Raw genomic sequence first — 121,896 nt, 5'->3', positions numbered from 1 at the left:
AGATGTTACTTAAAAGTATTTAGGTGAGCTCCTGAGTTTTCTAGGACCAATAAAACCTGTTGTGCTCAGCAAATGGCTTCCTTTGTGCAACTCTTTGCATTTTGCTTTAAACAGGAGGTATGATCAGGCCAAGTGGGTGTCAATTCTATTCAGGATAGCGTGGGAACTCCACTTATGCATTTCAATAATGTGACACCTACTCAGACAGCTTCTCATGCAGCCTTTAATGGAGCAGACAATAAACTGTCCAGCTGTCAACAAAAGATCAAAATACAGTAGGATACCCAACAAAATTTCAAAATGTCACACAGACCGTTTCTTGATGTATAAAGAACAAGATCACTCTAATTTGAAGTTGCAAAAGAGAAATGCTTTGATGACTTTCAACCTTTCTCAGCTGCCAGCTTTCCTCTGAGTCACAAACCCTTATAGACTGTCTCCAAAGCCACACTTCTAAGGTGACAGAATTTACCACTTTACCAACATAACAAGATTACAATCTTTGATTTAAAAATGGAGACAGAGGTTATTTTAAAAAGAGCTAGAAATATCAAATCCCTGCTTACATCCATTCACTGATCTTAAAAACATCATCTTTTATGATTACAAGTCTCTGGAGAAAGAACAAGAGGGATAATGCTGATTCTGTGTAGCTGGACTATATTAAAGATATGGACTAGTACTAGTAATGAGTTTTGCACCATCAGCAATTATCAAAAATGCTCACCTTAATATTTTAGTGGCATGTCCATCTTTGATCAGCCTGTCCTTCTTTATAAGATATTAAATGTCTTCCTTCCAAGATGCTGGTTGGTGGATAAAACACACCTTGGGGCTTCTCACCTATTCCCAGGAAAAGCTGTTTGACTTGTGCCCTGTCTACACTAACATCTTACAGCAGTACAGCTGGATCGATACAGCTGTGGTGCTGTAAGAGCGCTCGTGTAGCCACGTTATTCCGATGGGCGAGAGCTCTCCTGTTGACATAATGAAACCAGCTCAACGAGCAGCGATAGCTATGTCAGTAAGAGAACTTATGCTGACAAAACTTATGTTGTTCGGGAGCGGATGGGGGTGTGAGTGTTTTTCTCACCTCTGAGTGACAAAAGTTTTGCCAACATAAGCCATGTTTACACTAGCACTTAAATGTGCCTATTGGTTTTGTCACATCTGAAAAATGATGAGATATCTTTATACACAGGCCAAATCCGGTGATTTGCTGCCAGCAAAGCATGTGCTTGCAGGGAAGTGTGAGGCACTAGAGATGCTATCCATTTCTTTTTTCTATTCAAACAAAAATGTTTCCCAAGAACCATAGGCAAGGCATGTAGTACGACTGCAAAAACAAATTGGCAAAATGCGTGTGCTGGGAATATTTATACTGTCTTCCTGAAAATATACATGGAATTATTGATGGGAAAACACTGTAGATCTTGCATACAGCACCTAGAGGAGGGGAGGTGTCAGGCAATATTCTCCCTGGGAGAATGGTTTGCAACTATCTGACACTTTACCCAATCTTGTGCTTTCTAAAGTATCTGGGGAAAAAAAATTTTTTTTTCAACAGTGTTTTAGATGAGTCCCAGAGATAAGACGTCTGTCTACTGATCTAGCAATATCCTAAAGCAGAACATGAACTCCATCAGAAGCAGGGAAATTGCCATAACCCTTCCTTCAATCTGGTGATTGAATTTTAACAAGGGGCCCACTCCAGCATATCGCTAGTTGGTGGTCTTTCTTGTGAATTAATAGTGACTATTCATAATAGTCTATACATTTTGGGAGTTCTGTTTATTCTGAATTAATATATACACCTCTTCCTAGCCCCCTACACACACACACACGCGCGCGAAATCAAGTTTACCAGTCTCTCATTTTCTAACACTTCGCCACTATTAATATTGAATCTAGAGAACATTTTCTAAAGTGACTCATCACTTTTTAACATCTTGGTCATAGCCTCTAATCCATCAGACCATAGAGCTTTTTCTTCCAGAATGGTTTTCTACTGGATACAGCACATGATTTTTGTCATTTTTCCTATTGTTTAGTGTCTTGATCACTTCTTCTGGCATGATCTTTTTTTCCTTCAGTATTCTTTTTCCTCCTAGGAAATTTATATTTAATGTTGGCATCTGGTCTGACAGCCGTCTTCTTTTGCAATCACCAAGACAGAGACTTCATTTAATTATTTAGCAATATCTCTCTTGTCAAGTTTGCTGGAGATATGAAATAGGGCTGTAAAGCTTGTATTCAGATGGTTATGTAAACATGTATGTTTACTTGTTGAACTTGTGCCACAAACCACTGTTCCAGATTTTTTCAAGTCCAATCTCTGCCTGTTGCTAACTTCACAAGCGCCCTGCAACTGCTCCAATTGCTGTTAGGGAGCATGACAGCAGTAATGTCACTAGAAAGTGATGCCACCCTTCCTCATCCATTGTGAAGTCCTCAACCAGGCTGTCAGTTTCACTTCCTTGCCCAAGAGTGCCTGAGTAGTTCTCTCTTAGGCAACTCAAGAGATCTCAGTCAAAAACCACTAGAATGATTAATGGATCAATCAATTCCTGTTGGTTTGGGGGCACTATATGAAAGACGAAAGGATCAGCTACACCCTAACTTTCTCTCTTCTTGAAAACAAATTTCTAAAACTAACAAGGGAGCAATAAAAGAACACATGTTGAGTTAGAGATCCATCCACTATAGTATCTCAAGTGATCTGGCCCACTGACTCATTTAAGAACTGATCCAGAGTTCTATACACCATGGATGTCAGGTGTTATGTGTAGAGATTTATTATTCAGACCTCAGTGGGCCTTAAATCAGCAATGACAGGAAATATAATTTCTATCCCAAAAGCTACATGTAATTTGATAAATGTAAAACTTGATTGTGGTTGATTATGATTGTATCTGTTTTCTCAGATTTTTCTACCCTCTGATCAGTCATTTAAAAAAAAAACAGTATTCTGTTAGCCAGTTCTTCATTTCTTGTATTTCTTTTTCGGTTCCACCACTATCATTCAGTGTTGTGAGGAAGAACGTACTAGTTAGACCAATAATTATCCCACAGCAGTCTGAGGTTAAACGACTTTTGGATTAAACATTCAAGCAATCATTTGCTAATAATGTGTCTACCCTTCCTATGGCTCCTTACACAGTGGAAAAAATGTATTAGTTCTTGTTAAAACATGTTCTTTGACAAGAGGTTCCATTTGAGCAACATTAATGACATTTAAAGACACCACGCTCAGTCACTCTCCATTGTATTGTGCATCTTTAAAAAAAAAAATTATCCTCGTTTAGTACTAAACTCTTTCTATATGAATCTCATGTTTTCTGGTTATTATCTGTTTGTAATATAATTCACACAAAGAATCTCAGAATTTTGGGAGGAAATTTTCAAAGGCACAGATAGGAGTTACTTTGTGCAGTTCTTTACACCTAAGCTATTTGCAGTGCACTGCATGAAAGAAGCCATTTGCAGTGCATAACAGGAAGTTTTAATGATCCTACCAAAACCAGGAACTATATTACATATTCTTGAGCACCACCTCCTGGCACCTTGTTGATTAACTGTTTACAGATATACAGATACCGCTTGTAACATAAGGCACTGAACTCCCATTAAAAGTCAATGCCTTAATTGCTGTTTGGGCCTTTGAAAAGCTTTCCTTGGTCATTAAACTTTGAACTTTTTAATGAACAGTTACATTATCACTTAAAAATTAAACCAACAATTCCAATAATTTTAATGTTTTGGTTATATGAGCAAACTCGGTATCTGTTTGCTTTCTCTGTACTTATTACTAATGGATAATTTAGCCTGTTCAGGTCTTTCTGTTTTATCTTGCTTTGCTTCCAGCACAAAATGTGATCTTTGTCTTCTCTTCTCAAAGAGCTAATGCAGGCTGGTTACTGCGCAATATTTTTTTAAATATTTATTTTTATTGCTATATCCATTGGAACATAAAGTACAACCATATGGGTGTAATGTACAATACTTACTCCTTATGCTTGGAAGTTAACAAGACTATTCAATCTAATACAATTAATCTTGTTGTCAAGTTCCAGGTCATCATCTTCTCTTGATTCTGTCTTTGTGACACTCCCAGTTATAAGCAGGACTAATGCTCAGCAGAGCTGTGCAAATAACTGATTTTTTTAATTCTCTGGCTGATACTCTCAAACACAGACAAAAATTGGGTTGACCCAAAACAAATTTTTTTGAAGCTTTTGGCAAATCAAAAAGGCAAAAACAAAACAAAACAAAAAAACCCTAGTTTTGGATCAAACTAAATGTTTCATTCTACCTGAAACAAAATGTTTTGTTTTTGTTTTCAAGGTTTTTTTAAATAAAGTTGAAGAAAACTGCAAAACAAAAAGTCTTTTAGAAAATGCTGATATGAGATATTTTCAGAATTTTTTTGTTTCAACCAAAACAATTTGATGAATTCAACACAAATTCATGAAATGGTTCAGTCAACCCAAATCTGCAAGTTTAAATGCAAGATTTTTAAGTATGGTATATAATTGCTTCAGTATTGTGCACAATCTATTTAAAAAATAACAGTATCTTTGAAGTGTGGTGGAGAATTTTTAGGCCATTACTATGAAGCAGTCAAATCTTGTTCCATCGTCAACAATATGGAAGAGTAATCATTCCTCTCACAAGAGCCATCTGCATCAGCTAGAGGAAAAAGCTAACTAGATCCAATTCAGCTCTGGAAACAGCACTTTTTCTAAAAAGTGCCCACTGATTTTGGGTGCTTGATATCAGACACTTGACCTCACATATTGGATGTATAAACCACCTCAATAACCTGAAAATGTGAACAATCCTATCTCTCTGTCTTGTCTAACCTATTTCCATATATAAAGTGCTTGAGAATTAAGAAAGGAAAAGTGAGAGTGTATGTAGGGCAAGAGAGAACAGCTCTCCCTCCCTGATATACGAAAGCATTGTACCAACACTGCCTCTTTTCCTTTGCTGATGAAGTGAGGATTCACCAGGCTGGTGTAGGAGCAGCAGGAGAAGATCCTGGATGAGGAGTGTCTGGGTGTCTCCTTTTAGAAGTGAGGATTCCATTCCACTTGGTTGGAGGTTGGGGGTAGTTTTGCTCCAGTATTTTAGGAGGGTTCTGTAAGGCATGGGCTGCGAAACCACATATTTTGATGTATGGCAATATTGCTTGTCAAAGCAAATGTGACACAGTTATACAGCAAGGGTGAGCAGATAGCTAAATTTGATGAATGTCAGCTACCTGGACAGCTAATAATCTCCTGTAACATTTTGGAGGTGTTAAGGGCAACAAACCTGTTTTTTACATTTAGAATTGCAATAATCTACAAAGTCTGTGGAAATGCATTGCAAAATCCTGCAAGACTATGGTAAATTCATTGCCTTGAGGTATTGCACCTCACCTCACAGCTTGAAATCTGAGGACTGATGGGGAGGGCAGCTTGATTTCATAAACATTAGTAGAACTAGTGAAGTTCCTTCATGTCGTGATTCTGAGAATATTCATATGCAATATTGATTGGAATAGTAGTCGGGTAGATGTTAGTGAAAGGATAATATCTAATCTGGCTAGAAAAGTGAGTGAGGTTTGAGGGAAACAACTGAAATGCTTGTACTTGAATGCAAGAAGTCAGCAAATAAAATGGAGGGACTGGAACTACTGATGCAGGAAGTCAGACCAGATTTTACCAGGATTACAGAAACATGGTGGAATACCATTTATGACTGGAATACAGATATCGAGGGGTGTGAGTTGTTTAGGAAAGAGAGGGGTAAAGGTGGTGGGGTAGCATTTTACAAAGCAGTAAAATGTAAAGAAATAAGTGGTACTATGAACAAAACAGAATCTGTTTGGGTCAAAATCTCTTTGGGGAAGGATTGTAAGAGGTTCAATCAGGCTAGTGGTGGGGGGCTGATATAGGCTTACAGAGTCAGACTCAAATATGGATAGAGATCTTGCTAATATTATTAGAGAGAGAAATACTTTTGGGTATTGTCATAGTGGGAGACTTTAACGTCCCTGAGAAGAATTAGAGTTTTCTTCAAATTGTCACTGAACCAACAAGAGGTGATACAATTTTAGACTTGGCTTTGGTAAGTAGCGAGCATGGGTGGTGGGTGAACCACCAGTTGGGAGAGGCTCAAGAACCTGGTCCCTGTCCCCTGCCGGTGCCCTGAGGGCAAGCAGATGATGTGCATTCTCCCAACCCCGCCTGCACACAAGGCAGGCAAGTGGGCATGTGGCCCCCTGGAGCATGGGCAGGTGCCCCCACCCAGCCTCAGTGCCCCCAGATCTCCCAAGCACAAGGTGGGCAGCCCCAGCACCTCCAGCCCCCACCCCCAAGTCCTGGTGGCCCTAGCCCCAGTCCAACACTCTTCCCTGAAGAAGAGCAGCCTGCCTGGGCTGGGGCCAAGGGGGAAGGACAAGCAGGAGTGGGCTTCAGGGAGGAGTGTGGGCAGGGCCACACCAGGATATTTGGCAGGGCCCCAGCCTATGCGATGCAAGGTAGCGAGGACATCATAGAAGAGCAGGTTGTAAGAAATAACCTTGGATTGAGTGGTCACCAGTTGATTCATTTTAAATTAAACTAAATTTAAATTAAATTAAAAACAGGTTGCTATGTTTGTTTCTTTTTATTTCTAAAGAACAATCTGATTGAACCTTAGTCAGCCATAGTCCTTCCAACCTTTCTGCAGGGGTTCCCTCTCTCACCCTTGGATCAAGGGTCCTATCAATTTGCTGAATCTAAAGAAGGCCTTATAAACTCATCCGTTTTATGCCAAAAGCCTGGCATAAAAGCCTTTGTTTGTTGGGCTCTGGAAAACGCACTTTGAACCAATAAATGCAAACCACCCCAGGTGGTGGTACCTCTTTGACATGTTTACAACCTAAATGATTTACACTTCACTGTTTTTAGTGCCTGGAGTTGCTTGGTAACCCCTAGCCCACAGTGATACATAAACTTTATACAAGATGATTCCCAAAGAGATGCAGGCTGTGGCAATATCCATCATGCTATTGCCCTCATTTTACAGATGGGGATCTGAGGCTCAGAGTGACTAAAGGGCATGTCTATTCTGCCCTGCAGTTCACATTAGTGGGGCAATGTGAATAACTGTGTACACCAACATGCTGCACTGTAACTCCCTGCTGTGGGCATGAACTTAAAGTTCTGAGTTGGCACTAAAATAAGGCTACCTTTAAGTTCACGCCTGCATAGGGGAGTTACAGCACAGCCCTTTGGTGAACACTGCTATTCACAAACCCTGCATCTAAACTTCATAGCAGTGTAAACTTGCTCATTGTGACTTGCCCAGAATCTGCAGCAGGGAATTGAACCTCTGTCTCCTGAGTCCTCTAGATGCACACTTCCTCCAGTCATATTTAAGTCCTGTCTAGTTGGGTGACTGCCTCTTCTGGTGTGACATTACAGTCATCTGAAGTGCTTTTATTAATAGCTCTGTGGGGTAAAGAGGAGAGATGATGGCAGGGTGTTCTGAAGGATCTAAGAATGTGGAACGTTCCTCTTCACCAGATCCAAGGTTTGACAATATTGAGGCCACACTATGTGTCTATACATTTTTTTTTCCTGGATGGGAGTAAAGGGAGCAAGGCAGGTTTTTAAAAAAAGCTTATTTAGTGTAATTTGTTAATATTTATTTTTAAAGAATATGTAATGCCCTTGGAGTAGGAGGTGAGACCAGGATACATTTAAGTAAATACAATAAGTACATCTTCATGATCATTTACTATTGCGCTGCTGTCATGGTTGTTGATACTGCAAGTCACATGTGGAAATTATTTTCTATTGCAGATTCTTTATCTGTTTCTGTATCCTCAGATGTATCTCCTAGTTAATCCATTTGAAGAGTCTATGTGCTCTCTGCCGAGGATGCATTTTAATCCTGATACAATGCAACGAAATCCATGTTTGTGATGTTAGAAGGTCTTGTTTACCTTTCATTCTATTAAAGGTTTTCTACACTGCAAGCATATCTTCCTTTTGCACAGAATATCCTTACTCACACTTCATTGAACTAACACATTCTGGGCCAATTTTACTCCTGTCACGTGATGAAGGTCTTTCATGTGATATCACAGGACTTGCTCAGGCAACCTTATACAAACACATCTAGGGTACAATCAGATCCTGGCTGGATTGTCTTCTGGTAGTGCTACAGCCTCCTTGTCAAACTCATCATCTCTCCTAATTCATTAGCAAGCCTAAAAGCTCACTCAGGACAGTGCAAAGTCAATAAAGGCCTTGGGGTTATTATTTCACTGGTATAGCGCCACTTCTTGTCAGAAGAGGGTTGTAACTTTGAGTGTGCAATAATGTGCTCAAACTGCTTCTATTAGATGCTAGGGGTGTTTACTCAAACTGATCCTGAACTTTGAACCTTTTAAGATTACCTGTCATTTCTCACACACTCATATTTTGTATTTAGAAACAGTTTTTTGATCAAGGTGAGCTGTCTAGTCAATGTGTTGTGACATCATAAGAAGTTTTTCTGGTGAAATAGCCAATATTGCTAGGATGACTTGAATGAGTTTACACTGCTGAAGTACTCGCAGCAGACCTGATTCGTTGTAATATAGAATTCAGTACCCTTTGATTGTGGCTACCACAGCAAAAATCTATTAAGCAGCTTTAATTATATGGTCTGTCAACAGTTGGTGAGGAGAATTAAAAAAAGGTGAGGTGAGCAAAAAAAGGAGTTGTAAATCCCATAAGAGTGATTAGAATTACGGGAGAACTATAGTGGAGAGTGAGTATAAATGACCAGTGTGGCCATGCTTAGATCTTGTGATTTATTCTTCTTTCAGAGTGATATTTAATTCTCCTTTCTCTATCTAACTTATTGCCCCTCGAGTTGTCCACATCCTGTGTCCTCTGTGGAATATAATCTAATATTTCAGTTCCTGACCTGTAGGTTGAGAACACTTTTTTCAGGTCACAGTGCTGTACAAGGCAAGTTAAAGGGATACAGTCAAGATAGAACATCTCCAGTGATTAAAACAGAAAGAATTTCAGTTTCACCTTTTATGAAGTTTGCTTACCTTTTACAAGTCACACAGCTAAAACAGTCTAATTAGACTGGGCTGCCCTTCTGTTTTTGCTTTAGACAGCTTTATTTTTTGCTTCTCATGAATTTAGCACAAGTCTGTTGCATTTGATTTTTCTAACCCACTAAGGGAACGGTTAAATCCAGAATAAAAACCTGTTTATATTGAATTTAAAGAATATATTTTGAAAACACTGACTATTTATATTGGACCAAGTTCATCACAGCTGTAACTCTATTGACTGTGGAGCTCATTTGCTGTGAACAACTCCTTGGGCAATAGGCATGTGAGTGCTTTGCTCCCCGAATGCATGTGATCATAATCTGACCATTGCACAAATCACATCCCAAGAACTGAAAATCTAAATCAAATTCCAAAATAAAGTCAAACACAGGTGATAGCAAAATCCTGGGCCTTGTTTTTATGTGTGTGTTTGTTTTTTAAAATAAAGACATCTTTCACCATTGAAGAGATGTCCTTGTTAAGCTACAGACATGGCCATGAAATCACTCTTTTAAAAAAGTGTGATCAGCTCTCAAAACAACCTTTTTACTCATTGTAAATGTAATGAGTGTAATATGCAAATACCCCAGTCAACAGCATGAGTATTGGTTATGTTAGATCCAAGCTAATGGTCTTGTATCTAACAATGAGCAGATCATGATTGTGAGGGGGCCATAGAATCATAGACTATTAGGGTTGGAAGGGACCTCAGGAGGTCATCTAGTCCAACCCCCTGCTCCAAGCAGGACCAATCCCCAGATTTTTACCCCAGTTCCCTTAATGGCCCCCTCAAGGATTGAACTCACAACCCTGGGTTTAGTAGGCCAATGCTCAAACCCCTGAGCTATCCCTCCCCCCATAGCCGCCTTGAAAGCAAACTAAAGAAACATTGACCATCAATTTCTGTGTTCTTCTAAGGAACAGAACATTACAGGGAAAAAAAGTCTGTAGGAGAATAAAGGGGTCCTTTTATATTATTTTAAGAAAAAAATGTTTTTCTTGTTGAAAATGTGTTAGAGCTTTCAAAAACATACGTGATAAAAATAAACATGGGGAAACTGTGGAAAAGCTAGAAACACATCTTAAGGTTAATATCACCATGGTAATCCCATGTGTGTATAGCTTTATAGTCCACAGTTACTGCATAATACACTATATTTGGGTACCTGGCCTTAAAAAAGAGTATTGCAATGTTCTACATAAGTGATCAAAACCACTGTTGCTTACACTAGCATTGCTTCCATGACTGGAGTAATTATTATAGAAAAGTGTGAGTGTCTGAGAGAGAGAGAGAGAGAAAATTTGTTTAGAGACTGCCAGTGTCATGAAAAATAATAATAGCACCTCCCCTAATACCAAATCCAGTCGGCAGTAGTTGCTCAGCTGCATGGGTCTGCTTTTTAGATAGATTTTTTTCTAAATATATTTAGGGTGGAGTATGGGAGAGGGAGGGGAGGAGATGCTGCTGCTGCTGCTGTTAAATGGTAAATGCAAAGCACTTGGGTCTGATAGGCTAAGAAGAAGTGGTTACTCTGCCTATATAAACTGACAACAGCATCCTCTGTGCTTTATAACTGTCACAGGGGAGCGAAGAAAGAGAGAGAAGGAGAGGAGAAGAAGGAATCTCACCAATTGGCTGTAAGTAACATTCTTTGTCCTTGTAGCTTCATGCTTAATAAATCCAAGAAGATAAATGCTTGGATTAATTCAACAGTTGTTACTTCGCCTTGGAGTTTGGCTAATTAATTTTAAATATCCAGCCTATTTTATTTTAGAGGAGTAAATTGGAAGCACAAAAGAGCTTTACAAAAATGCAAATGTAAGTTTGCACAGGTTAGCATGTGCCTCTTATTTTATATTTATTCATGCAGAGATAGAACAATTCCAGTGTTTTGGTTTATGCATATGTACGTGTGACAGCCTTATGGAAAAATTAGGCTGCCAATCCAACTGCCACAGTTCTGGACAACCATGTAGACCTTTAAAAATAAAAACAGATGTTTCTCTTCTGTATCTTCTGAATAAGAACAAATCTATTTTGTTTCTATATGTGATGTTCTTAAAGTGAACATATCCTCCAAGGAAACCAGTAGAATTTTGTTAATGAAAAATTAGCAAACTGCAAAAGCTGAGCAACTCAGAGTGAAAGCGAAATGAGGTAACTTTGTATACTGACAAGGAAAATAGAAAGTACTAAATAGTGAAAAGTATGAGCCACCTTATGCATGCATAACTCCTGTTAAAGACAATTGATGCAGAAGCAATTCAGGATCAGGTCAATTGTGTTGACTGTCAATTTAAATCTGTTTGTGTTTGCCTCTATTTCATGCAGAGCATCTAATAAAAGGCCATCTCCTGCAGTTCTTTGTTAGACAACATTTACTTCAATAGGAATTTTGTCCAAATCAAAGGTGACATTCTCTTGCCATTGAATTCAATGGCTAAAATCCCAAAGACTCCAGTGGGGCCATATGCAGAGCTCAAGCCTTTAATTTACATTGGATTCTGTAACAAATGGGCAGAGGGATAGATAACACATCGTTCTACTTGACTGAAAATAAATGTATAAAGTTATCACAATACTTTGAGCCTATGCTGTCCTCAGTTGTTGAAATGTGTATGTTGTTTTAGATGTTGTTAATATGTCTAATCTATAGGGCTTTCTGTTTAGGAGGAGGACCCCTCCCACCCAAATAATATACATGTATATGTATGTCTCCTGTCTGCATTTAATAATCTCAGTCATTGATGTTAGTGTTTTTGTTGTTGTTTTACTTTGTGCTTCAGATTGGGTCTGTTGAATTAGAGACCAGGTAGGTGTTCATACAGTTAGAAAGCATTAAATAATTGGTGACTAAAAACTTCCATATTCTCTTTGTGGTATCTGTTCTTTCTCTCTCTTTAGAAATTTTCTGGCACACCTTCATGAACTATAAGTGAGTTTAAAAAAATAACCTTATCAACCAGAAATAGAATTTAAAGAAACCACAATTGTGTTGTAGATATTTTGTCAATATGTACATAAAAATAACATGCATATTGTAATTGGAAGGAAACTTAGACAATAATAATCAGAAATAGTTATTTACGTAAGTATTAGAAGTAGTTATTTACATAAGTATTATACCTATAAATGTATTGCGCAAGTTTTTCTCCATATACGTATGTTTTATAAATATATAAAACTGTGTGGTGCTCTTCTTACTGATTTTTAAAATAAATAGCAAATAAATTCAATGAGGAGTCCGGTGGCAATACATTGTGAATAAGTTCACATACTCAGTGCATACAATCTAGAGACAATTCTACAGTTTCAAATACATACCATTAAGATAAAACGCAGATTTGTTGTAATGTTCTAATTTTAAGGCAGCCAGATACTGCTTGGTCAAGGTGGCAAAAGGCTATAATGTCAAGCATAGATTGTATACTCAGGAAAAATCTAAAAACTAAAGAACTTTAATTTTTATATGTATATATAATGTAAATGCCATACAGTGACTGACCTTGCTCCTATGTAGGATGCAGTGTCATTACAACTGTGTTGGTCCCAGGTACTAGAGACACAAGGTGGGTGAGGTAATATCTTTTATTGGACTAACTTCTGTTTGTGAGAGAAACAAGCATTTGAGTTTACATAGAGCTCTTCTTCAGATGTCCTGCTGCCTGAAGTTACTCAAGAATGAGAGTGCCAACCTCAGGGCAGGCTGTTAGGTAGCAGGGGTGATCCCCAAATTGTTTGAGTTCTGTACTTGGATTTCTACAACTACTTAACACCAAGTGTAAACTCCTCAGGCAATATAACAGTCTAAAGATGGAATCACAGACAGTCTCCTTGGGGACTCTGATCTCTCTCATTATCAGCTGAGTGTATCTTTGTGATAGATGGTCTCTTTCATCAAGAATTGCAACAATATTCAAGTTACTCCCAGTTCCAAAGGGCAAGTCACTTACCCCAGGTCAATTGCCCCTTAGATCTTATAGCAGACAACACTTGTAGCCATCCTGAAATAAATTAGTTGAAGATTTATTAAACAGGAAATGGAAATGTGTTATTAACAAGGTTAAAGCAGGTAAACATACACACACAAATGAGTTACAATCTTAAATTTCAAACAGTAATAGAAGTTTCTATAATAAGCAAGCTCTGTGTGACCTATAGGGCCAGCCCAAGTTAAGCACTGGGGACCTCTTGTTTATGCCTAGTAAACCTTGCCCCCCCCCCCCAAGTCCAAGCAGCATAGAAATACTGTTCTTTCTTGCTCTCATTGAAACCAATAACAATTCCTTCATTGTCTCTAGTGGAGCATGGTTGGCCCCAACAGCAGATGATATATGATGTTAACACATGCCCATAGATCTCTGTTGAATCTCTGGAGACTAATGAAGCTCAAGAACAACACATTTTTGGTAATATTGCACTGTGATGGGGTAGTCTGCCATGGAGGGCAGTGGTGCCTAGTTGTAAACCTCCCCCACCACCCGGCTTGGCCATTTAAAGATTTGGGACGGTTCAGTAGATACATATAGAGACCTAAGGATCCTGAGAATGAACAATGATTGAGGAAGGAATTTGGAGGCTGTACCTCCAAGAGCCTGAAACCTTGCTGAGAAGGCAGGGCAACCAATTGGGAAAAGGTTGGGAGAAGGGGAGCAGCATAAAGACTGCCTCCTCCATCACCACAGACAGATACTGACAGGGGAAGGCTGGCCTGCTGAACCCTCCGGAGTGGGAGGCTAACTGGGAAGCATGTTCAGCTGAAGAGAGTTGGCAAAAGCCTTTCAACTGATTCCTCTAAGCCAATGAGGCCTGAGATACAACCCCAGAAAGAGAACTGTGTGTGTGTGGGGGGGATTCATGTTTGCAGGAGAGAGATACTGATTGTTTTAAGGCAAGGGGCAGAGAGTTAGCAGTACAATCCAGCTGCTACAGGGAAGAACTGAGACTGGCTTTTAGGAAATGCTTCTTTAGCTGGTCCCAGGAGGTGCAGTGGGCAACTCCAAAGTTGGGGCAAGGGAAACAGAGTCTGCAGGTCTTTTGAAGATGCTGATGAGCAAGGTAAAAATAGGAGCAGCCCAGAGAAAATGGCGGAGGAATTGAAGGAGTGGTCCTTAGCCACCTAAACTGGGCCCTGGGCTGGAACCAAAAGGAGGTGTGGACCCTTGCTTCTCCTACTTCTCCGCCAGGCCAAGAGGAGAAACATGGGTGTCAAGACTAAAAGAAACCAAGCAAGTGCCAGGCAGAGGTCAGAGATGATCTTGAAGGACATTAGATTTTGAGTTTTCTATTTTCTGGACTTTAATGTTAACCTCTGGAAGGGGAATGGACTGAGCAGTGACTGGCTGGATGGCTAGGTCACATACATTGTCAGACTGTTGTCAGAAAGGTGAAAGGGGTATTAGGCTAAGAAAATCCCTGGAATACTGCTCCTGGACACTGGGAGGTACTCTGGTGGCGAGAGGCACAATAACATGCACTTATATTCCTGGCATTCTATCTACCAGGTTGGGTTTGTTAGTGAATTAGAGTACTGCAGTATGCAGGTAGTGTTTAAGAAATGGTAGGGGGAGAGAGAGAGGCACACAGACAGAAAGGTTAGTGAGCTGTGTCAGGTAGAACTTTGACCTCCATAATAGTTCAGGGAGATGTAGCTATTTTCTAGGGAAATTTTGAAAGGTCAGTTGAAGAGAATTCTGCAGATCAACCTCAAAAATAAATAAATGTTCATGCAGAAATTATAGCTGTTTCCTCAGGAACAAACATTAAAGATGCTGAGTGTCTCCTGAAAAGCACGGTGTGGCCCTGACAGGCATGGAACTGACAGAAGTTGGGAATACTTGAACATCTCCCAACAGCAACTGAACAGGATTGGGCTTTCATTGTTTGTGACCCAAGTGAAAAGAGACCACTCTCAGATGTGAGAGAGAACTTGTTCTTGTGAAATTTCTAGCCAAACGGTGCTAACTCAAGTCCCAGACCTGTAATACTTGTGCATTCAGAAGTCCTATTGACTTGAAAAATGTGGAAACGATGAATAAGTCTTTACATTTTAGAGTGCTTATTGCTTTGAACCTGGACTCTGAAGCTTTTTTGAGGTATCCTGTTGCTTCTCACCAATTCATATCCTGTATATTGCAGCAGTTTTGTGATAAAGGTCAGCTCTTTCCATTGTATTATTGCCTCCATTTTGTGTGAAATATGTAGAGCCACTAGAATAGCTTTCAATAATTTGTATTGCTGTGATCCTTGTAGCAGAGCTCATCCACTGTAATGGAGAATTCAGTCTCTTAGGTGTGGTTAACATGGCAAAGTGATTTATTTAATCGGACATAGGCATATATACTATACTAGCAACCGTTCAGAAGGAGAGCCAAAAAGAATATGCGAGCTCAAGATGGTGCTGTAGATCCCAGAAGAACTAAGATAAAGTAAGACGGGAAAGAAGTGCAACTCTAAATGACCAATGTGTTCATGTTTAAATCTTGTGCATTTCTATTGATCTCAGAGTGGTAGTTAATAGGACTGTTCAGGAGTTTTCCATTAAAATTTTTTTTTGATAGAAAATGTAACTTCTTTCAAATTTTTCCCCAGGAAATTTTTGATTTTGCTGAAATTTTCTGATTCGTTTCAGCTGGGAAAATTGAAATTAAATCTTTTGTTTTGGGTAGGGTCAACCCGAATTTAAATATTTCAGTTTGTTGAACTGAATCAAAACAATTCATTTTTGGTCAGTTAGATATTCATCTGTGTCATCTTGCACTGCCATGAGGCCTCCTGAGAGTTGTAATTTAGGTGTCTCATGCCCCCATTCTCCTCTCTGTGTATGTCTACATAGCAAAGAAAAACCCACGGCTGGACCATGCCAGGTGACGGGTTCACGGGGCACAAGTCGTGGGGCTGTTTCGTTGCTGTGTAGTCTTCCAGGATAGGGCTGGAGCCCGGGATCTGGGACCATCCCACCCCACAGAGTGCTCCAGCCTGAGCCCAGATATTTGCGCAGCAATGAAACAGACCCACAGGCTGAGCCTCATGAACCCAAGTTGGTTGGCATGGGCCAGTCATGGGTGTCTAGTTGTGGTGTAGATGTAGTCCAGGCAGGAAGCCTAGTTCATAGAGTATATTTCCCATGATGCATGGTGGTCTCTCATCTTCTAACTAACTTCCATGGTGCATCAGGGGGAAAATAATGCAGCCAGGAAGCCTGGCTCATCGAAGGAAAGTGGGCAGGAAGCACCAGAACTACAGCTACCATGAGGCACCACAGTAGATACAATGCAATAATGAAACTAAATGTTTTAACATTTCTGAAAAATTTTGATTCAGAACTTTCCATTTTTCAAAAAATATCATCTATTTGTCATGATTTGGGATGAAAATAAATGTTGAAATATTAGAACAAGCAAGCAAACCAATGCAATGCTTTTTTCCTGGCCAAGATTGTACCTGAAGGCACAACCCAGGATTAGCCCTATTTTGCCTCAGTCACCCATCCTAGGCACAATTTTCTCCTTGCTTGGAGTAATCTGCTGCTGGTCTATATCAGGAAGCACAACACTTTTTCCAGCTCACTGGCATACAGAGTTTGCAGGCGATACCATCCATTTGGATGGTGCAGCTTGTCCTTCTGGAGCCTTTGGACAGCTTCACAGTCAGGTACAGAGGGGTAGCACAGCAATGGCACTCTAGGGCTATTTGCGTTCACAAAGGCACACAGATAGAGCAGTTCTTGCAGTTCCCCAGTACAAGATTTTCCCAGTTTTTTGTGGGGTGGAGATCAGACTAATTACTAATCACAACTGTGCAAAGGCCAGGGATGATCTAGCCCATTGCTTCCTCAAATTACAACTAAAATGTGTATATCTGAAAAGTGAATTTTGTAATAGCTGAGTAGAAAAGATTAAATAGGCTGAATAGAAACACAGAAGTTGGGAAGGATCATCCACCCTCAGATCACCTGTAATGACAAGATATTGATCATGCTGGCTATGGCCACCTAATGATGATTCCCTTCTCATCGCTCTAGGGAAAGGGTAAAATCCCTGCAGGTCCTGAGCAAACTCTATATCTAAGAGCAAAGTTAATATACTCTAGAGGTGAAATCCTGGCCCCACTGAGGTTGACAGCAAAACTCCCATTGACTTCAGTGAGGTCAGGATTTCACCCCAAATCTGCATTTTATCTTTATTTTAGTAGAAGGGCTCAAACCACAGCGTTTGGAATTGCAGTTGAATCCAAACAGCCCCAGACTTTGGATCTAATGTCCCACTGCTTAAGTTGGTATAAGTGTCCAGAACACAACTAATACTATTAAAGGAAATGAGAATTAATTGGATCATTATCGGAATAATCTTACAGAGAATCAGAAAGGTGTAAAGATACCTTGGAATTGAAAGAAACCTCAGCTCCCAAAGAAAATCCTATTATAAGGAAACCTTATAACATGTCATCCATTAGTAACTATAGTATTAAAATAATTGGTGATAAGAGAAATATCAATTTATTCATAGAATGTTGCTGAATTCATGCCCTTTAACTTGTTTTTGGGAAAAGACAATGTCACGTGAAGAAATTTGCGTTAAACTACACTTTCCTATTGTGTAATACTAAGAAAAAACAGAAGAACGAAGAGTTTGTGGCAGATGAGCCATGCTGCTATCTGTTCTGGTACACATGGGTAGCCCACTGGACATAGAGATGTCAACTGAAATGTTAAACTGAACTTATCCGTGTTTAAAAGCACACAAGAAATATCCGTGGTGAATACATACAGGGCCAAATTCTGAAGTCCTTACTCAGTTTTTTTATATGCTCCTCACTCAGGCAAAACTCCAATTAACTTGGCACACGAGAGTTAAAATTTTGCCTACAACTTCCATATCTACAAAGTTTTAGACTGGGAAGAGAAGAACACGTACTTTTAAAGTATGCTATAACAACAAACTTATAAAATAAGGTTATAAAACAATCAGAAAATGGATGAGGGCAGTACAAACTGAGGGCTATATTGGGGATATTTTGCAAGCAATAAAATATGCAGTTTTCTTTTAGAGAAAAGCTCTAAACTAAGAAAGCATCAGACTGACCATTGAGCTGTATTTGTATTGTTTCAGCAGATGTGTATATACTGGCTAACGGTTTGTTAATTTATTTAGCAACAGTTTGATAGAATTTCAAACAGTAACCAAGGGTATGCTGGCAATGGCACCTTTAGTGTTTGTATGGTAGTTCTGAGACATAAAGCCCCTTGGATTGCAGAGGAGAAGATACACTGTTTGCTCAATTACTGTCTTTCAGATGGGAGATCAAACTCAAGATCGGCCATCAGAACCCCCATACAAAACTAGAGGCCATACTGACTATAGAGAGACCGTACTGACTTTTTGTAAGCTAAGAACATCTAGATATCAGATCAGGAAAAGCAGTCCTAAGCTAGGCCCAGTATTGTCCATCTCAGTAAGGCACAGAGAGCTGGTATTAAGTACTTAAGTTACTTGTGTTTAACAATTATGTAACTTTAACATGACAGCAACCGGTCTCTGGTGTTGGCTGCAGGCCACAACTTTCTGTAGTCCAGAGCCTTGCTTTCCTTAACACAGTACTCATACATGACAGTAGTGGCTGTTCCACATGGACTCTGATTCCTCTTTGATCGCATCAACGCATTTATCCAATGGTGTTTATTAGTGATCTCTCTCCTTTTCAGCTTATGAGACAATGCTGGCTGTGATACTATAAAGCCACAATTACCGACCCAAAAGATTCTACCTCTTTTCAAGACCTCAGCCAATTATGAACTACCAACACAGATAATTTACATCTAAGTAAGTTACTTGTGTTCTGTTACTGAGGAGATGCTCAAGTTTTTCCTAATATCATTAATCTCTTACAAAGCTAATACCTGATTGTGTGTGTGATCTAAGCACAGTTACTTGTTTTCAAAATGCATACCTGTGTTTCACCAACCAGTTCCACTCTGGATACTGAGAAATAACTCCATGAATATGAATAAGTGATTGTAAAGAACTTTGAGACCATTTAAGCACTGTACAATGGCCTTGAACCTGCATGATCTGAACACACAAAGCCTACATTGGCACCGCACCAGCAGAAGTTGTATGTGGCCCAGGATTACAGAATCAGGATCTCTCCTGTGTATAGCTGATTATTAAAATTATTTATTAATCATTATTATTAATTATAATATTGTAGTAGTCCCTAGAATTCCCATTAAGGATCATGGTCCCATTATACTATATGCTGTACACGCAATGAAAATGAGGGTCGTGGCCCTAAGGTGTTTAAAATGAGCTGTATGACATGAGGCAACAGGTGGATATAACACAGACAGGGGGACTGAACAACACTAAAATCATTGTGATTATTGTGGTAAGCACAACACCCTCTATGTCTAGCCATCGTCTTTTAATATGGCACTGTATCCTATACATTGTATAATGCTGCAACTGAAAGGATAATGTGTGTGCGCCATTGGTAGTGGGGATTGAACTTTTGTGACTTCTTGTGCTTCATGCATTAGCCTCCACTGCCTGAGCTAAAAGAATCAGCTTTGTTAATCAAGGCTGTAGCAGGATTAGCAAATTCTCTGTTCCAGCCACCCATCGAGGGGGACAGAACACCGCACTAAATGGGTGTTGGTTATATATGCATACCAATAAACTAAGAATCGGCTACATGTCTCCCAATGAGGCCAGCTTCTGTTTTTAGACACCTAAATAAGTGGCCAATTTTAAGAGATTCGTTCAAAAGTGACTTCTCTTTTTCCTTAGGTTTCCTGATATTGAGACTTCCAACACCAGTTAGCATGGATACCACAGAGTTCCGAAAAAGAGGGAAAGAGATGGTGGACTACATTGCAGATTACTTCGAGCAGTTAGAAGAGAGACAGGTCTATCCTGATGTGGAACCAGGATACCTGAGACCCCTCATTCCAGACTCTGCACCTCAGGAACCTGAGGGCTTTGAGGATGTCCTTAAAGATGTTGAAAAGATAATTATGCCAGGGGTAAGAACATCTGGAAAACAAAGTTACAGTATATTATAAAGCCTATGGGTGAAATCCTGGGCCCAGTGAAGTCGATGGCAAAACTCCCATTGACTTCAATAAGGCCAGGATTGCTCCCTAATTTTTTATACTTAGATATATGGTTCAATCCTTGAGGGGGCCATTTAGAGATCTGGGGCAAAAATCTGTCTGGGGATTGATCCTGCTTTGAGCAGGGGATTGGACTTAGATGACCTCCTGAGGTTCCTTCCAGTCCTGACATTCTGTGATTCCATGACAAAGCACTTGACACAGTGAATGTTTCTATTCTTATTAGATACTATCACTCCTATATTTGTGCTTCAAATGGGCCTGTTCTTGGAATTAATTCCTCAACGCTAGATAGGACTGGTAAAGGCATGTTTCATCATCATTTTCGTTGTTATCTGATCTATAGCTAATATACTTTCTACTCCTAACAAACAGTAGATCTTTTTTTATCCACAACATGCAGTACATAAAACACTTGTTTGAACTTCTTGTTTTTAAATTCAATACTCTCACATGACTCTTAAACAAAACTCTTGTTTAAATGTCAAGACTCTCACATGGCTTTTCTTTTTATTACTAGGTTGACCAGAAAAGATTTTTTCACCTGTTTAGCCTGTTAACATGAAAAACTTTTTGGAATGCAAAGTTTTGATAAATGTTTCATTCTGACTTTGATTTTTTTTAAGTATATTTCAATAACATCATCAAAACACTTAGGAAATGTCATCAAAACCAATATAGTCCTGATGAAAAGACATTTTCTGATTGAAAAACCAATTAAATGAAATGTGATGTTATTTTAATCACATAAATGTCAGAAATTTCTGAATCAAGGTTTGCCATAGTAAGCTTGACTCTGCATTACTTGTATATATTAATGACAAAAGTCTCATGAAATATTGGCCAAGGTAGTTCATTATTAACCAAATATAGAATAGTAGAAATTGTCTCTCTTTAAACAGAGACATATGTAACCTTTTGTGTTACTCTGGGAAGGTTTTCATCAGTTCTATTTTTTTTTTTTTTTAGGATTTTTTTTTAGTGTGGAGGGATATAATTTGCATCTTATTTCCCTCTCCTTCTCAACCCTTCTTCACCCCGAAATTGCTGAAACTTCTTGTAATACTTGGCTTTGTAGACAGTATTTTTCAGTGATAGCACTCAAAACATTTTAGAAATTACTATATTCGCTACATTCATTTTACCCATGGAGGAACTGAAACCCTGAAAGGTAAAATGATTTGACTGAAGTCTTACAGCAGGTCAGTGGCAGAGATGAGGCTGGAACCCAACTGTCCTATCTTCCAGTCTATGCCATATCCACTGTAAGGATTAGACCAATGTATTTTGGTGGGTCTGTGTGGATATCCCTGGCAAAAAACACAAAAATGATGGCTCCACTGAAGAATGGCGAGAATCAATGGCAACATATGATAAATGTAGAGTGTCTACTACCCTCAACATTCACACAACAGAATAGTAGGCTTCTGTGAGTCAATAGGGGTAAACCTTCTTCTGGGAACACCCTTATATTAGTTAAATAGGAGAAGCATCTTCAAAGGAGAGTTTTAACTATAAGATCATGCATAGGCACCAACTCCATTAGTGGGTGCTCAACACCCACTGGCAGCCCTGCCGATCAGCTCTTCCCCCACCCTCCCAGCAAATCCCACCTGCCGCAGATCAGCTGGTTAGCGGTGTGCAGGAGGCACTGGGGGAGAAGGGGGAGGAGCAAGGGTGGGGTGTGTTTGAGGGAGGTGGCGGGGCAGTGACAGAGAGTCGGGGTGGAGGTTTGCGGGAAGGAGTGGAATTGGGGTGGGGTCTGGGGCAGAGCTGGGGTTGAGCATCTCTGGGGAAATGAGAAAGCTGGCACCTGTGAGATCATGGCAATTTTTTCCCACTTAAAACAAATCCCTCCCCCTTTGTGGTGACCAAAATGATTCAGTTCAACAGTAGTACACCCTCACAGCAAGCAAGGATTTAATCCTTGTATAAAAGGTCTTTTGCTGAAGAAAGAACATCACAGAAAAACTTGTCTTTGAGCAGTGTCAGGCTCAGTGTTGTTGAACCTAAGGCATGTGTAGCAACTTCTCTTTCCTCAACCTCTCTATCACTGTTGTTTACCATTATGAGGCTGATAGTAAAACGAGCACCTGCTCTACCACATTCATTGTGATATTTGCCTAAAGGTGTCAATATCCATGTGGCTTTTTGCAGGGATAGCAGCCCCACTGGGGTCAGAATTATTGTCCTTTTTCCTTGTCACTGTGTGGTGCAGTTAGAATCTACTGTGTCTCATCAAGTAAATGGCCTGCAGCTAGCAGGCAGTTTAACTTGATTAACTCAAGATGAATGTCACATCGTTTTAAGGATCATGCAGGATTATAGCTCTGGTGATAAGCATTTGCATTGCTGGCTGATTATGAATGTCAGCATGAATCTGTGCTTGTGGGTCTGAGATTGGTGACCATGGGAGTTTTTTGCTAGGACGGAGCAAGCCTTTTACTGGAGTTTCTATGGCATTCATTCTTCATATGAATCTTTCAGCTTCTAATATTGTGTGCAAACCACTGGGAAACAATTTGTATTAATGCCACACACAGCTTATGGATGTTTTCATGGAGAAGGCTGCAAATGAGCAATATAGTTTTGCATATCTCAAATATATTTGGGACGGCTTATAGCTCAAGCCCTCCCATGTTTCTCTGAAGACCCTAATCTTACTCTTGATCAGCTAGAACCTGGGATTTGAGATTTCTGGTTGTTTATTTTAATGGTTAGATTCTAGACTATTTCAACGTGTAGTGTGTATTTAATTAAAGATTTAACTCCTATTGGAAAGGGATTAGATGACATAAGTGGTCTTTCCTTTCTTTAAGCGAGCGTATTTATGACTTGTTGCACAGCTCCTCATCCTTTTTCACAAACCTCCTCCCATGTAGCTGTTGAGTTGTATTTTGAGGCAATATTACCCATTATTATTTTAATATTCTCCCTAATTCCATGAGCTATCTTTGCACGGATGTCAGCATTTCTTCTGAGGGATCAGAGCTCTGCCTGCACAGACTCTTCTCCCCACTCAGCGATGACATCCACCACCTCCTGTGCAGACCAGGCTGGAAAGTGTTTGGGGCATGTAGTCTCCATGATCAGCTGTGCTCAAGCTGATATGTTCCCAATGCTGATCAAACAGGAAATGGGAAATCAAAAATTCCCAGGGCTTTAGCAGAGGAGGGGCTGTTTCCTGTGTGCCTGGCTGCAGTGCAGCAGAGTTGAGAATGCTCTCCAGAGCGGTCATAGATGAGCACTGTGGGACACCACCTGGAGGCCAGTTATGTCGAATTACACAATGTTGCATCTGCACTACCAGAGCCAGCTCTAGCCATTTCGCTGCCCCAAGCACGGTGGCACGCCGCGGGGGGCGCTCTGCAGCTCACCGGTCCCATGGCTCCGGTGGAGCTGGCTGCAGATGCTCCTCTGGAGTCGCGGGACCAGCGGACCCTCCGCAGGCACCCCTGCGGGAGGTCCACCGAAGCCGCCTGCCACCCTACCGGCAACCGACAGAGCACCCCCCGTGGCATGCTGCCCCAAGCACGTGCTTGGCGTGCTGGGGCCTGGAGCCAGCCCTGTGCACTACCTCACAGTCGACCCATGAAATCGAATTAAGTGCTGCACCTCTCGCAAAGTCGACATTAGAGGCAATTTAAGTTGGCGTAAAGGGCCTGGTGGTGTAGACACCTATATTAAACAGGTTGAGTTAAGGCAGCTTCCTTCGACCTAACTTTTTAGTGTAGACCAGGCCTAAGACTAAAAACATCAGAAAAGGCTAGTGACTTTGGATGCCCCAGTTTGAGACAGCTTGGGCCTGATTTTCCCAAGTTCTGAACACCCTCAACTCCAACTGAAGGAATTCTTAAACACAACCCTACATTATTATTATTTAACTGAAAAGTCAGGCCACAGCTCACTTTGTCAGATTTGGGTGTCCCTGTGTAACAAAGTTTCCAATGCCCCTAACTCCTCACAAATTCAGATAGCTCCTGTCCACCATGATCATATCATTAATGACAGTGCTAGCCTGAGGATTTGGGTGAAGGAAAGTGAGATCATTCTTTATATGCAGTGAATCAATTAAATATTGGAAAACCCAAACGGGGTCAAGGAAAGAGGTTACAGAAATGGTGAGTCTCTGCTATCATCATTCTCCTATTTTAGAAGTAGAGCCCAACTCTGTGTTAGGAGACCAAATATAGTTACCAACATTTTAAAGCAGTGTATCAGGAGAATATTCTCCAAATAAACCAGAGACCTCTGGGCTGCCAACCGCTGGAAGATTTTGTAGACATTCTGGTGAGTTTTAGCTCTTATCCTGTATAACGCTCTAAAAATGTTTCTTTATATTTGTTCTTATCTTGGATTTAAGTGTTATTCTTTACTAAGCGTGTTATCACAGTACTTTCAAAACACATTAGACTTTGGTATTGTACCTTACTCATTTGTAATTTGAGCCTAATAAGATTTACAACACTAGTTCCCTATATCACATAGACTCTTTTAGGAATTGCTAGTGGAGTGTTTACAGTGGTGACATAAGTTAATTAATTTGCAACAACAGTATTAACAATGTGTTACTGTTTCCATATATCACATTGGTCTCTGAAAATTTATATCTTCTACCAGTTGTACAATTAACTTCAATCAGGACCGCAGTTTTTTATATAGAGGTATAGCATATTGGATACCTCAGAGGTTGTTTCATTTTGTAGAGAGAAATTGTAGTGCCAGATTTGATGTTTGAAATGTTTGGATTTTTGTTAGTAACTTTAGGGTTTGTAGAAAGAGTTTTATAGACAGAAACAAGAGAGAATTTTTGTTGCTTAGATTTATACGGCCTTAACAGGCACTAACTGGAAACATTGCTGACAGTCTCAGCAGTGAGGTCAGGGAATTAATTAACATAAGGAATTAATTTCTGTCACCCCTAGAAGTGAGAGCTGAGTCACCTTGCTGGGGCAGTGTGGGAAAGCTCGCATTGCCACTGCCCGTGCTGTTCCTGTCCTGTGGATAGAGAGAGGACTTTGGTTCCAGAAGCTTTCAGAGGCACTAAATTCACCTGAGATTTTTCATTCTAAATTAAGATAGGAGGGAAATTATATAAAAAAGGAGAAAAAAAATAAAATAAAAAAACAAACTCAGAGGACCTGGGAATTATAGACCAGACAGCCTAACTTCAATACCTGGAAAGATACTGGACCAAATTATTAAACCATCAGTTTGTAAGCACCTGGAGGATAACAGAGTAATAAGGAATAGCCAGCACAGATTTGGCAAGAACAAATCATACCAAACCAACCTAATTTCCTTCTTTGGCTTAGTTACTGGCCTAGTGGCTAGGGGGAAGCAGTAGATGTGATATATCTTGGGTTTTAGTAAGCTCTTGATATAGTATCACATGACATTCTCATAAGCAAACTAGGAAAATGTGGTCTAGATGAAATTGCTATAAGGTTGGTGTTACATTTTTGGGGGCAATCCAGGGGCTGTCACTGCCTCCCCTGTAACTCTGGGTGCCTTAAGTACTCTGCTGCTGTGGCTCACAGCCTGGACACCAACAGCCACCAGATAAACGTGCAGTATCCTGAGTATCTGTGTGCTGTGCAGCCCTGGGTCAGTGCTCTGACCCCAGCAGCCTGCCACAACACACCAGTCCCACCCTGGTTTCCACCAGCCTTGGTTAATCCTGGCAGGGGTGAGTCCAAGCACATGTCCAGTCTCGGATTTCCCCCAAAGGGTCTGCTCTGTGGTGTTTAGACTTCTCCTGGACCACTCAGAGAAATAATAAATGCATTTACTCCTTTCATGAGTCAATACCCATTGTATTCCACATTAACTGAAGTTCACAATTCCTGCCATTCAAATACAGCACTGAATTGCTTTAGATTAAAATAAAACAAGTTTATTAACAACAAGACATAAGTTAAGTGATGGCAAATAAGAGATAAAGGTGTAGAGATGGTTACAAGCAAGTAAAAGTGAAAACATGCATCTCAGAGTCTAAAAGTTAATCTAGCAAAGTACAGTCTGTTTGTTTAAGACAGTTTCTCTCACCAATTATTCTCTGTCCAGCATGGCTGACAGTCTACTAGGGCCTTTCACAGAAGTATGAGGTGCTGGTTTCCCTTGTTGTCTTAGGTGGAAAATAAAGATGGACTCTCTCTATGTCCCTTATATTTGAAAAAGAATATAAAAAGAATATAAAAAGAATATAAAAAGAATTGTCTTTTTTCTCAAAGTTAGGAAGGTCTCCTGGGATTCAGTCTCCAGTATCTCCATGGGGTGCAGGAGCCATGTTAATGCTCTGTGTCTTGTGTTCGGGCTTGAGACAACCCCGACTGATTTAGCTTGATAGCTCTGTTTATGGCTAATATGTAAATTGAAGTAAATGCCCTTTCCCTTGTCTAGGTCAGACCTGTCCTATCCTATCACCTTTACCTAGGCTAGAATCTCTTCGTCTTAAATATTTTCCAATGACATTATACAGAGGGAATTCATAACATCATTAGAAGGTTAACACATGCATTTTACAATATTATTAATTACCAATGTGTTATTTGTTTTCAAATGGCACCCTACAAGGTGCATTTTGTACAAACATCATTGAAGTCATGTGTAAGGTTTGAATACAGAAGTGCTTAGGAGCACACCTCCCCCCTTACAAAACTGCAGTAGGATCAGCCCTGGCTGAACCATATGCAGTGAGTCAGAACCCTCCTGCCTGGACAAGGCATCAGCTGCAATACTTTCTCTCTCCTTAATATGTACAATCTCCATGTCATATTTTTGATGCTCTAGTGTAGTAGCTTACAATTAATGCTTTTGGTTCGGTGTCCTCAGACTAACGGAGAATGGTCAGTTAGTGCCTTGAATTCTTTCTATGAGAGTAGTTCTGCTTAGTGGGTATCAGTTTCTTGCTTAAGAAAGCAATGGGGTGTTTTGTTACTTCCCCTGACTTCATTAAAACATCACCTAGCCCAATGTCTGATGCATCTCTGTAGAGTTGAAACATTTTATCAAAATCTACACTGGCCAGAAAAGGCTTTTCAGACAACATTTTCTTGACCTGATCTTGACACATTTAAGCTTCAGAAGAAAAAAAAAAAAAAGACTAAGAGGCGAGGGGAACCTGATAACAGTCTTCAAATACGTTAAGAGCTGTTATAAAGAACATGGTGATGAATTGTTGGTGATGAAGTAATGCACTTAACCTGCAGCAGGGGAGGTTTAGGTTAGATATTAGGGAAAACTAAACTTTATAACTATGATCATAGCTAAGCTCTGGAATAGGCTTCCAAGGGAGGTTGTGGAATCCTCCTCACTGGAAGTTTTAAAAAAGTTCAGATGAACACCTGCCAGGGATGGTCTAGGTTTACTTGGTCCTGCCTCAGTACAGGGGGCTTGCTGACTTCTCAAGGTCCCTTCAAGCCCTACATTTCTATGATCCTGTGGAGTCCAGGTCTCTGAACCCTAATCCTTACTGTCCTTGATAATCTTGAACATATACTGAAAACAAGACAGTTTCCTTGATGTCTGAATGTACCATTATGATAATTAACGGTGACATTTCTTGTCCAACACAGGTGACCCACTGGCACAGTCCATACTTTTTTGCCTACTTTCCTACAGCCAGTTCCTTCCCAGCTCTTCTTGCTGATGTATTGTCTGGTGGCTTAGGATGCATTGGCTTCTCCTGGGTAAGTTGACCATGGCAGATGTTGCTGTACAACACAAAGGCCTATCCTGCAAAGACCTAAGTATGTGAATAATTTTACTTGGGGTAAGCAGTCCATACTGAAGTCAGTGGGGCTACTCACATAGGAAAAGTTACTCATGAGCATAAGAGTTTCATAACAACTATGGAATGACTCTGATAATGACCTGTAACCTATGAAAACTTTCTGTCCAAAAGATGGAGGGCGGGGGCGGTAGTGATAAAATGGGAGGAAACACTCTGTCTATTCTCGTTTCCTAAAACGACACTACCAGTCACAAAAATGAGCTTGCAGTAGTTTTACCATCACGATATCCTATTTTTTTTTAAATGTTGTTTCTATGTGAAAGCAATAGGGGACAGAGTAATTAATTGACAATATAGGAGGTAATAGTGAAATGACTATACCGAAAATCTTGTCAGATACACAATGTCAACAGAAAAATATTTGTTTTCTTCTAATCTTTCATGTATATTCATTTTAGCTGTCACAAATAACAGCTCATTTAAAAAAATTCTAAAGTGAAGTTACTTGTAAACTAAGTGTTCTTCAAAACAAGATGTTATCCTGAAGACAAGGTTTTCCAAGCTGAGTGATGATAGAGGGAAAAAAGGTCTCCTGTGTTAAAATAAAATCACTGGCGGAACTGGATTGCTAATGGTTTATTGAGCCTTTCAACTCTAGATCATTCACTTGAATTCAGCCCAAATCGGCAGGGACTGGAAGTTGTTTGTTTGCTGGCCTATGTGACCAAGAGTTGATGAATTCATTCAGTTCTCACTGGGATAATGGCCACACTAAAAAAAATCATGATCGTGATTGGCAATGTGTAAGGCCATAGAAATTGCATTACTCTCTCAGCCCTAGGAATGGTCTTTTCAGACAGAAGTGAAACAATATGGTCAGGCCGCCTGGCAAAACCTGCATTGCTGCCTTTGTTCTCACCCTTTTGCACTATCAGCCTGGGAGCGTTCACTGCACCACAATTCACTTACAAATTAAAATAAACAATGAAGTGATCTAATAAACTCTTCACTGAGCAGTTACTATCCAGCTGTGAGAAGATTGGTAGAATGGGTCCTAATGCAGTACCCTCTCAGTATCCTAGTCTATATTTGTTCTTGTACTTTTCTCATGACCATAGTATCTGAGCACTTTCCAGTAGTGCAATAAGTGATGTAACTAATATCTGCCACATATGGTTCACTGTCTCTCATCCTCTCCCCATGAGGAGAATCGTGTGTGTAGTGGACTGTTTTGTTTTTGGTTTGAGGGATTATTTTAAAAATTGATGTCAGAGGGACTATACAGAGTAAGGCACTAAGTGAGTAAGTGTGTCAGAAACAGGGTATTAGTTTGACATTTGACAGTCATATGTGTAAGTAAGAATATGGTACATTGATCTTTTAGTATGTAGTAGGAGTACAGTAGGGTCACCACCTCATGTGAGCACTACATGGCTGCTACCTCATGCAATTTCTCCTGTGATTACTGCCACGTTGTGGTCCCACCAAGCTTTCTCCACTCCCCACTACTAGAAAAGGAAGGTGATAAGGGAGCTTCCCTACTCTGAACCTGCTGGCTGGGATGACTCTTCACTGACACTCTCCTACCTCCTCTGCAGCTTGCTTCCATGATCTGTACAATGTGCCAGGTTGGGCAGAACACAGGGACACAAATGAGCTCCCCTAATCTAAGTGTAGGAAATACTTGTGGGGTCTCCAGGGAATGTTTGCACTGCACACTCAGCCTAGTTTCTGATGCAGGTTTGAGCCAGGCTCCCACCCCCTCACCCTCTCATCCACACACAAATCTGTCTGACTCAGGTCAGCAAGCACTCAAGAACTAGGTCCTAGGACCCTACTACAGGGATGGATCAGACCATGAGTCCCACTAAGACTTAGGTCCAAGCCCTGTCATTTTGCAGTGTGGACTCAGGTCAAGCCACAGGCCCATGTCAGAAGGTCTGTGTAGTGCAGTATGAACACAATAGCACAGCTGTGGTGAGACCTGGGTCCGGCAACTGTAAACTCAAATTTACAATGCAGTGTGGATGCTCAAGCATGGACTTGGAAACACTAAGTCCACAAGTTCTGATTCCAGAGACATACCCTCAGAGACTAATGTTTGTCAACTGTTGGTAAATGTTATATTTTAAAAGGCAAGCTACTGCAGTTGGTTTATTCCCATTGTTTCATTCCCCAATATAGGCTGCAAGTCCTGCTTGCACAGAGCTGGAGACAGTCATGCTGGATTGGCTAGGAAAGATGATTAATTTGCCTGAAGAGTTTTTAGCTGGGAAGGATGGAGAAGGTGGAGGAGTCATTCAGGTAAGAAAGAATGAGAAAACAGACCATGCAATGAACATGCATGTCCTCATTGTTTAATAAAGCCTTCAAACCAAAGCACTAACAAAGGGAAGATCAAAGTGTTTCTGCTTTGTTGAATCCCTTCAGATTTAATAGAAACAGAGACAGGCTGTAAGAACGAGCATAAGCCTTTCTACAGAGAAACTTTGCACATGATTATTACTTACAGCTAGGAGATCAACATCCTTCTGCTCCCAATGAAGGCAATGGAAGTTTTCCCCTTTACTTCAGTGGGAGTTAGAAAGGGTCGCTGCAGTCACGCTGCTATTTTTAATGCACTAGCTTGATCAGAGCTAGCATATGTACATCTACCCAAGATGGGTATTACACCTCTCAGCTGCAGCGTGGATGTACCCTAAGAAATCTCATGATTTCAGCATGAAGAGTGGACAGGTATATGAGGGGAGAGTTGTAATTGTTCAGGGTACCTAAACTTTGCGCTCTTATACAAGCTGGTGTTCTCATTATCAGGTGTAACCTTACCTTTGAACTATTAAGCCTTAAAGATTTTTCTTTGTTATGGATACTGTATTTACACTCTTAACTCCATCTTGCAGAGTTTTGTTTTTTTTTTAAACTGAGACTTTTCTTTATTGGGCAGTTTATATTAAAGTATAGCTCAGTGATACCCTGATATATGTTTCTTAGCGTGGAAACTTGGCTCTGGTCAGTCCTAGTGTTGCTACCTTTAGCTCAAGCAAACACCAAACTAAACACTACCCTTAGCCCTCTTTGTCTAGCAATTCTCTCTCTGTCTGCACTAAGTCCTCGCCGTGTGAAAGGTGATAACGTTAGGATATGAGGCTAACTCTCCCCAAGGCACTGTTGTTCTATTCTTCTCCTAGCTGTGCATCCTTATATGGTGACTTTTTGTATACAGTATAGGCACCAACTTTCTCCGGCACTGGTGGGTGTCCCCACCCCTTTCTCCGCCGCTGTCCCCACCTCGACTCCACCTTTTCCCTGCCCCTGGCCCCACCCACATTCCAACCGCATCTCCAAAGTCCCCGCCCTAACTACGCTCCCTCCCTGCCCTATTGGATCTCTTCCCCAATCCCTGCCCTGGCCCTGCCTCTTCCCCCAGCACGCCGTGTTCCCCCTCCTCTCCTTCCCCTGCAAATCAGCTGTTTCGCGGCTCAAGTGCTGGGAGGGAGGGGGGAGAAGCAGGACGTGGTGGTGCGCTTGTGGAGGAGGCGGAGGTAAACTGGAGCAGGGAAGGTAGGGAGAGGAGATGCCGGTGGGTGATGAGCACCCACCAATTTTTTTCCATGGGTGCTCCAGCCCTGGAGCACCCATGGAGTCGGCACCTATGGTATAGGAGGAAACTGACAATGAGAAATTAAATGATTAACTTGGTGAGGTGCTGGGGGAGCACTGATTTAGCAGACCATGTATTGATCTGGGAGTTTTAATCTCTCTCTCTCTCCCAGGGCAAGTCACTTAACCTACCTGAGTTTCAATTTTCCCATCTGTAAATTGTATCTGTAAATTTACCTGCCGTGGGAGGGTTTTGAGACACAATGAATACATCTCAAGCGCTTTGAGATCCATTAGTAAAAGATGCTGTGTAAATCCAAGTGATGTTAAAGTTACATAGTGTGGCAAAGTGGTAACAAAACTCAGAAGTACTTGTCTCCCATCCTTCTTCTCCATCCAATAAGGCACATACTTCTGCCATGATATCTAGACTCTCCTACAAGATCTGACATATGAGGAAGGGTGGCTTTGTCAGTAGGGAAGTGGACTGGGAGTCAAGAAATTTGGGTTCACTTCCTGACTCTGCCACAGAGTCCCTGGATGGGCAAATCACTTAGAGTATCTCTATAGTAGAGCTAGACTTATTTGTGTGCTAGCATGCTAAAAATAGCAGTATAGCTGTGACAGCACGGCTAGATGCCCAAATACACTTCTTGGCTTTCAGCTGAACTATACTCAGCCTGTCCCACCACAGCAGCTATGTTTCTATTTTTAGCATGCTAACTTGATCAGAGCTAGCATGAATATCTCTACCTGAGCTGGAAATTACATCTTCAGCTCCAGTGCAGACACAGCCTTAGTCTCTCTGTGCCTCCATTTCCTCATCTGTAAAAAAGGAGGATTATTGCCATTCCGTAACTCACAGGATATAGGAACTCTGATGTCTGAATGACATATGGGCATTAGCAAACTGACATCCAAGTGGTATGAGATTCCTAATGTACACACAAACTACTTTTAATAACTAAATCAAAGCCTTGCATGTCAAAGGAAGCAGTTCTCAATGTAGCTAATAGAACAAAACCAAAAAAAGGAGTTTCTTGCTCAATTTATTTTTTTCAGCTATGATTGCATGATTTTTAACCCTCCTATCTCACAAATGCTTCATTCAACCTGCCACAAGCTCTTCAGGAAAATTCTACTCTGGCATAAGATCCTACATGTATGCCTGAAAATTAATGTTTTCTTCATGACATTAGGGTATGGTTAAAAAAATTTGCACTGGAAAGCAGTGTTCCCTCTATTTTTTTTCCATCTATGTGCAGAATAAATGTTGTTATGTGCCCCAAGGGATGTGCACCACCAGTAGAAACAAAAAAAACTAGATATAATATATAGTTTTTAAAAAGGTACCATGTGGATAATTACTCCAGCCAGGACAGGTTAGGCATTTTAGAACTCACACTTAAATTTAATTCTTTGAGTAGTAAGAGAAATAAAAATTATGAAATGCATAGACCAGTCAAAACACTAAAACAACACACTTTGAAAGAATGAAATTACGGAGAATATATGTGCATTGCAGGAAATACTAAGAAATAACAACAATAATACAAGTATGTAGTGTGTGTGTGTGTGTGTGGCTGGCTGCTGGGAAAGTTTCTGAGAGATGCCGTGTGCTGTCTCTTTAAGGCACTCACTGAAAGATCTCCTGCTCTTGCTCTGTCCTAAACCTTGTCTTCCCGCCCCTGTTCTGCAGAGATGGGGTACATGGGCAGGGGGGAGAGGGAGAGATTGTGTGTGAGAGAGACTGCCAGCTGGAGAAGTCTCATGCACAGTCTCTTTAAGACAGGCCAGAGGCTTGAGTCATTCAAACATCAGACCACAGCACCTCTGAGTCCTGAGCCAGGCTCTCTCCTCTCCCCTGATCTCTGGAGATGAGGTATAAGGGCAGGGGGGAGGGGGACACCCTGACATCAGCACCCCTCTCATCCTTCCTTCTCTGCACAGCCAGCAGGAGGGTCCTGGGAACAACGGCAGGAGCAACATGGCTGCAAAGCAGTGGAAGGAGGGGCACCTGAACACACACTGATGGATGTGCGCAGCTCTGCTCATCAACTGTGTGGCACCTGAGTGTCTCCTGGACAGCCACCCAGCTGTGCAGCTTAGAGTGAACACAGCTGGAAAGCTATCTTCAGCCTAGCCTGTGAAAAGACTAGTGGTTCTCCAGAATAATCCAGATTTTAATCACTTTCCCCACCATTTAAAAATCCAGGTGCCTCTGAGACAAATTGTGGCTTTTTTGTTGTTGGTGGCTTTAAATGAAGGTGAATTTAGTGCAGGTGAAAGGTGGTAGACTGACAGCCCTGGAGGTACAATGGTTACAACACAGGGTGTAGAGCTGGTTGGGATTTTTCTGTTTGAAATGTTTTTTGAGTGATGTGATTTCAGCATAAATGAATTTTTTCGTGGGTGCTTCATGCTCCTGTTCTTTGAGCTGAGCTCTCTGGTTGGACTACATATCCCATGATGCAGTGAAGCCTCCTCTTCTGGTTGAACAGACATGGTCCATCATGGGAATCATGTAATTCCACAGTACATCATGGGATGTAATCTGGCCAGGGAACCTAGCCCAAAGAGGAGAAAGGAAGCATGAGGCACTGGAACTACAACTTCTAGGAAGCCCGATATCTACTTAGGGGGACACAGACTATTGTAAAACCAGTATGAAATTAAATGTTTTTATTCAGTCCAACACAGTGAAATGAGCCATTTTGATCCAGGGATGTTGAAATATTTTAATTTGACAGAAAATGTCAAAACAAAATATTTTGAATGGGAAATTTTTAGAAGTTTCCATTCCATGCAAACTTTTATTTCAACTGTGTGTTCCAGTGCAAGGTAAAAACAAATGGAAAAATACTGGAATTTCTCTTGGAATGGAACTTGCTATTTTTGTCACAGTCTAGCTGTGAGACACTTCAACTGTTTAATGCCATGCAGTAATGCTACGTGGTACTTTAGCATTTGGGAGCGAAGAACAACTTTAAGTTGAATTTACATGAGGATTTTGAGTCCTAATTATGAACACTAAAGCTCTGTGAAAAGGATTGAAAAGGTTTTCCTTAAACTTCACTCAGAAACATTCAACATTTTGTTACAGGCTATTTCTTAAATGTCCACCTCTTATCAAAGAAGAAGAGCAAGAAGAGCACCATAAGTATAGTAACAGAACAGAGTATACAAGATGTCCACCATATCTAACAGAGCAACGTATAGTAGAAAGTCCACTGACAGGATCATTTGTTAAAGAAACAAATATGATTTTAATAAATACACTTTATGCAATAAAATGAAATATGTAGGACTAAAATGAAGCTGTTTATAATTAGAAACTAAAAGGTATAATGAAATTAAATAATCTAATTAGCAGACTAAAACTCCAGTGCACGAAAAGGCAAAAATCTATTAAAAAGTTGACCTGCTAAATCAGGGGTAGGCAATCTATGGCACACGTGCCGCGTTTGGCACATAAGCTGATTTTCAATGGCACTCACAATGCCGAGGTCCTGGCCACTGGTCCGGGGGGCTCTGCATTTTAATTTAATTTTAAATTAAGCTTCTTAAACATTTTAAAAACCTTATTTATTTTACATACAACAATAGTTTAGTTATATATATAGAAAGAGACCTTCTAAAACGTTAAAATGTATTACCAGCATGCAAAACCTTAAATTACAGTGAATGAATTAAGACTTGGCACACCACTTTGGAAAGGTTGCCGACCCCTGTGCTAAATGAATATTGGTTACATTTCCCATATAACAAAAAACAAAATCCAGACAGCAATAAATGCCTCTTAAGGGATAGACCTGCTGGTTTGTGTGTGTGTGTGTGTAACAATATGTTGTGTTTCAGAAGCTTCTCCATTAATGCTTGTTCTCCCTTCAAACTCACTAGTATCTACTGTGACAAAGTTCCTCTACTACCTTGGTGGGTCCTGCACTTATTGGCGGATTTGCTCACCTCATAGATTCACCATGTGGGTTGGGAAAAAGCCCAGAGACTTTCCCCTCTGGTAGAAGCCGCAGTCCAGGTCAATTCCTCCTGTGTTTGATCAGCAGTTGGGAGGTTTGGGGGGGAACCCAGGCCCACCCTCTACTCTGGGTTCCAGCCCAGGGCCCTGTGGACTGCAGCTGTCTAGAGTGCCTGCTGGTACAGATGTGTGACAGCTACAATTCCCTGGGCTAATTCCCCATGGCCTCCTCCCAACACCTTCTTTATCCTCACCACAGGACCTTTCTCTTGGTGCCTGATAATACCTGTACTCCTCAGTCTTCCAGCAATATGTCTTCTCACCCTCAGCTTCTCTTGCTCTCAGCTCCTTGCATGCACTCCACAAACTGAAGTGAGGTCCTTTTTAAACTCAGGTGCCCTGATTAGTTAGCCTGTCCTAATTGATTCTAGCAGTTTCTTAATTGGCTCCAGGTGTCTTAATTATCCTGCCTGTCTTAATTGGTTCTAGCAGGTTCCTGATTACTCTAGTGCAGCCCCTGCTCTGGTCACTCAGGGAACAGAAAACTACTCATCCAGTGACCAGTATATTTGCCCTCTACCAAACTCCTGTACCCCACTGGTCTGGATCTGTCACATTAGTCATAAGATCTCCTCAGTCAAAAATATACCTAACACAACTACTTAAAGATAGTCAAGATTTTCGGCTCAACTGTGTTGTCCTCACTTACACCAGGGTAAATTCAGAGTTATTCCATTCCAACCCCAGTGCCGTTAGTTGTGTTAGGATGACTCTGCGTTTTGCATGTACGTGAAACCAACCTTTCGTCATGGGTCTCAACAGCATCAATTTTGTTCTGACGACAGCAGGCAATTATGGCTGTTGTTTATCAGCAGCAAATGTCGCCCTTCCCAACTGACAACACTTGACGGCCTGTAATTTTGTAAGATACCGAGGATCGTTCAAATTTAGGAATTGAAAGTGAGCTTCGTGCTGCCGCTTGAGATGAGGCAATTTGTGCTGCTGATCCTCTTGCTCTTGAAACAATAATGATACAAGTAAGAGAGGGCTTGGCAAAGATAACATGAATGTGAAGTTGCCAATCATTCCTGATGCAAACACCAAACGATTATTGCAGTTTTATATAAACTAAGCCTGTGAAAACTGGCTGTTTAATTACATTTGAAAGCCCAGATCAATACAAAACACTTTCTTGCTGTGCACCAGGTGGCACTTGAAAAAGCCAAAAGATGAAAAAAAAATTCAGCTCCAGGCTCTGGTGGACACGACCATCAGCTCTCGCCAATATTTCTTCCGTCTCTTGAGCCTGCTCACCATGGCAACCTTTGTTTGCTTGCAATAAAAGGAAGGTATCATCACTGTTCACTTAGCATAGAGTGTAGCTTTAAAGAAAAAAAAGCGCTTTTAAAAAGAGCAAGGATAAAAAGCAACCTTCTCACTAGAACTTGTGTGAACATGCAACATATGCAAGTCAGTTTTGCCTTCTATATAAACAGATAGAAACTTCATTTCCCTTGTGTATTACAAAGGTTGTTTCTTCTGCAAAGAGAGGGATTTTAATTCTGAAAGTAAACAGAGCCCCCAGATAAACAAACACACTCAATCCACAGTCCTTGGCATGGAAAAACAAACCCTGAATTCACGATTTTGGTAGCAACAACCAAGGAACTAGAGAACAAAGGGAATATTTTTCAGAATTGTTGGTAAAAGACTTAAGAGCAAAGTGAATACATTACTTACACAACCCATCAGGCTCTCCATGCATCAATTTAATTATGAAAAAGTGATTATTAGCTAGTTATAAATAGGTTTGGTAGATTTCAATTTTGGGTCCTTTTGTAATTTCAGTGGATAATATTGTTTATTTTTAAGCATTTTCAATGTAATCTAATTTCTCATAGTTGTGGGAAATTTTGGAGGAGGTCAAACAATAGTGGAGTTAGACCGTAATTATTTCATGACAGTGGACTTTGCAATTCAAAAAGTTAATGCTTTATAAATGTTAAAACACAAATTATCAACATCACATGTCAAACTGTACAAAGAAAATAACCTTACATCAACCTCTAAGTTCTCACACAGCCTTTTTCTTACTTTGTCTATTTGTAAACTTCTGTTATTGATGGAAATATTTGTGTGTGTGCACACGCACGCATGCAGTCATATTAATGTTTACCAACCCTTACTGATAAACGTTTCATCCTTCCATGTCAAGTAATAAAGTTTATTTAGTAAAACCAGAGCTTATTTTAGGATCCAGCTTTTTTAGGTACTTATATGGCCCCATTACCATATTATCTGAGTATCTTGCAGTCTTTACTGTAGTTGGCCTCCCAACACCTCCATTCTACATTTGAGAACTGAGGCGAAGGGAAACTAAATGACTTATCCAAGCTCACACAGATAGTCTGTAGTCAGTTGCCAAGTCTCCAGCTAGTGCTTTAATCATTGGCTCATCCTAAACTAACTAGTCAGGAACAAGACCACTCCTTAAATACTGCAAGTGCCTAAAAGATACTGAATGTTTCTACAAGTTCTTACCCATTTTATTGATGAAGGAAATTGAGGCACAGAGAGGCTAAGGCAAACTGTGTTGCACCCAAGTTTGAAAACGACAGTTTAAGTGACCAAAGATGATGCAAATGTGTGGCAGAGCCAGGGCTTGAAGCCAGGTTTTCTGAAGCCCAATTCTGTACTCTTGTTACCACGTTGTACTGAAAACAATGTAGAACAGTGGTCTCCAACCTCTTTATGCACAAGATCACATTTTGAATTTAAGTGCAACCCAGGATCTACCCCACCCCTTCCCCAAGGCTCTGCCCCTTCCCCGAAGTCCCACTCTGCTCACTCCATCTCCCTCTCTCCGTTGCTTGCTTTCCCCCATCCTCACTCACATTCAACAGGCTGAGGCAGCGGATGGGGGTTCAGGAGGGTGTGGAGTGTGTGGGGGGGGCTCTGGGCTGGGCCTGGGGCAGAGGGTTGGGATATGGGGAGGGGAGAGGTGCAAGCTCTGGGAGGGAGTTTGGATGCAGGAGGGGGCTCCAGGCTGGGGCAGGAGGAGATGTGGGCTCTGGGAGGGAGTTTGGGTGCAGAAGGATGTATGGGCTGGGGCACGGGCTTGGGGTACTGGAGGGGGTATGGAGTGCAGGAGGTGGTATGGGGTGCTGGCTCTGGGATGGGGCTCAGGACTAGGGGTTGGGATGTGGACTCCCACCAGGTGGCACTTACCTCAGATGGCTCCCAGTCGGCAGTGCAGAGGGGCTAAGACAAGCTACCTGCCTGCCCCAGCCCCACGCTGCCCCTAGAAGGGGCCAGTGTGCCACGCATCCCTGGCCAATCGGAGCTGCAGGGGCAGTGCTTGCAGGCAAGAGCAGCACACCAGGACTCCTGCTCCCCCCCCACCTCTGCTTCCACTGGGGCTGCAGGGGCATACTGGCCACTTCCGGGAGTGGCGTGGACCCAAGGCAGACAGGGAGCCTGCCTGAGCAGCATCCCCGCAGCACCACCAGGGATTTTTCACAGCTGGAGACTGCGATAGACCTGGAGAGTCTCCAGGATCAACCAGTCCATCACAATCAACCGGTTGGTGACCACTGCTGTAGAAGCACTATGGTAAGGTGCAGTGGTTTGGAAAAGTAACATAGAACAGGGTAGTATTTTTCAAATAAGAGAAATGCATGTATATTGGACAATGTTGCCTTCTAACAGCATTTGCCCATTAAACAGGTCAGCTGATCATGTTCTTAGTAAAGGTTATATATTTTTTAAAATTATTTCCTTTTGAGAGAGTCGGTATTGTTAATTGGATGCTATCACATTAGTCAAGTCTGCTTGACCTCTTGTAATACAAAGGCTAAGGGCCTGAATTGTCAAATGCTTGCAGATCTGAGTACTTCTTTATGCTCAAAAGTAGTCCCATGGGTGCTGAAATATCCTTGTGATAAGCACTTCAGAAATACCTTTCTTAAGAAAAGGCCCAATGAAAGACTAGACAAATTTTCTCTGCAGAAAATTTAAATTACTTGCTACTGTATACATGGCCCATGCCTGCCTGCACCTATGCATTGCTTTATCTCCAGCCCTAGAAAACCAGGCCATTTCCACATCTATTTTTTCTGACCAAAATGATAGGGTGGTTTATTTTCTTTTGAGTCTCCCTAAATTCCTCCTAAACCTTCTCCTTTTGGAAAGACTGTGAATTTGGTGGGTCTTCTCTTCTATTCAAAAGCTGGTCTCCTTCTTGCAGAGGAAGGTGTTAATTATTTTCATTGGAATGGCCGGTGGGAAAGAGTTATTCAGTGAGCAGCCATCACCTATGCTTTGACAAGAGTATGGCTTTTGGGAGATTGGGAAGAGGACCAAGCATGAACTGAGAGAGGAAGCATGGTCCCGTGATTAGGGCACCAGTCTATGACTCAGACATGAATTCAATTACATGCTCCACCCGAGTCTTCCTGTGTGACTTCAGAAGCCATTTGGTTTCTCTGTTTCGGTTCCCATGTGTAAAATGGGATTCTAGTTCTTTATTACCTCAAAGGGGTGCTGTTAATTTAATACATTAAAGAATGTGACATGCTCAGATGCTATGGTGATGGGGAGCCATGTAAATCCCATTGCTATGGAATTGAGATGAAATGGGGCCTGGCTGCAGCAAAAATGTTGTGTAACCCCCCAGGAGATTACCTAGATTCCTGGGGCTCTGTCTGCAGGCAGCTCAGGGGGAGCCAAGGCAAACTCAGAGTCTGCCCGACAACCAATAGGGAGTGAGATGGGAGAAGCCATTTTTGAGTCAGTCTGGAGATAGCAGGACTGGCTGTGTGAGGAGCTGGTGAATCCCAGGCCTCCATGCAGGGTTCCCTCTGAAAACTAGCCTCTAGGGACCTGAAATCAAGATCCCTCTGCTGGGCTTTTCCCTCTCCACTGATGACTCCCAGTTTGTAGAATTTTGCAGCTCCCTAGGTGAGACCAGTCACCACATGGTCAGCTCTGCTCTGGCTGCTAGTCAAGGGCTGCTGCCTGCTGGGTGTGTCTGGATGTTGGGCTAGAAAACTACAGTTTGGATTTTAGTGTAGTTGTGTAACCTGCACCTTGAGCCCTGCACCCCTTTTTGGTGAGGGGAAGCAGCCTGATTCCTGCTTGAAGAGGATCCCTGCCAGCAGAGATCAGCCCCTCTGCAGTGACCGAGGAGTCCAGAGTCATCTCTGAACCTGAGGATCATTCGTGGAGTTTGTGAGTGCACCATCTTTTAGTTAGTCAATCAGGGAATTTGTTTTGAGGACCCCCTACTCCCTGAACTGTGTCCTCAAGCCAGGGAGTAAGGGTTTGGGGAGTTTGTAACCTGCTGTATATTAAACCTGTGGAGGGATTTACCACCTTCTCCCACTTGAGTCCTTTGGGCTGTACTGAACCCAGTCAGCCACACTGCTAAACCACTGCAGAGAAGAATTTTATGGTCATCAGTCATCAAGGGCCCCAACAAAGTACGCGTACCAATGGGACACTACTCTTACATTTGCTACCTCAAGTCACGTGACTGGGGAAAGTCACAGGTATTAGCAGCGTGGGCACTGGTGACCCTAAAAATAGTGTTTTACCCTGTTATGTATATTTGTCTCCTGTTGAATATAATTATTATGTTGAATATATTGTATGTGTTTGTGTTATTTCTTAGAAGTCTCCAACTATCTGGCAAGTAAGTGGGTGTTACCCTGTGGTTAGAGTTTTCCTCTCAAGCTACCCTCGTGACCCTGCCAGGAAGGGGCGAGGTGGGTGGAGGCACTGCCAAATAAATTCCTAGGAAAAAATAAAAAAGATACGCCTTGCTGAGTGGGTGGCAGTATCCAGAAAAACCCAGATCTGTCCATCAAAACCTGTAAGCAGATTGGCATTAAAGAAGGTGGAGAGGGGGTGCTACAGTTATAACCACTGGAAAGACTTTCTTCCACTCCTCACATAAGGAGAGATCTTCCTTACTCCTCCCAGACCCGAATCCTTGATCTGTCTCCCTGACACCAGAGCAGAGCAGTCAGATGTGCCCTGAGCTGCCTTTTGCTAGTCTGCACCTTCCTTGGTGCTCCACCCAGCTGACCCTGGGGCCTGGATTCCAAGGAATTTGCCTTAATCCACCCCTGCAGGGTAAGGCTGCCAGCTGTCTAATCGCATAAATCCATACACCCTGCTCCCTACCCCACCCATTCCCCTAGGCTCTGCCCTTGCCCCACCCCTTCTCTGAGGCCCTGACACTCACTCACTCTAGCCCTCCTCCCTTGGTCACTTGCTCTCACCCATCCTCACTCAAGTTTACCAGGCTGGGGCAGAGGGTTGGGGTGTAGGAGGGGGTGTGAGCCCTGGGCTGGGGGGTCGGACCGACGAGTTTGGAGTGTGGGAGGGGGCTCCTGGCTGAGCCTGAGGCAGGGGGTTGGGGTGCAGGAGGGGGTTTGAGGTGCAGGCTGTGAGAGTGAGTTTGGGTGCAGGAGAGGGCGCCAGGCTGGAGCAGGTGGTTGAGGTGCAGGAGTGGTGTGGGCTCTGGGAGGGAGTTTGATTGGGCGAGGGGGCTCAAGGCTGGGGCAGGTGGTGAGGCTGCAGGCTCTGGCCAGGCGGTGCTTACCTTGGGTGGCATGTCTGGCAGGAGCTCCTAGGATCAGGGGTGGCCATACGACTCTGCACGCTGCCTTTGCCCACAGGCACCACCCCTGCAGCTCCCACTGGCCGCTGTTCCCTGTTCTCAGCCAATGGGAGCTGCGAAGTCAGCACTTGGGGTGGGGGCAGCGTGCAGAGACACCCCCCCCCGGTTCCCTCTGCACCTAGGGGCTGCAGAGACATGCTGGCCACTTCTAGGAGTGGTGCAGAGCCAGGGCAGGCAGGGAGCCTGCCGTAACCCCGCTGTGCCACCACACTTTTAGGGACTTAAAATCTCCTGGATTGGCTTCGGAAGCCTCTGGGTGATCAAGCCCAATTCCAGAAGACTCCCGGCTAAACCGGGATGGTTGGAAACCGTACTGCAGGGGGATGTAGATAAGACATTTTCAAAGTGGAATTGCATTTGGCAAATCCTTGGAGCCTGATCCTGCCCCCATTGAAGCTGATGGTAAAACTGTCATTGACTTCAATGGGAGCAAGTTTGCAGTTTTTTAAAAAGGTTCGTAAGATGCAGATCGTGGCTGGCTCTTGGGCCCTTGGGCCCTTAGGCCTGAGCCCAGGGTAATAGGATCCAAGGATCTCTTGATGCCAATTGGCCATTCTTTATTTCATTGACGATTCTTTATTTCATGTGTGCACTTTAGATAGAGAGTGTTTATCAAATCTTTAGTAAGGTAGCTGGCGATACTGAATCAGAGTCTTTATGCTTAATGAGTTCCAGTCAATATATGGCTTATAACAATAAACTTCTTGTCCCAGGAAATTATAATTAATATACAGTGCCACAATTTTCATAGTGCTTTACAGAAATAAGAGATGTGGTCAGATTCCGATCTCAGTTACACTCATTTAAATCCAAAGCAACTTAATAGAAAGTTACTCTGTGGTTATGCTGATGTAATGGAGATGATCAGTACCTGGTCCCTGTCTTGAATGGGGGCACTCTTCCTGCAATCAGATCCTTGTGCCTGTGTGCTCACTGATGTCAGTGGGGATCTATAAAGGTGCAGGGGTTTGCTTGTAAAGAGCTGATTCCAAGACTGGAGCCTAAATCACCCAAACATAGAAAATGAAGAAAAGAGTGAGGAAAGGAGAGGCAAAGGTTACATTTATTGCACAGTTTCTTAAACATACAGTTTTTCTGACACAATCTTAGGTGCACATTTGTGTTTATCTTGTAGCAATGCTTCTTACTATGCATGTGGTATAAGAGTTCTCAAACGATTCCATATTGTACCATTTACTTTTGTACAGCTTTCACTCTGAGGCAGATCTTTAACATGCAACATTTTGTTTTCAGTAATTCTCCCCCATGTAATACGTAGCATTGGTTTTGAAGCTTCCTTCACTATGTCCCACGGAGTCTCTCTTCTCCATCATAGGGCAGTGCCAGCGAGGCTACTTTGGTTGCGTTGCTTGCTGCCAGAACAAAAACAATCAGACGTGTCCAATCAGAAAACCCAGAATTAACAGAGGCAGACATCATGAGCAAGTTGGTGGCCTATGCATCTGATCAGGTGAGTACATCTAAAAATGACACTGGGAATTACTCTACTTGAAAAATGCAGTCACCCTGCTATACAGATTACTTAGATTGTAAACTCTATGGAGTAGGGATCATCTTTTCATTCTGTGTTTGTGCAGCACCTTGCACATTGGGGTCCTGGTTCATGACTGGAACTCCTAGATGCTACCACAATACAAACAATAAATAATAACAACAGGTGAAAGCATTGTACTATGTGTTACAGATTAACAGCCCAATGTTGCCCTCCCTTCCTCACACTGAGTACTTATTTTACTCTGCAAGGAATCCCATTGTAGTGGATGAAGATACTGTTTGTGGAATAAGGTGCTAATCAACATGAGTAAGTGTGGCCAATAAACTAACTGATTTGAATGTTGACACACAAAAAGCTGCACTGTATGAGTTATAAATATACCAAACTTGGTACCTGAAAAAAACTGCAATTGGCTTAAAATTAAGCCTACTAAAATCTGAGTGTATCAATCCAAGTTTGCCGAACATAATCCCTGTTTTCTATCTGCAACCGGTATTTAGCAGATTTACTTAAACCATGAATTCTCAGCATGGCCAGGATCATGAAAAGCTTCTACCATGCATGAAAGCAAACTTTGGCCTTCCAGTTCAGCTGTGCTTGCATTTTAAAATGGCTAATCCTAACAAAGGGGGCCAGGCAATGTCACTTCTTCCAATAAATATAACATTTTATTATCTAAATGTCAGTGAGATAGCAGGAATGTTCCCACTACTTGATATTTAGTTTGAACTAATCCACTGGTTACACCGCATTAAAATGGCCAGACTTCAGGTTTCACTGGACTTTACCATCCCTGTATATTAAGAAACAATGTAATTTTAAAAGAGCACCTGCTCTTTGCTGGGAGTGGGCAAGGAGCGTATTATAAGGCCATGTGTGGGAACAGTCAGGAGGTGAGAAGTGGGGAAGGATCCTGATGATTTTTAAAAGCCAGGATGCAATTGGTCCTTTTTCTCTTTGGAGCTCTAGAGCGTGTGCTGTGCAGATTTCCACACACAGAGCCTTAAGTCTAATGTACTACTAAGCAGAGCCCCACTGTTTGTCTTTCTTTTTGTTGTAAATGGCTGATCTGAAATGGAGACTGACAGTCCTCCGTGCCTGCTGAAGGTCAGGGGATTTTCTGTCTGCAGAAGGATTCGCCTTAAGACATGGCTGACCTTTCAAAGCTGAGCTTGCCACTCCCTGCGCATTAAGAACAGACCTGTGTGACCCACTGCTCAGTAATCCAAAAGGAATGAAAAACTAAAACAGCCTCCTGTGAGGGAGACAATGCATGTATAGACAAACACAGTGCAAGACGGGGTTGAGGGGAGGCTAAAAGCGTGTCAAGTGCATTCCTCCACAAGATACTTTGCATCTTATCAAACCCATTGTCCCTCAAGAATATTCCATTGCAGAAATAGGGCCACCGCAGTAAATGGGAGTTTGGCATTGACATCAGTAAATGCAGTATGTAGACCATAGAGTAAATACCGGGAAATGAATATTGTCATGTGTAGCAGGATCTGTAACTAATGTAGCCGGGGCTAAATTAAGTCCTGGCATAAGAGGGCACAACTGTCATTGACTAGAGATTTTAGTATGGACATCCCCAATTCTATTGCATTGTGGATCTCATAAAATATTACATGTGGTTTGTTAGAATTAAAAACAGGTTTCTGTGAAAGGTTCATGTTTTAAAATCCACCCATTTAATTGCAGGCCCACTCATCAGTGGAAAGGGCAGGATTAATTGGTGGAGTGAAGATTAAAAATATCCCTTCGGATGATAAATTCACTGTTCGCGGATCAGCCCTAAAGAAAGTTTTGCATGAAGACAGAGCTGCTGGTCTTATCCCATTCTTTGTAAGTACTGGCTTTAACAATCTTACCTATGGATTTATTGCATCTGATAGGCCACTTTTAAGATGACCAGATGATACTGTATGTAATGTAGGAACGTACAGATCTGCACACTAGTTAGAATATGAACATTCCATGAATGTTCTACACAGTACATGAACTTTGCATACAGTCTTTTTTTTTTCCTTTTTAAATGGGTGCAAAGGGGCAGAGAAGAAAAGAAAATAACAGAATTCCTTAGGCACTGTGGAGGTTTAGGAGACATTTCTTTGCACATATGGCAACTGGTGTGTATAATGGATTGCCAAATAGAGGCTGTGTCTTTGAATAGAACTAAAGCAGAGAGAGAAGATGCATTTAAAGGGGCGGAGGATGTTAGACTAAACAGGTGGATTGATGTGGGTGAATATCTTGGCTTTCTTCTGTCCTGAAATATTATGTTATAATCTTTTACATTGGACTTCCAAACTGCAATTGTCACAAATGTGTGTATTTATTTTTGAGTTTATGGATTGCATATAGGTGCATGTCAAAAAAAAATGTATAAAATCAACACCCGAAATGACACAATGTCAAACTGAAATATCAGCAGTCAGAACTCCTCCCTAGACCACCAGACTCAGCGCTACTTTAGCAAATAAATAAGCCTCAGGGTGTGCCCTGAACATCAGCAAGGTGAGGCTATATCAGACAGTGTGTGTATGTGTGTGAGAGTGAGAGATAGAGAGACTGTATTACCTTTCAATAAGATGACAAATGTCAGTAATGAGCTGTAAGTCACCACTACTGACATTAACATTATTTTCCTTTCCCATCAGAATTCATGTATAGTGAACAGTGTTCATAGTATGTGATCTTTCGGATTGAATACAGTGTCTTTTTAAAGTGTAGTCACTTTGAGTAACTAATGAAAAATAGCACTTTCTCATTCAGAGGATCTGTTCCTTGTGTAAATTCAGAATATCATGCAATCACTTTATACTACAATAAGTTTTTAGTACATTTTTTCTCCTGTTAGCCCTGAAGAGTTAATACCGCTGAGAGAGTGAACTAGAGTCTGTTATCATGCATCAACATAATTGTTTGCTAATTTCCAATAATTTATACCTGCGCAAATCTGCTGAAGACAATGGAGCTGTACGGGTTTATGTACAGAGAGAGTAATGCCAGTAGAACTTTTATCAGTAGTGGTGGCAGCGAAGGGTAAAGCCCATCTTGGCTCTTACAAGTTGAATCTACAGGGCTGGCAGTTAGAAAAGCTGGCAGTTAGAAAAAGCCCTGTCTTGTCATCTGAAGAAATTTGATATGGTATTTTGTGCAAGCCCACAATACCATTTTTACACAGCTTCTGTTCAGAGCAGTCTTGTTTGATTCAGAGTAGCCTGTATTTCATCTTCTCTGTTTACTTAGGTCCTTTTGAAAATTTTACCTTATGTGATTTAGGCTTCTAAGTCCCATTATCAAAAGTGATTTAAGGACCTAGTTGTCAGTGAAAGTCAGTCTGAAGTCACTTTAGAAAATTGGACTTAAAACTTAAATCACTGGACACTTTTGGAAATCTTATCTTTTGCTTGCTTGCTTGATTTATTTTGATTGCCTTGGGCTCTGACTTTGTGGTATGTTAAAAGACCCTGGCATGAGCACAACAGATGTTTCACAAGTGTAGGGGGATGCTGTTTTCTTGCCTTGGAGAAAAGGAATTGAATAATCTTGATGACCAAGTGAATTCCACCAATTGCCTTCTAGTGGAAATAAGACTCTTGTCCAAAATGAAGGCACCATCACTAAGGCTGCTCACATGAATTTACTTGTGCCATAGAACCTGCTCAGAAGAAATGCATTTGTAATGGAGATCTCAGTTCCCTCCACTGGGGCAAATACAGCACAGAACATCATATAAGCAGTTTTTACATGCAGTGCGAAAGTTTAGCTGGTTTGGTTTGGTTTAACAAGTATATTAGGCTGTTCTGATTTTTTTTAACAGCATGCTTCAGTGTTTTGCTTCTGCATGTCGTTCACACACTGCAATTCTGCATCATCTCTCCATGTGCTATCAGAAAGTTAATTGAGTTGCTTTGTTGCTCAAACCTCATCTACACACCCACAATGGAACTCTCCTCATAAATATTCACCATCTGTTAATTTTTGCAGCTGTGGGAAAGGGAAATCAAATAATCTGTTTACAGATTCAGTGACACTGTTACAAAGGATGTCTTTTTTTAAACTGTATGTTGTCTCCACTGGTTGCTTTGCTGTGCAATACAAGCCTTGAAAGGAAGCATAGGCTAAGCCTGAGTTAATACGGCCAATGTCAGCCCTTCCATTTATTTGTATACATAAAACATCTCAGCGAGGATTAGATGAGATCTCATTATCCTTACTGCTGGCCTCCTAACTGAAGAAGTATGCTCGTTCTCTCTCATACTGGGCAGTAGCCCATGCGTCCCATTCGTGCTCCCTTTTCTGCTCTTCAAGTTCTTTTGTTCTTGAGTAATTTGGGGTTATTTTATTTTGTTCCTGTGACAAAGATACGCACGTTACTAAGGAAACGCCTTCCACCACCTTATTACTCACCTGTTCTTCACTGATCTTTCTCTCAAGAGGGAGATGCAGCGTCAAAGCAGAAAGTTCTGCAAAAGGAACCCTGATAGATAAGAGTTTGTGACAGCATATAGATCCTTCCATATCTACACTTACAAGCAGGGCCGGTGCAACCATTTAGGCGGACTAGGCGGTTGCCTAGGGCACCGAGATTTGAGGGCGCCAAAAAGCACCCCCAAAATTTTTTTTAAATGGTTGAGCAGCCACTGCTGCTGGGACAGAGAGGGAGTCTGAGCTGCTGGCAGCAGTCGGCAGCCCAGGGTGTCCCCTGGGTCAGGGCACCACTGTGGCAGTCCAAGAGCGGGGGTCCCCTGGCCCAGGGAAACCCCGGGCTGCTGGCTGCCGCGGAGGTGCAGTGACCCTGGGTCAGGGCACCACCGCGGCAGCTGGCAGCCCAGGGTGTCCGGAGCTGCCGCAGTCGTGTCTGCGGACGGTCGGCTGCTCGCGCAGCTCCGGTGGACCTCCTGCAGACACCACTGCGGCAGCTCCACCGGAGCCGCGGAGCACCAGACCGCCTGCAGGCACCACTGCGGCAGCTCCACCAGAGCTGCAGGACGAGCGCGCGGGGCGGCGAAATTGCCGTCCATCTAGGGCGCTCAAAACCCTAGCGCCGGTCCTGCTTACAAGCTTACAGTAAGATCTCTTGTTAGCCGTGTTATGCCAACGGGAGAGAGCTCTCCCTTCAACATAATAAAACCAGCTCAACGAGTGGTGGTAACTATATCTGAGTCAGAGTGTCTCCCACCGACATAGCGCTCTGCACACAAGTGCTGAAGTTCTGCTGACATAAGTGATCTGGGTTGCCTCTAAGTTCATGCAGTCCCTTGAGCAAAAATGATTTAATAGAGAGGGTGGAAAAGGAAAATAAAACCGTATGTTTTATGGGCCAGATTCTCCTCTCAAAGGTACATGTATAAATCAGGAATAATTCCATTACAGTTAATAGAAATATAAGTGAGGAGAGATTCAGGCACAAGTGTTTACTGGGCCTGATAGGCAACAAGAGCTCTAATTAAAATAGATTGGTCACAGTGTTATAGATTTTTCAAATAAGTAAGGTTTGGTTATCAGACCTGTTTGGCATTTAAAAAAAAAAAAAAAGAATCTTTGAACTTGTATATCCAGCACTGATGTCTTTTAGCACAAGCAATTTATTCATTGGTGCACTTAGCACAAAGTATAGTAAAAGCTGGGAGCAAGGCCAGAGCAGTAGTTTTCATTTGATTTCCCCAAGTTCAAAGCTGTGTATATTTCCATTCCAAAAGATGTTTGAAAAAATCAAACCACCGCTATAACTCAGCAAATTAAAACAGTGGAGTTACACAGGCTATTGACAAACGAGCCCGATCCCATGAGGTGCTGAGTGACCCCTGAGAGGAACTGAAGTTTGCAGGAGTCGAAGGCACTCAGCACCTTGGAGCAAGCCCCAAACTTGGCCAATATGCTAGGGTGCCCAGCTCTGCAGTTGGGCCCCAATTCGGTAAAGCACTTAAGCACATGCTGAGATCCCATTGACTTAATTGGGAATTAAGCGCATGCTGAAACTTAGGTGTTTCAAGTGCTTTGCCTTAGGCTCTCAAATTGAGATGAAAGTGCTTAAACTAGGTGTCTGAGTGCTGGTTTGAGTGTCCAAATGCGCAACGCGGTACATTAATGTAGGCTCTAAAAAGTTGGAAAATAGAGTCCACTGCATATAAACTACATTCGCTTAGGTGTGTATAAGTAATCTGTGTGTATATTGACTTTCATAAGCCAGTACATGACAGCAGCTGGTGTATATGTTACAATATACTTCAAAGAGCTATTGCAGTGTCCTGCTGCTGCAATATGATCACCTTCTTGTTTATGACTCTAGCAGAAACAGCTTTGCTGAGTGATGATTTACAGGATATGCACAAGCAGGTACTTGGCATCCAGACCACTGTGGATAGTGATTGTATCAGCACTAGGCTGCTGGAGGTGCCAGCCCTCAGATAAGTTGCAAAACTGAGGTCCTGACTATAAATGATCATCAAAAATTGTAGATGTCACAAGAGTAATGGTGCTAGTTTCATGCCCTGGCCAAATTCTAGTTTGCCTAGCTGAATTTCCCTTGCAGTTTCAGTTGGATAAGGCATCTTTGCTTTCTGTAACTGCATTACAAAGACAGGCACAGTTATCATCACTGTTAACTATTTCATTAATATGGGTCCCAATATGATGCGCATAGTATTGGGGTGGGGGGGAAGAGATGGATAGTTAAATTAATAGCTCTCTAGTTTAGCAACTACATGGTAGTGATTTTGAATTGAGTGTATAATATCCTGAGGTTGTTTTTTTTTTTTAATTGGTCTTGTATTTGCAGTAAAATGACAAGAAGTTTAGCATTCAAAACTCTATGTCAGGTCTGAAATAACCTTGCAGGCTCCTTGCACCCTACCAGAATTATAGAAGCTGGGATAAACCAGGCTGAATTTAGCTCAATGTGCATTGTTCAGTGTTAGTATGAATAAATATGACACCTACATAGAGATCACTGTTAATCAATTCCTAAAGTATGTCACATGCTTTAGTTCAGGGGTAATCAACCTATGGCACGCATGTCAAAGGCGGGATGCAAGCTGATTTTCAGTGGCACTCACACTGCCAGGTCCTGGCCACTGATCTGGGGGATGCTGCATTTTAATTTAATTTTAAATAAAGCTTCTTACACATTTAAAAAACCTTATTTACTTTACATACAATAATAGTTTAGTTATATATTATAGACTTATAGAAAGAGACCGTCTAAAAACATTAAAATGTATTACTGGCACGGGAAACCTTAAATCAGAGTGAATAAATGAAGACTCAGCACGCCACTTCTGAAAGGTTGCCGATCCCTGCTTTAGTATATTTAAATTAAATGAACTTTCTTAGTTTTCTTATATGCCCATTGCATTAACCGATAATCTCACTACTTCAATACCTCTGTAGGTTTTGTATGATAAACCCTATTCCTTTATTGAGTCTCATAAAATGTACATAGCTAACTTCTAGAAATGCAAGTAGGCAGACACTAGCTGTGGGCAGAGCAATCCCTCTTGTGTATCACTGGGACACCAGTCTCCTGGAAGTTGTGGAAGCGGTGCTCCCTGAGATTTATAATACAAACCTGCAGGGCATTATAAATATTTGTGCAGGTTTAGGTCATGTACTCAGGAAAATACTATACGAGGTGACTGACGCAAGCATTTGGCTGCTTTACATCAGAGCAAAGGCTGTGTTATATTTATACAACATAATCTGAAAAGGATAATGCCTTGGGCTTTTCGGAGCGCTCAGTTCCATTTCTGAGATGCAGCCTGTCCCCTGTCCCCTGCACAAATGTGATTATGCTGCTCTAATATGAGTTACAAATTGGGTTAGATTTATTGTTTAGTACTGATGCAAGGTAACGAGAGCCCTGAAGAAAGCAGATGCTGTTACTTTAAGTGGTTTCTGGCAATTAATGCAGGTGGCTTTGGGGTTCATGCACCTACAGAAAAAAACATTAAAATTATTTAAACAGCTGAGCCATTCTTTATGGAACAAGCCATTATTCAAACAACTGAGCATATGTATTGAATGTATACAATCTCTGACTATAATGGCACATTCCTTAAAGTGATTATAGAGAGCGTGTTTGTAGCTTAGTGTAATCATATAATGGTGCTGACACCAATACACAGTATCTTTCAGCTGGCTGAATTGAGCTCAGCAATAATCTTGCTTCCCTTTATTGTCCCTCACTAACCACTGACACCTCTCCTGCACCCTCTTGGTGAAGGCTAGTAATCTAATTATAATACTTATGTACAAAGAAGCAGAGTTATGACTGCATGTGCCACAGTAATTTTGGGATTTCCTGACATGGGTCCTTAACTGTGTAACCTGAACATTGTAATCATTGTTCTTTATAGCCAACTTGTGCACATGCACCGAGACAGCCCCATTTTCATAAGGGTGCTCTCTTTTTTTAGCTCCCAATTTGCACCTGCACAATTTATATCCCTGTTTTTGTACCTACGGTTCGACTGAAGGTGCCGATCTGATACCCGTGCCTCTTCCTGACTATAGGAGCAAATCAAATAGCCAGCAATGCAAGTACTCTAGTTCATTTTCAGTTCATCTATGGTACAAGATCTGGGTGCATACTACACCAGTAGAATACAGACCAAGCCTCAACCCTTTTTAAAATGTACCCCATAATTCCTAAAGGCAGGGGTTCATACCTGGGATGCTTCGGTCTAAAGAGAGGTTGCAAACAGGGACCAGAGGGCTACAAACATCCTGTCTTGCACATATTTCTGAATGGGATGTGGGACCCAGGGTGCTCCCAATATGGAAAGGGGATGGTGATATGGATAAGGCTAAGAACTCTTACTTTTGGTATACAGTTTTATCTCGGTGTGTGAATAAATCCTCATGTCTATGTATTTGCCATATCCTTTGTTTTCAGAACCTCATTTGTTTCCAACAAGGTTCACAATAGATAGATTGAAAAGACCTATTAGATCAGTCCTGCCAAATTTTAATCATCCATTTGCCTGTAGCAATTCTTTTATGGTTGACTAAAATTTGAATATCTGTATAATTATCATTCTTGTCATGATCAGGCTGAGGGAATAAGTTCTGTGCCTGGTCTGGTGATTTTTCATGTTTTTTTAAGGCTGCATGAAGTCATGCAAGGGCAGGATATGGCCACCTCAGAGGACTGTTTTACTAGGTATAATTAGATTGGCCATCTCTATGATATCCGAGTGCTTCTTATGAAACATAAATACAAAAAAAAATCTCTTTTCTAGCTGTACCAGCAGGAATGAACATTAATGTTATTGTTGGAGATACATACAATATGGATGCAGATGTGTTTTGAGATGGCTATTGCCCTGTGTTTTTAAAAGCCTACTCATAATATAGTATTTGCTCTCCTTTCTTGCAAGCTTTGATGAGCAGTGCAATAGTTACCAAAATTGACATTTGAAGTTCTGTTGCTTGCCTCTAAGTTAGTCTGAGAGCTAGGCAAATATTTCCCGTCAAAATTTGATGAACAGTGAATAGCATTTTTTCTGCAAGTCGTTTGAAGTTTTCCATTTAAAAAAAATAAATTTAACTGAATGAAGTTTTTCCTTTTTAGGAGAAAAATCACCTAGGCTTTAACTTGTCTAACTTAGCATATGTTAAAGTATACACTGCTTGTTCTACACTACACTCTTTAAAGGTATTAGAACATGTTTCCTTATGCCTGATAACAAACCTTTAATCTTAGTCTATCCAAAGCCTAAGTGAGAGGCTCTGCGTATAAATCTCATCGCAAATCAACTTAACAGCAAATTTAAAACTACTCAATATGGACGGATATGCCACTGTATGTTTATATTAGTAATGGGAAGTTTTGGAAGGTCTCATCAGATTAACACTCAAAATGTAGGCTGCTTCCCCTTACATGAACCTTTTTAAAGTCTGCAAATTGGAAATAGAAATCCTGCCAGATTTCCTGTACTTCCTATTTCAAGTTAGGCTGTTCTTTCAGTATTCTGGCCTTTCTCATTGTATTTTACCACTTAGTTTCCTGTCTCAGGCAGAAGCAGGAAGGTTGGAGGCATGGGTAATTTTGGGTGAGGGGGAAATAACCAGGCTTTTTCAGACTTCAACAAATGTTTGAACGTGTTATGGGCAAAAGTTCATTAGGTTGTTTTTTTTTTTTTATCTTTCCCTAGTTTGCATCTGTATGTCTATTACTCCCAAGGTGGATTACTGGGTGACGATTAAATGTGCATATTCTATTGATAGATATTTTTATGAGAGTACAGGCACATTGCACACTGTGATTACATGTTGGTAAATTTGTGAGAGCATAAATTGGTGTAATTTATTGACTAAGGCAAACCAGAAGGACAAGGTTGTAGAAGGGAAGCAACCAATAGTAAGAAGGATGTTCTTTGGCTTAAGGCACTGAACTGGGATTCAAGTCATTTGGGTTGGCCCTGCCACAGACTTCCTGTGAGACCTGGGAATAATTAATCACTTTGGGCCTCAATTCTCCAGCTACAAAGTAGGAATAATATTACTTCCTTTGTCTACTTTATATATTTAGACTGTAAACTCTCCAGTGCATGGACTGTCTCTCACCATGTGTGTCTATACAGCACCTAGCACAAAGGGGCCCCCATTTTCATTGGGGCCTATATATGCTTATATCTATCAGAATAACAGTAATATAAAAGATAAAGCAGCCCCCACACTTTAGCTTACACTCTCTTGTTGCTTGCTTTCACTCCACATTTTCACTCCTCTCAGGGGAAGTTACAACAGCTTACATTCACCCACTTATATCTTCCTGCTAATGTGAAACTTCCTCCATTATTTACATCACATCTGCACTTGGCCCATTGTGTTCATAGTGCTGCAGACAGTTTAGAAGAGAAAGACACACACACATGGGGAAGAGTCAGGGAAGCTGACTTTGAGTGTTTAGCATGACCCTGGAAGAGAAGGGACTGTGAGAAAATCACCACCTTGTGATAGCGCCAGTAACTTATCCTTAAACCACATTCTGAGCTCAGTTATACCAGCATAAATTAGAGTGAATTTCATTGACTTCAGTAGAGCTATTATAGATTGACACCTGCGTAGCTGAAATTAGTGTTTGGAGATATATGTGGAATCAAAATCCTTGGTGCAATCTCCCATAAACTCTGGAACCATCTTGTATCCAGAAAGACACACTGCAGTTCAGTTGTTGGGTAGGTATTGATTAGAAGGCTGCAATTATGTGTGGGTATTCAGAAGTCCTAAATCACCAGAGTTCTTTCTATTCCTTGAGGTCTTTGTGGCTTGCTGTTTCTGGGTTGGTAATTGTCTTTGCTGGAAAATTTGATTTTAAAGTTTTGCCCTTTGTTTTTCTCTTCAGTTTTGTGCAACACTTGGAACCACACCTTGTTGCTCCTTTGACAGACTGTTAGAACTGGGTCCTATTTGTAAGTCATTCCCTGTTGCTTCTCTCTAAAATTTAAATATAAGGTACAGTCTCTTGCTGATTCATTTCCTGGGTGTTATGCAGTGTCGGTATCCATTGGCAATAATTCTGTCTATAAATCTTTCACTTGCAGTTATTTTCTAATATTGCTTCAAGAAGCAAACTTGTACTTTTAGGCCAGATCACTAACTGGTAAGAAAGAGGGCCATAGCTTCAAAGTTTTGTTTTTAAAAAACCCTCCTTTGTGACGACATATTTTGGGACCACAAAATGCTTACATGCTTGACTTTGTGCAGGGCCGGCTCCAGGGTTTTTGCCGCCCCCGGCGGCAAGGGAAAAAAAAAAGAAGAAGCCGCGATCGCAATCAGCAGCAGCTCCACTGTGCCGCTTTCTTCTTCGACGACAATTCGGCGGCAGGTCCGTCCCTCTGAGAGGGACTGAGGGATCCGCTGCCGAATTGCCACTGAAGAGCCTGACGTGCCGCCCCTTCCCCTTGGCCGCCCCAAGCATCTGCTTGCTGAGCTGGCACCTGGAACCGGCCCTGACTTTGTGGCTCCTTTCTTTGGTCTGTTCTGCATGAGTCAGAAAAGCTTCACCTGAAGCAGAATGAAAAAAAGCTGAATTGTGTGTCCTTCCCTGTGCCCCTCTGTCACTTTGTATCAGTTAGGACACAAAGGTCCCAGCCCCTCTGCACAGGGGTGAACTTCACCCTCAATGTACATATGTATAAGTCATAAAATGAGGGATATGCCCACAGCTAGGTGAACTCAGTGCAAAACAACAAAAATAATCTCAAACATTTGTTCAAATAAAAGCTGAGAATTAACTTGGAGGGGATACACATTTTTTAATGTGTTTTTTGCAAACATTTATGCAAATGAATTTTAGTTCACAAGAATCCAAGTACGTGTGTAACTAATCTTTGCATGTGAATATTGATTAAAGTGTGTGTGTGTGTGTGTGTGTGTGTGTGTAATGCAAAAAAAAATATGCACCAGAAGTGTGTGGTGGCTGTTGTGATTGATTTTGTTGACTTGTTTCAATGTCGTCCACTCAGGGACTAGAAATATTGCCATATGACTTACTGTCAATGAACAGTCGCATAGAGTGAACTGTGAGATCCATATTCTGAAATATTTTTGCAAAAACAACTTATTGAATAATTTAAGGTAACAGATTTGTAATACGTCAAAGTTTGCTCATGGGTAAGAACAAAGTTTGTTCATAGTTTAATATCCCAAAATAAATTGGTTGCTGTAAATAGTTTGTTCACTCTGTTAGGACCCTGGAAACTCATGTTATATAAGAATGTATCCTCTTGGAGCTCTTGCCATTGCTAAAAAGGGCCAGCAAAGTTAAAACTTGTGTTGCTATTCCAGTTACAAAAATTGAGAGAGTTCTTTATAGAAATTAATTAACATCACTAGTTTTTTTTAAAGAAATACATATTTTTAAGCATCCTGAATTGATCACAAATTAAGATTTTGTATTGCAAGTTAATAGTAAATGGAGTGTCCAAGGGCTCGATCCTGCTAATAGAACTGTGGAGGGTCTGTGTGCATGGATTCTTTAGTAGAACAGAGACCTATGTGATGTGACCTCTTAGATCTCTGTCCTAACTGAATTGATAAAATATGAATGGCAAAAAAACCCCAAAAATGCAGGGACTGCAAATCCCCTCTAGTCACTTGGTCTAATGCAAATTAAGAAAATGTTTTAAAGAAAAAAGCTGTCTTTGCTTATTTAATTTCCTTCATTTTTTTCCAGGCAATAAGGAGAATATCTGGATGCATATTGATGCAGCATATGCAGGGAGTGCTTTCATCTGTCCTGAATTCCGACATCTCCTAAATGGCGTGGAGGTTTGTGATGCTCCCCAGGGGTACCCAGGGTTGCGTAGGACCTCAACACCACCTACCCTTAGTGTGAAGCAGTCTTGTCTGTGCCTGCTGTGGATTAGCTCCCTGAAACCAACAACCTCTGGGAGTACAAGCTTTCTTGGCTCCCTGCAGGCCTTGCTCTCTGTGTACAAGGAGCGACAGGCACACACCAACCCCCAAATACTCAGTTTCCAGCCCCTTATCCACTGAACACTCACAGTATTGCCAGAGCTGCTGTTCTCAAAGGACAGTACATACCAGCTTGTAAGATTCAACTGAGTACCATCACTTTGCTTAACATAGGGGTGTGTGTACATATATATAGTGAAAACAAGAATGTTTATTATCAAAGAATAGTGATTCAAGTAATAGTGAGTAAGAATATCTAAATCACTTGGTAAACTGGGTGCAAGTGAACAATACACATTTGAATATGGCTAAATGTAAATGTATATATCTAGGAACAAAGAATGTAGGGCAGCCTTACAGGATGGGGGACTCTATCCTGGGAAGCAGTGACTCTGAAAAATATTTGGGAGTCGTGGAGGATAATTAGCTGAATATGAGCTCCTAGTGTGACTCTGTGGCCAAAAGAGCTAATGAGATCCTGGGACAATTAAACAGGGGGATCTTGCATAAGAGCAGAAGGGTTATTTTACCGCTGAATTTGGCACTGGTGCGACTGCTGCTTGAATACTGTATACTGTGTTCTTTTTTGGTGCCCACAATTCAAGAAGGACTTTGATAAATTGGAGAGGGTTCAGAAAAGAATCATGGGAATTATTTTGGGGAAGTTCTATGGCCCTGTGTTATACAGGTGGTAAGATCAGATGATCAAAATGGTCCCTTCTGGCCTTAGACTCTGTGAATATTGGAAAAAATGGTTACATGGAAAACAAAATCATAACATGCTTTCTAGACACTAAACTTGACTAACAAGTGACTTTAATCTAACAATGTTTATCTCACCCAAATTCTCGCCAGCCTACACCCCTTTTTTTCATTAAGCAAAAGCGCTATCCTCTTACTTCTTCAGAGAAGGGTGCCAGGGCAGCCCTTTCCTCCCTACCCAAATATACTCAAGTAAATATTTGATATGTACCTCAAGGTAAGGTTCTCTGCCCCTGCTGTGTTCACTGTTCTGTTACTTCTGTCTTACAATCCTTCATTTGCATTCGGTTCAGACTGGAGATAGGAGACCCATTGTAAACAAGACAAGACTCAATTTAGATGTAAACAAATAGATGGAGAGACATCCCAGTCTGACAGCAAACCTGTTTTTCACTCTTCCTTGTGTCTAGTACCTTGATACAGAGTATAAGAACCTATTTTCAGTGTGTATCCATAACTCCTTACATAGTATCTGTACATACATTTCACAATGATATTAATGACCAATGTGACACTGGCTTTCATTTCAGACCTCACATAACATTATTTAGTAAACCAGAATGTACTTCGTAGAATCAGGAGATTCCTGCAATCCTCCTACACACTCTCTTGTCAGCTGACAAAAAAGAAAGGCCCCATAGATTCTTAAACCTCTGCTTTCCTTTGACTGTAACTCAGAGTCCATGCTTGATAAAAATGCTGCACTTCTGTACAAAATATTGAAAGTGATGGATAAAAAGCAAACTCGGTGTAAGTCTGGCTATGCTGGCAAAGAGCATTTCCTTCCTCTGGCCCCCCAGCACCTCTTCTGGCACTGTGATATTGGAGGAGGAGGCTTAGGTTTGTGTGCCAGTGTAGTCCCTGTCCCCGTCCCACCAATGATCCCCAAATCAGCAGAAACGACTCCAAGAGTACCTGAGAGTTGCTTCTTCCCATAGTTTGGATCTTGATCAGGACATGAACTTCTTTTAAGTTCCGAACAAGGAAGGATTATATCAAAATGTTGGATTGTTGATTCAGACCACTATCGAGACAGGGGTCAGCTGTTAAATTAAATCCAGATCCTCCCTCAGTTTAGAGAAAGGGCTGTATGTCCAGTGTTTTGGTTTTTGGGCCCATCTTGATCATCATTCAGTAAGTTTGTCCTACAGGCTAAGCTACAAAAGGCAGCAACCTAAACTCATAACTGGTTTTAGGCACATTTGGGAGCATTTTGTATAAATAAGGTAACATTAAAAGATGTGAGAATCATAGATCCATTTTTGACATTCTCCTCTTGGGAGTGAATCCTTACAGATGCTTTTAGATCATATAATTTGTGCAAAAATGCAGAGTTGAACATAGACAAACTTGCTCCACAGAGAAGCAAAGCTTAGCTGTGCCAACTCTCACAATTTTATCATATCAAAAATAGATTTAGTTTATAATGGTTACCATGTCAGGTAAAACCATTTCTGCAATTTTTACACACACACAAAAATGTGCTGTTCAAAATACCAAGTAGCGCTGAAATCAGTCCAGCATGAGAGAAGGTAATTTTTGCTTAAATATCCTGGTAGAGAACATTTTAACATCCTAATTCTATAAAGTTCAAAAAATATAACAACCACTATCTCACCTGTTTTGAAAGCAAGACATAGAAGTATTACTATATACCTCCTATAGGGCATATACCATAGGGTTCCCAACCTTCTAGAATTGTCCTGGAGTCTCCAGAAATTAAAGATCCATCTTTAATTAAAGATCTTGTCATTTGATGAAACCTCCAGGAATACATCCAGCCAAAATTGGCAACTCTACATATAAGGCCAGACTGCGTCTGTGTCTATAACAGACGGTGTTTAATATTTGAAAATGAGTCAGTTGAAATTTTCTTCCAATAATTCTCAGGTTTCTTTTTCTTTTCCTCTTACCAAGTCAGTTGGCACTTAGTTGCTTAGATAAGGGTGCTGTAATTTCCTGGTGCTCCCCTCACACAGTCAGATAAGTCCTTGTCTTCCACGTCAATGGAGAAAATATCACTGTTTGGTAAAGACAGAAATTTAAACAGAGCAGCTCTGATAGGTAGACTAATAAAAGAGGAGGAAAAACCTAACAAATGAAGCATTTCTCTCTCATTCTTTTTTTTTTTTATCAGCAAATGAAGCTTGCTGTAATTTCCTGTGTGGATTTTATTAATTATTTTTATAGGTTCCTGCAGGAAATGAATCAGCATCCATTGCACAGCCAGCATCTGTTAGTGTGGCAACTATTCAACAGCTCTGAATAGATTCCCTACCTCAGATATTAGAAGGATAAAAAACTCCTCCAACATGGGCAACCACTGCCCTTTCACCAAAGATGAGGAAGTTAATGAGAAACAAATGTGAAAAGATAGCTATTAGGTGGCGACTGGTGCTTCAGGATCCCCACTTCTCCTTTGTGTCCCTACTGTTCAACATCAACTGCTGCCATAGACCTAAAGGAGAAGACTTTCAACACAAATGTCCTTCATGCCTTTCACAGCATGGGAAGCTTCCATCCTGAATACGTGTAATGCGAAGTTGATATTGTCAAAAATTTAACGTATAGCCATGCGTTCTGTGTAGAACTGGTTGAAAGTGTTTTTTTTTGTTTTGTTTTGTTTAGTTTTCTGGGTATTTTTTTGTATAAATTTAGTTTAGATGAGAAATGACTCTGATTAAACGAAAAAAATGTAGGGAAAATTTTTTTGACCACCTTTAATTCTGTGGTTAGACTGACTGAAACACAATTCTAGATCAAAATCTATTACCTGTGTATGCGTGCATATATAAAATATATGTCTATGTTTATAATATTAATTTCTCACTCTGTGAAATAGTGAAATCTAGGAACTCTTGAGTAGAAAATGGGCTAAAAACCAAAATTTGGGATGTTTTGTTTGAGATGATGTTTATGTATGATATAAAATCTGTATTAAAAGCACATTATCAATGGCACAAGTAAAACATTCAAGATTTAGGAGATGCCAGAAGTTAGGTTGTCCAAGCACCCTGATTTCTGCTCCCTTGTGTGTATGCATAATGGCTCTGATTCAGCAAAGCGTACTTAAGCATATGTATAACAGAGCAAGCATGTAGTCCTGTTGACCTTGGAAGGCTTACATGAGGTTTACGTGCTGCTCCTCTGTGCGGGATGATTTTCACTCAGCTTGCACATATAACTCTCATTTACTTTGGAATTTCAGGAAAGCATTTTGTTTATGTTTTAGTGCTGTCCTGAATCTGGGTGCAATTGGGAAAATGGAAAGTGCTTTTATAACTTGAGGACTCTGACCCATATTTTTTCTAATTCTTCTTTTTTTAAAACCCTGTCAGTTTGCAGATTCATTTAACTTTAACCCACACAAATGGCTCTTAGTGAATTTTGACTGCTCTGCTATGTGGTAAGTAATACAGGATTTATAAAGTTGTCAGAAATAGTGAACTTTATGGTGAAGAACACTCTTTCTAAATGCTTATTCCCTTTGTCACATAGAAATATGGAGTTTTGTCTAAGTGAATGATGCACAGTAGTATGATAAATTGTTTGACTGAGGTGGTAGAAAACTAGAAATGGGTCTGAGCCCTGAAGTTTGGAGCTAGACATAAAAATTCAGGAGATTCAGATCTATTCCATTTTGTGCTCATCATTTAAAGAAATGAATTGCACATTACACCAAACTTCTTTCTCCATTTTGATATGGTCTCTCTGACTGCACACTTTAAAAGCCTTTGTTTATAGAGTCTGGACTTTAGTAGGTTCAGAGCAGTGCAATTCAAAAAAGCCTTTGCAAATGTTTTTCAATTATTTTCATTATTCATGTGTGAGGAGCAAGACTGTATTTTGTGTTCCAAAGAGGTGCCACAGAGAAACCTGCAGGTATGTTGGGGACACAAAGCAAAATGGCCTAAAGGAAATAATCATCATCACAAGGAGAATAATAATAATAAACAGAATAATATAAAATTCTCATAACAGACAATCTCATAGCTGGGACTTACACTTAGGTTTGTTGGGAAGCTCTATTGCCAGCATCTTGCAGTCACCCACCATCTGAGTATATTGATTACCAAAAGAGCTGCTCAGGAAATGCTAAATATTTTCCATGAAAAAATTCAAAAGAAACTTTTTAAAAAAAAAATTAAAAAAAAAATTCCATTTTCAAAAACTGAAAAAAAAATGCCTTTCCATTTTTTGTTGAAAAACTAACATTTTCATTTTGGAAAAAGGGCCATTTTTATTTTTTAAAAAATCACCTGAAAAATCTGGAACAGTACTAATTATCAGTACGTTCCCTCTCTCCTTTCCTTCTCTCTTATCATCAGCATTACTAATGTATAAAAACATGAGACTTTTGTGCCTATGACTTCATCCCCAGTTACAAATGTGCACATCACCATGTACTAGGAGCTTTTCAGCTCCTAGGTTAGGGTTGCTAACTCTAAATGTCCAGATCAGTGTCCTGCTGCAAATGTTCTTCTTTTTGGTAGGTATCAGTAGGTTATTATGATTATTCACCACTGTAGCACCTGGGAGCCCTTATCATGAACTAGGACCCTCATTGTGCTAGATGCTGTGCAAATGCAGAACAGAAACAGTCCGTGTTTCTGGTGTTTTGATTCTGCCTCATTCTTACTGGTAGTCACATCTCAATAAAGAATATTTTGTGGTTTAGAACCAAGCCCTAGTGTGTAATTATCTCATGATGAGATGTGTGTCTCTGTGTAAACATTAGAAGAGAGAAGGACGGAATTCATTTTCTTGCTTCCCCCTCAACTCCCTTCCATGATTCAGAAAGCCAAGTGTCTGAGAAGCCACTGATGGAAGTGAGGAAATGAACCATCATACTCTTGGCTTTCTCTCTCAATTCAGTTCTCATATGGCAACAAAACGTAATAAGAAGAAACTCAGTAGCTGCGTTCATGAGCAGTTAGAGCAAACACTTTTCATTTCTTTGACAGGAAAGTAGTGTAAATCACAAAATAACTACTGAACGGTGCAATATCTAGACATGGTTAGTGTATGAATTTGCTCTTGCTTGCATGGACATAAATCTATGGAGTTACACCAATGTAAAACTGGTCTAAGTCAGAGGAGACTCGGGCATTTAAGAGGAGATTTTCAAAGGCACAAATGGCAGTGAGATGCCTCACTTACATTTGTGCATCCCTTGGAAAATCTCCCCCTTAATCCCTTTCCCTCATAATTCTGTTAAGCCCAGTTAAAAGTATATTAAAAATTACATTTTTTGAATTATATTGCTCCTACTCTGCCAAAGCCCAGACATTTAAAAAGCTGTATGTATGCGTGTATGCACAATTGTAAAAAATAACCTTAAGAGAATTCACTCAAAACTCCGGGCAACCTTAACTTTGTAAAGTCCAAACTCTCTTCATTTTGAATTCTTTACTTGGCAACTTTAACATTTTGAATGTAGTTCTTTAAACTGAATTTCCCAGGGGTTGTGGTGGCAGTTTATCATGACAGATAAATTCTGTGATGTAGAACAACTTTCTAGACAGCACTGGAACAGTGAACTCACACTTTGTGCATTGGTTTGTGCATAATCCTATGGAATGAGATAGAGTTCCTCCCAGACTCCAGGGGCATATAGTCTCAGGCCTTAGAGGTAGTTTGCAATCCACTGCAGATGGATAAACTATACCTATTTAGTTTTCAGTCCACAGAGCAAGGTCCATATAAATCTTGTCCAAACGTGTGTGCTTAAAGTTAGGCACATTAATTCTAGTTTAGGCACCTAAATAAAAGTAGCCTGACTTTCACAGGAGCAAGAACCTGCAGTTTCTGCTGAAGTTAATGGGTGCTCAGAAGTACATAAAGCCATCAGGGTCTCTCTTCCTTTCTCTTTAAATGCACTATTAATTAGTATTATTATTTTATTAGTCTGATTTTTTATTATTATTAAAATGATCCTGTTTGTATCAAGAAAGAGCAAAACCACTCCAGGCAGGCCAATAACACTAGCAGCAGAATACCTTCATCTTACTCCTCAGTAACACTGAAGGAGTCCAATGAGACCTACATTTTTATTCTGATCATAAAAATATAACAATGTTGGTTTCTGACCCACAGGAAAGCTTTGGGGGAAACAAAATTCCATATATGAAAGCAACTGTCTCCAGACATATGATCTTCTATATGTGGGCAGCACTATATTCCATTATTAATCCTCCTATATTTTGCCCCCAATAACTTGAAAGGTTCCCTTATTGCCCTTTTGGATTACCATTTTGTGTTATTGTTCACACACATTCATTATCTATGGGCTGCCAGGATGAGTTATCCTTCATAGCACTATTGGGGAGGGCTTTTTTGTTTTTTTTTTCTCTAGCTAATCCTTTACATCAGTCACTTTCTCTGCCTCATCTTTCCAATGAATTACCTTTCCTATAGATCCAGTGAATCAGTCGGAGGCGGGGAAAGCACTGCTGGAACAATCCAGCGCTCCCAAATTTTTCTACAAAGCAACTGTGGAAGTCTCTTCTAAGCAAAGCTGTGATACTTACTGTAAATGACCTTCTGTAGCAATTTGCTCATTTAGATTTCTCCCTCGGGTTCAAATATAATGGTGTTTACATCTATTCACATGCATGCACAGGGCCAGTTTCTTATTCTTGCCTGTCTAATCTGCCAAGGCTTTTATACTGTAGTTATCACGGGTGTCTGAGCACTTCAAAATTGCAGCCTGAAATGCATAGGCATCTCTATAATTTTGGTTGTGGGTCTGATCTAAAACCAGAAGGACATATTTCTGATTCCATCAGATAAAAGATCTCACAAAAGCAGCTGCTCTCATAAGATTTTGACTCTGTATGGAGGAAAATCTCATGAGATCTGGGAAGATTTCTGCCACTTTGGGCTGAAACTTCATCAGAATACATTGCAAGATGTTGGTGCCATTAGGGCCTCACTTCAGCAACACACTTAAGCATGTGCTTAAGTTCCACTGATTTAAAAGGAAATTAAACATGTACTTAAAGTTAAGTTTAGGTGTAAGTGCTTTGCTGAAGAGGGGCCTGAAGCCAAGCCTGAACCCAAACCTTGAACTGCAGCCTAAACACGGTCCAGGTTTAAACCTCACCTCTCTTAAGATTGGGAATGCCACCCAATACAAAGGTGAAACATTAGATGGAAATATATTCATAAAGGCTGAGATTTTCAAAGGAGGCTGAGGGCTTGTCTACATGGCAATTTAGTGTGCAGCAAGCCAGGGTGTGATCTACAGCTCACAAGCCTGCCACACACTAACTGGCCAGTTAGACCCTGCAATCATACACTAAAAGGTCCATAATGCACTTTGACCTACTGCTGTTCCAAAGCATCCAAAGTGCACTAAGGAACTTCCAATGTGTGATAACAGCGTTCACACAACCAGTCAGTGTGCAGGAAGCCAGTGTGTTCTAGACTGACAACCTGGCTTACAGCACACTAAAGGATTTTGAACATATTATTTTTTAAAAGGAAAATGTTTTTTATAGTTTAAAATAAAATTTTACAAGGAGTTAATCTATAATGAGAAGTAATCATTTTGGTTATTTTCTTTATAAATTAAAATGGACATGATAATTGAGGTCTTTAAAAGCTGCAGTTGTGCAATCAAAATAGGTAACTACTTTTCATAATGATTTCATTATTCTATTCAGAGGGATTTTTATTGTGCACTTGGCGGTATGAACCTTTAATGTGCAAATCTCAGCCAGCTAAATCTTAATGGGTCTATTAGCATGACTTCAGATCTTTAAGAAAGCTTCCGTCCCCATAAGGTATCAAAGAAACTTTCTAAAATATGTACAGAGACCTTAAATCAGACAGTGGTATATGCAAATGAAGGTAAGGGCATGACATAAATCCTCAGATGTATTCAATGTTAGAAGCTAAAATTCATTGTGGGGAATCGTAACTACTCAAGATCAAATTTAGACTTGGTGTGTGCAGATGCAGCTCTGTTGGCTTTATTTCTTAGGATTTTAGACTTTTTTTAAATGAAGCCCTCTCAAATAGACATTTTCTTATTGTCAGATAGAATCTTTGAGACTTTTACCTAGGAAAGACCATATCCCCTTTAAAAACAATAATGTCCGTTTAGTACCTGCAGGGCTCACCGACACAATTGTTTCTAAGTATCCATCTATGAGCTAGTAGGAGTGGGAGTTGAAAACATTTAAGCACCTTTCGAAAAAATTGCCACACCATAGCAAATGTTGTTTAATCAGATGTCCTTTCTCTTATATTGATCAATACTGGATGTTGCAAAAGAAGGGGTGGATCTCTAATTCTAATAGTTCATTGCTTCATACCTCCATAGTATGGTTAGTTTCCTCCTGACCCAGCGTTGCCCAGGCAAATAATTAAGCAGGCATGTAACTTTGTGCACAAGTCCCATTGACTTCAACTGCTGCTTATGCACTTAAAATTATGCACCTGCTTATCTCCTTAAATATAAGGAATGAATGTTATCTTTTGGAACATGATATTGAGTGCATATAGGCAGTGGTCCCCAACCTTTTTCATCTGGCGGGCGCCAGATGACAAGCCACAAAGGACCGTGGCGGCAGACAAGCATCCGCCAAAATTCTGCCGACAAACGGCAACGTCAATAGGCGTCGCCACCAAAATGACACGGACAAGTAGCGTCATCCAGAGGTGTCACCGCCAAAAATTGGCGGCATTTTGGTGGCGATGCCTCTAGATGATGCAGCTTGTCAGTGGCATTTCGGCGAATGCTCGTCTGCCGGCCAGTGCGCAGGCACACTTAGGTACCCCGCCGGGTGCCATGGCGCTCACGGGCATCATGTTGGGGACCCCTGATGTAGAGTGTGTGCGCATTTGACATATACTTACATGCATACAAAGAGTAAGATATTGGAAATTAGATGTTTAGGTAGAAATTTACAAATAATTCCAATTAGAAACAAACATGCAGAATCTTGTACAAGAAATAGATTTTGTTGACCATTTTCTCTTTGCTATCCCATACTAATGTTCTTAGTTATTTTATCAAATATTTACAAGCCTAATATGGTGACAAAATAGTCTCTATCTTTGGGGTATCTAATCTCACCTTATGTAGATTGCCCATTATTTGTTGTGTATGAGTGACTTCCTCTACAAATAAAGATTATGCCATCAAAATACTTATTATTACTAATCAATATGATGTAGCTTCTTCCCTTTAGAAGAAAAAAATATTTGCCTTTGAAAGTTATTCCAGCTACACTGCCCACTAGTTTTACACTCAATGGAGCTTGTCTTTCAGAGATGATTACATTATATCAAGCCTTCAAAGCCATGGTACCTCTGACAATGCAATTGCTTCAACATATCACTGCAAATATTGCATTCACCACTAATTTTACTGTTGTCTTAACTAACTCACATGTTCTGGTGTGAGTGCCTGTTTTCCCTGGGGAAGGACTTGGTGTGTGTTTGTTTCCTGTCTGTTTTTTAAATATGCAGTAAGAGTTCAGTGCTGCAAACCCTAACTTCAGGGCTTCCAATGAGCAGTGACAATGTAGAAAATAAAGGTTTGCAGGATTGGGCCCTATATAAGGACTAGGTAGTACATTGGAAATATGTGACTGAAACTGATTTTCCTCATCTGATTTCCTTACCTAATCACCTATTAATTGTCTTTTATCTTAGGTGAGACAATGCTGTGATAATCTAATTCATGTTGGTCTTTTTGTGCAGGGTGAAGAAGAGATCAGACTTAACAAATGCCTTTAAATTAGATCCTCTTTACCTGCAGCATTGCCATCAGGAATCTGGTAATTTTGTATTTAAATAAGATCTTTGTTTTATCCACACTTTTTTTTTATTGCAAAACTCAGTGAAAGGTTAGGGATAAAACTTTTTAAAAATAATCTAAATCTCATTTTCAAAAGTGACTAGGATCAGATTTTCAAATATATTTAGGTGCCTATAGAGGCAGATAAGTGCATACTCAGATTTTCAAAAGTGCCTAAACAGAGTTAAGCACCTAATCCCTATTTAAATCATTCAACATTTTTAAATAAAAAATGTTCCCAACTTTCTGTTCTGCAAAACAATTCATTATTTTGCTTTTTTGCCCAATTCAAAATGAAAGCAAAATTTCAAAATATATGTTTCCCACGGGACAGAAATGCAGGCCTTCATAGAGTGACAAGATAGTAGCTGCATTCTCCAAGGATGCAGAAGTAAATGAAGTAAATTTTATCTGATATGAATGTGGTTGATGGAAAACAATTTTTGAAGCTGCATCGTGATAATATCAGAATGCTTGCAGCAAGACACATACACCCCTTTATATGGAGTTTCATTTATTGAGTCTCTTACAGCATATCAGTCAAACTGTTCTTTTGTCCCTCAAGTCCAGCCCTTGCTCCCTTTGACTCAGGAATCACAGAGCACTCCTTCAGTGTCTGTCTGGATAACTCAGGCTGGCTGCAGTCCTTGATTAGCTTCTTCTGGCTGGCCCCTTTCTGCTTCATCCTTTACTCCCAGGTAGGGCTATTTGCATCTCTGGAAGCTTCTCTTTTATCTCCAGGCCTGGACTGATTTAACCACATGATCTACCTGTCATGGGGCTACACTAATTTTCCCCACTTGGGGAGGAGTGCTGAATGAGGCACAGGTGGGGCTGACCCCATTACACCTTAAAGGGCCAGTCATCCTGTGACAGAGGATAAAGTGAGGCCTACAAATCTTGTGCAGACCTGGTGTCTTTGTAAAAAGCCAGTGAAGACCTTGGAGCTCTTAGGCCATGCGTAGGGTATCTTCATGTGTCAATGTTGCTCTTGGCACATATCCAGTAATTGCAGAATGGCTTCTGTCCCATCACCAGCTGCCCACCTCCCACCCCCACAATTGGTTAGAACTGTGCAGGGCAATTACAGTTGTGCAGGGTACCACTGACTAATGGTACAAGTTGCATAGTAACATTCCCTGCCCTAGAATAGGAACTTACTCGGTAGTATGGCTGTTCTCCTGACTTCTTCCTTTTCTGTTGAATGTGACCTCTTTGGTCACAAGGACATGAGTCTCTGGGTAGCAACCACGAAGGTGCTAGGGACAACTGCACAAACTGACTGGTGCTACCATAGCTGCTGCCTTTCCCTTCTGTGTATCCCTCCTTCCCCATGTAAATAGGCCTGCATTGCGTAAGGAAAGTGGAACGCATTGTTCAGAGTGAAATTGCTACTTTATGAGTAATTTGCCCTTGTTAGATACAGTTTAAAATAAGTAATTTAATTAAATTATATTTTTCAGTTGCACGTTTAACAATTGCATCTATCAAAAACAGGGCCCGTTACTTGTCCATTATAATGCTGTGTGGTTTGTATCTTCAAACTACTCGATGGGATAGTGTATTACTTGTTTATATGAAATAATGCAATGTTAGGAAGTTTTCTTGTTGTATCAACATTAGGCTTTGGCACCAGGTCTTAGGATTTTCCAACCCAAAACTCAACAAACATCTCATTCTAATTTAGATGAGGTAATTCCAGGAGATAGAGAACAAAGTAAACTTTTCTACTCCAGTAACTTTTTTAAAGACTTGGGTTCTAAATGTAGGAGAATTTCCTAATTCCTGGCTATGTGGGCTGACTCTGATTTTAATACAATGCAAATGTGAAGCAAAGCAATAATCAGGAAATTGCACAAGCTGTGGCGATGAGGTTTGTCCTCTCTGGCTAAAATTTCCAAGAAACATGCTTTATTAGAACAATGTTTTTATTACAAGAAATATAAATGACTATGACTACACATAGGCACTGAGAGTTGCCTACCTTATGTGAAAATCTGCTTGCTTTTTTTTTTTTTTTTTTTTAAAGTTAAACTGAATATTAGCTGTCATGAAAATTGTGAAATTGACAGCACTGGAATCTGAGGTGACAGTGACAGCAGGAGAAATGCAAGCCCTGTTTAACACTGCCCACCAAAGTGTTTCCTACTTGACTTGAATGTTCCATCTAAGGGTGGGGGCAGTTCAGTCTTTATGCCTTTTCCTTGCCTTAATCTGCCAACAAAACTACGAACTGCGTTTTTGTTTTTTTTTAATCTGGACATAGTAACTCAACAGAATATTCCACGTAGGTCCTCAGATGGCAGACATCGTCTCTTGGTCATTACCAGCCTGATCCAGATCTGAACCTGCAGTTTAGGAGACTAATTGCTCTGTGTCCAATCCTTATTTGCCAGTCCTTTCCCAGAAATAAGAGCCACATTTTTCAAATTCAGGTGCCTAACGTGGAGCTATTAAAATCATATTTAGGCAGCTAAGTAGAAGTGGCATGCTTTTCAAAGCTGCTGAGCAGCCAGAGGCTGATGCTCCCAGTGACTTCAATGGGATTTATAGGAGCTCAGCACTTCTGAAAATCAAGCTACTTTTATTTAGATGCCTAATTATGGGTTTAGGTGTTCACCCCAGTTGGAAAATTTCAGCCATGGCTCACAAGGAAAACGAGGTGATGCTTTAAACATCATTCATCTATCACTCAGGAATTTAAATGATTGGCAAAAAATATCAATCTGTGTGCAATTACTCTTAATAACCCTGTAGCAATTATATGCACCTCAAAGAGGAAAGTCTTTATTTTGTCAGTAATTATAATGGTATGTGATTTGCTTCCTCACACCAGGGGAATTGTACTAGCCTGCCTGGCAACCAGCAGTATAGGTCAGATCCTAATGGCAGTGTTAGAAGGAAATAGCTTTATACTCTCTCGTGAATGCCACATGTGCTACCACAATTCAAATCCTCCTGATTAAATACAGATGAAATAATAAGGCATGTAATCACTAGAACAAGGACTTAATCATTGATTGCTTTCTACTTCACAGCTTATGAAAAGGGTTACTGGTAGATCGTTAGACACTGCCCCTTACATCAACATACAATTAGTTTCCCATCACCAGTTGCCTTACCCTTCGCTACCCCCCTTGCAACTGTTACATTAAAATAGCCATTGAGATGTAAAAGGAAAAGAGTGTTATCAAATTGCCTTGTTACTCATCTGAGACCCAACTGGTCTTCCACTAGGTCAATGGGCGGAGTGTACTTGTGCCGAAGGGGCCAAAACAAGAATGAGAGCCCCATTGTCCTAGGTGCAATACAAACATCTAGTAAAGAGACAGTCATTGCCCTGAAAAGCTTACAGTCTTGATCATCACAAGCAACAACAAGTTAATGAAGCAAACAAATATGAGGAGGAAGGAAGGGTAGGAAGTGTTAGTAATAATAGGAGTATTTTTTCACATAGTCTAGCCCTGTACACAGTGTAGATTGCCACTGCATTGGAACATGCCTCTGGTCTACCAGGCAACCAGGACTTCACTGAAAATGTTTCCTTTTCCCATAAATAAAAATGTTAGGAAACATAGACATGGCATGTGACTAGTTTAAAAAGTGCATGTAATACAATAGCATATTGTACCTTTTCATTGGGGGGGTCTCAGTTTAGGCAAGCACTTAGTTACATGCTTAAGTGTCTCTGAAGTCAGTGGAACTGACATATGCTTAAAGCTAAGCACTTACCTAAGTGCATTGCTCAACAGGGATAGACTTAAACACATGCTTTAGTACGTTCCTGAAGCAGAGCCTGGGACTGAGAGGCAGAAGATATGGGTTTTGTTCTTGTCTCTGTCCCTGACTCACTGCATGACTGGGAGCTAGTCATTTTACAACTTTATGCCTCACTTTCCCCTAAACTAAAGATCAATTTAATTAACAGATTCCTAAAAAAATAAGCACAGCTTGCACCCTAGGTGCTGAACAAATTAGGTCTATTAATACTGTGCCTACCTCACGGGGGTATTTTGTGTGTGTGTGTGGCTTTGTCAGTGTTTATAAAGGGCTTTTAATACCTTGAATGAAAAGCAGAAGTGAAGAGCAAAGCATTGTTGTCCAAGTATACCTGATGAGCAGTTATTTAGAATTCTCAGTGACTTGTCTTACAGACTTAAATACTAACAATAAGTGTGAATGAGCAGCTTGGGGTGACCAACAGCATAAAATCCTTCTTGAAAATATTTCCAGTTTCCCAGAGTGAAGACTATGGCAGTTTTATGACAAAGATCCTGTGATGAATTGGTGACCTGTTGTTACTCTTTCTCTTTGAGGCAGTGAATTCCTGTTTCAAGTCAAATTACTGAAAGGTGTTTTACTCGATACTTCCCAGACAAGTGTCTCCTTGTAACAGGAAGATAAATAGGGTGTTTGGCATATCATCATTCACATGGTCCCAAATATAACGGAAAGGAGAGCCTCATTTCTCCTTTTGAAATCTGTTTCATTAATTCTGCCAATGGAGGAGTACTCTGTCCTCAGTTGCCATTGTACTCAACGCTACCGAGAACCTCGCGGCATCATGGCCAAGTGTATGGTGGCAATAAAATATAAAAATATTTCATATCATTTAGCAGACTGTTTTTTGCTATCACAGTAAATAGATTTAAGTATTTTTTTTTTCCTTAACTTACAGGGCTTGTTACAGATTACCGGGTAAGTACAGAGCCCTCAGTAGTAATAACAACATTGATTTATACACAGTAACTTTTCTAAAAATATGTTTTTCTTTTAATTGTCGCTGTAGTAACTCAGAGTTAGTTTCTTTTTTTTCTTTTCTGTGAAAAAGGCTCAACTTGCTGTTCCCTTGATAATTCCCCAAACCAGGAAAATTTAAAACTCCAGTCCCTATTTACTTTTAAACCTTTTGTTTAAAGGGATGTGATGGTACAGATTTATGCCAATTAACAACAAAGGGTAAGCAATACAAGCCAAAACAGGGAAATAACTAATTAAAGAATATTTAGATAAATTGGATGTATTCAGGTCAGCAGGGTCAGGTGAAATTCATTCTCAGGTACCTAATGAACTAGTTTGAGCAGTCTCAGAACAGTTAGCAATTATCTTTGAGAACTACCGAAAGACAGGTGAGGTCCCAGAAGAGTGGAGAAGGGTAAACATAGTACCTATCTTTAAAAAGGAGAACAAAGAAGATGCAGGGAATTATAGACCAGTCAACCTAACATCAATACCTGAAAAGTTACTGGAACAAATTATTAAACAATCAATTTGTAAGCACCTAGAGGACATTAGGATTGTAAAGAATAGCGAGCATGGATGTGTCAAAAACAAATCATCCCAAACCAAACTAATTTCCATCTTTTGACACAGTCCCATATGACATTTTCACAAGCAAAACAGGGAATTGTCGTCTAGATGAAATTACTATAAGGCGGGTGCACAACTGGTTGAAAGACCATACTCAAAGAATAGTTATCAATGGTTGCTGTCAAACTGGGAGGGTGTATCTGGGGCAGGGGTAGGCAACCTATGGCACGCGTGCCAAAGGCAGCATGCGAGCTGATTTTCAGTGGCACTCACACTGCCTGGGTCCTGTCCACCAGTCCGGGGGGCTTTGCATTTTAATTTAATGAAGCTTCTTAAACTTTTTAAAAACCTTATTTACTTCACATACAACAATAGTTTAGTTATATATTATAGACTTATAGAAAGAGACCTTCTAAAAAGGTTAAAATGTATTACTGGCACTCGAAACCTTAAATTAGAGTGAATAAATGAAGACTCGACACCCCTTCTTCACCACTTCAGGGTTGCTGACCCCTAATCTAGGGGCATCCCACAGAGGTCAGCCATAGGTTCAGCACTATTCAATATTGTCATTAACGAGTTGGATAATGGAGTGTAGAGAAGGCTTATAAAATCTCCCAATGACACCAAGCTGGGAGGTGTTGAAAACACTTTGCAGGACAGGATTAGAACTCAAATCAACGTTGACAAATTGGAGAATTTGTCTGAATTCAACAAGATTAAATTCAATAAAGACAAGTGCAAAGTACTTCACGTAGGAAGGAAAAATCAAATGCACAGCTACAAAAATAGGGAATAAGTAGGTAGATGTTAGTGCTGCTGAAAAAGATCTGGAGGTTATAGTGGATCAGAAATTGAATACGAGTCAGCAATGTGATGCAGCTGTGAAAAGGGCTAATGTCATTCTGGGATGTATTAAGAGGATTCTCATATGTAAGACAGCACTTTACTCAGAACTGGTGAGGCCTCAGCTGGAGTGCTGTGTCCAGTTCTAGGCACCACACTTTAGGAAAGATGTGGACAAAATGGAGAGTGCAGGGAAGAGTAACAAAAATGATAAGAGTTAGAAAACCTGAACTATGAGGAAAGGTTAAAAAGACTAGGCATGTTTATTCTTGAGGAAAGAAGATCTAGGGGGGACCTGATAGCAGTCTTCAAATATGTTAAGGGCTGTTATAGAGAGCATGGTGATGATTGTTCTCCTTGTCCACAGAAGGTCGGACAACAAGTAATGCATTTAACCTGCAGCAAGGGAGATTTAGGTTAGATATTAGTAAAAAATCAAACTTTCTAACTATAAGGGTAGTTAAGCACTGGAACAGGCTTCCAAGAGAGACTGTGGAATCCCCATCACTAGAGGTTTTTAAAAACAGGTTGGACAGACACCTGTCAAGGATGGTCTAGGTTTACTTGGTCCTGCCGCAGCACAGGCAGCTGGACTTGATGGCTTCTCAAGTACCTTCCAGCCCTACATTGCTATGATTCTGTGTCTGACTGATAGCTCTAGGCTTGGCTTGGCCAACAGAAGGAATCTTCCTGAAGATATTTTCTTTAGACCATAGTGCGTAATAGGTTACTTTAAAAACTTATTATGAATGTATTTTCTCCTAAAATGAAATCTTTCTATTTCTTAAAACTTTATTTAAAAAAAATCTTTATATGGGCCCTTCATGGTAAGTTTGTCTTTGTGCCCTGTCTCACAAGGTGCAGAGCTTCTTGTGTAGACTTTAGTGGGAGTTTTGGGTGCAAAAGCAATATGTTCTTTGTCTCATGATCACTATCTTCTGACACCTCCTCTCCTTTCCGCTTTTGTATTTAAACAATTGGGTGTTGACTGTGCCAATGTATTTGCCAGTACCAGAATAATTTTGCATGATTTGACCTATCTCTTAAATTATTATACAGGGAGCCTCTGGAAGCTTGAACTATGGTCTATGCCAAAACTGGGTGTATAAATTGTGCTGTACCTGGAACAATGTCTTCTGACATGGAGACCATTCCTTCTCAAATGCATTACTCCTTCTGCTTGCAGCATTGGCAGATCCCTCTCGGCCGAAGGTTTCGTTCCTTGAAAATGTGGTTTGTGTTTAGAATGTATGGAGTCAAGGGACTACAGGAGTACATCCGTAAGGTGACCTTCTTTTACTTTTTGGGAAAATTTGTGTTGGGGATGGGGAGAAAAGGGCTTAAGAATCCACATCTATGTGCCTTCTGCGTACAACCCCTGCATGCATAAACAAAGCTTGTTGCACAGCCCAGTCTTGAGAGGCTGTGAGTTTTAGAGGCCACATTAGTGGCATCATTCAAAACAAAGCCAAGACTTTTCACTGATGCCTTAGTTGTTGTTTGTATTTATTATTTTATTATGTTGTATGTATTTATTATACATTAGGGTCAGGATTAGCGTTTAGGATTTGTGTATGTGCCCATGATTTACTGGGCATGTTACCTAGTTTGACTGAAACTAGTTTCAGGTGTTTCCTGCATGGAAGTGCCTTCAGGATATGGTTGCCTGCAGATTACAATTTATCCTTATTATGATTAAGTACTGGGGACATTCCTGCTTTAGCTACAGGGTAGTTTGTCATCACCGTAAATGCATGTGCTGTGTGATGTACCTACTTCTGTTGTAAATATAAAGTAAAACTGCAAAATAGCTTTTATGTTTCCAAACTAAAGAGAAACTGCTGAAAAGATAAAAATACAAGGCCACATCCTGCAGTTACACTAACTGAGGTTCTGGTCCAAAATCTACAGCAGTAGAGATTTATATTTAATTAGCTATCTAACCTCTGATTCTGATTGTTCTTGGTGGGAGTGTGTGTAGACACAGATGTGCGAAACTCTCCCTGGGACACATACTTCTTAACAAAGGTAGGACTAGTACCACAGTTTTCTTCCTTAAGAACCTCCTTATGCAGACTAGCTAGTAAGAACATAAGAACGGCCGTACCGGGTCAGACCAAAGGTCCACCTAGCCTAGTATCTTTCTACCGACAGTGGCCAATGCCAGGTGCCCCAGAGGGAGTGAAGCTAACAGGCAATGATCAAGTGATCTCTCTCCTGCCATCCATCTCCATCCTCTGATGAACAGAGGCTAGGGACACCATTCTTTACCCTTCCTGGCTAATAGCCATTTATGGACTTAGCCACCATGAATTTATCCAGTTCCTTTTTAAACATTGTTATAGTCCTAGCCTTCACAACCTCCTCAGGTAAGGAGTTCCACAAGTTGACTGTGCACTGTGTGAAGAAGAACTTCCTTTTATTTGTTTTAAACATGCTACCCATTAATTTCATTTGGTGACCCCTAGTTCTTGTATTATGGGAATAAGTAAATAACTTTTCCTTATCCACTTTCTCCACATCACTCATGATTTTATGTACTTCTATCATATCCCCACTTAGTCTCCTCTTTTCCAAGCTGAAGAGGCCTAGCCTCTTTAATCTTTCCTCGTATGAGACCCTCTCCAAACCCCTAATCATTTTAGTTGCCCTTTTTCTGAACCTTTTCTAGAGCTAGAATATCTTTTTTGAGGTGAGGAGACCACATCTGTACACAGTATTCAAGATGTGGGTGTACTATGGATTTATATAAGGGCAAAAATATATTCTGAGTCTTATTTTCTATCCCCTTTTTAATGATTCCTAACATCCTGTTTGCTTTTTTGACTGCCTCTGCGCACTGCGTGGACATCTTCAGAGAACTATCCACGATGATGCCAAGGTCTTTTTCCTGACTCGTTGTAGCTAAATTAGCCCCCATCATATTGTATGTATAGTTGGGGTTACTTCACATTTATCCACATTAAATTTCATTTGCCATTTTGTTGCCCAGTCACTTAGTTTTGTGAGATCTTTTTGAAGTTCTTCACAATCTGCTTTGGTCTTAACTATCTTGAGTAGTTTAGTATCATCTGCAAACTTTGCCACTTCACTGTTTACCCTTTCTCCAGATCATTTATGAATAAATTGAATAGGATTGGTCCTAGGACTGACCCTTGGGGAACACCTCTAGTTACCCCTCTCCATTCTGAGAATTTACCATTAATTCCTACCCTTTGTTCCCTGTCTTTTAACCAGTTCTCAGTCCATGAAAGGACCTTCCTTTTTATCCCATGACAGCTTAATTTACGTAAGAGCCTTTGGTGAGGGACCTTGTCAAAGGCTTTCAGGAAATCTAAGTACACTACATCCACTGGATCCCCCTTGTCCACATGTTTGTTGACCCCTTCAAAGAACTCTAATAGATTAGTAAGACACGATTTCCCTTTACAGAAACCATGTTGACTATTGCTCAACAGTTTGTTTTTCTATGTGTCTGACAATTTTATTCTTAACTATTGTTTCGACTAATTTGCCCGGTACTGACATTAGACTTACCGGTCTCTAATTGCCGGGATCACCTCTAGAGCCCTTTTTAAATATTGGCGTTACATTAGCTAACTTCCAGTCATTGAGTACCGAAGCTGATGTAAAGGACAGGTTACACACTTTAGTTAATAGTTCTGCAACTTCACATTTGAGTTCTTTCAGAACTCTTGGGTGAATGCCATCTGGTCCCGATGACTTGTTAATGTTGAGTTTATCAATTAATTCCAAAATCACCTCTAGTGACACTTCAGTCTGTGACAGTTCCTCAGATTTGTCACCTACAAAAGCTGGCTCAGGTTTTGGAATCTCCCTAACATCCTCAGCCGTGAAGACTGAAGCAAAGAATCCATTTAGTTTCTCCACAATGACTTTATATCATCTTTAAGCGCTCCTTTTGTATTTCAATCATCAAGGAGCTCCACTGGTTGTTTAGCAGGCTTCCTGCTTCTGATGTACTTAAAAAACATTTTGTTATTACCTTTGGAGTTTTTGGCTAGCCGTTCTTCAAACTCCCCTTTGACTTTTCTTATTACACTCATGCACTTAAGCTGGCAATGTTTGTGCTCCTTTCTATTTGCCTCACTAGGATTTGACTTCCACTTTTTAAAGGAAGTCTTTTTATCTCTCACTGCTTCTTTTACATGGTTGTTAAGCCACGGTGGCTCTTTTTTAGTTCTTTTACTGTGTTTCTTAATTTGGGGTATACACTGAAGTTGGGCCTCTATTATGGTGTCTTTAAAAAGGGCCCATGCAACTTGCAGGGATTTCACTTTAGTCACTGTTCCTTTTAACTTTTGTTTAACTAACCCCCTCATTTTTGTATAGTTCCCTCTTTTGAAATTAACTGCCACAGTGTTGGGCTGTTGAGGTGTTCTTCCTCCCACAGGGATGTTGAATGCTATTTTATTATGGTCACTATTTCCAAGCGGTCCTGCTATAGTTACCTCTTGGACCTGCTCCTATGCTCCACTCAGGATTAAATCTAGAGTTGCCTCTCCCCTTGTGGGTTCCCATACCAGCTGCTCCATGAAGCAGTCATTTAAAGTATCGAGAAAATTTATCTCTGCATTTCGTCTTGAAGTCAAAGTGGGAGAGGAAGTTGTTGCCCCATCATCTGCCTAAAATGCCTAGAGAGCTACTCCCAGCGTAGGATGCCACTACTGTAGTAGATGAAGGATAAATTGAAGTTTTATGCTTTTTGTTTTGCTTTGGTTTTTATTTTCTTCTGCATAGATACCTTTCTGTTTGGCTCCATGGACAACAATCTAAATGGGATTTTGATCCTTATTATGTACTGGAGAAACATATTTGGGGGGCAACAAGGACATTGGCTTTTTATCACCTCTGATACAATCCAAAAGTGAAATTTTGGATCTCCTCTGTCTCTCTTACTGAAGTGAAAATGGGTTCATGGTTTGTTATACCTCAGCCATTATTGAAGCTTTCACTGCATTGGTCTCTCCAGTCAGGTTTTGCAGATGGCAATTAATTCAATTTACTGGCGAGGTTTTAAATAGCACTAAATCTCATATTCTTCTGGTGGCAGAGTTGAAGTCCTCATGTTGATTACATGTACTTTATTGGATTAGTGTTAATACCTTATTAGTAACATTCAAGAAACTTGCCTGGCCTTTCTCTCTTCTCCCAAACGTTTCCCAGTGTGCTCAGAGAGCAAATACTTGCCTTTTTAGAGTCCCATAGACACCTTTTGAAGGCAGAGTTTTCCCATAATGTCTGGAAATGCATCACTTTTGTAAAGCTATTGACTTCAGTGGAGATGAACCAGGGATGAATGTGTCTCCTCATGTTTCTGAATAGACTTTTTTTCTAATTTAACGTAATTATAATGTTTTAGATTAGGTCATTACAGATGTGCTGGGGGACAGGGGGGTGTAATGTTATTTCCTTGAGCGCTAAAAAGAGCTGTGGGATATAGTTCTCCAAAAGAAACCATAAAACAAACAAAAAAACCCCACATGGCCAAATTATGACCTCACACTTGTGACTTCAGTAGCGTTACATGGGTATAATTGAGAGTAGAATTTTGCTTACTGAACATGTAAATTGACTAATTAATTTAGACTTGATTTCTTCCATTTGGAATGAATGATGGCTCATCACATTCTCTGAGTTTTATTTGCTTCTCTAAAAGTATCTCCTTTGTTTCTCTCAGTGGAACTGCAAGGGCAAGGACGGATTGATCTTTGGTTGTTTAGTAATCTAGATAACAGGATTGGTCTTTTAGATCAGTTGCCTTCTGTGAGATTGTAAACATTGCAATATTGCTACAGACTGTACCAATGTCCACTAACAGCAGTTGTAATGTGTTCCATACCTCCCTTCCACATTTCCCTACCCTCCTCTTTCCAGAAACCATTCTTTATTCCCAAAGATACTGTGGTGAATTTCCTTTTGGTGGTTGTAGTAATAAGGAATGTTATAAACTCTGGTAATGGATTATATTTGAAGCTGTAAACAGTTTTCCAAATGAAAAAAACTCTTGAAATTTAATCTCACTTTCCCACCCCTCATCATTCTTTAAGGATTTGTATAATTCCAGGCCTTGGGAAGTTCTTTCCATTTAAACATACGGTAACATCTAAAAAATGATAGTTTTCATACTTCCAGTGCTGGTCAAGGCAATCCTTCTAAAAAGAACAGCCAGTACTAGCTTGTAGGTTACACTTGGTGTTTCATTTGATTTGTGCCACAAGATTGTCCCTGAAGTTGCCAGAACTATTTCTCAATCTGCATTTAAAGAGACAAGTATTAGTTTTTGTGTTTGCTACACTTGGTCACATAGTGCAGTGAAACAAAACATGAATAAATCCTGCAGTCCTCCATGTGTAGATCTACACTGCAAAGAAAATCCTGTAGTGCCGAGTCTCAGAGCCTGGGTCAATTCACTCTGGGAGCTTGGGCTGCAGGGCTAAAAATAGCAGTGTAGACCTTCCTGCTTGGGCTGGAGCCTGGGATATGAAACCCAGCAAGGGGGAAGGGTTTCAGATTCCAGGCTCCATCCTGAGTGGGAATGTCTACGTTGCTATTTTTAGCCCTGCTGCCTGAGTCCCATGAGCCAGAGTCAGTTGACCTGGGCTCTGAGACTTAGTGCCATGGGATTTTCTTTGCAGGGTAAATATACTCTGTGTGGACACTCCAGGCCTCAAATACAGTGGGAACGCTGTGTTTCTGCTGCATTGGTGAGCAATCAGCGAAGAGGCCAAAGGGAATCCAAACCATGGAGTGGAACTTTGTGGCGGCTCTTTGAGTTGGAATGTAGAGAGGGGAATGAACTTATTTGGGATCAGTGCACCATGTAGATCTACACAGCTTCAGTGGACACACAAAGATGAGTTGCAGCAAGCCTGTTTGCTACACCTACTCATTCTCTGTAGTTGCATTTGCAGCCAGGTTCAGCCTTACTTGTAGGTTTGGGGAGTAGGATCCCGTTTCCTCCCTGCCACTACAAAAACGACCTTGCTCATTCCCAAGTCATAAGGTCCTAAGATACTTAGGCACTTAGAAAATTTCATCCAGTGCCCACAAGAAAAGGTCTTTTACTCCGATTCCACTTGTGCAGCTGAGATTTAGACCAAAAGTTGGGAATTTTGAGAGATGACAACTTCTGACAAGTTGTAGCAGGGGAAAATGCTATAATCTTCCATTTTTAGTGCTGTGATTAGAAGAGATGAGATGAGTCTCTTTTGAAAAAAAATTTTGGTCTTAAAATATACCTGAAATTGGCTGTTCACATCCAGGTCTTTTTTCTGCCTTCCATTTCCCCACAGTTCCAAACAGTTTTATTTTTTAAGGAAAAAAAAGTCGTTTTTTTAGAAGTTAAAGATGGTTGCTGTGTTTGCAGCTTTCAAAGTCTGTATCTGACTGAATGGATAACCACTGCAATCTGGCATGTGCTTGTGTTGAGATAGGCAGCTAAGGAACAAAATATTCCTGGGATAGGAGCATGAGTGACTTTGGTTTAATTAGCATCATATTTTGCTTCTGAAACCTTTCAGTTTATACTCCTCATCATTTACAAAATGGAATATCAACACACTGCAAAGTAAAGAGTTTAAAGAGGGCGTATTTGGGTGAGGGGGAAATCACCGCCAAGAATTTTTTGGGGAGAAAATTGTGTGTTTTGGAAGTAAATTCCAAGATGTGGAGAGGACACCAGGAGGGCAACAGCAAATAGCATAGGAGAATGAATAAGAGCACTCAGGATTGCCCTGTAATCAATTGAAATGTGAGACTCAAAGCAGAAATGTGTCCATTTTTAAACCACTTGAGAGTAAGCTAGTGCTATGTTGCTATGAGCCATGTAAAGGGGTCATGAGCCAGTAGAGGAACTTAGCTTTCTGTCTTGTCTGTAATACCCGTTCCATAGGTATATTTTTAAAAGTCATTTTTTACCTATGATCCCCTGGATATTCTGATTCATTTGTTCAAATACATCCCCAATAGCTTCAAAAGAAATTGGACTGAACATACTTTTTGCAATAAACAGTTCTTCTGTTCTTCACCAATGATAGAGGACTGAATTCTGCTTAAAACTAGCAGTAGAGCTTAAGGACCAGCTGGAAGGGCATAGAGAGTAGATTGCTCTTCTCTGTCTGCAGCTATGCCACCTCAGATGGTGATCTTTCCAGTCCAACTTTCATAAGCTAAGCAGGCTTGGGCTGGGTCAGTGATTAGATGTGAGAACTCAGAGGGAAACCTCATTTGCTATGTAAAGTGCTGTTGGTGATTCAGTAGATGGCACTCTTCTCAGTACTGAATGCTTGCCCAAGCATGCTCTTATGGGTCACCATGTTTTTTGGAAATGCCATCTTTGCATGAGTGATAAAACCATTTGTTAACGATCTCATGGCATTTTTTCCCCACAAAATTAAGGGTTTAACCTTGGTATCCTGCCCAAATTCCAGTTCAGAGGAAAAAACAGTCCTTGCTCCAAAAATGTACAACTGAAATTGGACAACTAAGACAGATACTGCATTGGGGTGTGATTGAGTGCTGCCCTTCAGAGAGGTGCCTGCAAACCTCACAGCCCAGAAAAAGGGAACTATATGAGGGCAGGAGGGGATAGTGGGTAAGACACCTTTTGGGTCCTCTTGATTCCAGACTGCTGCAGGGTCCACTCTGCCTTTGGAGGGCTGCCAAAGTCAGGCAGCTCAACCTGAGCTACCTGAGAGCAGCTGCACCACCATGAAACACTCTGTAGTGCTATGCACCCCACCTCTTGTTGTCTTCAGCCCAGCCCCAGCACACCCATTACACCAGAGCTTGAAAGATGGTGCTTCATAAACCAGCCTGGGAAATTATTCCCTGCATGGTTCATGGGCTTCTGGTTCATGTATGGACCCATAGCCAAAATCGCACCCCAGGTGACTGATGAAGATGTAATCTTGTAGTGCCATTTTTTAAAAATTTAAATGAATTTTCATTGAAAGGCTTCACAGGAGAGTGTGTGTGTTTAAGGAGGGATTTTAATGAATAAAAGCGTCGTTGTTTGGGGGACAAAAGGGAGACTGTTGCAAGCATAGAGGGGAGACTGAAGAAGGTGGCCTCAAGTTGAGAGTGGGGGAAGCAGCAATAGACAAGCTGCACCCTGTGAAAAGCACAGACAAAAGAGGGGGCAGAATTGTATAGAATTTGAACATGAAGCCAATACTAGTGATGGCATCTGATGTGGGAAGTGACATGGTCCAAATGACAGGAGAGAAGGGTGATTTTGGTAGTAATATTTTGGATGGGCTAGGAAGGCTGCAAGATGAGATTCAGAGAAGACTGAGAGGAGAAAGTTGCAGGACGCTAGGAAGAGATGAACATGCATACAGGAGATGCTATGTAAATTTGTGTGTACACGAGCATTACTAAAGCATATCAGCTTTTGAAGGATTTGCAGATGAAACTAACATATAGTGTTCAAATGCCTTTACAGCAGGTGTTTGCAAATTTTAAACTTTGTGGACAAACTCTTAATAAAGAGAATGCCTCGCAAGCCTACCTCTCTCCCATTTATGATCTCATAAACTGTCTCCCTTCACCATTCACAATGACACAGACCACCTCTTCTCCCATTCACAATCACATGGACTAGTCATTTATTTATTTATTTATTTATTTATTTTGCAGTCCCAGAACATGCCACTTCCATATCCCTGGTAAAGACAGCAGTTGCTTAGCTGGAAAATGTCAGGAAAATATTTTTAGCTGCTTTTAATGAAATTAAGCAGCGTGAAATAAAAAGACAACCCTGTATCAAGAGGCAGGCCAGCCAGCTAGCAGCAAGGCTCTTCAGACCACAATTATGTGGCCCATGCACCACAGTCTGAGAACCTATGTTCTAAAGGAACTGTACAATCTCAGTGGAAGGACAGTACCATAAACAGTAACAACTACAGGGGGGTTTGTATTTAAAAAGTGAAATCAAATTTTAAGACCTACATTAAAATAATATTAGGAGCATGGTAGGACTATGGCTTCAAAATGGAAGAAATGTGGAGGTAAGGCATTTCTCTCTTTCAGTAACTACTCCATTTGTATCTCAACATAGCAGGAATCTAAGAACAGTGTGTGATCTTCCCTCCCTGGTAAGTGTGCCCTCAGTTCAACAGGCAGGGCTTCATTCTCACAATTTTCATATATTGCTCATAGGATTGAGATCTCTAAATCCTGGTATCTTGTTGTGAATTATCTTAATTCAGCTGCAGTATCTAGGTACAACAGCTTGAATTGCAAATGGAGAGAGAGGCCTACACTCCAAAATCCCTTTGGTCTTGTGGATTTTAAGCTTCAAATCTCAATAATGTTCAACTCTTTTGTATTTACTGCAGTATGGATTATTAGCACTGCAGTGGTCTTTGTGAAAGTAATCATGAGCAATTCTTCCTGGTTCAGCAGTGCCGGCCTTTGGCAGCTGTGATTAACTTATTTATATAGCATGCTGAAACTTTTGGGAAATAAACGAACTGTAGTCTCTCCTTTTCCGTTGTGTAAAACCCAAAGCACTTGGCGCCCCCCAATGTCTTTACTGATTACTGCTGTTATTAAAGTTCTCCCTCAGCTAAACACAATTGTACTGCAACTTTTCTTATTACCTCTACTTCCATAGCATCCAACTTCAACATTTTTTTTCCGCTTTGTTCTTATTTTCTTTAAGAGATTTTATTTTTATTGTCTAGCAAACATTTTAATGCAAAGCTGGACAGAGATGTCATCCAGAAAACTGTAACAATAATTATTTGGGGTTTTCTGTACAAACTACTTACAATGAGCTAAATCCGGAACACTTTACTAAGTTTTTATTCAGTTCTTACTTAGAAAAAATGCCTATTATGTTCAGTGAATACTTTGTCCAAGGACTGAGTAAAAAAGTAAAGGTTTCAAGATTTTGCCTACTACGTTTAATTATATCACACCTAACTAAAGCACATACAACACAGAACAGGTGAAATTCTGTCCCTATTAAAGTCAAGAGGGGTTTTGTATAGTATACATGTACAGGGCACATGTGCCCTGATGTGCACCCTATTCTGTGGGTTTTATGGAGTGTAATTTGAGCTACAGACATAGAATATATGGTTATATCAGGGTACAGAATGTATGTTACAGTACAAGATATAATGTACATATATGTATATATTACTTGTATCCTTCACAGTTCATGAACCCATTGTTGTTTATATTTGGTTGTACCCATATGTCTCAGAAAGATTCGGGTCTTACTGTTTTACATGACTTAATTCCTGGCTAGAACAGCATCTAGTCTAATTTAAGCCAAGATGTAATAACAGTGGGGAGGAAGTGGTAACACCAATAAGAACAGCTGATTCCATAGGCTATCAGTGTGCATCATCTGAAAGTTCTAAATTAGACAAGGTTTTTCTATTTTAAGAAACAAACATGAGAAAGCTATCATTAAGATTGCATGATGTCTTTCACTATAATTTCTGTTTTTACTGGTTCATGACTTTTGGAAAATCTCCTTATAAGCTGAAACATTCCACGTTTTACTTCAGCCCAAAGCATTATTTTTGTTTGATATTTTTCTTGAACTTGGAAAAACAATGTGTGGAAGACAAAAATACAGGTGATTATTTTGTGGAATGGATACTTAAAAATAAATTATGGCAGTTCGAAACCCGTTGCTCCAGATGTGCCTAACCATTCTCAATGAGGAGTAGCCATGGTGTGCAAAAAAACTAACTCCAATGGTTTGATTTTCAAAGGTGCTGAGCACCTGTAGGCCTGTTGATTACAGTGGGATGGAAGGGGGAATTGGCACTCTTTGAGTAGAACAGGCAGAACCAGGACACCTATTCTTTTACTGTCAAATGCTGCTGCTACTCCATCTACTGGCAGAAAAACTAGGAGTTCATATAACTCCCTAATGAGGTTCTGACCACTTCTCCTCTTCTTTCAGATCCCTATGTTAAGACATTGCTTAGATGTTAAGACTTCCCAGATCATTACTGATCTACATACTGGTATTTTTCTTGATATGTGTGATTTCTAAAATAAACAGCAACTTCTTTGCATGCACACACACACATACATACACACACACACTGTACTTGGCAGCACTGGGGGCGGGGGAGCATTTCAGTCCCATTTTAGTTCAGGAGAAAAGAAAAAGTTGTTACTTGGAATCATTATTATTTATCATTAATATGACACCGTAAATTGGGATGATATTTTACAATGGTGTCTAGATACTATTGTGACAAGCACATTAGAAATGCCTTAATAGATACATTGGGCCAGAAGTGCCAGACATGTAGGAAAATCTCTGACCTATAAAGTCTCTAAAACAAGATGTAAATTAATATGAATAGATGGCGTGTTAGTATGTGGCTTCTAGAAGTTTTTGTAAAGGGTTGAGGGGTAGAATGTGTAAACAGATTGGCAAATGTTATCTTTTGATTAATCTGATTGATACAATATAGACTTTGCTCTCTTTCTCTCTCTAGCATGTAAAACTGTCACATGAATTTGAAAATTTGGTACTTCAGGATAAACGATTTGAGATCTGTGCTGAGGTCACACTGGGACTGGTGTGCTTCCGACTAAAGGTAAAATAGCAATGGCTTCTAATGTTCCCTCTTGTTTTTTGAAGGTATTGATAGAATATATTGCACTGGTTTAAATATTGTTATAGCTAACCTATTTATTTATTTATTTTAAATTGTAGAAAACTCTTGATACATGTCATAAACCAAAGAGGATCAAAGAAGCAGTCTTGAGCCAGATTCTCTTTTTTAGCATAAGATTAAATTTAAAGAAATCCTAGCATGTTACGGTATGAAAATACACAGTTAAAAGGCACCCGAACAACCATAACACTGCCCTGTGTTGACACTATGCAATAGCCATATGATTAAAGCATTTTATGATTTAGATTAAACTGTTTTTTAAAACCCATGTTTATTTGGCGTGTCGTTATAGAGCCTGGTTACAATTGTTTGGGTGCCAAAACTGTGGCTTCCCATACCTGAATATGATAGGATTTCTTTTCAGTTCCAGCTTAACTCCAAATTTATAGTACTTGTTTTGGGGAGAATTACAACATCCCTGTAATGTGTTTTGTTTTAATCTTAAATTATTGAATGTACTGTTAACCTTAGTGCCATCTTAGTATGTGGAGGGCAGGAGTACCCTGGGAACTTCTTTTAGTGTGGGGTGTTTTTAATTATTAAAATGTCAGTCATGAACACTAAACCAGAAACCCAAAAAAGTTACCATATGTTATTTCTTATAATTTGAAGATGAGAACCATCAACAATAAATCTTTTTACTTTTAAAGCCAGATTTACTAGTACACTGGGTAGCTCTGGAGCCGTACAAAGCAACTAGCGTGCATTGACCTGTAAATTAAGCTTATAGTTGCCTTGCATCACCAGATCAGCACAATAAGTCGAGATAGGTTGGTGAATTTGGCCCTTAATTTGCAATTGTTGTAGTTATTCAGGATACAGGATATATTTTAAAAAACTTTTACAATATATAACTTGGCAAATAACATTCCGGAATATGAAAGCAGAATTCTACTATTATAATTGAAAGAAAAAGATAGCCACATTTACAAAAAAAAAAAAGTGAATACTATCTATAAAATCATGGAAGCAGACTGGACCACCCTGGGACAAGATGTGGGTGACAGCAGAGAGGAATATTACTGAAAGAAGAGTGTTCTGTGTTTGGAGTAAGGGAAAGTGTCAGGGTGTGAATGTGAGAATATAGGGGATACAAGGCGATCCAATGGCAATGTCAAGGGTAGAGGGAAAAAAGAGCAGGGAGACATGCATGAGACATGAGAGATAGGTGGGAATAGGCAAGGGAGTCCTGTGTTGAGGAGAATAGAGCTGTGCACAGGCAGAGGCCTAGGATGGGGAGCTAGTGTCAAGATATCCACACTTGAAAGACTCCCAGTGGCTCTTCTCTTTTGGCTCCTCTGAGTACCATAGTAGTACTACAGGGGCAGTCCATTAAATCAGAGACGACTCTCAGGGACTGGTCTCCTTCCCCACACCTTATGTCCCACCATGGGCCCACCTGTTTGCATAGCACCAGTCTCTCTAATGCAACCCGCATCCCCACATACAGCCATAATTTCCCCAGGGCCATGTGCATGTCTTGTTTCCCTCTCCCTTTCACACATAGTTCACTCTCCAGACATCATAAAGCAGTACCATGGAGAGCCAAGAAGAGGAAGGAAGTGACCATGACATGGAAGTAAGGAGGCTGTTAGGCGAACAGGAGGAGAATGTGAGGAGGTAGAGCAGAGGGAAGCAGGGGTTCTGGGGTAGGGAAGCAGGCTGTGTTAGGGAGACAGTGCTACCTCAGTGCTAGCACACAGTGGAGTGGAGACAGCAGTGCCGTGTGCAGCCTTTCAAGCACAGATATTCTAAGCCAGCATGGAGCCCTGGATCTTTTAAGGGGCAAGGACAGCTGGGGACAATTTATCTACCAATGAGAACTCTTGATGCATGAGTCCCATCTCTCTCATACTACTGACTCATTAATACCAATGGAATTGTAGCATGGAAATTAGATGTGGAGGAAGGCGGATGACTTGCTGTTGACCAGAATCTGTTTGTACCCTATATAATTAGCTACAACAATCATTAATAACTTAGCTTAATTACAACCTAATTTATCCAAATGTAGCCTATGTACAGTGAATTTTAACTATATGTAAAGTTTAAAGAGTCTGCATTGGTCTGTTAATATTGTTCAGAACAAAAAAAAGTCTGAGTGCTAAGTTTCTTAAAGGGCCTAATTTAAATTATTATTTATAAACCAATTAACAGATTTAGTTATAAACACTCAAAATCCATTCTGTACTCAGTATAGATGCTGTACATCTACTGTATAAAGGAAATGCTGTACACTGGGGAGGGTACACAGTATTCGTCATACGTCATAAAAAAGGCTGAATCCCTGCTTCAAGTACAAAACTCAATTCAGTGTTAACTAATTATGGAGCTGGAGCTGGCACCTTAATGAGCTGAACTGGAACACTGAATATGAACAACACAGAGATTCCTTGTTAAAAGCACCTAAGTGTGCTTTAAACTTTTCTTAAGACTAACAAGCAAATCCAGCTTCTTTTGACGACATGATGTTATTTTTCAGACATTCCTTTCTTGGTTGTTCAATTGTCCCAGTTACCTGGGGTTTGATGCAACTGGTTGAGGAATCAAGATGAATGCCTAACAATGAGGGTTTCAGTAAAGGCTGGACTGAGCTTGGGCAGTAAAGTAGTTTCTTTTGTGCCTGTGCTGTCAATAAAAAAGGATCCCCTGCTGGCAGAACAGATGCAACATGTATTGTGGAGTTTTTCTGATTAGCAAGGGCCTGTTAACAGTTCTGAATATTTTTTTCTTCTTAATAATAAGTTTTTCAATAGCTCAATGAAAGGTTTTGAGGCATAGGGCTTGTGGAAGTTATTGCTGACATGAAAAATATTTTTTAGACCTCTTTTCTCACATGGAATAAGCAGACATAGAGATTTTTTTTTAGGTCCGGTGACAGCTGCTAGTGCTCTATCTCTACTTTCAAGGAGCATTCCTGGTGAAATGGAGCATGGCAACACATGAATTGTCACATTTGATCAGACCAATGGTCCATTTAAGTCCAGTCTTCTGTCTCTGAAGCCTCAAAGGAAGGTGTAAGACCCTCATAATGGATGATTTTGAAATAGTGGGCAGATGCTGGATGTCTTGGGCACTTTTCAGAAAAAAGGCTTGGCTCTAGCAATGCTAGATTCTTTAGCAACCTGGAGGCAGCAAGGCCTTCAAGCCCTCCTCCTTTTTGGATTTTATCACTTTTGCACAAATTTTTGTATGAAGTACTGCCCATCCTTGTCTCTGTGGCTTTACTCACTTTCTGAATCACTCTTTCAAAATCAAGTTTTATGTTGATCAAATTCCCAGTTAAATCTCCTTTAGATCTAATGTACCTGCAGCTCTACTGTATTGCTTGTAATGGGGGATTGGGGTGCTAGTGCAGCATACCTAGAAAGAAAACTTGATGCAATATCGAGAGATAGTGAAAAGGTTAATTTTTCCCCTTTTATTTTTTGTTAAACTTTTTTCATTGTCTTGCTTAATTAAAACTCTTTATTCTGTGCATTTTTTCCTTTCACACTGTTGAACAGATGCACTAATAATGCATCATATGGTAGATCGCTCTCCAAAGGCCAAAGAAAATATCTGGGGGTTGATGTGTCAATGGGTTAATTTTTGGTTCCCTTGTCATGACTGCAGATGAATATGAGAAAAGTTGGTCATTTCTCTGAGGGACAGGAAGAACAATGTCTTACTAAAACTGACATGCTCCATCAGTGCTGGCTACTTGCCTCCCAAAGCTCTGAGAGGGGACTAGTCCTCACTAACTTCAATTTGATGTGACACCAGAGTGTCAAAGCAACCCCTAAGTGCTTCTGTGGGAATATAAGAGAAAAAAGATGTGCACAGCTATTTTTCCAGAGAGCAGTAACTTAACATGAGATAACTGAGACTTAAATGCTAATGTTGTGCTGTTGAGCTGCATGTTTAATATAGAGGGAAAGGATCATCGATTTTATGATGGATTATCATCCAGAACAAAGAGATGTATATTTCGCTGTCACAATTGATGTGCCCAGGACAGAAGGCTCACCAACACAAAATTCAGTGTGTGGTTTGTTGTCATTGTGAACAGTAGTGAGAGCGTAGTTCAAGTTTCATCATGATTTTCTACAGAGATAAGGGCCCGCCTGCCAGGCAACAAAGTATAGGGTAAATTGCATACGTCATTTTGATTTGGGACCATCTCTATTGTAACATGATCAAAAAGGGTGTGTGAAAGAAGACGTTTCCCACTTGTAACATTAGGGAAACTATCAATTACCTTCAGTATGTTTTTTTTCCCATAAAGGCAAGATTAGTTAGGCTTGCCACTGTTTTTAGTACTGAAAGAGCAATAGCATGTGTTCTAAAGGGGAGGTTTTCAAAAGCACCTAAGGTAGTTAGGATCACAGGTCACATTGGGCTTGTGTTCCTAAATTTTTTAGATGCTATTGCAAATCTGTCCCTGAAAGCTCTGCAGGTTGATTCAGTTCATTTCTGAATTGCTTGATGCAGTGGTCTGACACTCGCAATCCTTGCCTCCCGTGTAAACCTGTTTCACCTACAGTACTTACCAGGCAGTATGACAGAAGCAACTGAGGAGTTGCTGTATAACTTCAGACATATCTGTATAAAACAACTGTCAACACTTAAGGTCAACAAAGGCTACCCTGAAAAAGTACTGAAAAATGGTCCACAAGGCTCAGGGTGTAACTCCCAACCTGCTGGTATAAGAGTTAGGTACATTCCCCTAAAAGAGCGTAATAAAAAAGACTTAGAAAAGTATCCATTTGGGGTCTTATCCTGCAGTGCTAATACAGTAAGAACAACAAGGAATGGGTCCCTTTGGATAGTTTATGCATGTTTTTTTTTAAAGATTAATTTAAAACAATTTATTTCTTTTTGGAAAAATCTGTTTCAGTCCCAAACCTTAACTGATAAACACGGCCCTTTCAAATGTTTGCCTGGGAGAATGACTAATACGACTGTAGCTGAGTCCAAGTGGGAGTTCAAGCTTCTCAAAAGCACTGCTTGGAACATTAGGAGTTGGAACTGGCACCACGCTGGTCACTCTCAAAAATAAAATCCTATCACTCAACAATGGAGAGTAAAGAAGGCATTTCAAGGTGCCACTTTAATGGAAGGAAGCATAATCTAATGATTCATGCATGAGAGACTCCTTCTGTGACCTTCAGCAAGTCATTTTAACCTCTCTGCCTCAGTTTCCCCATCTATGGAAAGGGGATACAACCTACCTGACGGTGGGGAGAATTAATTTATTCATGATTCTAAAAATCTCTAATGCCTGATTATTTAATCTGTATAATAAGATTCCAGCATTGTCACCTGTCTTTTTGGCTCTCTGAAGCCTAGAATATCTACGGAGTCACTTGACAGGATGGAAACAGCTACAAGCATGGTCAAGGGCTTTATGTTTAGAATATCACCAGGGTGAATCATGACAGGAATACATTATCTCCTACTGTCCAACTTTTAAGTTCTCAGCCATTTTGACTTTACAAAATACAGCTGTGCAGTGTGCAGCTACTGTAAAGTATGCAATGTAATGTATCTATGCCATACCAAGAGTCCCAGACCATTGTGATGTCAAAGAAAACTCAGTCACCACCCTTACTCTATAGCTAATTTGCATTTCATTGTGTGAAGACTACACAGATGGTGGATTACTTGGCCCAACTGCCACATCCATTGACACAAAATACCCCAAACACACCTAGGCCCTCGCTGCAACATACCCCTTATCCACCACTCTCACAAATCATCATGAAATCATCAGCACCTTATACACACTCTCCTGCCTCCATTCATATTTCCTATAAAATCATAAACTTGGGTGGCAAAGCTGCAAGTCATCGCTAGTAGGTATTATATGGAGGAACGAGTTCTCTAACAAATGCAGACTTTTTTTAGCATTTCTGCTACTATAAGTGAAAGTCATTCCTTGACTTTAAGCCTTGCATGAATTTGGCTTAACCTCCCCACCCACCCAGATCTTTCTATCTTTCTATTCAAACATGTCTTCTGTGGGAGTTGTACTTAAGTAAAAACTGAAGGATTTAGTTCACAAATATTAATATTTCATTGCAAAACTTTTTACTAATTGTCTTTGATTAGCTCTTAAAACATTAGAAAGGCAGTTAAAATAATGATCATTTTTCTATAAAGTTGCAGATATTTGATGACCTCTGTCCTCCAAAAGTTGTCTGGCATCAGAAATGCCCTATACCACTGCTTCTCAACCATTTGGGGTCCGTGATTCACAAAATGACTGAAAAATTATCCCATGACCCACTGTATTCCCACAAACTTTTGGTGGCAAAGGACTGAGGAATTTGGGTCATAGGAAGAAATAATGGGTGCCAGACTAGTGCTGATATTATAGTTAGGTAGACAGTGCTGGTTGGTGGGACCAAGAGGTAACAAACCGGCATTTAAAGTTCATGTTTATTGGTTTACAATTATTTCAGGGCTCCAATGAACTGAATGAGGCACTTCTTAAAAGCATAAATGAAGCCAGGAAGATCCATCTGGTTCCGTGTCACCTGAGAGAGAAGTTTGTGCTACGTTTTGCCATTTGTTCCCGCACAGTGGAATCTGTCCATATCCAATTTGCCTGGAAGCACATCTCGGAGCTAGCAACTGAACTTCTGAACGCATAGGACAAGCAGCAGCAGTGATGAATGGGGGTGGGGTAAGGGTGTTAATTGATTTTCTCCATGCTGCCAAGTTTTCTTTAGTGGGAGGGGGAATTATGAGGGGGGAAATGTAACTATTGATATTATATGGCCCTGCTACACTAGCCAAATTACTGTCAGCAAATTGTGTTGTAACATGGTCTCCTGACTGCATTATACCATGATTATGGCCCTGTAAAAATCAAGGCTGTAAGGAGTTCTATAAATGGTTTTAACAGTTTGTTCTTGCCTATGTAGACAGGATCAAATTAATTTATTATAACACAGTTGGAGCACTATCCTGTTACAGGTCTATTTGTTACCATGGTAGTTTTGCAAGTGGCCCTTTAAGACATCTGCTTTCCTTGGTGGTGGCAGAGCCAATGGTAAGAAAGGAATTAGAGAAACTCTAATAGCTCCTAATGTAACAATTTTCCATATAGATTCCTCTACTTTCCCTTGAAAAGGGTTAGCTTTGGAGGCAGCCATCCTCTTAAAATGCAATGTTCTGCATATTGCTAATTCTATTTGCCTACACAGGTACTTCTATGCCCTACATCAGTGTAGTATCTGACTGCCTAACTGGTGCTGCAAGCAAGTAGGGAACTAGAAACACTTTTTACTGAGGAATAGGCACATTTTATTTGAATTTGACTTCAATAATAAAATGTTTATAGACCTGATGTCACTGGAATGTAGTACTGGCCTTTTGGCAGGTAGAAGAACCAACTCAAAGCTTTAAATAATGAAAACAATAGGTATTTAATTTTAAAGGGTTTTGTTCTCCTGACTACCTGAACAAGGCAAGGGAAGAATAGACTGTTTCCTCACTCCCACCCACTCTCCCCACACACCACCACTTCCCACAGTGTAATTCTTTGAACATTTAAGAATCCACTCCACTTAGATGAAAAATTGACCTAAATCCAGAAAGCACTGCTCAGTCCAACTAGCTGGATGGGGTGCTGGGAAGAGGCAGGAGTGGAGGAACCCATGCTGCTCCCGTGAGCTGAAGTATGCTCTAGGTATCCTTATATTGCCTGTACCCTGTCTGGGAAGGGAGAACAGGAGAATCTGCACAGTCTGAGATCATTTGGCCCTTTCCTCAGGCACCCCATTCCCTGCTCTCTTTTTCTCCTTGGGGTACATATCCCCTCCACACCCTTCCCACTTCCTCCTCGTACCTGGATCTGCTGCCAATGATCCTACAGTGGTTGTGCTTTAAATGTTTCTGTTGATTTGATAGACTTAATGTTGAGAGACGTCCTACAAATTGGTAGAAATGTTTTAAGTGTGAGTGATGTATTATAATTAATTTACATTGAAATGATTTTTAAAAAATCATTAACATCTCAGAATATTGAACAGCAAAATTATTAAAGCATGAATTTACTTTACAAACATGTACTCAAATGGCAGAAATTATATAATTTCCCAGACTGGACTGTGCATCGGTTTTGTTCTCATATTCTCATGTACCAGCACAATGCTACTGTTCTGGGATTTCTAACATATCAAGTACTTGTTTTACAACCAATGCTACTTCCTTTCATTAAAAGAAAAAAATTAAATCTTGAAAACAGATGTTAGGTTCACACATATTTAAAAACAAAAAAAGTATAGATTATACTTGAGCGTAACATAAATGTATATTATAGTTACAGCAATGTAAGTCTCAAAAATTCATTTGCTCTGAAGTCACATAAAAGACCATTAATTACTATGTCTCTTTGGGGCATTGTTCATCATATAAATTATTATTAATGATTAAAAGGGGATTGGGCTGTCTTTGAATTATATTTTACGTTGAATTAAAAAAAAATCAGTCTACTCCATAGTGATACATCTTGAAATATTGTGTAAGGATTTCATCTGTGATTGTAATCTGTGCACTACCTGACACTTTTCATGAAATCAGTACACTTCCTCAGTATTTCTAAATTCATTTATGAGGAAACTATTTATTTGAAGAATAATCTGTAAACTATGTTGTATGACATGATACTGTGTGGTCTTTAAAGCTGCTGATTTATGTGGTGTAATGTGTAACAAACCTCTTTGACATAATATCACTGTAATTGTGACTGTAAAATGTTGCTCCTGTTCCCACATTAGTCAAAGATGATTTATTGTTGCATCACTGTCCGGTTTTGTTCCATCCACGGTAACTGTGGAGTATGAAATATTACTTTCAGAAATGTAAACCATAAATATAATTCAAGGTCCATGTTAAAAATATGTGCCTACAATTCCAATAAACCCATAGAATAAAGGAAATGTGCAGTTCAAGCACTCCTTCATTATGTTACCCTATAAAATTTAGATATTGCAGGGAATGATCCCCAGGACCACTGATCTTATTAAGACTCTTATTTAAAATATGAATTCCAGACTGCCATTTCTGGGGTAAACTAAAAAAATAAATGGATATCAAAGGAGCTAGAATTCCCTGGATCTGGATGTTTAAAAAAACTGATTTCAAATGCAACAAAGAGAAGGAAGATGTGGTAAATCAGTCTGAAAACCCAGGCAACATTCAGGCAGGTGATTGAGCCACTGGACAAAGCACTGCTCTTGGCTACTCTATTATAAATTCAGAGTAACTTCACTGACTTAAGTGGAGTTTGAGTGAAATTATAAGGGTATATGTAAGCACAGAATGTGGTGCACTGTATACAGATGATCAACAGACTGAGTGAAGCTGAAGATTTTAGCTGTCCTATTGTTCCTCTTAAGTGTTTGCTTAAAAAAAATACATTATTCTGGTCTCAAAACAAAGGAAACTGCTTTGTTTTCTGGCTTCCTAGCCAATAAGTCTCCCATACTGAAATAATTTTTACAGACTTCACATTAGAAAACACTTGTGTCTGGTAACCAGAGAAGAATTACAGCTCCTCCACCATATGGACCAATATTTTTGTGCAGTAAGTAGATAAACAGCTCTGTGCAGGACAAGTCAGATTCTGATGTTGGGTATGGTAGGGTAAATAGAAGACAATTCCACAGAAATCAGTGGAGTTGCCTGGGTTTACTACTGTAACTGAAATTAAAACCTGTCTGTCTCATAGTAACTGAATGGGAAATGCATAATGGAAAGGAACACTGCACTGATGGTGAGTTTTTACTAGACCGGATCGGAAAATTTCTGACAAAATGAAATTTCATTGAGAAACAAATACATTTTCACCAAAAAGTTGTTTCCATGCAGCTCTAATCCAAACACGAAGTAATCATTTTGAAAAAAGTATAGCCATTTTTATAACTGAAATATTCTAAATGTAGTAAAAAAAATTAAAAAAATTAATAAGAGATTTTGCTCCAATTGGTTTTTTTAAAACAAGAAGTGAAAGGTCTGTAGATTTACAGTGCCCCTAACTTAGCAGCAAGCAAAATCTGGGTTTCATATTTACTTGTTTCTAAATTCCAGGGGTGAGGTGACTTGTTATAGTTCATAAGGAAATGGTGAAGGCTTTTTTTTACACCTTCCTGTGCCCTATTTTCCCTTGGAAGGTAAAGGGTGGGTAGTTAAGGGAGGTATAACTGTTGCCTTGAAGTGTTGACTTGACTTTACTGAAAAAAAAAATACTCGGCCATGTCATCAAGTCAAGAACAAAAGCATCATTTGTGAAAACTAAGTGATTAGAAGAAACACCATAACCATGGTGTTCCTCTTATGCAGCTATAAAATCTATTTGTGGGTGAAATGGCTTCTGGACACCAATGTTAGGTCAATGCGTGAACCCAGATCCATTGTGCCTTTTGTTCAAAAGCTGACACAACCTGTATTGATTCATTTGTTTAACATTGATGATGACTAGGAAGCCTAGTAAGAGCACTTTAGCAGAATATCCAAATTCCACAGGATATAATGTAACTGCTAGATGAGGGGAAAAATAAAATTAATCAGGCAATTTTGAATAACTTTGCAGATATTTCTTAGCTAGTACAATATGTACATTCTTACTGTGACAGTAGATTAAAATATATTTAATTACTGAGTCTAAATCACTGGTTATTGCTAATATGTAATACACTTGACTGCATTAAAATTATTACAGTTCTACTGTTTCCCTCTTGTCTTCTAGTACTGGATTCTGTTCATCAGTTATTTTTCTTTGTTGTAAACTGCAAAGGTACCATATTCTGTGAGTGTTATCAATAGTACTCTTCCCCCCATCCCTCCAGTTTGTCTTCTATAACTGTGTTCTAAACTAGCTAGACACCCTTACACTTGAAATGCTCAAGGACAGGAGCTAAAACATACAAGTGAGAACAAAAAAGTTGAAAAATTGAAGGTAAGGGGGAAAGAATCTCACTAGAATAACATAAATGATGGTTAGTGCCTAACTTGAATACCTGGAGTCGCTTGACTTTGGTTGGAAAATGTTTAGATTCTCTGTGTCTTTTTGTTGTATGTTTGTGGTTAGAAAGCCTCTTTTACTTGAAATCTTTATCCAAAGCCTGTTAACCAAACATGCAGAGCTTATTGACAACATTAATAAACAAAAATGAAGTCACTGTATTGTCTACTTTTGTTATTAACCCAGCCTTCTCCATTTTATGTAAATCATCAAAAGTTTAAGGGTTTCCAACTTCTTTAAGCAGCAGCAGCTCTACTGAAGTCAGTGCACCTATTTTCAGCATCCATGAATTTGACTCCATATTTTCTTTAGAGGTGTAAACTTGCAAATCGTAGTTCCCATAGGAACCTCTGTCTTTTCTCAGACCATTCTGAAAAATCCTGACAATAAACAGACTTTTCATCTCCAGGCATAAGTGTAGTTACCATTTTGAAAAATGTACAGCCACATGTTGATCTTCTCTTAGTGATTCCTATAATCCTGCAAGCTAGAGATGGCATTATACCCAGTAGGCCAAATTCTGGTCTAATCAGCAACTGCAGTGAAATCAGCTGAGTGTAACTGAGGGGAAAATCTAAAGGTAGTGGAGTTACAAGATGTAAACAGCAGCACAATTTTGCCCACTATCACCAAAACAGGGTAGAAATATTACCTCACCCACCTTGTCTTTCTAATATACTGGGACCAACACAGCTACAACTACACTACATAAAATAGCATAGGACAGTTGAATATGCTGTAGATCAGAGGTTCCCAAACAGTGGTACATGTGAAAAAGCAACCTCTCCAGGCTTTGCTCACACGCAGCCATTAGCATGTAAAATCACTCCCAGCAAAGTTACAAGAACGCTTTCCTAGCCACTCATGAACTACATACAGGATGACACAAGCAAATTCTTAGTCCTAGCCTTGCACCCTGAGAAATATGTGTCTTGTACCGTCCAGCACACTACTCAACAATGCAAGCTCATTAATAGTCTGTTATTTCATCAAAGGAAATGATTATGCACCAACCTTTGTTATTCTGAGTAGCAAGTACCCAAACACTTGAAGCAAAATGCATTGGTTTAGATAAAACAATAAAACAAGTTTATTAACTAGAGAAAGATAGATGTTAAATGATGATAAGTGATCAGTAAGGGTAGGATTTAGTCACGAGTATTTTTAGTAACAGTCATCGACAGGTGATGTGCAATAAACAAAAATTGACCAGTCGATGACTTACTAAAAATACCCGTGACTAAATCTTAGGTGGGCATGGGGGGCCACTGCTGGGGGGTAGAGCATCTGGAGGGGCCGCTGCTGGGGTGGAGGGGGAGATGCCCAGAGCCAGCGCCACCAGCTGCCGGGGGCCGCAGACCACGGCTGCTCCAGCTGGCCACCTGGGGACCACTGCTGGGGCCAGAAGACCGCGGCTACTCCTGCCTGCTGCCCAGGGATCACTGCCTGGGGCCACGGACTGCAGCTGCTCTGGCCACCCCAGGACTACTGCTGGGGGCTGCCCGAGCAGCAGCTGGTGTGGCTGTCTCCAGGGCCACTCCAGCACCTGAACAGCTGGGCCCAGGATCAGCCACGTTGGCCACTGCAGAAGTCTTACAGATCCTAGAAAGTCATGGAATCCGTGACTTCCGCAACCTCCATGATAGACACGGAGTCTCACGGGTAAGGCATAAAAGTCAGAATTGGTTACTAACGAAATAAACAGCTTAAACCACAATTTAACTCCTAAACTTTACCAAGCTAAGTAAGATTTGAAGCAAACAGCTTTCTCACGCTACCACATGCTGCAGGCAGTTCACAGTTCTTAATTTACGGGCTGGATTTCCTTTCCACCTGGGACCACTTCCCTTAGTTCACGATGTCCTTCAAGTATTCATTGATGTTATGAGCAGAGATATGTAAAATGAAGAGGAGAGGGGTCTGTTGAGCGGTTGTGTCCAGCCTAGAGTGTACCCCGAGAGCTGTCATAGCAGGAAACAAGTTTTCCTATCTTGCAAAACTGAGATCTGAGAATTAGCCCATTCTGCATTAGGATGAAAGTGGGACCTTTTGAAGCTTTTCACAAAAACTCAAAACTGCCACTGCCAATAACAAGTTATGGGGAAGTGCAAGACCTGGGTTCAAGTCCCTGGTCTGATTCAGGCAGACTAGAGATTTGGACCACTCAGCTATTTTGGAGTGGGACTTTCTCTCTCTCCCTGGTTATGCCAGAAATTCCAACCTGGATCTGAGAAACCTTTCCCAATGAAAGTTTTGCCAAAACTAGTATATTTCAATTAAATGTTTTGGCTTTGACGTGTCAGCGTTTTCTGAGGAAAAAAATATTTTGTCTAAGAATTCCCAACCAACTCTTAATCTCACATCCTCTAACCCACCCACCCAGACTCCTCCAGCCAAACTGCCTTCGCTTCTAATTTTTCCCAGGCACCTGTCCACCAGCCAAATTCAAAACTTTTTTTTTAAACTATGAGTCAGTAAATACTTACAGTAAATACTTAAATCTATTTAAGCCTAAAATAAAGGTGCACAAAAAGGAGAAATTTGTAAGAAGATGGTATGTGACCCAGTAGAGTTTGGGAACTGCTGCAGTTAGGGTTGCCAGGTGTCCATTTTTTGACCGGAACACCTGTTGAAAAAGGACCCTGATGAGGCTGGTCAGAACTGCTAACTAGGCTGCTAAAAGTCCTGTCGGCGGCACAGCAGGGCTAAGGCAGGCTCCCTGCCTGCCCTGGCTTTACATGGCCACCGGAAGCAGCCAGCATGTCCAGCTTCTAGGTGCAGGGGTGGCCGCAGGGGCTCCATGTGCTGCCCCCACCACGAGCGCTGGCTCTGCAGCTCCCATTGGCTGGGAACCATGGCCAATGGGAGCTGTGCAGGCAGCGCCTGCAGACACAGGCAGCGCACAGAGCTTCCTGGCCCTTCTGCCTAGGGGCTGCAGGGAATGCTGGCTGCTTCCGGGACCCACCTGAGGTAAGTGCTGCCCAACCAGAGCCCGCACCCCCAACCCCCTCCTGTGCCCCTGCCCCAGCCCTGAGCCCCCTCCCGCAACCAAACTCCCTTCCGGACCCCACACTCCCAGCTGGAGCCCTCACCCTCTCCTGCATCTCTAACCCTTGCCCCATCCCGGTGAAAGTGAGAGTGGGGGGAGAGCAAGCAATGGAGGGAGGGGGGATGGAATGAGCAGGAGGCAAGACCTCAGGGCAGGGAAGGGGTAGTGGGTGGGGGGGGTGGAGCAGGGGGCAGGGCAAGGGTGTTCAGTTTTGTGTGGTTAGAAAATTGGCAACCCTAGCTCCGGTAAATATTTTCAAACTAGCTGAAGCCCCAGCACCTCAGCCCCACGGCACATGCTGGGGCTCGGGGCTTCAGCCCGTGGGAGGTGTCGAGGCTAAAGCCATGAGCCCTGGTGCTCCCTTCCCCCTGCAGGACTAAAGCCCAGAGCCCCAAATGCAGGAGCTGGGCCTCTGGGAAATAATAATTGAGAATTTAAGCCTTGGCTGCTCTAGATAGTAATGGTGGCATAATAAACTCAATGAATAACAAAAACCCACCAATCATTGTAAGAAATGTTGCCCACAGAAAATTAAATAATGTGGTCCACCCCACATGAGTAACTTAAATGACTGCATTTATTAAATTGAAAGCAAAAGTAATTGTGGACAGAACATTGCACCCATGAAAATGCTCTCTGAAAACTTTGGCCAAAATGAATGTGTACAGGAATATTAGGAATATTACAGTTTAAATGAGGGAAGTGAACAATTAAGGCAGCATAGATATTTTAAGTACAGCAAATTGGATATGGGAAATATTTGTTTTTGAAAAAAGTCCCTTCGTTTGGAAAAAAAACTGAAATTCAGCATTGTCCATTTCTAATGTAAATATTCTCACAGTTCATAGGTGCTCTTAAGTAGAATGTGTAATGAAATATTTTATTTCTGTACATTTAGTTATATGAACTGTGAAGCCACTTGGATATTTATTTACATTCCCATAACTGTTCCCTTATGTATTTGGTTTTTGTCTTAATATAAGCTGAGACTCAAAGCAGAATTATTAAAATATATGCACACTCTCAGCCCTTTACATTAGACCTGATCGTGGAAGCTGAGCCACATGGAAAAACTTGCAGGATCAGGGCATGATGATCCTGATGATCTCTTTGTTGTCTGACATACGAAGACTACCTTCTCAAATAAAGTGGCAGGATTAGTTGCAAGTAGGGCTGCCAAGCAATTAAAAAAGTCAATTGTGATTAATCGTGTGATTAATTGCACTGTTAATAACAGAATACCATTTATTTAAATATTTTTGGCTGTTTTCTACATTTTCAAACATATTGATTTCAGTTGCAACAGAGTACAAAGTGTACAGATGAAGCGTAACTCTAATACAGTGGTGGTCTAGTTTTAAGAACAGATTTCAAAGCCTCTCTTAAGAAATGTGCGTCCTGGCCACATTATTGGCACAAGTAAGCCAAAGTGGGCAAGGGCTGAGAGCAGCCCATCTTAATGTAGAGAAAGCTTATGTGACACATCTTAAAAACACACACAAAGGCAGCATTGCCCATTCTTGCCATTTCATTGTGAGTCTTAAAATATTTAGGCCCAGCTTCATAAAGGGTTTTCAGTTCCTAACGTCCATGGAAGGTCAGGAACTGAAATCCCTTTGTGGATCTGGGTGTGTGGGTTTTCTTGATGCCCCAGCACCTCATGGTTGTGAAGTGTGAAAAGGTGACCTGAGTTAAACACTAAAGATTCAAAAACTCAGGCAGCAAGGAATCCATTTTTATTTTCTAACCCCATTGCACCGTGGGGGTGGGAGGCTGAGGGGGCAGGACACTTCTTGATTTTTAAACCTCTGTTAGCAGTAGGGGCTGGGGACAGCACACAGGAGCCGCGTGGGGCCGGAAGAAGAGCCGCCAATGGGCAAGCAGCAGCTGGTGATAAGGGGAGAGGGCAGGGTGATCACACAGCAAGTGTAAAAAATCAGGAGGGGGGTGGGGATAATAGGCACCGATATAAGAAACCCGCCCCCCAAATATCAGGCCTGTCCCTATTAAAATGGGGACAACTGGTCACCCTAGGAGAGGGGGCTGCAGAGATGGGGGGAGGGGCTGGCTCTATGGGGAACAACCTCCCCCCCCACGCGCCTCGCGCGGCGAGACGAACTATCGTGATTAAAAAAAAAAAAAGAAAAAAGAGCTGCTGGCCCGGCCCCGCCCTCAACGCACACGCCGAGCCCGCCACGACTGGCGGCTGTTCGGTATCCGCCCCCCGGTACGGATCCTGCTCCTATTGGAAGGCCGCGCTGTTGCCACGACCAATGGGAGCGCAGCCACGGCCGGGTTTTCTACGGGGTATCCCAGAGCCGGGGATGGCGGCGCGCGCTCACTTGCCCGCGACTTTTTCTACGTCTCCCTCCTCCCCCCCTCAGATTCTGATTGGCTGCGCCTCTCCCCTCCATCCCCCCTCCCCCCGGCGCTCTCTGACTCTGAGTTGGTTGGTTGATTGGCTAAGGGAGGGCGGGACTGGAGCCCGCGAGACGAGAGTGGAACGCGCGTGGGGGCGAACGATTCGGGGAGACGCGCGGCCCCAGGGGGTTGCTGACACCGAGCCCCGTCCCGCGCGCGCGCGCGCGTGGAGTCTGCTGCGCGTGCTCCAAGTCCGCACTAGAGCGCCCTGCCGCGGGCCGGCCCCCTGTGCCCTGGGCTGCCCCTGTTGCACGGGTTGTGCCCGCGGGGGGCGGCGGGCAGAGCGGGCAGAAACGTGCTACGCCAGCCCCTTAGTTAAATCGGTTCCATCCCTCCCCCGTGAGTGCAGCTGAGACCGGTGGGAAGCTGTTTGGATTGCACAGGTGAGACCAGACAGCAGCTCCCCACGGGACATACATATGCAATAGGTAAGGATGCCAGGGCCGGATTAACTTTTTGTGGGCCCGGTGCCACACGTATTTGTGGGCCCCCATGGGGCGGGAGGCAGTGAGGCACAGCATGGAGAAAGCAGCCTGGCTCTGTGCAGCCCAGCAGGAGGGCACTGTTTACAAACCTGTAGCTGCCAGATGCACACTGGCCTGCCCAGCCCTGTGCTGCCAGTATGCCCCTTCCCCTTGAGGGTGGGCCTGCACCACAGCACCCCACCCTTATGCCCAGTGCCCCCTTGCCCAGAGATCTCCACCATAGATCTCTATGCGCCCCCACCTCCCCGCCAGAGATCTCCCCTGCTGGCCTCTCCCCACAACTGCGTAGCATCCTGCACCTCACAGCGCTCACCCAGTGCCCATAGAGCTTCCCCCTGCCCACCACCTTCCTCACAGTCCCACCATCCCAGCTCCACAGCACCCCATATTCCTGAGGGGCTTCTGCACCAGAAAATTAAAAATTCTATGCACAATATTTTAAAATGGGAGTACATGGCAGTGGGGAGCACAGGCCACTGGTTGCATGGAGGTGGGAGATTACCCTGCAGCCTCTACCCTGGCACAGGGACTCGGCAGTGAGGCTGCACCTGACCCTGACACAGTGCAAGGGCCAGCCCTGCCCCCCTGTGCCAGATGCACCAGGTGTGGGTGAGCATCTCAGTCCAGCAGCAGGATCCAAGTGCAGAGGGACTTAATGTGGGGGGATCCAGGTTGGGGTAAAAGAGTGCTCTGTGGGGTGGCTCTTGGAGATCTGGATGTGCAGAAGCTCATTGAGGGGGTTCCAGGTGCAGAGGCAATGGGATTCTGCAGGGGATTCAGGGGAAGGTGTTTGGGGCTCATCGGGGTGTGTGTGTCTAGGTGCAGGGAAGGTGCGGTTCATTTCGGTGGGGGTCCAGGTGGTTGGGGCTTTGGGGAGGGTGTGTGGGGGGTGCACATCAGGGTGCTACAGATGCAAGGGAGGTGGGGCTTGTCAGGGTGAGGGTTAATAGGAGAGCCCCAGCTTCTGCAAAGGGGATGCCGCATGCTGGGCTTCAGCTTCCCCTGTCCTCTTCCCCATCCTGATCCTCTACCCCTCCCCCCCCGCTCCATCTCCTCCCCAGGCTTGGGGGGCAGGAGCGGAGTGGGTCGGGGGCGGCGGGAAGTGGAATGACCTGTCCCCAGCGCGCTCTGCTCTGCTTTGCTCCCTGGCTCCTGGACTTTGGAGAAGGGAGGAAACACCCCCAGCACTCACCGGTGGCACGGCCAGGAGCTGGCAGAGCAGGCTGGGCCCAGGTTGCTCCACTTCCCAATACCTGGTGAGTGCAGGGTGGGCCTGACCCCTGCTGCAGTCACCTAAGATTCATAGCTTGGGGGAGAAGGGGTGGAGTGGGGGCAGGGCTGGGAAGAGGTGGGGCAGGGGCAGGGGTAGCTTTCCTGGCTGGATTAGCTGTCCAGGGGATCGGGCTAGCTGGGGCCCCTTCTAACTTTGGGCCCGGAGTCATGGTAAACTTGGTACTGAAGGGTGCATAAGGCCCTGAGCTTAGTACCTCCATATCTGTCTGGGATGAAATGGGAAGAGAGGCCCAGCCCACATGATTTACCAGGCCCCCAAATTTCTTTCTCAGGGCCTTTCCATGGGTGTAGACAGCATACACCTGGCAATAACTGAATTTACAGTATGAATTTCCACCATTGAACTATAGACCCACTGCTTGTAACATATTGCACTTTATGAAATGTTCTTGAAATGTGTGTTCATTTAGTAAAGAGTGTCTGATATGTGTAATCTGACCTACTAGTGGCATCCTGTCTCTAAATGTGCTGTTTGTTCTGTTAGGCATAGGAAGCAAATTGCTTGCATCTTAATTCACAAATATAACTAGATTACTAAAATATGTTGTTTGTGATGTGTATCATCAGTGTTCTAATCTCATTTTTATTGTAATTTTAAAAGCGTTGTATGGGCTTTACCCTGAAAGATGATTGTAAAAATTGCATTGTGAGATTCCATTGTGTCTCACTGATTTCTAATCTGGATGTGCAAATAAAAATGTTTGATTCCCTCCTCCCCAAATGGCAGGTTTTCAAACTCAGGCTAGGATGTGAGACTCAGGTTGGACTATTTCCATCTTGTGTATCATTACCAGTGACTCAGGTTCTGGAGCCCAGATTAAATGCTCGGTTATAAACATGCTCAGTTTCTACTCCACAGTCATTATTTAAATTTACTGAAAGTCACAATGCACTCTGAGGCCAAAGACCTAGAACCTGATCAATTTGAAACTATAACACATTGAAGCAAACGTAGTTCGTGGGGAGACTGAAGGACTGGAATTACTGGAGAAGAGGGTTGACTGGTGCAGGATAAGAGTTCGTTAAAAAGTCTTTTGAGATAATTGTGGATTTCCCAAACTGAGCACGCACATGTACCTGTACTGATACCATTAAGTCTAGGCTTTACCAAAATTAGCATTGCATGTGCCTAATAGGCACACTTCAAAGAGATGATAACTTTGAAAGTCAATCAGATACAATATATGTATATATATTTTTCCAATTTAGTGAAAGGCTCATTCCAGGCCATATTTTATCTCTCATCCTTCAGCCACTTTTGCTGTAGCTCTGTAAAAAGAAGTGCACCCTCAGTTTTAATTAAAAAATAACTGGAGGGATTTGTAAAACTAAGAAGTTCACTGGTGGTCAGAAACAAAGCAATGGCAAGTTTTAATCTGAAAAGATGAATTATTGGAAAGTACTCTGGCATTTGCTATCAAGTAACACATGCTCTTAATTTTCATTTTAAAAAAAAATCACAAAAACCCTATACTAAACTCTGCCCTGCGCTTTCCAGTCTCTTCCCTTTTCCTCAGCCCACAAACTTTATGTATTTTTATCATTTCCACTAGTGTCATAGTAACAGATTCTTAATTCTGACAACTAAATACTTGTCTTAAGTAATACTCTATAGACTTCTCTCCAATAAGGGTTAACCATTGCTGACTTGTGTTCAGCTAATCCACCTCATCTGGCCAGCTGTTACTCTGCAGTTCTCCTCTTAACCCTGCTCCCAGGGAAACCTGTTATAAAGAGCAGTCTGCAAGGGGAGAGAGAAAAGTCTGGATCCTAATGGTTTCATGCCATAAATGTTGTTGTTTTCTGTAGGAATGGTAAAGTATCCAGCCCAGCTAAGTGTCATACAGAGTCTGCTGGCTATCCCTCTGACTTAAAATAGTTAGCAATTAATTAACTATACATTTATGAATTTAGAAGGGAGAAGGTAGCAAAAATATAATTTTAGTTACTGAAATTAACTTTTTTCTTTTTAACTTAATGCAAAATTTTCTTCTGTTTGTTTCATGATAGATCATGCAGACACCTGTCTCTAGTGCTGTACACCTGAATGAATGGCAGAAGAATTACTTTGCTATTACCTCTGACACCTGTACACCAGGACAGAAGGCAGATGGATACCGTGCACAGATTCTGCACATTCAGTATGCATGGGCAAACTCTGAGATCTCCCAGGTCTGTGCTACCAACCTGTTCAAAAAATATGCAGAGAAATACTCTGCCATTATTGACTCTGACAACGCAGAGACTGGCTTGAATAACTACGCTGAAAACATTTTGACTTTGGCAAGATGTCAGCAAAATGACAGTGACAAGTGGCAGTCCTCCTTGACAACAAGTAATGTGTTTGAATTAAAGAGTGTTCAGGAGTTGATGCAAGCTGGCAAAAAGTTCCAAAGCTCTCTGATGGCACCAGCAGATGCCTTTGTGGTAGTTGATAAGGAGGTCAGTGCCTCTGTTACTCCAGGTCTGCCTCAACTCAATGTGTGCAGCAGTGCTGTAGGTACTGACCTCTGGGCTAGCTCATCAAAATGTATAAGTCAGGGACCAGATATTCTTGAGAGACTCTCGTCTTTGAAATGTCTTCAAAGCAGTGTGCCTTCTGTGACCAAAGCTACAGATATACTTCCTGCCTCCTCTGCCTCTTTAAATGAACTGCCTAATACAGGTTTCTGTGCAAGTCCATTATTTGGAAACAACAAAGCAGCAAGTAGCAGTTCTGTGAAACCCTCAAGTCATTTTGAGATTGGACAGAATTTGTCTTTTGCTAATCACTCCTCTCTTCCGGCAGGGTCTGGAAATCCAGGAAAAAGGAAAACATTTTATAGCTCCAGTGATGAAAGCAACAGTACAACTTCCAGCCTTGCTTCTTCCAAGCCCTCCATTAGTACAGAAGCCAAGAACTTTGTAGGAAGTGGAAATGGGAGTGAAGAGAGCAATGATTTTAAAACCGCAAAAGAACAGCTCTTGGTAGACCAGCAAAAGAAATATCACAATCAGCCTCAACGCACACCAGTCTCATCCTATGGTGGTATTAAAAAATCTTTGGGAGCTGGAAGGTCTCGGGGTCCATTTGGAAAATTTGTCCCTCCGGTGCCAAGACAAGATGGGAATGAAAATGGACGGCTGCAGTATAAACCTTATGGTGCTGGACCAACAGAGTCTTCATTTCCAGTGGATGAACGTTTGAAGAACATAGAACCAAAAATGATTGAACTTATTATGCACGAGATCATGGACCATGGACCTCCAGTGAACTGGGATGACATTGCTGGAGTAGACTTTGCTAAAGCAACTATTAAGGAGATAGTAGTCTGGCCTATGCTGAGACCAGACATCTTTACAGGGTTACGTGGTCCTCCCAAAGGAATTCTTCTCTTTGGCCCTCCTGGGACAGGTAAGACTCTTATAGGCAAGTGCATTGCGTGTCAATCAGGAGCTACTTTTTTTAGCATCAGTGCCTCTTCGCTGACCTCCAAGTGGGTAGGTGAGGGGGAAAAGATGGTCCGTGCACTGTTCACTGTGGCACGATGTCAACAGCCAGCTGTGATTTTCATTGATGAAATCGATTCTCTCTTGTCTCAGCGTGGAGATGGGGAACATGAATCTTCTAGAAGAATAAAAACTGAATTTTTAGTCCAGTTGGATGGAGCAACAACCTCTTCTGAAGACCGTATTCTAGTGGTGGGAGCAACAAATCGGCCACAAGAAATTGATGAGGCTGCCCGAAGAAGGCTGGTAAAAAGGCTGTACATCCCTCTTCCTGACGCTTCAGCTAGGAAGCAGATTGTAACTCGTCTGATGTCAAAGGAGCACTGCTGTCTAAGAGAAGAGGAAGTTGAGCTCATAGTTAAAAAATCTGATGGATTTTCTGGGGCAGACATGACACAGCTCTGTCGAGAAGCTTCTTTAGGTCCTATCCGTAGCCTTCAGTCCACGGACATTGCAACCATCACACCCGAACAAGTTCGGCCTATTTCTTTTCTTGACTTTGACAATGCTTTCAAAACTGTGCGACCCAGTGTGTCTTCAAAGGATCTGGAACTATATGAAAACTGGAACCAAACATTTGGCTGTGGAAGATAACTGCATCTGAATTGTCGTTCAGAAGTTTCTTTCTCTCTCTCTGTCTCACACATACCCACACTAAGATCAACGGTCATTTACAATGTTCAAGTTTTTTTTGTTTATAACAATTCTTTGTAATAAACATATTTTAATAAATGTGATTAAATTCATTATTGGATTGTGCGTTGCTTCCTTGCCCTGAGTTCTGAGAATGAAATGCACTTCAGTGCATAGAGTTTGCTCTCAACCAGAGGATGTTGAAAAGGCCAAGACAGTAACAGGGTTCAAAAAAGAACTAGATAAATTCATGGAGGATAGGTCCATCAGTGACTATTAGCCTGGATGGGAAGGGATGGTGTCCTTAGCCTCTGTTTGCCTGAAGCTGGGAATGGATCTCTTGATGATTACCTGTTCTGTTCATTCCCTCTGGGGCACCTGGCATTGGCCACTGTCAGAAGACAGGATACTGGGCTAGATGGACCTTTCGTCTGATCCATTCTTATTGCATTTAACCTCCACAATAGCTGGGAAGAGCAACCCACCCACATCAACCAATGGAGAGCATCACAAAACAAAACAAAAAAAACCCCAATATTATTTCTGTACAATGCTAATGATTGTTCTCGTTAATAATCTTATGCAGTACAGTATGCAAATCTGAGATACTGGACATACATGCTTTAGCTGTAAGAATGGTAATTTATGATGTTCATAAAGTAGTTTGTTCTGTAACTATTCAAATACATGACAAAACAGTTTTCTCTGGTTCTGAGCCTGTGAACAGTTGCAGTAGTTTGGATCTTGCACCCATGCAGAATAACTTTGAAGTGAGGACTTGTGGAAGTATGGGGTCCATGTTAGCACATCATTGTAGGATTTCATCATAGTAACTAGAAGAATTCTGATTATAATATACTTTGTGATCATTGAACACAGAGGGGGTGGTATTCTCATGTTTTGATATGCTTTATTACACACTTACTGTCTCCTAGTAAAAGGTATCAACTGGAATTTTTTTTAAAAAGGAGCACTTCTCTTGCATAGCCTGTGATTAACTACAATATATGCATTTAATGTTTACAGTATCTCTCTGATTTATCTTCTTTTGTTTTGGTGTGAGTCTAATTTTAAGATACAAGTTGTTTTAACAAAGGAATTAAATGTAAAGTTCTTCAAACTGAGTTTTTCTTCTACATCATTATGATAGTAGAAATTCTCTAAATATGGATAAATTACTGGTGATGCTTGGGTAAATATTTAATGCCAACCTGAGATCTTAATTATGCCGGGGTATGAGACTGTAGAAAACATTGAGTTCAGAATAACTTTGAAGTTTTTTTTTTATTATTTAAGTTTTTCTTAGGTCTTGACTACACTTAAAACACTATAGCAGCACAGCTGCACCACTGTAGCACTTCAGGGTAGAACCTTTTTGTGCCCAAGATCACTTTTTGAATCTAAGGGCAACCCAGGATCTCCCCCACAATCTTTTCAAAGTTCCGCCCTGCTCACTCCAGGCCCCTACCCCCATCCCTTTCTTTCCCTGACCCTCACTCACTTTCGCCAGGCACGAACGGGTTGGTGTTGGGGGGGCGGGGGCGTCCAGGTTCTAGGCTGAGGTCGAGGGGTTGGCAGTATGGGAGGGGGCTCTGGGATGAGCCTGGGGCACGGGATTGGGGTGCAGGAGGGGGTGCAGGGTGCTGGCTCTGGAAAGGCTCCAGGCTGGGGCACAGTGTTAGGGTGCAGGAGGAGGTACAGGGTGCTGGCTCTGGGAGGGAGGTAAGACCTGGGACTTGGGGTGGAAGAGAGGGTTTGGGATACTGGCTCTGGGAGGGTGCTGAGGGTTTGGGATGCAGGAGGGGGTATGGGTGCTGGCTCTAGAGGGGGTTCAGGGATGAGATTTGGGGTGTGGCCTCCCACTGGGCACCACTTATCTCCAACTGCTCCCAGTCAGTGGTGGCTACAGCAAGGCTAAGGCAGGCTCCCTGCCTACCCTGGCCCCACACTGCTCCTGTGGTGGGTAGGTGGCCCATGGCTCTGCATCCTGCCCATGTCTGCAAGCACCACCCTTGCAGCTCTCCCAGCCAATGTGAGCTGCAGGAACAGTGCTCGCAGGCAGAAGCAGCGTGCAGGGAGCCCCCTACCCTCCTGGGCCGTAGAGCTGCGCTGGCTGCTTTGGGGAGAGATGTGGGGCCGGGGTAGGCAGGGAGTCTGCCTTAGCTGCAGCCGCACTGAGCTGGAGATCGCAATCGACTGGGAGATCCTCTACAATCGACCTACACCAATGGGAGGGATTCTCCCATTGATGTAGATAATCCAGTTCCCCAGGAGGCGGAAGTCCAGTTGACAGAAGAATTCTTCCCTCTACCTAGCATTGTGTACATGGGGACTTAGGTTGGCTTAGGTTAACTATGCCACTCGAGTGTGGATTTTTCACATCCTTGAGCAACGTAGTTAAAAACCTAATTTTCTAGTGTAGACCAGTCCTAAGAATCACTATTGATTGAAACATTAAAAATAGTTTAAAGAGAACTTACTGTTTGAGATATTTTTATGCAGATGTGTACATAATTATAGTATTCTAAGACGTATTCATAGATCTATGTCATTTTAAAAATACATTTTAAATAATTTCAAAGTGCTCATGGTCAGTTACGTATACTTCAGATAGATACGCTTCTGAATATATTTTTGTTGCTGACAAAATATGAAGATTCTATTGTTTGGATGAATGGAGTCAGAAGGTTCTGCATAAAGACCTTCTCTGCCACTTTCTAGCATGCTAAATAAGAGAGGTGATAGAAAGATGTTCCACATGTAGCATTTTGTTAATTTAAAAAAATAATACGCATTTGCCCAGCTCCTTTTTGTCCTAAGCTGAGAGTTCCCTTTCTGAAATATTACAACTTCAACAGTGGGCTGAGGCTAGAGGAATACTGAATGTATGGACTGAAATTTTTCCCATGTATACATTTGCTTTATTTCAGAAGTTCCCAAACATTCTGTAGTGTGGACCAAATGGAAAAGTAATAGTAAGAGCATTTTAATGTGTTTGGACCGTCTTTTCATGAATTTAGCAGCTGGAAATAAAGAACAGCCAGTATTGTGTGACCAGCTAATAATCTGTAGACCAAAGTTGAAGACCTCTGCTCCGTCATATTTAACAAGGATTTCCATTTGCCAAGAGCTTAGTCTAGACCAGTGGTTCTCAAAGCCGGTCTGCCGCTTGGTTCAGGGAAAGGCCCTGGTGGGCCGGACTGGTTTGTTTACCTGCTGCGTCCACAGGTTCGGCCGATCACAGCTCCCACTGGCCGTGGTTCACTGCTCCAGGCCAATGGGGGCTGCGGGAAGGGCAGCCAGCACATCCCTCGGCCTGTGCCGCTTCCAGTAAACAAACCGGCCCGGCCTGCGAGGGGCTTTCCCTGAACAAGTGGCAGACCAGCTTTGAAAACCACTGGTCTAGACAACCAAATTTAAGCTCATCTTTAAAAAAACAACAACAAAGTTAGTGATTCTCTATATATCACACATTTAACAGAGCTGCCAGGAGGACCCCCTCATGCCCAAGCATCTGCTCATTTGTCCTGTTTAGCAAACATTTTCCATTCTGTTGTGGAGGAAAAGTAAATGGAAGCAATCATGGTCCTTTTCAAGTGCCTGTATGTTATTTGTTGAAACAAATATGGAAAGGTATATTCTGAATTTGTGTCATTTTGAACACTTATAAAACTTCTAAAAAGTCTGAATCAAAGAAACTAGTTGTTTAATGTTCTCTTTAATTTATTAAGCATAAATGCCCTTTTTAATATTATTTTTAAATTACTTCAGTGTGGCTCTTCCTATCCCATTGAAATAACACAAATCATGCAGCAGTAGCTGTGGGTTTTTGGTGAAACAGCTGTGTAAATGGCTTCATAAAACTTTCATTGCTCTTTTGTGTGCATACAGAACTTATGTCCTGCATAAGGCTAGTCTTGGGTTTTGTAATTTTTTCATAATAGAGAGGAAGAGATGTATAAATTACATTATTTAACTATTTGATTTTTGTATACTTCATGTTTTAGAGCAAGGCAGAAGGTTGTCTAACTTAACAGTTATCAACTAAGTAATAGAGAAATTGCACAAGACAGAAGAAGCATTGTAATATTTAACGCTGATTGACTAACTTAGTTAATTATTTTCCTACAGCTAATACTAAACTTGAATAAATGTATTCTGTCTCCATGCGATTAACCCATTTAGTTTTTGAAAATACAGCCTACCACAATGACAACTGTTGAGAAGATCATTGCAATATTAAAGTCTCCCAGTTGTCTCCTGATAATTATGTGGTTTAGCAGAAGGGTCAGAAAGGTAGCATGGTTGTGCTACATAAGATTTCATCTTAAAAAACTGGATTGGCTAGTGTGCCCTTCTTGTGTGTAATGGAACAGGGTTAAAATCCTCAAAATAAATTAGTGTGGGTTTAGCGGTTGGCCACTGCACTGCAGATTTTTTTGTCAGCTAACCAAATTTCTGTACTATCTTGTCTTGGAGTTTCAATGATGAATTGTCCATGTGAATGAAGGCTTCTAGGTTAGCTGGAGCTCTGAAGGCTGATAATTATGCTATATGTTTTATACTGATAATTATACTGTATGTTTTATGTTTTTACAATTATGGTAATAGGTATACTAGTAAAATGTAGATATTTTGTGATGTTACAAAGTTTTTAGTAAAAAGACCAAGGCTCTGCTATTAAACCTTTTCTGAGATCAAAGATTTATATAAAAAATGTTTATGATAACATAGTAAATTGCTCCACAAATTTACTGATGCTCAGTGGGTGATTACCATGATGATGCCATTATTTTTCACGTTTTTTACCTATATATTTTGGACACTTGTGAACCAAAACAAGGTAGAAACACATCAAGAGATGCAAATATTCTTTATGCTTTAGAATGCAGAATATTGCTCAATAGTTATGAAGAAGCCTTGTATGAGACAAAATGTTAGCAGTGTACGTAGGGTGACCAGATGTCCAGATTTTATAGGGACAGTTCCAATTTTTGGGGTCTTTTTCTTATGTAGGCTTATATAGGCTCCTATTTACCGCCCACCCTCACCTCCACTCCCATCCCGATTTTTCACATTTGCTGTCTGGTCACCCTAACTGTATGGAAATGCACCACTGCTGATTTGTTTTTGGCCAGCATGTGTGTTGACATAGTGAAAAGGAGCATTAGATAATTTTGATTGCTTTCACTCTTTAGTACAGATTCAACTCATTTCCATATTTGTCCCACCCTCTTATAAAAATCTAGATGGGCTACTGACAACTTTAGACACTTTGAAACTAGGGAGCGAGTAGGCATAGCCCAATATGTATTTCATGATCTACTGTTACTATGCCACCTAAAATGAAAGATTAAGCTCCTAGTAACATAATTTCTTTCACAAAATACAGAAAATTGCAACGAAGTAGGGCATTATTGCAATTTAAGGGAAATGGTGCAGATAAATCCCCTTTAATAGATCTGTTTTGTAGATGTAGAAACCTTTAGTAGTCAGTTATTTATTCCTTTTGGCTGACTGACCTCAGTGAGAAGAAATGCAGGACTCTTCTGGTTCGTGATTCTGTAGCATTAGGTGTGCAGTCTTTTTGTTTTTCCTAAATTGAAGTAAATGATTTCCACAGTCTTGGAAAGGTGAGCTCTGGTCAATAATGAAAGCAATTTAGAAGTATTTTCATTTTCTCAGTGTATTTCTCATGTTTGAGTTAAACTAAATTGTCTCAGTATTCTGAGATCCTGGGCTTTATTTTCATTTAGAAGAATCTGTGCCAACTAGTAAGTGGAGAAAGCTGCTGGAGCAAAAATGATCACTATGATTTAATTGCAGATGGGAGGAAAAATTGAAGCTGGGCTTAGACTATCGGTAAGAGTAATATTCAAATGAGACATTTGTTTTTAATCAAAATCGGGAGTGTTCACAAACCAACATTTTTGTTTTTTGAAAATTATTTTTATATAAAATGTTTCAGTTTCCTGCAGTTTTGATAATCCTGTAGTTTCCCAGGGAGTTCTGTGGTTGGTTATTTAGTGTAGCCTATAGGGTTTCCTCTCAACCCCAATAAATATATATGTATGCATATTAATAATGGAATCCTCTGACCTTCTGCAATGTGGAAGTCTTTTTCAGTGCAAGCTGAACAATATGAAAAGGATTTAATGCTCAATTTTTGTAACACTTTAAAAACAAGACTTTATAAATGGTAGTTTCTTAATGAAATGGACTTTTCTTCCTTCATGTGACTAGTGCTTATTAAAAGAATGTTGCCTGGTAGTGCTGGATAATGAATTCCTTTATTTATCCACAGAACAGATACAGCGTGTGTAGTTTCAGAGTAGCAGCTGTGTTAGTCTGTATCCGCAAAAAGAACAGGAGTACTTGAGACTAACAAATATATTTCAGCGTGAACTTTCGTGAGCTACAGCTCACTACTTTGGATGCATGTGTAGTGGCACTGCAAGCTTCCACCATGCTGCTACTTGTGTCTCAACCCTGACCTTGAGGGATGTTTTTCTTAGTCTTTCTTTCCTCATCCATATATGGCTAGCAAGTAGCAGTTCTTTGTCGCTTTTGCGTTTTATTCTCCTGCAGGTTTTTTCCATGTTATTTTTTAATAATTCCTGTGGATCCTGCAAAAATGTATTTACCTCAGGGACGTAACTAATACTACATTCGTTCAGCAATTAGGCCTGTGCTTTGGAGTGTCTCTGTACTTTGGTGGGGAAGCAGTTACAGGGAGCAGGAGAGCAACAGGACCATGCTGGAGCTCATGGAACGATCTGTGACAAGGGCAGTCCAGGAACATAGCAGATAATGGGGGTGGGCGAGGACTGTGCACTTTGGACTGCTATTTGCATGCACACACTCCAGCCCTCATTCAGACTCCAGGTGACCAATTTAGTTCCATGTTACTCAGGCTTCTGAAACAAAGTGCTCCTTTTTATTGTTCATCCTTTATTCCATGCCACGTAATGTCCTATGTATGTTACCATGGTTAAGAGAAATGTGATCTCTTTTCCGGTAGAATCCTGATCCAGCAGAAATGGTTGTCTGAGCTGGTGCCCCTCTTCAGGCATAACATAGATTCTTTGTCAGACTACAAAAAACAGCTTAAGAGAGGGGTTTGAAACTCTGTTCCTGGCCCACATGTAACTGACACCCTCCACTTCTCTGCACCTAGTCCCACATTTACATGTAAAAGGCTAGGGGAGAGAGTGAGTGTAAGTTGCAGAGGTGTGTGGGGGCAGAGCCACACAAGCTGCTCCTCATCTGGCTGCTTCTATTATGAGGAATCTGCTTTTAGTCTGAGAGAAGGCTGCCTCATCATCTTTGATGGGTTGGATTACTAGGGGAAAGGGGAACAACTTTCCATCCACCATGTGGACGTGAACAGAGTCGTTAACTGGGTGTATGGGAGGAGTGTATCAGTAAAGAGGAGCATTCAGTTAGGCAATCCTGATTTGGGATCAAGATGTCTGGCTTACCCTATTCTCTCCACATTGGTTTTCTGTGCCCATAAATTGTCCACTGATGTGGGGAGGTATCTTTATTCACTAGAGAGTTGAGTGAGTTGTGGACATGGACAAAGACAATAGATTTGAAATAACTCCTTGCACTGTGGAGTGTTTTCAAACACACCACACATTCCTTTGGATACCCACATATGTGGGCACAGTCAGACAACTGTCAAAACAGGAAATACAGCCTAAGTGCCTGGCATATTCTGGGGACAGAATGTGAGACCTGATGCTTTGTCCTAGAGCAAAGTCCTGTGGGAAGAAGCCACAAGAACCCAAAGATTTTCCTAAGTCTATGTCATCAGTGGAGGATTCCAGAGTTGAATGTGTCCAACTCTGAGAACAACAAAACTGACTTTTTTAAATTTCTTTTTAGATTTCCTTGTAACTCAAGAGGAGCTGGACACAGCAACCCCAACGCCAAGTCAGCAGAGAGACAACTCTGCTGTGAAAGAATTTCTGAATAATTGTAAAATACAAATTTTTCAGGGAGAGATTGCAAAACTGTCGACTTCACAACATCACAACTGACAAATCCTGCAGGGTTTAATCGGACTTTATTTTGGGTTAAAATGTGAAGGTAAAATTATTTTATTAGGGTTTAGTTTTTAGTTCTCGACTAATGGGGTAGTATCTATAATTTTTTTATTATATTTACTGTCACTATTAAAAATATGCCTTTCTCTTTACCCAGTGCAGCCCAAAGCAAGGAGTTTGACTTGTAAGCCAGGGATGCCTTTCCACCGAAACCTGTTAAATCAAATATGACATCTTCAATACGATTTTCTAAGTCTTTTAGTTTTAATTGATAACTCCTATGCCCAACTTCTCACAGATGAGCAAGTGTTAGGAGTCTGTTTCCTCCACTTTTAATAAATGCTTTAAAAAGTCGGCAAATAGAAGGGTTTGTGTGGTACAGATACCAATTTACTGCTGCTTATCTCTGCAAACCTGGCACATCCAGTACTGTTCCTTACAAAAGCCTACACTTAAGCCTGTGCTTAAAGAGGTCTTTGTGAAGGGTCAAAATTAAGTTTGTACATGTATCCTTAATTTCAGCCTTTCTTAATCTTTGAGTGTTTTAACCTTGTGCCTTACTGTTCTGTTAACAAAGTTTTTGCACTTAGGAATTTTTTTCAAATATGGGGAGAGGGAGGAGGAAAGAAGGGGGAGAAATAGTGATACATTTTCCAGGACTCCAAAGTTCTGTTGGCTTGCAACAAATTGCCAATAGTGAGAATGAATTCTGTAATCTGGAACTGTATGGCTAGATACCAATGAAGACCACTAAACAGTATGCAACAGCAATTCAGTGGTGTCTAGCTATACAGTTCCAGATTATAGCAGTTAAACCCCATAGGAGTTAAACTTCATCAGTTTGAGTGCTGATATACATTAGAACAGAGTTTTGAAGCTGTTTTGCACTTTAGGTCTCCATCAACCCTCACTAACTACTTTGAACAAGGTCTTCAAATCTTTTCTTGCTGCCCCAGCTATCCTTTCCAATTCAGAACAATGTACTTACTTAGCTCCTTGCTACACAAGTAATTGAGCCATAAATACGTATCCACTGATCATCCCTTAGCTCTTGCTTTTACAAATTGACTAAACCACTTACATGATTTTTCAAAGGCTTATTATTTTGGTCAGATTAGGATAATTTTCATCTGGAACAAACAAAAAGCTCTTTTCAGTAAGGACTATGTCAGTGAGAAGATTTCACCTTTCAACTGTTTTGTCTGTAGGTCTGTTTTTAAGTTTTGCAAGAACATGCTTTATGATGATGAGAAATTGATATTCTCTCTCTCCCCCCTCCCCTTGTTTATAATCCTGTAGGATGCTACTAATTTACAAATATCTTGTCATATGATAGTAGTTGAGCAGAGTTAGGCCTGGCCAGTGCTTGGATGGGGACCATACCAGGAAGACTGAGGTGCTGCAGCAGGTGGTTTGAGTCAGTAGGTCAACCAAAACCCCAGCTTGGTGTTAGGGGCAACTATGCTGTCAATGATGTCATGTTTCAGGTCAGATGGAAAGCAGAGGTCCTAACCACCTCCATTTACCCCGCTCCCCCAAACACCAAGAAAGTCAATCCTGGCCCAATTCCAATATTGGTATTTACGTTTTGGCTGACATGCTTTCCTGTAAAGCTTTGATTGCATACCCTATTCTTCACTTCCTGTCTTAACATGTCCCGTGTTGCTGTGCAATATCAAACAGCTGCTGTGTCCTACCCAGAAGACATTTAGTGGCAATTTAGTAATTCCTCCTGTTTATGTAAAGTGCTTTGAAACCTTTCAGGGTGAAATGTTTTACCCATCCCGATGAAGATGGCTCTTATAGCATTGAGGGGCAGCTCCACTGAAGTCAGTGGAGCTGTGACAATATACACTTGCTGAAAACCAACCACACTGACATTACCCATGCCTCTGTTTTAGTGACTCAGCCTCTGCTCAAACAAATTGATAGGTATGCCTAATACGGTCTAAGGGCTGGTCTACGCCAATGCTGTAAATCGATCTAAGTTATGCTAGTTCAGTTATGTAAATGACGTTGACATAACTTAAGTCAATTTACAGTGGTGTCTATAACATGCTATGTTGATGGGAGACACTCTCCCGTCGCAATAGCTTCCACCTCTCAGAGAGGTGGAGTACAGATTTCGACGGGAGAGCATTCTCCCATCAACTTAGTGTGTCTTCGCCATTGTCAACATGACCTTAGAGACAAAGGTTAAAATAGCAAAGAATCCTGTGGCACCTTATAGACTAACAGACGTTTTGGAGCATGAGTTTTCGTGGGTGAATACCCACTTCTTCAGATGCATGTGGTGGAAATATCCAGGGGCAGGTATATATATGCTAGCAAGCAAGCTAGAGATAACGAGGTCAGTTCAATCAGGGAGGATGGGGCCCTGTTCTAGCAGTTGAGGTGTGAAAACCAAGAGAGGAGAAACTGGTTCTGTAGTTGGCAAGCCATTCACAGTCTTTGTTCAATCCTGAGCTGATGGTGTCAAATTTGCAGATGAACTGAAGCTCAGCAGTTTCTCTTTGAAGTCTGGTCCTGAAGCTTTTTTGCTGCAGGATGGCCACCTTAAGGTCTGCTATAGTGTGGCCAGGGAGGTTGAAGTGCTCTCCTACAGGTTTTTGTATATTGCCATTCCTAATGTCTGATTTGTGTCCATTTATCCTTTTCCGTAGAGACTGTCCAGTTTGGCCGATGTACATAGCAGAGGGGCATTGCTGGCATATGATGGCGTATGTTACATTGGTGGATGTGCAGGTGAATGAACCAGTGATGGTATGGCTGATCTGGTTAGGTCCTGTGATGGTGTCGCTGGGGTAGATATGTGGGCAGAGTTGGCATCGAGGTTTGTTGCATGGATTGGTTCCTGAGCTAGAGTTGTTATGGTGCGGTGTGCAGTTACTGGTGAGAATATGTTTCAGGTTGGCAGGTTGTCCGTGGGCAAGGACTGGCCTGCCACCCAAGGCCTGTGAAAGTGTGGGATCATTGTCCTGGATGGGTTGTAGATCCTTGATGATGCGTTGGAGGGGTTTTAGCTGGGGGCTGTATATGATGGCCAGTGGAGTCCTGTTGGTTTCTTGGGTTTGTCTTGCAGTAGGAGGCTTCTTGGTACACGTCTGGCTTTGTTGATCTGTTTCCTTATTTCCTCGTGCGGGTATTGTAGTTTTGAGAATGCTTGGTGGAGATTTTATAGGTGTTGGTCTCTGTCTGAGGGGTTAGAGCAGATGCGGTTGTACCTCAGTGCTTGGCTGTAGACAATGGATCGTGTGATGTGTCCGGGATGGAAGCTGGAGGCATGAAGGTAGGCATAGCGGTCGGTAGGTTTTCAATATAGGGTGGTGTTAATGTGACCATCACTTATTTGCACCGTGGTGTCAAGAAAGTGGACCTCCCGTGTAGATTACCATACCATCACTGGTTCATTCACCTGCACATCCTCCCTGATTGAACTGACCTCGTTATCTCTAGCTTGCTTGCTAGCATATATATACCTGCCCCTGGATATTTCCACCACATGCATCTGAAGAAGTGGGTATTCACCCACGAAAGCTCATGCTCCAAAACGTCTGTTAGTCTATAAGGTGCCACAGGATTCTTTGCTGCTTTTACAGATCCGGACTAACACGGCTACCCCTCTGATACTTGACACTATGCAAAGGTTAAAATGTAATCCTTGGTCCAAAGCCCATGTAGGAGTCCTATTGGTTTCATTGTGCTTTAAAAGTAAATAACAGTGAAGTTTAGTTTAGAAAAATGCAAGCTTGTACACCTGGGGGAATAAGTTTTAAAATCTACACATCAAATGGAAGGGGGAAACCTGGAAAGCAATAATGCTGAGAGAGCACTGGGGTGAAAAGGGATAGTATATCAGCTATGTTTACAATGCGCTAGGATAAAGCCATTGTAATTTTGCACTGCATTTGTAGCCTACCAGTCAGCTTGACCTACTCGCTGGTCTGTTCACAAAGGATGTAAGTCTGATGCAGCTTTCATCTCAAATGGTGGTTCTTTAAGTTGTAGAGAGTAATTTTTTTTGGCTCTGGTGGTCCTCAGCAAAATTCCCATTGTCAGCCAACATGATGATCATCACACATACAAAATGTATTACACAATTGACCTGGATAGAACTACATAGTTCCTGCCTACAGCTTTGGTACAACCACTCCTGGAATATCATCTCCGCTGTGGGCACCTCATTATGAAGTTCTAGAGAATCGAGAGAATTAAAAAGGAACAATAGAAATAGTTGAGATGATAAAATAATGTATAATTTGAATAGGAGACAACTTGCGGGGGGGAGATGGGAAAAGAGATTATTACATTCTTCCAGTATGTGTAGATGGTTAATACCAAATAAAGGGATTATTTAACATGATACAAAAGCATATAACTAGGAGTATTGGGATGAATTTAAGAAAATGGAAAATTCCCTGATTGTGGTAGTTTCCCCAAGGTATGTGAAGCCTCACTGGGATATTTTAAAATTGGACTAGACAGCAGTTGATGTACTGTATAAAACAATGCTGCAATGACTGCAGAAATGACCTAATAGGTCTCCCTCATCTCCTGTTTCTCTGACTGTTATCTGAACATCCCGTAGTGCTTTTCTTGACCATTTTAACAGCAGATACATTAACTGAAAAGAGATGATCTTTCTTAACATAGCATCTTATTAACAGGTGCCATTATTAATTCTTGCAATTGGCCAAAAGTAGTTAATGAAAATTGAAATGTTTTGGTGGCAATAGAAGTCTTTTCAAAAATAGAAATTTCCACTCTGAAGAGGATGACGTGATCTAATCAAAGTATACACTTACCTTCCATCTGTGGATCCCAATGCATTTTGCAAACTAGAATGTATTATGGCCTAGTCTACACATAGATTTTTGTACTAGTATAACTATTTCCATTAG

At 41.1% G+C, this 121,896-nt stretch overlaps 2 protein-coding genes across 3 annotated transcripts; both read left to right on the top strand.

Annotated features, from left to right (window-relative positions):
• The first annotated feature begins 10,614 nt into the window (after nucleotides 1–10,614).
• On the top strand, nucleotides 10,615–93,204 carry DDC (dopa decarboxylase). Its single transcript, XM_050937749.1, has 14 exons — nucleotides 10,615–10,729; nucleotides 19,880–20,115; nucleotides 27,783–27,896; nucleotides 30,125–30,244; nucleotides 43,538–43,672; nucleotides 45,419–45,562; nucleotides 55,074–55,140; nucleotides 56,907–57,001; nucleotides 61,249–61,316; nucleotides 67,625–67,701; nucleotides 72,400–72,419; nucleotides 75,064–75,162; nucleotides 86,378–86,479; nucleotides 93,007–93,204. Exons 2-14 carry the CDS (start codon nucleotides 19,915–19,917, stop codon nucleotides 93,196–93,198), a joined length of 1,434 nt encoding a protein of 477 aa, XP_050793706.1. The 5' UTR covers nucleotides 10,615–10,729; nucleotides 19,880–19,914; the 3' UTR covers nucleotides 93,199–93,204.
• Nucleotides 93,205–103,119: 9,915 nt separating this feature from the next.
• On the top strand, nucleotides 103,120–109,057 carry FIGNL1 (fidgetin like 1). Of its 2 annotated transcripts, none has more exons than XM_050937703.1 (2): nucleotides 103,120–103,427; nucleotides 106,833–109,057. In XM_050937703.1, exon 2 carries the CDS (start codon nucleotides 106,836–106,838, stop codon nucleotides 108,903–108,905), a length of 2,070 nt encoding a protein of 689 aa, XP_050793660.1. In that variant the 5' UTR covers nucleotides 103,120–103,427; nucleotides 106,833–106,835; the 3' UTR covers nucleotides 108,906–109,057. The 2 variants fall into 2 exon arrangements, with proteins under 2 accessions (XP_050793660.1, XP_050793661.1); XM_050937704.1 differs by having other exon boundaries at nucleotides 103,120–103,472.
• Nucleotides 109,058–121,896: the final 12,839 nt, after the last annotated feature.

This window comes from Gopherus flavomarginatus, chromosome 2 (genome assembly GCF_025201925.1).
Source record: "Gopherus flavomarginatus isolate rGopFla2 chromosome 2, rGopFla2.mat.asm, whole genome shotgun sequence".
NCBI classification, from domain to species: Eukaryota; Metazoa; Chordata; order Testudines; family Testudinidae; genus Gopherus; species Gopherus flavomarginatus.
This window is presented reverse-complemented; position numbering and strand designations above follow the sequence as displayed.

Bases quoted from the DNA above. Each gene is read 5' to 3' on its own strand.
- FIGNL1 (XM_050937703.1), top strand. From the start codon at position 106,836: ATGCAGACACCTGTCTCTAGTGCTGTACACCTGAATGAATGGCAGAAG.
- DDC (XM_050937749.1), top strand. From the start codon at position 19,915: ATGGATACCACAGAGTTCCGAAAAAGAGGGAAAGAGATGGTGGACTAC. The intron at 30,245-43,537 runs GTAAGAAAGAAT...TCTCCATCATAG, and splicing joins AAGGTGGAGGAGTCATTCAG to GGCAGTGCCAGCGAGGCTAC. The intron at 55,141-56,906 runs GTAAGTCATTCC...ATTTTTTTCCAG, and splicing joins GTTAGAACTGGGTCCTATTT to GCAATAAGGAGAATATCTGG.